The sequence below is a fragment of the Mustela erminea genome, chromosome 5 (assembly GCF_009829155.1).
Source record: "Mustela erminea isolate mMusErm1 chromosome 5, mMusErm1.Pri, whole genome shotgun sequence".
NCBI lineage: Eukaryota > Metazoa > Chordata > Mammalia > Carnivora > Mustelidae > Mustela > Mustela erminea.
The window spans coordinates 93912921-94035812 of record NC_045618.1 but is presented as its reverse complement, the minus strand read 5'-3'; the positions used below and the strand labels follow the sequence as shown (position 1 = coordinate 94035812).

The 122892-nt window shown below is 37.0% G+C and overlaps 1 long non-coding RNA gene across 1 annotated transcript; it reads left to right on the top strand.

Annotated features, from left to right (window-relative positions):
• Window positions 1-39960: 39960 nt before the first annotated feature.
• Window positions 39961-118121, top strand: LOC116591329. The gene is made up of 3 exons (XR_004285959.1): window positions 39961-40029; window positions 108382-108438; window positions 117704-118121. It is a non-coding gene; the product is annotated as an uncharacterized LOC116591329 (long non-coding RNA).
• Window positions 118122-122892: the final 4771 nt, after the last annotated feature.

The window sequence follows — 122892 nt, the reverse complement described above, 5'->3', positions numbered from 1 at the left end:
TACATGTATTTAAAGGGTGATGGGAAATGGAATGATAATGGCATATTCTGACTATATATCATGAACCATGTGCATAAGTCCTAAGACTTGGTTAAGCAATCAGGGGTTAATTAATGCTGGCTTGGTTGGTTTAAACTTAATAAGGAAGCAATGTTTAGTAAAATTAGGAATCAAAGGTTTTAGTTTTCAGCCAGTACAAATTTTTATTTACATCATACTATAAAGCAACATAATCTAAACAAAACTACTTATGGTTTGCTTCCCTCCCACCAAGGGTGGGATAATCACAAGTCACTAGGGTATTGTTACACAGTACTTTCTTATTTATTTATTTATTTATAAATAAAGATTTTTATTTATCTATTTAACAGAGATCACAAGTAGGCAGAGAGACAGGCAGAGAGAGGAGGAAGCAGGCTCCCCTCTGAGCAGAGAGCCCAGTGCGGGGCTTGACCCTAAGACCCTGGGATCATGACCCGAGCCGAAGGCAGAGGCTTTAACCCACTGAGCCACCCAGGCGCCCTAGTACTTTCTTAATTAGTTGTGCATTATTGTTTCCATCTTATTTTATTGTAATGTGGATTAGCATCTCATTTGTAAATGTAAGAAGACTTTTTTTTTCAACCTACCCAAAGCCTACAGTGACAGGAGTTAGGGAAGCCAGTAGACCTAGAAGCCACCGCCAGGTTCCCCTCCATAGTTTGGGTTTCTGTGAATTTCTGTTAATTCCATGTGATTTGTTGCATTCCAGGTAGATTGCTTAATTATTGGGCCATGCTTTCTGACATCGGCATCTTGCCAAGAACAAGATGCTAGTGGCTGTCCTTGTGCCTGGTGTAGATTTTATTTTTCTTTAGTTTATAGAGATTATTTTAGAAAGCAAAAGAAAACAATGCAAGATATGTGTAATCTTAAAATATATATGTATTATACATATATATAAACATAATAGATATATATAATAGAATATACATATATTCTCAATAGATTATTCTAAATAAATATGTATATTTTCTATTTAGAGTAATGATGTGAGGACCTGACATGAGCTACCTACCGAGGATTATTTCTAACTGCTCCACTCTACATATTTTCAGTTGTGATTTTGGTTATAATATTGAGACACACCTACTGTGGCTGCTACTATTACCATTCTCTTTTGATTATTTTCATTTTTCTTAGACTTCTCCTTGGTCTCCCGCAAAGGTATTCTTCCTCTCTTCTGATTCTTCAGGGTTCATTCCTTGATACTGAACTGTGCCCACTCAGATCCCTTTTACCTGCTAATGCACCCAACTCCTCAACTGCTCTCAGTGTTTGTTTGTTATTAATAGCTCACAACTGATGCTCTTCTGTGAACTATTGCCTAAATAAAGAGTCACTACTCCTGGAAGTCATGCTCAACTCCCTTCTCAAGGTAGTTTGTAGCTAACAACTCTCTGATGGGAGAAGGGCTATAAAAAGTTACCTTCTTTGCAACAAGGTGAGGCCAACTCTAGTCCATCACTGATTCAGGCTTTCCTGTGAGATTAGTGTGAAGCTAGGCTCTACCTGAGACCATATCCCTGCTTAGTTCCCCAACCCGCCTCCCCCAAACACTATCTTGGTCTCCCACTCTCCTTCTCCAGGATAAATCAATAGGTAATTTGAACAAAATGTTCCCATCTTGGACTGTTTCTAAGGAACTAAACCTAAGATAATAATTTTTTCTTCCTTATAGTTCTTCCTGTGCAGTCCCATGACTTCAACAGAAGCTAACATACTGACTTTCAAACTGATGTTCTCCAGCTCATGTCTCCTGGCTAAATTCCCGAATGAGAAGTACAATTACATTTTTTAGGTTTTGTCAAATTTAGGACTGCTTCCTATCTCTAGCAAGGTTGTATATTCTTTTTAATTGCGTTGAATTAGAAATTTCAGGATCATAAAAGTCTGAGGCCAGGTGAAAGCCATATATGCCCTTTATTCTGTATCAGATGCAGTCGTCTTATGAATATAACATATTCCTCTGGACACATGAAAATTGTGCACAGCAGCATAAATCACATAAACTTGGGTTATGGGTATTTCCTGAAGTTTTTACCCTTTAATGAAAGCCTGTCAGTCTTTAAGAACACGGAAGTGATATTATAGGGTATACCCTAACTGCACTGAAATTAACAGAAGCCCAGACTATTCACACCTCAACATAATGTAGACATGGATTGTATTTTTTAAAAATATTTTTTGGATGAATAGTAGGCACTTAATAAATGGTAGTTTCTGAAGGAATGTGAACACGGAGGAGGGGTTGAGGGAGAGAGTGAGAGAGAATTCCAAGCAGGCTCCATGATAGCATGGCGCTCCATGTGGGGCTGATTTCTCAACCCTTATATCATGATCTGAGCCAAAATCAAGAGTCAGACGCTTAACCGAGCCACTCATGTGCCTTCATGTATTTCTCCTGTAAAGTGAAGACCATGTTGAGTTATTCCAGTAGAAAACATTGCATGGGTACTGCAGGAGGAAGAGGCTCTCTTGTAGTCTCTAGTGTGGAACTAGGGATTGGCAGTATAGTTGTCAGGACATTGTGTGGCTCCTGCCTTAGTTCTTCTAAGTTCTTAGTTCTTCTAAGTCTTGCAGACTTGGCCTGGCTATTACCTTTCCGTAGCTATTTTAGCATACTAGCCAGAGCTACAGTGTGCTCCTATGCTCTGAAGGCCTCTTGCTGCCAGCAGTACCCAGACGCCCACTGCACACTCATGTCACTGTTTGCTGTTCATCTGCTCTCCCACCTGTACTGTGGAGTTGCGTATTTCTGAAACATCAACTTTAGATCAGTTCAGGCCTGACTAAACCAGTGAAATTCTATGCTATACAATAGCCAAACCACACTTCTAATAGTCTGATTAAATTTGTTCTTTGTAAATAGACTCTAAATTTGTTCTTTGAATGTTCTCCCTTAGTTCTAGGGTGCCATATTGAGGTTCCCTGTATCTAATACTTACTTTTATCATATTTAATAAACCATTATATTAACCATCCCATTTTTAGCCTACTGCGTGTTTTTTTTCCTGATTGTACTCGTATTTATACAGTGGATGTGCTACAGTATGCCTTCTACAACTTAGTATTGTTACATACCTAAAACTAGACACTTACATTAATTTGTTTATCAAAATATGTTGGAGCTTAAAGAAGAGTCATAAAGATCTTCCACTATTTTATTTTTGGCCACTACATTTTTATGTTTTTATTTTTTAAAATTTTTTTAATTCTTTTTTTTTTTTTTTAAAGATTTTATTTATTTATTTGACAGACAGAGATCACAGGCAGAGAGGCAGGCAGAGAGAGAGGAGGAAGCAGGCTTCTGGCTGAGCAGAGACCCTGATGCGGGGCTTGATCCCAGTACCCTGGGATCATGACCTAAGCCGAAGGCAGAGGCTTTAACCCACTGAGCCCCCCAGGCACCCCTACATTTTTATGTTTATTTTCAACCTGATTGGTATTCTAGAATAGATAATTAGGTTTTGTTATTTATTTATTTATTTTTTGGGGGTAAGACTTGTCATAAAATAACAATTTTGAGCTGAGAGCCTTGTAAAACATACTTTTGTTTTCTTTTCATTTTTAAATGAACATATAATGTATTATTTGTTTCAGGGTTACAGGTCTGTGATTCACTGGTCTTACACAATTCATAGTGCTCACCATAGCACATATGCTCCCCAATGTCCATCACCCAGCCACCCCATCCCTCCCACCCCCTGCCAAGCAGCCCTTAGTTTGTTTCTTGAGGTTAAGAGTCTCGTAGTTTGTCTCTCTGTTTTTGTCTTATTTCATTTTTTCTCTCTTCCCCTATGATCCTCTGTGTTGTTTCTCAAATTCCTTATATCAGTGAAATCATATGATAATTGTCTTTCTCTACTGACTTATTTCACTTAGCATAATAGCCTCTAGTTCCATCCACATCATTGCAAATGACAATATTTCATTTTTTGATGGCTGCATAATATTGCATTGTGTATGGTGAAATATTCCTTATCCATTTACCTGTTGATAGACATCTGGGCTCTTTCTGTAGTTTGGCTATTGTGGACAATGCTGCTATAAACAATGCTGCTATAAACATGTACCCCTTCAGATCACTACACTTGTATCTTTGGGATAAATAGCCAGTAGTGAAATTGCAGGTCATGGGGTAGCTCTATTTTCAACGTTTTGAGGAACATCCATACGTTTTCCCAGAGTGGCTGCATCAGTTTGCATTCCTACCAATAGTATAGGAAGGTTCCCCTTTCTCCACATCCTCACCAGCATCTGTCATTTCCTGACTTGTTAATTTCGGCTTATGATTGGTGTGAGTTGGTATCTCATTGTGGTTTTGATTTGTATTTCCCCAATGCTGTGTGATGTTGAACACTTTTTCATGTGTCTTTGGCCATCTGGATGTCTTCTTTGCAGAAATGTCTGTTCATGTCCTCTGCCCATTTCTTGATTGGATTCTTTGTTCTTTGGGTGTTGAGTTTGAGAAGTTCTTTATAGATTTTGGACACTAGTCCTTTATCTGATATTTCATTTGCAAATACCTTCTCCAATTCTGTTAGTTGTCTTTTGGTTTTGTTGACTGTGTCTTTTGCTTTGCAAAAGCTTTTTATCTGATAAAATTCCAATAGTTCATTTTTGCTTTTGTATCCCTTGCCTGTGGTGATGTGTCTAGGAAGAATTTGCTGCGGGTGAGGATGAAGAGGTTGCTGCCTGTGTTCTCTTCAAGGATTTTGATGGATTCCTGTCTCACATTGAGGTCTTTCATCCATTTTGAGTCTGCTTTTGTATATGGTGTACGGAAATGGTCCTGTTTAATTCTTCTGCATGTGGCTGTCCAATTTTCCCTACACCATTTTTTGAAGAGACTGCCTTCCTTCCATTTGGATATTCTTTCCTGCTTTGTTGAAGATTGGTTGACCATAGAGTTGAGAGTCCATGTGTCTGTTTTTGTGCCGGTACCATACTGTCCTGCTGATTATAGCTTTATAATAGAGCTTTGAGTCCGGAATTGTAACATTCCTCTGGCTATCGAGGTCTTTTCTGGTTCCATACAAATTTTAGGATTATTTGTTCCATTTCTTAGAAAATAATTGATGGTATTTTGATAGGGAATGCATTAAATGTGTAGATTGCTCTAGATAGCATAGACATTTTCACAATATTTGTTGTCTAAATCCATGAGCATGAATTGTTTTTCCATTTCTTTGTGTCTTCCTCAATTACTTTCATGAGTATTTTATAGTTTTCTGAGTATAGATCCTTTGCCTGTTTGGTTTTTTTTATTCCTAGGTATCTTATGGTTTGGAACACAATTGGAAGTGGGATCAACACCTTAATTTCTTTCTTTTGTTGATGGTGTATAGAAGAGCAAATGATTTCTGTGCATTGATTTTATATCTTGCCACTTTATTGAATTCCTGTGTAAGTTCTAACAGTTTTGGGTTTTCCACATGGAGTATCATATCGTTTGGAAAGAGTGAAAGTTTAACTTCTTCTTTTCCAGTGTGGATGCCTTTTATTTCTTTTGTTGTCTGATTGCTGAGGCTAGAACTTCTAGTACTATGTTGAATAGCAGTGGTGATAGTGGACAGCCCTGCTGTGTTCCTGATCTTAGCAGAAAAGCTCTCAGTTTTTCCCCATTGAGAATGATGTTTGCTCTGGGTTTTTCTTAGATGGCTTTGATGATATTGAGGTATGGACCCTCTATCCCTACACTTTGAAGAGTTTTGATTGAGAAAGGATGCTGTACTTTGTTGAATGCTTTTTCTGCATCTATTGAGAGTAGCATATGGTCCTTGTTCTTTCTTTTATTAATGTAGTGTATCACATTGATTGATTTATGGATGTTGTACCAACCTTGCAGCCCAGGAATAAATCCCACTTGGTCGTGGTGAATAAGAATGTATGGTTGGATCCTACTGGGTAGTGTTTTGGTGAGAATTTTTGCATCCATGTTCATTAGGGATATTGGTCTGTAATTCTCCTTTTTGATGGGGTCTTTGTCTAGTTTTAGTATCAAGGTAACACTGGCCTCATAAGATGAGTTTGGAAGTTTTCCTTCCATTTCTATTTTTTGGAACAGTTTCAGGAGAATAAGTACTAATTCTTCTTTAAAGGTTTGGTAGAGGGGTGCCTGGGTGGCTGAGTGGGTTAAGCCTTGGCCTTCAGATCAGATCATGATCTCAGGATCCTGGGATCAAACCCCACATCGGGCTGTCTGCTCAGTGGGGAGCCTGCTTCCCCCTCTTTCTCTGCCTTGTTGGTTTGCTTAGATGATCTGTCAGTTTCTGTGAGGGGGTGTTAATGTCCCCTATTATTATTGTATTATTGTCAATGTGTTTCTTTGATTTTGTTCTCAATTGGCTTATGTAATTGGCTGCTCCCTTGTTAGGGCTATAAATACTTAAGATTGTTAGATCTTGTTGTTGGACAGACCTTTTAAGTATGATATAGTGTCCTTCCTCATCTTTTGTTACAGTGTTTGGTTTAAAATCTAATTTGTCTGATACAAGGATTGCCATCCAGCTTTCTTTTACTGTCTCTTAGGATGTTAAGGGGTTTTCTGCCCCCTCACATTAAATCTGGAGGTGTTTGGGAGGTGTCTTACAGACAGCATATCAATGGGTGTTGTGTTTTTGTTTTTGTTTTTGTTTTAAATCCAATCTGCTACCCTTTATCTTTTGATTGGGGCATTTAGCCCGTTTACATTCAGGGTAACTATTGAAAGATATGAATTTAGTGCTATTGTATTGCTTCTAAGGTGACTGTTACTGTATATTGTCTCCATTCCTTTCTGGTCTGTGTTATGTTCGGGCTCTCTCTTTGCTTAGAGGACCCCTTTTAATATTTCTTATAGGGCTGGTTTGGTAATCACAAATTATCTTAGTTTCTGTTTGTCCTGGAAGCTTTTTATTTCTCCTTCTATTTTCTTTTTTCATTTCATTTTATTTTATTTCTTTTTAGTTTTCCAGAATTCTTATTTATGCACCACACCCAGTGCTCCATGCAATATGTGCCCTCCGTAATACTCACTATACCACAGGCTCACACAACCTCTCACCCCCACCCCTCTAAAACCCTCAGTTTTTTTTTCTCAGAGTCCATTGTCTCTCATGGTTTGTTTCTCCCTCTGATTTTCCCCCACTCACTTCTCCTCTCCATCTCGCCAGTGTCTTCCATGTTATTCCTTAGGCTCCACAGGTAGGTGAAACTATATGATAATTGACTCTCTCTGCTTAACTTATTTCACTCAGCATAATCTCTTCCAGTCCTATCCATGTTGATACAAAAGTTGGGTATTCTTCTTTCTGATGGAGGCATAATACTCCATTGTATATATGGACCATATCATCTTTATCCATTCGTCCATTGAAGGTCATCTCGGTTCTTTCCACAGTTTGGCGACTGTGGCCATTGCTGCTATGAACTTTGGAGTACAGATGGCCCTTCCTTTCACTACATCTGTATCTTTGGGGTAAATGCACCCATAGTGCATTTGCAGGGTCATAGGGTAGCTCTATTTTAATTTCTTAAGGATTCTCCACACTGTTTTTCAGTGCATCAACTTGCATTCCCACCAACAGTGTAAGCGGGTTCCCCTTTCTCCACATCCTCTCCAACACATGTTGTTTACTATTTTGCTGATTTTGGCCATTCTAAGTGGTGTAAGGTGGTGTATCAATGTGGTTTTGATTTGAATCTCCCTGATGGCTGATGATGATGAACATTTTTTCATGTGTCTGTTAGCCATTTGTATGTCTTCTTTGGAGACATGTCTCTTCTTGTCTTCTGCCCATTTTTTGATTTGATTATCTGTTTTGTGTGTGTTGAGTTTGAGGAGTTTTTTATAGATCTTGGGTATCAGACCTTTGTCTGTAGTGTCATGTGTGAATATCTTCTCCCATTCCATGGTTGCCTCTTTGTTTTGTTGACTCTTTCCTTTGCTGTGCAGAAGCTTTTGATCTTGATGAAGTCCTAAAAGTTCATCTTCGCTTTTGTTTCCTTTGCCTTTGGAGACATATCTTGAAACAAGTTGCTGTGGCCGATGTTTAAGAGGTTACTGACTATATTCTCCTCTGGGATTTTGATAGATTCCTGCCTCACTTTGAGGTCTTTTATTCATTTTGAGTTTATGTTTGTGTATGGTATAAGAGAATGGTCAAGTTTCATTCTTCTACACATAGCTGTCCAATTTTCCCAGCACTATTTGTTGAAGAGACTGTCTTTTTTCCCCTAGTTATTTTTTCCTGCTTTGTTGAAGATTATTTGACCATAGAGTTGAGGGTCTGTATCTGGGCTCTCTACTATGTTCCACTGGTCTATGTGTCTGTTTTTGTGCCAGAACCATGCTGTCTTGGTGATCACAGCTTTGAAGTAAAGCTTGAAATCAGGCAATGTGATTCCCTCAGTTTTGCTTTTCTTTTTCAACATTTCCTTAGCAATTCGTGGTCTTTTCTGGTTACATACAAATTTTAGGATTGTTTGAAAAATGCCCGTCTAATTTTGATCGAGATAGCATTGAATGTATAGATTGCTCTAGGCAGTATAGACATTTTAACAATGTTTATTCTTCTGATCCATGAGCATGGAATGGTCTTCATTCTCATTGCTTTCAAGGAATTGTTTAAGTTCTTCCTTGATTTCCTGGTTGATCCAAACATTCTTAAGCAGGGTGGTCTTGAGCTTTTAAGTGTTTGCATTCCTCCATACTTTTTCTTGTGGTTGAGTTCCAGTTTCAGAGCATTGTGGTCTGAGAATATGCAGGGAATAATCTCAGTCTTTTGGTATCAGCTGAGCCCTGATTTGTGACCCAGTATGTGGTCTATTCTGGAGAAAGTTCCATGTGCACTTGAGAAGAATGACTATTCTGTTGTTTTAGGGTATATTCTGTATATATCTATGAGGTCCATCTGGTCCAATGTGTCATTCAATGCTTTTGTTTCTTTATTGATTTTCTGCTTGGATGATCTGTTACTGAGAGTGGCATGTTAAGATTCCCTACTATTAATGTATTCATATCAATATGACACTTTATCTTGATTAACAGTTGCCTTATGTAGTTGGCTGCTCCTGTATTGAGGGCATAAATATTTACAATTCTTAGATCTTGGTAGATAAACCCTTTAGGAATATTGTAATGTCCTTCTTTATCTCTGACTACAGTTTTTAGTTTAAAATCTAATTTATCTGATAAGAGAATTGCTACCCTGGGTTTCTTTTGAGGCCCATTGGCATGAAAGATGCTTCTCCATCCTTTCACTCTCAGTCTGGATGTATCCTTAGGTTCAGAATGGGTCTCTTCTAGACAACATATGGATAGGTCTTGTCATTTTTTTTTTTTAAGATTTTATTTATTTATTTGACACACACAGAGAGAATACAAGTAGGCAGGGGGTGGGGAGCAGGCTCCCTGCTGAGCAGAAATCCTGATGCAGCCTCGATCCTAGGACCCTGAGATCATGACCCGAGCTGAAGGCAGAGGCTTAACCCACTGAGCCACCCAGGCGCCCCGGGTCCTGTTGTTTTATTTAGTCTTCAACCCTGTGCCATTTTATGGGACATTTAGGCATTCACATTGAGAGTGATTATTGAAAGAGATGTTTTTATTCACATCATGTTGCCTGCGATGTCCTTGTTTCTATAGATTGTCTCTATAAATTACTGTTTTATTACACTCTTGGGTTCTTTCTTCTATTCTAGAACCCCCATAATATTTCTTGTAGTGCTGGCTTGATGGTCACACAGTCTTTTAAACCTTGCTGGTTTTGGAAGCTCTTTATCTCTCCATCCATTTTGATTGTCAACCTTGCTGGATAAGGTATTTTTGGATGCATTTTCTTCTCCTTTAGCGCCCTGAATATGTCTTGCCCACCCTTTCTGGCTTGCCAGGTTTCTGTGGACAGGTCTGACATTATTATGATGGACCTTCCTCTGTAGGTAAGGAATCTCTTCCCCCTAGCTGTTCTTAAGAGCTCTTGTTTAAATTATGATTCATCAGTTTCACAATTAAGTGTCTTGAAGTCTTTCTAGATTTGTTCATCTTAGGGGGTGATCTTTCTGCCTCTAGGACAGGAACGCTGGTTCCAGTCCCCAGATTGGGAAAATTTTTATCAAGAATTTGTTCAACTATATCTTCTAGTCTTCCTTCTTTCTCCTCCCCCTCAGGGATCCCAATAATTCTGACATTGGAACGTTTTATGGTGTCATTTATTTCCCTAATTCTGTTTTCATGGCTGCCAAGCTGTTTGTTCCAGGCCTCCTCCTGATCCTTTTTCTCTTTCAGTTTGTCCTTTAGATTACTAACTCTGTCCTCTGCCTTGGTTACCCCAGCTGTTAGAGAATTTAGATTAGATTGAATCTCATTGATAGCATTTTTAAGTTTTTCCTGGGTGCCTTTCACTTCTGTCCTAATCAATTCTAGTTATCATTAATGGTTTTCTCAACCTAGCCATTGCCTGGATAATTGTTAGCCTGAATTCCCTTTTCGGCATATATTTATGTCCATATCCCAATAGCTCTGATGGAGAGGGCACAGTCTTTGAATTTTTCCTCTGTTGGGCATTCCTCCTCTGAGTCATTTTGGTGAGAGGTGGTTGAGGAGATATGTAGCTTAATATATCAGCGTGATCCAGGAAGGGTACACCTTGGAACACCTCTAAGCAATCAGAAGTCACCACCAAAATGAAAGAAAAAAGAAAAAAGGAAAGAGAAAGAGACAGAAAAATAAAAAAAGAGAGATGACCCTGCCAGAATGGGCCCTAAAGGTAAGATTTATAAGGTATACAAACAAAAATGGACAAACGAAAAGACTGACAAAAGTAAATGACAAGAAAAAAAGAAAGAACCCAGTCAAAATGAACCCAAGGTATAAGGTTTATATAATACCAGAACAAAAACAAATACACACAGATGGAAAAGATGGGAGGGTGGTTTTAAGTTATCAATGTGGGTAAGGAAGGTTGCAGGATGGTGAAGAGAACAGAGCCACACACTAATTTTGGTTGTATTTTGGTTTGTTAGAAGAAACTGCCTCCCAAAATCTTAGTGAAAGAAAAACTTACATATTTACAAAAATAAGGATAAATAAATGAAGGGACAGAATATGACTATAAAACTGAAAATTTTTAAAAAAGATTTAAAAAAAAAGGGAATTGAGAAGAAGTTGGTTGAAAAAGGAATGAAGAAAATTAAAAAAAAAAAACAGAAAAAAAAAAGAAAAATTAACTTTGAAAGACTAAAGAATCACTGGAAAAAAGCCGTGAATTCTATGTGCTATATTCCCCTATTGCTGGAGTTTTGCTGTTCTCTTTGATCTGTGAACTTGGTCTTGGCTGAATGGTCTTGCTGATATTCTGGGGAAGGAGCTTGTTGCAGTGATTCTCAAATGTCTTTGTCCCAGGAGGAATTTCACTGCCCTTGCCAAGGGCCTGGCTAAGTAATCTGGTAGCCTTTGGTCTTGGTAGCTTTTGTTCCCTGAAAGCTTTCTGTACAGTTTCAGAGGATGAGAATGAAAATGGCAGTTTCCCAATCTCTGTCCCTGGAGTAGCTGAGAAATTGGGGCCCCAGTCCTCAGTATGCCCTCAGAGAAAAGCAGCCAGTCACTCCTGTCTTCCTGGTCTCTGGCTGTACTCTGTACTTACCTGGCCTATGACTGAGCATTTCTATCTCTGGCACATGGCTCTGTTTGGAGTCTCCAAACCTGGCAGATTCCTGCAGGGGACTCCCACCCTGCTTCTCCTGGGGGATAAAGGGGAGTCTTACTAGATCTGCTGCTTCTTGGGTCTCTGCTCGAAGATTATGGTTTAGGGCAACCCCAAGCTGAGAGCTCACTTCTCATTTCACTCTTTGCGCCTGACTTCTCTGCTCTGATACCAGGGAGATCTGCCACAGTCAGACACTCTAGGTCTTTCTTTGACCACGAGAGTCCTGAGACCACACTGTCCCAGCTGTGGTTCCCACACTGTGGAACCCACACTGTCCCAGTTGAGGGTTCCACCGCCAACTTCACCACTGGAGCAACATCCCTCAGTGGGGAAGACTTCTAAAAGTTTTTATTTTGTGCTCCACTGCTCTTACCACTTGCCAGTTGCTGGCTTATGGAGGCTCCCTCATTGTGGTCTATATTCCTGTATGTTGCATCAGATTCACTTCTCTTCACATCCTACCTTCCAGAAACTGGTCCCTTTTCTGTTCAAAGAGTTGCTGCTATTCTTTTCTTTGATCTTGTGTTGAGTTTGCAGATGTTCAGAATGGTTTGATAACTAGCTAGCTGAATTCCAGGGACCAGACAAAATTTAGGTCTCCTACTCCTTTGCCATCTTGCTAGCCATCCTGTCTTATAAGAGATACTTAAAAGTAAATGGAGATGTGGGATCCATATGTATGAAAGTAAGATATTTGTTAAAGATTATATTGGGATATTTAGGATAAATATCAAACACTGTCAAAATTGTGTTTCAGGATTTCTTTTCCTTTAGTGCCTGTGATTCTTGGTCATACCAATTAAAAGAATGAAAATGTAGAGCAGACAGAGAGCAGTGGGCAACAAAGCGAAGTTCATTGAGCAGTAATACAAAGCTCCTGAAGAAGGAGGGAACCTGAGAGGGTTGCTATCAGAATTTCTAAGTGAGGTTTTGTTTTTTTGTTTTTTTGTTTTTTTATGAGGTTGCTGGTGGGCTGTTTTAATCTGATTAACCCTGTGGACAGTTTCTTCCAGGGTAATGTTTCATAGCAGCCTTGGGGATCAAGAGGATGGTGGTCAATACTACCTTAAGCCATCTACAGGTCCCCAGATAAAGTTCTTTGCTTAAATACACCATAGGCTGTTGAGCTGGCCCTGGGGCCTGGGTTAGGACACCCAAGGCCATTCTCTTCCTTTCTGTCACATACAAGTTTTAAGTCCTCCTAGTAGGAAGACTTAAAGCGGGGGCACTGAGTAATGCCTAGAATAGCAGGATGGGGTCTTTTTCTTTTTCAGGGTAGTTTCCTCTTTCAACATGGTCTTCTTGCCCCTTCCTGCCTTTCTTCAGACTATCCTCTGTTAATTAGATGTGGACTAATTACAAACATGAGTAAGAACACACAAAGATCCTATCAAAGACATTTAACATTACCTTTGAGCATGTTCTATGAATCTGCCAGATTTGTCTCTGCTAGTTTTTGTCAGATACAGAAATCATCTCTTTAACTATAGGAATTCTTTCTGTTGAGTGTAGCAGAAAACCAATCCTAGCTGGCTTCAAAATTCAGGAGAATTTTTGGCTCAAATAGCTTGAAAATCCAGAAGATGGTCTCATTTTAAGTGTAATTTAGCGGCTCAAACAATGCCACAAGGACTTCATCCCCCTTTTTACTTTTTTTCTTTTTCTTTTGTCTTTATTTTCAGTTTCTAGAAGACAAAGAAAAAGTCACCCAGCAAGCCTAACTCACATCTTCCTAGGTTAAAATACAGTAGATGTGAAAGCAGTTTTTTTTTTCTGGGAACTCTGCTCAAGTACTGGTATTCAATCTGATTGGAACAGTATGGGTTACATGCCTAACCTTGAACCAAAGGAGAGGGCACAGGAGTTGCGTGTTTCCTTCTTGAGTTTGGGTCATGCCTGGAACCGGTCAGGGTCAGTAAGGGATGATTCTCTAGAGAAGTTTTCTGCAGCATACGGTACCATGAAGAACAAAATAATGCTCAGTAGGCAAAATAACAAAGTATGCACAGAACTAAGCAAATCCTGAATAAGACTGCCTTGGTTCTCAGTAGCTCCACTGCAGTTTCCTTGGACAAATCTTGCCTGCAGCACATTCTCTTAGGAATTAGCTGGGTTCTTCCATCAAGATACTTAGATCACATGTCAGGTCAGCCAGACTTTGAATAAAGACACTTAGTGTGGCCAGCAGCCTTTCTATACTTACCCCACATGCATAAGTAACTTGTGCATTTTTGAAACCAGCTTATTTTTGTTAATAGTTTTTGATCTTTCCGTATGACATAGAGTGTTGCTTACCTGCCAATCTAAGATGATAAGAGCAGATGGTGGCAGGTGGATACAGCTCTCAACTCAGTTTCACCTGTTGATGGTTATTGATGGTAAGAGTAACTTGCTGACTGTTTTAAAATAATAAGCATGCTTATAGCATGTTATGTATTTTAAATTACTTTATCCTCACAATAAGCCTTTGAGATAGATACTATAATTATTCTTATTTAGTAAGTGAGGAAATTGGGGCAGAGAAAGATTAAGTAATTTACCCAGTGTCACATTTGTAGGAAGAGAGGTAAACCAGGGATTCTCCTTCAGGTAGTTTGCTTTCATAACCACTACACACTGCTGCTTCTAGTGGACACCAGCAGTCATCCTTGGTTCATTCTGGTAGCCTGGTGCCAGAGGTATCCTGACTAAGAAATTTGGTTTATTCAGATAATACATAGCTGTCTTATATTTTTGGCATTTTTGCATAGTTGCTTAAATTTCTGATGTACCTTCTAGGTATAGAAATAGGCTCAGACGGAATAAGATCTTGTTTAACACAATTTGTTTTCCAAAACTTCGAAGCTTCTAAGAAGCTCGATTCCCCATAGAAATATAGACTGCTGCCCCCTTGGCACTTATTGCTTGTATTGACCTTATCATTGACTCAATGGTTCGATCAGCACTTGAAAGAGACAGAATAATATAGCAAGTATGAATAGGGCACTGGGAGTCTGCAGACCTGGGTTTAAGTTCTGACTTGTTAATTCAGATGTGTGTAAACCTTGGTATATTTACCCTCCCTAAGCTTCACTTTCTCACATGTAAAGTGGTGAGGAAATAGGATTTATGAGAGAGAAAACTTGATTCAGCCTTAGTTAAAAAGAAAAGAAGCCACATTTCACAAAACAGGTAATAGATAAGGTTTAGAAGGAAAGAATATGCTGGTGAGATAAGGCTATATTTTGTGGCTAAAGGTACACAGTCAATAAAGACTGTTCTCTGAGTGCAGACAAATGGGGAAAAGGCCCTACTTAATACTTAAGTTCATATCTAGACAGACTCTGTCTCTTGTTTTAACACTGAGGAGAACAAGGAAGCTTTCTTCTTAAGCAATCTTCTTAAGATTGGTTCTTTTTTTTTTTTCATTTATTTATTTTCAGCATAACAGTATCATTATTTTTTCACCACACCCAGTACTCCATGCAATCCGTGCCCTCTATAATACCCACCACTTGGTACCCCGACCTCCCACCCCCCCGCCACTTCAAACCCCTCAGATTGTTTTTCAGAGTCCATAGTCTCTCATGATTCACCTCCCCTTCCAATTTACCCCAACCCCCTTCTCTCTAACTCCCCATGTCCTCCATGCTTTTTGTTATGCTCCACAAATAAGTGAAACCATATGATAATTGACTCTCTCTGCTTGACTTATTTCACTCAGCATAATCTCTTCCAGTCCCATCCATGTTGCTACAAAAGTTGGGTATTCGTCCTTTCTGATGGAGGCATAATACTCCATAGTGTATATGGACCATATCTTCCTTATCCATTCATCCGTTGAAGGGCATCTTGGTTCTTTCCACAGTTTGGCGACAGTGGCCATTGCTGCTATTGGTTCTTAAGACATTTAAAAATTCATGTTTAATTTCTCCAGAACCTAACTTGCAGGGACAATCACCCAGAAGCATTATATTTTCATTTAACTTATATAATAGATTTGTGCAGGAAATTGAAGTTCTTTCTTGAAATGGTAAAGGAACTCACCAGTTCATGTTTCCCTGTATGAATAGTATGGGATCCATCTCAGATTTCCCCGATCTGCTAGGTAAGTCTAGCCCACCTGAAGGTGATCTACATATATTGGTGGAAGAACCCAGCTAATCTCTAAGAGAACATGTTGTTGGCAAGGGTTAGGTTCAGACTGTGGCTTAGTGGACACACAGGTGCTTGAGGGCCACAGGCAAACCATCACTACCACAACGGACAGTACTTCCAATCCAAACAGGATGGGAGATTGATTTCTTTGGCAGCATTTAATTGTGCCTTTCATAGCATTCATTATGAAGATTTAATGAGATAATGCATAACCAATAAATGTAGTCATAAACCTTTAATCAATAGTGGTTACTCTCTCCTTTGGTGCATGCAGTGACTTACCTGGGAGCCCATCCCTGTGATTCTCTGCACATACTCCCATCCCTCTCATTCCCTCCCTAAACCAGACTCTCACTTTCTGCTCCATTCTACAAAAGTGCCAACAGCGTAGATTGTGCATACTATGGCTAAAACCACTCAAAATTTAGCACTCTGTTTGTGTCTCAGTAGGATTTGGCTTTAATCCTTAAGGTCCTACTATTATTTCCTTGCTAGGGTCTGACTGAGAACCTTAATTACTCTCTAATTACTATCCCTGAGCAGTGGGCTCGGTGCTTTCTTTCTTTCTCCAGCCTAAAACATACCAGGATCCTTTAGTAGCCCTTGGATCTTGCAAACTGGAAAGACTGATTTCAGTTCTCCCAAGTCACTTTGGGCATGTCAGAGCTTAGAATCTTTGCTCTAGCTAAGCAGAGTTGCTTGTTAGGTTATTTCTGGTTTCTCAGTAGCAAAGCTACTAAGACACTGAAGCTACAGTTTGGTATTCATTTCTGCCTGTGTGGATCCATAATTGTGTGGAATAAATAAATTCCTGAAATAGCTATCAGCGCAAAATAAATAAGACCTAAATATGAAATAGATCACATACACACAAACGCAAATGTGGCATTCTGATATTTAAAAATCTCATTTTTTGATCTGAGATGCTTAACAAGTATTTCTGTTTCACCTGCACTGTTTTGTTCTCAGTCATTAATGGATTGGTATTTTCCTCCAGAACACTTACTTGTTTTTTATATAAGCTTGAACTTCTACTTAGTTTCCTATATTAGTTGAGTCTACAGATGCTCTGCAGTTTCTGAAGACATGATACAACTTAAATCCTCCTATTACAGATGAAGTAGGATTTTACGATACGATGACCATTGTCAGGAGCAGAAAGGAGATCAGTGGGGAATTAAAGTCCAGATTATGGTGTACTTGGAGAGATAACTTGTTGTTTTATTTATATATCCTGAACTGAGATAAAAGAGACCTGAGATAGGAGACATGAACATTCCAAATCATTTTGACCACATTCAGAATCAAGACAGAAATGTCCCTTCTCTGGTTTTTAAAAAAATTTTCTTTTACATTTTGATTCACTTCTGTGCTTCACTTTGCCTTAATTAAGACCTCAAATTTGGGCTGGTTTAAGTTTGTTTTCCCTGGTCTTATCTTACTTCATTTTCTTCTGCCATCATCTTCGTTTAAATCTTTAAGCTTTTCTATGAGGGCTTCGTTAATCATTTATAATCCATAATTTAATGCAACCTAAAGAGAATATGTTCTGTTACTTTAGATATATGCATTTTCTGTGGATTAAGGATTCCTAAAATCAGATTTTAAAATGAAATTTATTTGTTAAATTTCTTACTAGCATTTGGAGAATGCTGGATTATTTTGGAGAATACAATATGAACAGTTTTTAAATTATTTGACAAATATCTGTGATCTGATTCTCTAATTAATCCCTGATGTGTAATACACCTGCCACTGGATGTTCATGACTAAGTGGGGCTGGATCTCAGAATCTCAGATCTCAGAATAGGACTACCTCATGTTCTGCAGTTAGACCAAAGTCAGTTGTCTTGCTTTGTGGGGGGATTGGCACAGAGGAGTTTTTCTCCCACTAAGTTCCTGTTCAGGCATGACTGCCCCTGAACTATGGCTAGGCATGGTTGGTGATAAGTCACAGGGTCATTTCAGGATCTACAGTCAGACTGAGGACAGCAGGCCACCCTTTGGGGCAGACAGGTGTGTCTCCTGGGTCCTTCAGTGGACAGGACTGCTTTCTGATGCAATTTCAAAGGGCTGGACCTAGGTTATAGGGCTTCTGTAAGAGCTGCAGTTAGACCATAGTCAGTGGGTGTACCTATGGGGACATGAAGATGTGCGTCTTCCATTAGGTGCCTGGGTTGCAGAAATGGTTCTCAGCCTGTGGTTGAGAGGGGCTATACGGGGACATTTCAGATATGCAGTTGGACTGAAGTCAGAGGACCTGAAGTCAGAGGGTAAACATGGCTCCCTCTAGTCCCTGTGTGGGTAGGAATGCCAGCTAAAAGGAAATACAGCCAGTTCATGGGCTTCTTTTGGGTTCACAGTTGGAAGTGAGATTGGAAGGTCTATTGCTGGGAACCCAGGTAGATATAACTCTTGACCTTGACCATTGGTAGATGGTACTGTGGGGGAGCCAAGGCCACACGGAGCTGTAGCTAAGTCCACGAGGTGTTGGGGCTATTTCTGAGTCTGTAGCAAGGACCTTGGTCAGTGAATCTGACCCTTGGGTGCAGGCCTGCCTTCTCAAAATGGCCCTCCTTAGTCTTTGGTTCTATTAGGTTTCACAGTTTTTTGTTTTGTTTTGTTTTGTTTTAGGTATAGAAGCCAGCTTAAGCAAGCCTCCACTGACCACATTGGGACATGTTTTAAAAATATTTTATTTTTATTTATTTATTTTAGAGTGAGCAGGCGAGTGGGAGGTGGTGCGGGGGGGCAGCAGGAGCGAACCTCAAGCAGACACTGTGCTGAGCCTAGAGCCTGTTGCGGGACAGGGCTTGATCCCACAACCCTGAGCCACAGCCTGAGCTGAAACTTACAGTTGAGTGCTCAGTGCTCAACTGACTGAACCACCCAAGTGCCCCAGTTTTCACAGTTTTTTACCTGGATCCCCAAGGCACTTTTTACATGGATGGTTACCAAATTATTGCTGCTGAGGGTGGATATGAATGGAGGTGGTGGCCTTCTATTCCACCATCTTGCTCACAAGTCTCATTTAAAATTTTTGGGAAGGTTAGTATTCCTTTCTTGGTCTCAGCTTGAGGATGAGTTGCTTTTCTTCTTTGCCTTAGTCAGTAGTTGAAAAAAAAAATGTTGGCTTTTTATAAGACTCCTTCCCCATCATGCCCAAATTACTGCTCTGCTATGAACTTTGGGTCTTAGAGAGTGGGTACACATCCCATTTTGCTCCTCTGGGATGTCACTCTAACAGTTAGGTCAGAATTCCATAGGTGTAAATTTAATTTCATATAACTGGATTAACTTTTATTTGCAAGTAGGAGAACTAGAAAATTTTGGTTTTTCTTATGTGGAAAGTTGTATGTGTGGGTGGCAGACTAATCTTGGCTATAGCCTCTTAACTATATGCAGTTCCTTATCTGTGAAAGAAGAGATAATATACCTATTTTATAGAGTTATTGAGGGTTAGATATGTTTTTTTGAACAGCCTATTACAATTCCTAATATAATTCCCAATTCCCTATTCCCAATAATTCCCCAGTACTGTTATTTGTAGCTGTCATCATAATCACTATCATTATCAGCACTGACATCATCATAATTAAGATTATATAAAAGAGGAGTGTGCATGCATGTGCGCAGGCAAGCCGTGCACGCACACGTGCATGTGCACACATACATTTTCTTTTTCTTTATAGTGTTCAGTGGTCTGGTGGGACCATGTTAAATATTTTAGATTATATTGTAGAATTGGTTCTCTCCTTAAAACTAAAAAGGAGTTTTTTAAAACAATACTAACTAGTTGCAGTAAACTTTGATAGGCCCCTCCCAGGTTGCCCTTCCCTCCCCCTTAATTTTAAGGTAGATGACATTATCTAGAAATACCCAGTCTACTGACTTTTTGTTGTGATGGTTGTTCATACACATAGCTTACTTTGATCTTAAATAATTCATCTAACTATTGCTTATCTGGATAACATCAAGTATAACCTAAGAAATATACCAAAGATAACACTTAAATATTAGCTGTAGTTCAAGAACCCTATGTGCCATTCTTCTCCCTTGATTATTTTCACTTGGGTCAGGGAACATCTCTTTCTTACTGTATAAGGTGATACTGGTGTCCAATTTATGAGCACTGTCTTCTTGCCTCTAAATCAGAAGTTGACAAATTGGGGTCCATGGGTTATACTTGTCTTATTCTATGTACTTTTGCAAATAAAATTGTTCTGGAACACAGACACTCTCATTTGTTTATATATTCTTGTCTGTGGCTGCTTTGATGCTATAATGGCACAGTTGCAACAGACACTGTATAACCCACAAAGTCTAAAATATTTATTATCTGTCCCTTTACAGAAAAAGTTTGCCAACCCCTTCTCTAACTCAACAAAACCCATATTTTGGAACTCTGCTTCCCCTTGTGGGCCTGCATTGGCCTTCCTTATCCTGGTCAGTTTAATCTGGGAGTGTTTTTCCAGAAAGAACACTGAAAGAGTTTAAAATTTCTTTTTGAAATGAACATTGGCATCACACTGTATTTTGATCATGAAAAAAAATAACATTAAAAAATAATCATGAGTAACATTGCTCTTTTATATCTTGCCAGAGAGACACTCTTAACAAATGCTACCAAGGATTTTAAGAAGTATAGAGGTTAGGGAGATGAGAGAGCAAGGGCAAGAGAGAGAGGGAGGGAGAGGATGAATGGGCCTATATTTTGTCCATTAGGATATGAAGAATCTACACTTAACTTGTAACTTGACTTGTGTTTGTTTTTTTATCTGACATAATTTTCAAAGCAGAGAAAAGGCCACTGTTTTCCAGAAAAGGCTTGATCACAATTAGTAGTCTATGCTTGCTGTGGAGTGGTAAGTTCATTCTGTAAAGAAAGTTCTTGAAGATGTGTGTTGTAATTTTTATGTGATGATGGAACAAAAAACCCTCTAAGCATTGTTGACAACTTATCTGGGTACTGCCATTTTTCTCTTCAGAGAACAGATTACTAATACTGCATGATGCTTGTTATATTGGCTACTTTTGCATTTGTAGGATAAAAGTGAGAAAGCAGTCATTACTGGAGAGTGGCGGTGGGGGCAGACCAGAATATTTATAGTTTCTATATTTCTTTTTTTTTTTTTAAGATTTTATTTATTTGTCAGAGAGAAAGAGGACAAATAGGGAGAACAACAGACAGAGGGAGAAGCAGGCTCCCTGCTGAGCAAGGAGCCCAATTGAGATTTGATGCCACAACCCTGGGATCATAATCTGAGCCAAAGGCAGACGCTTAAATATCTGTGTCACCCAGGTGTCCCTAGAATGTCCATAATTTCATATTAACTTTGATAACAGTCATGGGGAACAAAAGTGGTATAATTTTTTTAAAAGAATTATTTCTGGGAGAGAGAGAGAGAGTGAGAACGTGTGTGCATGTAAGTTAGGGGAGGAGCAGAGGGAGAAAATCCTCAAGGAGACTCCTGCTGAATGCAGAGCCCAGCTGACTAGGGGATGAATCTCAGGACCCTGAGATCATGGACTCAACTCAGGAAGCTAGAAAACACAGGCAGACTCTTGATTTAGGCTGCTGAGGAGCAGACAGGCACAAGATACAACAGGTGGCACTAAAGAATATGGAAATACAACAGTGTAGATGCCAAGAGAAATCCTCTCCCAAAGTCAGACCCCAGTATGAATTTGTGCCAGGGGTTAGAACTTAAAAGCTTTACAGAAAGTCATCTTGTTTCCAGTGCAACTTTGCACTTTTATTTTTATTTTATTTTTTAAATTAAATTTTATTTTTTTTTCAGTGTCCAGAATTCATTGTTTATGTACCACACCCAGTGTTCTATGCAATGCATGCCTTCCTTAATACCAACTACCAGGCTCACCCAGCCCCACCCCCTCCCCTTCAAAACCCTCAGTTTGTTTCTCAGAGCCCACAGTCTCTCATGGTTTGTCTCTCCCTCTGATTTTCCCCCACTCACTTCTCCTCTCCATCTCGCCAGGGTCTTCCATGTTATTCCTTAGGCTCCACAGGTAGGTGAAACTATATGATAATTGACTCTCTCTGCTTAACTTATTTCACTCAGCATAATCTCTTCCAGTCCTATCCATGTTGATACAAAAGTTGGGTATTCATCCTTTCTGATGGAGGCATAATACTCCATTGTATATATGGACCATATCTTCTTTATCCATTCGTCCATTGAAGATCATCTCGGTTCTTTCCACAGTTTGGCGACTGTGGCCATTGCTGCTATGAACTTTGGGGTACAGATGGCCCTTCTTTTCACTACATCTGTATCTTTGGGGTAAATACCCATAGTGCATTTGCAGGGTCATAGGGTAGCTCTATTTTTAATTTCTTAAGGATTCTCCACACTATTTTTCAGTGTGGCTGCACCAACTTGCATTCCCACCAACAGTGTAAGAGGGCTCCCCTTTCTCCACATCCTCTCCAACACGTGTTGTTTACTATTTTGCTGATTTTGGCCATTCTAAGTGGTGTAAGGTGGTGTATCAATGTGGTTTTGATTTGAATCTCCCTGATGGCTGATGATGATGAACATTTTTTCATGTGTCTGTTATCCATTTGTATGTCTTCTTTGGAGACGTGTCTCTTCTTGTCTTCTGCCCATTTTTTGACGTGATTATCTGTTTTGTGTGTGTTGAGTTTCAGGAGTTTTTTTATAGATCTTGTGTATCAGACCTTTGTAGTGTCATTTGCGAATATCTTCTCCCATTCCATGGTTGCCTCTTTGTTTTGTTGACTCTTTCCTTTGCTGTACAGAAGCTTTTGATCTTGATGCAACTTCACATTTTTAAAGCTCAGTCTCATTTATATCCATTTGAAATAAATTTTCCATTCTCAGATTCATTTTCCATCTCATAGGGACACTTTTCTTTCTAAATTATAAAAACTTCTTTACCTTGATCTTTTCAAAATTATTAATATTTTTATTTCTTTGCTGTATGCCATCTTGGTGAGTTTGATTAAAACAAACTTCCCCATTTTATCTTTAATCTGATTCCTTTCAGAAGCTTTTGGAGAAAATATTTCCTCCCAGGAAAGGTATCTAAGTTTTTAATAGCAGATTTAATTTCAATATGTATTAATTAAATGATTATTACTGTTAAAATACTGTTCCAGGAGTTTGGGGAGATACAGAAAAGAAGAAAACATGGACTCTATCCTCAGATTTCTTAGGATTTAGTAATATGTGAATTTTTACTAGTTATAAAATTTGGGAAGAAAGATGGATGGAAAATGATAGAATACATAACATTGGTATTGTGATGTATGAACAGGTCCTAGTAATAGTGCAGGCAAAATATAGTGTTGTGGAGTAGTTTGTGTAGTTTTGAAAAGCAGTAATCCTTCACATGTGGTCTTTACTCTGTCTCCCTTGTCATATCTCCACATCAGGAAAGGTCTATATATGTATCTTATATGTTTAGGTATTATTTTGTTTCAGTCTATCTTGGGTTAAATTCTTTTACTTAGTCAACTTAAGTTTATAACATCACAGTGAAACTACTTCATGTGCTTTTATCCTTTTCTCAGTAGGCCCTTGTTGAGATTGGCTCTAGCATATAAGCTGTGGGAGATAATGGCTCCTCTAGCCATTATCCTAGCCATAGTCCTCCCCCTCCCTCATCTTCTCTGCCTTGTTTCCTGTAAGCAGAAGTGGTTAACAGATTGTCACCTTGTTTGTGTGCTCATATGAGTCATAAGAGTAAAACCTGTCATGTACTAGAGAGGAAGTGAAGAGGTGAAGAGTAGTAGATGATTACACAATCTTTGAACTCATATTGCCTGGATTCAAATCCCAGTTCTGTTGCTTATGAAATGAAGAGTCTGGTACAAGTTACTGACCTCACTTTCTTTTTTTCTTTTCTTTTCTTTTTCTTTTTTTTTTTTTTTTTTGAAGATTTTATTTATTTATTTGACAGGGAGAGAGTGATAACAAGCAGGCAGAGAGGCAGGCAGAGAGAGAGGGGGAAGCAGGCTCCCTGCTGAGCAGAGAGCCTGATGCAGGGCTCCATCCCAGGACCCTGAGATCATGACCTGAGCCGAAGGCAGAAGCTTAACCCACTGAGCCACCCAGGTGTCCCTTACCTCACTTTCTACATCAAATAGTGATATTGACAGTATTTGACTATACTCAGTTGTTAGGGTTCAATGATGTTATTCCTATAAAGTGTATTGAAGGGTATTAGTCATAGGGGGAGAACTCAATGAATGTTAAGGTTTATCATTATTAGAAATAAATAGGCTTGGAAAAATATTTCCTTCTTCTACTTTGGGTTTTGAGAATTTTTTTTTTCTAGCCACATTTTCCAGATTTCACATCTCTATGGTCAATATTTGCTAGGGAACTCCATGAATCAATGTGGAGTTGAGATAAATTTCAGTTGTGATTTAAGAAAAACCAGGGTAGACAGAAGAGAAACAAATGAGGAAATTTTTATACCTGTGGCAGGGGGCAGAGGCCAGTATTAGAGAGTACAGATCAAGTATAAGATGCCTTAAAAATAAAAAGCTGGGAAAGTATGTACAGATGAGGATGCCAGCAATTCTGACACTTAGGGCAGTCATGCTGCAAAGGGCAGGCCACCTTGGTTACTGCTCTGGAGCTACCTGGGAGTCTGTGGTTGTAGGATCCAGCTGTCCTGGCAGAGACTATTCCAATGGACAGAGCTGCAAAACCTTTGTGGGCAAGTCTACACCAAAGAACCTTCAAAGTGGGGACAACAAAACCTACTTTTCCTTGCTTTGAAGGAGCTATCCAGAATAGGAAATTCTGGATTAGGCCCAACTGGGAAGTCTAGATTATTATCTAGTTTCATCTCTTAAAAGTTTTCTACAATGTGTTGATGATTGGTCTCTTTCTTTTTTTTTTTTTTTTTTTTTTTTTCAAGATTTTTTATTTATTTATTTATTTGACAGAGAGAAATCACAAGTAGACAGAGAGGCAGGCAGAGAGAGAGAGAGAGAGAGGGAAGCAGGCTCCCTGCTGAGCAGAGAGCCCGATGCGGGACTCGATCCCAGGACCCTGAGATCATGACCTGAGCCGAAGGCAGCGGCTTAACCCACTGAGCCACCCAGGCGCCCGATTGGTCTCTTTCTTAACATGTCTTGAACTCTGAAGGATCCTTGTTAGCAAGCTTGTTCATTCCTCTGTTGGACAGCTCTAATTATCAGCCAGAGATTTAAATGTTGAACAATGAACAGTCTCCTAATTATTTATTCTCATGATTGTAGAGTCCCTTTTTTGGCTCCCACAGCAGTTGGCATGCATGTCTATCCTGATTATTACAATATGGTGTACTCTAACTATTTACTTGCCTCTCCCATTGGACTCTAAACTCCTTGGGGACAGGTGATGTGTCTTCCCACTTTGTTTCTCTAGCCCTTAGCATGACTCTGATAAGGTGAAGGTAGCCCAGTAAACATTAATATACTAGCACTATACCAACCAAAGCTAATCCCTCTAAACATCTGATAAGCCATTAAAACTCTGAGGACAACTGTGATTATAGAGAAGTTTCAAGTAATATTTATCCATCCGCAAACAATATTTGTGAAAATACAGCTTGGTATATATTTTTAAAAATTCAATTTTCCTGTCCTTGTAAATGTTTATATTTTATACTTATGCCAATCTGTACATGTCTGGAGGGAGTTGTAACAGTGTTGACTGAAAGTACTGGTCACCTCTTTAAATCACACTTTTAAAGCTTTCTGGTTTCTATGGTTTGGTTATTCACTCCAAGCAGACTATGATTTCTTCAATTTCAGGAATGTGCTTTCCTTCTTAGTAGTTTTTGTGCCTAGCACAGTACCTGGTACTTTGTAATTTTTTAATATATACCCACAAATGCATAATTAAATGAACATTTTCATAAGTTGTTAAATTTAATAATTTTACTTGGAAAAAACCAGATTTTCTAAAATGTTTAGGAAGCTCCCTGATTCCTCTGGGAATTTAACATTAGTTGAAATCATTATGTCTTTAGTATTTTTGCTTATGACTATTTCTTTCTTTTCATTTCTTGAGTGCCTTTTTATAATTAGTTTCGGAAACTGAGTTTTGAAACCTCTGAGCCATACCATTAACCAAGTCATTTAACAGTTTGAAAGTGCTTTCAGAGAAATAGATTCGGGGTTTCCAGAGGAAATAATTTCCTTTCTCACCATTGCCTAGGACTTTCAAAACTGCGTTTTTGACTCCTGAAGTTAGTGATAGCAGTGAGTGGCTTCTGTATCTACTCTAAATGCAACCTTCCATAGCAGTTTTATAAAGCTTGCACTGGCCTCCCTGAGCATCCCATTAATTAAGAATTCACAGCCCTGTTTCTCCTTCATTCTCCTCCACGGCCTGTGCTGTCAGCTTTTGCTCCTCTTTCTTAGTAATGGAGACTGAAATTAGAATTCTGAGTGGAGGCCTCACTCCCTAAGGAGACTGAGAACACCATACTCTTCTGAACTTGTTCTCTTTCAGAGCATCTGTCAGTAGTAGCTCACTTGTTAAAATGTGGACATTTCATCATTCTGTCACTCATTTAGTGTCTACCCCTTGGGCAAGTAATGCCTTTGTAGAAGGAGGTGTACTAGAAACCCTCATAGTTAATAAACCGTCATTTTAACGGTGCACTGTGTATAACATAAACAAACATTTTTCTCAGGTGTCCTATTGGTAGATAACTCCAATTTAAAGCCTTTTTAGGATAAGATAGAGTATTAGTATCTACTTCACAGGGTTGTTAGACTATTACATGAATTGATGTGTTTAAATTGGTTTGTGCTATGGTTGAGGGATAACAAGCAGGCAATAAAAGTTAGCACCTATTATTACTATTTTTATAGTAATAAGTACATATGTAACATAAATAAAATAAATTTCTAATTGCTTGACTAAATTTCTAGACGACCTAGTCTAAGAGCAATAATTTTACTAAAATTTAGCCCAAAGACTGTTGTAAAAGGCACTTTATTTTACCTTATACATTTCTTTTAAATAAATTAAATTGCACACATTGTAAATAGAAAACATAATTGACAAGAGTAAAGGATCCAGCATTTCATTCTTAATGAATGTATGAACATAAGAGTTTGATACATTATGGTGAAGATGTAAGCTGACACAACTGCATCTTTTAGGATGTAGTATTTTTATTCTGTTTTAAAATCTAATGGGTACTGATTGGTAGCTGGCTTTTAAAGGCCATTTCCTTTCTTGACCTTAGTTTCAGTTTCAATATAACATTAAAGCTTAATAAAGATACAGAGGCTGCCAAGTGTACCTTTAATGTGACACATAGAATGTACCTAGACATTATTTTTCTGAATAATATTAATTTTGCTTTTATTTTGTTTATTTTTAAGCAGATTTATGTATTTATTTTAGAGAGTGAAGGAGAGTGGAGTGGGGGGGGGGGAAGAAGGGAGAGAGAAATCAAGCAGACTCTGCACTGAACATGGAACCCATTGTGGGGTTTGATTTCATGACCCTGAAATCATGACCCAAGCCAAAACCAAGAGTTGGACACTTAACCAACTGTGCCACACAGGTGCCCTTGTTTCTATTTTATATAACACCAAGTCAGTGTACTATTGAAGTGATAACTGTTTCTTATGAAGAAATTAATGGATTATTTTACTCACATTTCTCTTGAATGAGTTAGAGAAACTTGTTTTCCAAAAGTAGACAAATAGGTATTCTAGAAAGATTTCCAAGTTTGTGGTATTGCTTTAGAAAAGGTAGCACAGCCCAGTTTGTAAATTTACTAATTATTTTGGCATTTTCTGGGCATGGAACAGTTTCAAAGTATATCCACACATTTTTACTGTCATAGTCAGAATTCCTTTGCCAAAAGTGACTCAAACAGGCAGAGCTTAGCATGGTTTATAAGAGAGGATTATTTTAAATTTATTTTTAGTAATCTGCCTCCTCATTTACCATTACAAACTTCCTGGAGCAGACATGCAGTTTTTCTGGATCTTTTCAAATCTTTGTGTGAAAGTATGAATATATAATTGAGGGAAGTTCCTAATCTCTCACCTGTATTAACTGTGTATTTGTTAAAAAAAAAAAAAGATTGGTAGCAAATAGGGACAAGAATATCATTCACAAAGCAGAATTGTATGTAATTTTTACTGTAAGTGTTAAAACTAGGGAACACATTCATATGCATATGTAGATGAACCTTTAGAGATGTTTCATAAAAATTGATCACCAAAATGTTTATGCTATACCTTTTGGTGTTATTGCAGAAGTTTACTCAGGAGGTAATTATTTTGCAAAGGGGCTGAGATGTAGGATTGAGATGTAGGATTCTGGATATATTTCAAATATAGAAACAATAGAATTTCCTGTCAGAATAGCTTGTGGGTTTTTGAGAAATAGAGGAGTCAAGAATGACCCCAAAAGTTTGGGTATGAACATCTAGAAGGATGGAGTCATGATCCTGTGAGAGAGGAAAGCTGAAGATCGAGCAGTTTTGGGTAAAAAATGTTCAGTTTTATAGAAATACTAATTTTGACGTGCCTGTTACACATGAATGCAAAATATCTTCCCTTTGTTCTCTAAGACCCTTCTCTATTCTGGTCTCTGCCCCAGGAAATTGATTTATGTCCATTTCATCAGTGGGGTCCCTTTGGCTTCTTATTATGTTCAGCCAATGGAAAGCTCACAGACTAGAGGGAGGAAGGAGAATAAGATCATGAATTTATTATCCTGGCTTCCCACGCATAATTTTTCATAAGTTCCCTGTGTTACCTGACTGAATGTTACTGCTATTGTCTTGGAAGTCTCATCTACACAATTCTCTCCTTCCCATTCCTAGTAACTGCTCCTTCCTTTCATTATCTTGGCCTTATGGGTCTTTTAAAATTTTTAAATTTTTTTATTAGCGTATAATGTATTATAAGCCCCACGGGTACAGGTCTGTGAATCGCCAGGTTTACGCACTTCACAGCACTCACCATAGCATATACCTTCCCCAATGTCCATAACCCATCCACCTTCTCCCTACCCTCTTCCACCTGGCAACCCTCAGTTTGTTTTGTGAGATTAAGAGTCTGTTATGGTTTGTCTCCCTCCCGATCCCATCTTGTTTCATTTATTGCTTTCCTACACCCCTACCATCCCACATTGCCTCTCAACTTCCCCATATCAGGGAGATCATATGACAATTGTCTTTTTCTGATTGACTTATTTCGCTCAGCATAATACCCTCTAGTTCTATCCACAAGTTGCAAAAGGTAAGATTTCATTTCTTTTGATGGCTGCGTAGTATTCCATTGTATATACATACCAGCTCTTCTTTATCCATTTATCTGTTGATAGACATCTAGGTTCTTTCCATAGTTTGGCTATAGTGGACATTGCTGCTATAAACATTTGGGTGCACATGCCCCTTCGGATCACTACGTTTGTATCTTTAGGGTAAATACCCAGTAGTGCGATTGCTGGGTCATAGGGTAGCTCTATTTTCAACTTTATGAGGAACCTCCATGCTGTTTTCCAGAGTGGTTGCACCAGCTTGCATTCCCACCAACAGTGTATGAGGGTTCCCCTTTCTCCACATCCTCGCCAGCACCTGTCATTTCCTGACTTGTTAATTTTAGCCATTTCAACTGGTGCTAGGTGATATCTTATTGTGGTTTTGATTTGTATTTCCCTGATGCCAAGTGATATGGAACATTTTTCATGTGTCATCCGTCTGGAAGTCTTCTTTGCAGAAGTGTCTGTTCATGTCCTCTGCCCATTTCTTGATTGGATTCTTTGTTCTTTGAGTGTTGAGTTTGATAAATTCTTTATAGATTTTGGATACTAGCCTTTTATCTGATATGTTGTTTGTAAATATCGTCTCCCATTCTGTCAGTTGTCTTTTTAGTTTTGTTGACTGTTTTCTTTGCTGTGTAAAAGCTTTTGATCTTGATGAAGTCCCAGTAGTTCATTTTTGCCTTCGTTTCCCTTGCCTTTGAAAATATCTCTTGCAAGAAGTTGCTGTGGCCAAGGTCAAAGAGGTTGCTGCCTGTGTTCTCCTCAAGGATTTTGATCGATTCCTTTCTCACATTGAGGTCCTTCATCCATTTTGAGTCTATTTTCATGTGTGGTGTAAGGAAATGGTCCAGTTTCATTCTTCTGCATGTGGCTGTTCAGTTTTCCCAGCACCATTTTTTGAAGATGCTGTCTTTTTTCCATTGGACATTCTTTCCTGCAGTATGGTGCCAGTACCATACTGTCTTGATGGTGACAACTTTGTAATAAAGCTTGAAGTCTGGAATTGTGATGCCACCAGCTTTGGCTTTCTTTTTCAATATTTCTCTGGCTATTCGAGGTCTTTTCTGGTTCCATATAAATTTTAGGATTATTTGGTCCATTTCTTTGAAAAAAAATTGATGGGATTTTGACAGGGATTGCATTAAATGTATATATTGCTTTAGGTAGCATAGACATTTTCACAATATTTGTTCTTCTAATCCATGAGCATGGAATATTTTTACATTTCCTTGTGTCTTCCCCAATTTCTTTCATGAGTACTTCATAGTTTTCTAAGTTCAGATTCTTTACCTCATTGGTTAGGTTTAATTCTATATATCTTATGGTTTTGCGTGCAATTGAAAATGGGACTGACTCCTTAATTTCTCTTTCTTCTATTTTGTTGTTTGTTTATAGAAATGCAGCTGATTTCTGTGCATTGATTTTATATCCTGACACTTTACTGAATTCCTGTACAAGTTCTAGCAGATTTGGAATGGAGTCTTTTGGGTTTGCCACAAAAAGTATGATATCATCTGCAAAGAGTGGTAGTTTGATTTCCTCTTTGCTGATTTGGATGCCTTTAATTTCTTTTTGTTGTCTGATTGGTAAGGCTAGGTCTTCTAGTACTATGTTGAATAGCAGTGGTCATAATTGACATCCCTGCTGTGTTCCTGACCTTACAGGAAAAGCTTTCAGTTTTTCTCCATTGAGAATGATGTTTGCTGTGGGTTTTTCATAGGTGGCTTTTATGATACTGAAGTATGTACCCTCTCTCCCTACACTTTGAAGAGTTTTGATCAAGAAAGGCTGCTGTACTTTTTAAAATACTTTTTCAGCATCTATTGAGAACATCATTTGGTTCTTGTTCTTTCTTTTATTAATATACTATATCCCATTGATTGATTTGCAGATGTTGAACCAACCTTGCAGCCCAGGAATAAATCCCAGTTGGTCGTGGTGAATAACCCTTCTAATGTACTTTTGGATCTTATTGGCTAGTATTTCAGTGAGAATTTTTGCATCTGTGTTCATCAAGAATATTGGTCTGTAATTCTCTTTTTTGATGCGGTCTTAGTGTACTTTTGGGATCAAAGTAATGCTGGCCTCATAAAATGAGTTTGGAAGTTTTCCTTCCATTTCTATTTTTCGGAACAGTTACAGGAGAATAGGCATTAATTCTTCTTTAAATGTTTGGTAGAATTCCCCTGGGAAGCCATATGGCCCTGGGCTCTTGTTTGTTGGAAGATTTTTGATGACTACTTCTAGCTCCTTCCTGGTTAGGAAAGAAGAAATTTCTTCCTGGTTCAGTTTTGGTAGTTTATATGTCTCTTGGAATGCATCCATTTCTTCCAGATAGTCAAATTTGTTGGCATACAGTTGCTCACAATATGTTCTTATAATTGTTTGTATTTCTTTGGTGTTGGTTGTGATCTCTCCTCTTTCATTCATGATTTTATTAATTTGGGTTCTTTCTCTTTTGTTTTTGATAAGTCTGGCTAGGGGTTTATCTATCTTATTAATTCTTTCAAAGAACCAGTGCCTAGTTTCATTGATTTGTTTATTGTTGTTGTTGTTGTTTTTGTTTCTATTTCATAGATTTCTGCTCTGATTATTATTTCTCTTCCCCTGCTGGGTTTAGTCTTTCTTTGTTGTTCTTTCTCCAGCTCCTTTAGGTGTAGGGTTAGGTCGTGTATTTGAAACCTTTCTTGTTTCTTGAGAAAGGCTTGTATCACTATATATTTTCCTCTCATGACTGCCTTTGCTGTGTCCCACAGATTTTGAGCAGTTGTGTTTTTTTTTTTTAATTTATTTTTTATTTTCAGCATAACAGTATTCATTATTTTTGACCACACCCAGTGCTCCATGCAATCCGTGCCCTCTATAATACCTACCACCTGGTACCCCAACCTCCCACCCCCGCCCCTTCAAAACTCTCAGATTGATTTTCAGAGTCCACAGTCTCTCATGGTTCACCTCCCCTTCCAATTTACCCCAACTCCCTTCTCCTCTATAACTCCTCATGTCCTCCATGCTATTTGTTATGCTCCATAAATAAGTGAAACCATATGATAATTGACTCTCTCTGCTTGACTTATTTCACTCAGCATAATCTCTTCCAGTCCCGTCCATGTTGCTACAAAAGTTGGGTATTCGTCCTTTCTGATGGAGGCATAATACTCCATAGTGTATATGGACCACATCTTCCTTATCCATTCATCCATTGAAGGTCATCTTGGTTCTTTCCACAGTTTGGCAACCGTGGCCACTGCTGCTATAAACATTGGGGTACAGATGGCCCTTCTTTTCACTACATCTGTATCTTTGGGGTAAATACCCAGTAGTGTAATTGCAGGGTCATAGGGAAGTTCTATTTTTAATTTCTTGAGGAATCTCCACACTGTTCTCCAAAGAGGCTGCACCAACTTGCATTCCCACCAACAGTGTAAGAGGGTTCCCCTTTCTCCACATCCCCTCCAACACATGTTGTTTTCTGTCTTGCCAGATGGACCTCATAGATATATACAGAACATTCTACCCTAAAACAACAGAATACTCATTTTTCTCAAGTGCACATGGAAACTTCTCAAGAATAGACCACATACTGGATCACAAATCAGGACTCAACTGATACCAAAAGACTGAGATTATTTCCTGCATATCCTCAGATCACAATGCCTTGAAACTGGAGCTCAATCACAAGGAAAAGTTCTGAAGGAACTAAAAAACCTGGAAGCTAAAGGCCACCTTGCTTAAGAATGCTTGGATCAACCAGGAGATCAAAGAAGAACTGAAACAATTCATGAAACCAATGAGAATGAAGACACTTCAGTCCAAAACCTATGGGATACAGCAAAAGCCATCCTAAGGGGGAAATACATAGCCATCCAAGCCTCTCTCAAAAAAATTGAAAACTCCAGAACACAACAGCTGTCTCTACACCTTAAAGAACTGGAGAATCAACAACAAATCAAACCAACTCCACACATAAGAAGGGAAATCATCAAGATTAGAGCTGAGATCAATGAGGTAGAAACCAGAGATAGAGTAGAACGTATCAATGAAACTAGAAGCTGGTTTTATGAAAGAATTAATAAGATAGATAAACCATTGGCCACACTAATCCAAAAGAAAAGAGAGAAAGCCCAAATTCATAAAATTATGAATGAAAAGGGAGAGATCACAACTAACACCAAGGAAGTAGAAACAATCATCAGAAGTTATTATCAACAGTTGTGCTTTCATTATCATTTGTTTCCATGAATTTTTTCAATTCTTTAATTTCCTCGTTGACCCATTCATTCTTTAGAAGGATGCTCTTTAGCCTCCATATATTTGGGTTCTTTCCAAATTTCCTCTTGTGATTGAGTTCTAGCTTCAGAACATTGTGGTTTGAAAATATGCAGGGAATGATCCCAGTCTTTTGGTACCAGTTGGGATCTGATTTGTGACCCAGGGTGTGATCTATTCTGGAGAATGTTCCATGTGCACTAGAGAAGAATGTGTATTCTGTTGCTTTGGGACGGAATGTTCTGAATATATCTGTGATGTCCGTCTGGGCCAATGTGTCACTTAAAGCCTTTATTTCCTTGTTGATCTTTTGCTTGGATGACCTGTCCATTTCAGTGAGAGTGGTGTTAAAATCCCCTACTATTATTGTATTATTGTCAATGTATTTCTTTGATTTTGTTATTAATTGGTTTATATAGTTGGCTGCTCCCATATTAGGGCTATAAATATTTAAAATTGTTAGATGTCCTTGTTGGACAGATGGTTTGAGTATGATATAGTGTCCTTCCTCATCTCTTATTATAGTCTTTGGCTTAAAATCTAATTTATCGCATATAAGGATTTCGATGTCCATTAGCATGGTAAATTGTTTTACACCCCCTCACTTTAAATCTGGGTTGTCTTTGCATCTAAAATGAGTTTCTTGTAGACAGCATATTGATGGGTTTTGTTTTTTTTCAATCCATTCTGATACCAGATGTCTTTTGATTGGTGCATTTAGCCCCTTTACATTCAGGGTAACTATTGAGAAATATGAATTTAGTGTCACTGTATTGCCTGTAGGGTGAATGTTACTGTATATTGTCTCTGTTTCTTTCTGGTCTACTACTTTTAGGCTCTCTCTTTGCTTAGAGGACCCCTTTCAATATTTCCATTACAGCTGGTTTGGTGTTTACAAATTCTTTTAGTTTTTGTTTGTTCTGTAAGCTTTTTATCTCTCTTTCTATTTTGAATGATAACCTAGCTGTATATAGTATTCTTGGCTGCATGTTTTTCTCATTTAATACTCTGAATATATCATGCCAATTCTTTCTGGCCTGCCAGGTCTCTATGCATAAGTCGTGGCCAATCTAAAATTTTTACCATTGTATGTTAGAGACTTCTTGTCCCAGGCTGCTTTCAGGATTTTCTCTCTGTCACTAAGTCTTGTTAAGTTTTACTGTTAGATGACGGGGTGTGAACCTATTCTTCTTGATTTTGAGGGGGATTCTCTGCACCTCCTGGATTTTGATACTTGTTCCCTTTGCTATATTAGAGAAATTCTCTACAATAATTCTCTCCAATATACCTTCTGCTCCCCTCTCTCTTTCTTCTTCTTCTGGAATCCCAATTCTAATGTTGTTTGGTCTTATGGTATCACTTATCTCTTGAATTCTCCCCTCATGGTCCAGTTGTTTTTCTCTCTTTTACTCAGCTTCTTTATTCTCTGTCATTTGGTTTTCTATATCACTATTTCTCTCTTCTGCCTTATTTATCCTACCACTTAAAGCCTCCATTCTTTATTGGACCTCATTAATAGCTTTTTAAATTTCAGCTTGGTTAGATTTTATTTCTTTTATTTCTCCAAAAAGGGCTTTTATTCCTCCAGACAAGTTTTCTCTAATATCTTCCTTGCTTTTTCCGAGCCCAGCTAGCACCTTGAGAATCGTCATTTTGAACTCTAGATCTGACATATTACCAGTGTCTGTGTTGTAGGTCTGTAGCCTTCAGTATTGCCTCTTGTTCTTTTTTTTTTTTTTTTCTGGTGAGTTTTCCTGCCTTGTCATTTTATCCAGATAAGAATATATGAATGAGGGGTGCCTGGGTGGCTCAGTGGGTTAAGCCGCTGCTTTTGGCTCAGGTCATGATCTCAGGGACCTGGGATCAAGTCCCGCATTGGGCTCTCTGCTCAGCAGGGAGCCTGCTTCCTCCTCTCTCTCTCTCTGCCTGCCTCTCTGCCTACTTGTGATCTCTCTCTGTCAAATAAAAGAAAAAAAAAATGTGAATGAGAGAATAAAATACTAAAAGGGTGGCAAAGACCCCAGAAAAATGTGCATTAACCAAATCAAAGAGACCCCAAATCATAGGGGGAAGAAAGGAGGTAAAAAGTAGTTAAAAATTAAACAAAAAAAGAAAAAATGGAAATAGAAAATATATATATTAGACTGGTGAATAGAACAGAACGACCCACTTAATTTTGGGAGTATTTTGGTCTCTTAGAAGAAACTATCTCCCAAAATTTTAAAGAAAAATTTACACACACACACACACACACACACACACACACACAGAGAGAAATAAGGATAAACACAATAAAGGGATGGAATATGACTGTAAAGATGAAAATTATAAAAAAATTCTAAAAAAGTAGTTGATAACAAAAGTTGGTTGGGTAAAGAAAGAAAAAGAAAGTGGAGAGAATTTGCTTAGGCTGGAGACTAGAACAAAGTCCTGTGCTAGATTTAGGGTATATTTTGATCTATTAGAAGAAGTTATATCCCAAAATTTTTTAGAAGAAAAAACCCCATGTGTTTACAAAAAATAAGGTTAGATACAATGAAGTATAAAATATGATTATAATAATGAAGTTTCAAAATTTCTTTTTTTAATGAAAACTAACTGTTAAGAAAAAGTAGTTTAAAAATGTTAAAAGAGGAAAAAGTGTTAAAAAATCAGAATAAGAAGAAAATTAAATTAAAAAATTAATTAAATTTGCACGACTAAAGAATCATGGGGAGAGAGCCATGAATTCCATGCTTTGATTTTTCCTTCCCTGGAATTTTGCTGTTTTTGATAAGTGAGCTTTGTTTGGCTGGATTTCTTGCTGATCTTCTGGGGGAGGGGTCTTTGTAGTGATTCTCAAGTGTCTTTGCCCAAGGCAGAATTGTACCACTCTTGCCAGGGTCTGGGCTAAGGAATCTTCTCCGATTTGCTTTTGGGAGCTTTTGTTCCTTGAATGCTTTTTGTAGAGTTCTGGAGGAAGATAGTGAAAATGGCGGCCTCCCAATCTCCGGCCTGGAGGAGCTGGAAGCTTGGGTTCCCACTCCTCAGTGCACCCTTGGAGAAAAGCACTGAGTCACTCCTGTCTCCCTGGTTTTTGGCCGCAGTTGGAGCTCACCCAGCCTGTGACCGAATATCTCTGTCTCTGGCACACAGCCCCATCTGGAGTCTCCAAACCCAGCAGATCCCTGATTTTCTTCCAGGGGGTCTCCCTGGATCTACCACTTGTGGGGTTCCTGCTCAAAGAGCAGTGGCCTGACTGAGTCAAGGATCACAGTTTAAGGTAACCCCGAGTTGAGAGCTCACTCCTTGGCTCCGTCTCTGTAGCTGGTTTCCCGTTTCTAATACCTATGAGCTTTGTGATACTCAGACACCCCCAATCCTTCTGTGAACCCACAGGACATAAGACCATGCTGTCCCTGCGAGGGCTCCATCCCTGCTTAGTCTCTGGAGCAATGTTCTTCAGTGGACCAGACTTTTAAAAGTTCTGATTTTTTTTTTAAATTTTTAATTTTTTAATTAACATATAATGCATTATTGGCCCCAGGGGTACAGGTCTGTGAATCACCAGGTTTACACACTTCATAACACATACCTTCCCCCATGTCCATAACCCCACCACGTCCACATCCATAACCTTCCCCCACGTCCATAACCCTTCTCCCTACACCCCTCCCCCCGGCACCCCTCAAAAAGTTCTGATTTTGTGCTCCGTTGCTCTGCCACTTGCCGGGAGCTGGCCCCTCCCCCCATGGTCTATCTTCCTATTAGATTCACTTCTCCACAGGTCCTACCTTTCTGAAAGTGGTCAATTTTCTGTTTCTAGAATTTCTGCTCCTCTTCTCTTCTATCTCCTGTTGGATTTTTAGGTGTTCAGAATGGTTTGATAAACTATCTAGCTGATCTCCTGCTACCTGATGTCATCTCAGCCTGCTACTTCTCTGGCATCTTGACCCCTCCTGGCCTTATGGATCTTAACAGCTCTGGTGCTATTGACCCAGACACACTGCACTATCTACCATAGTTCCCCTATACTTTGTTCACACCTTTGTGAATAATTACTTTGTCAATAAACTCTCCTCAAATTTCCTAAATTAGTATGCCCTCTGTTTCTTATCTGGACCCTCTATGATATAATATCCAAGTGGAGCTGAAGAGTAAGATATTGACTATACAGGTCTGGAGTGCAGAAAAGAGGTCTGACTCAGATATAAATCAGAAGTCATTAGCATATAGATAATATTTAAAGTCTTAAATCTGGAAAAGATTATTAGGGGAATAAATGTGGATAGAAAATAGAAAAGGAACAAGTCCTGGGCTTCCTCTGGAAAAAAAAAAAAGAGGAATCTTTAAAGGAATCCAAGAAGGAGTGACTTGTGAGGGTGAAGGGAAACTGGGTGTGGTCCTGGCCAAATGAGGAAAGCACAGGGGAGAGAATGGCGGTGAGCAGCTGTGTCAAATACTCCTGACAGCAAAGTATTATCAGGACAGAGAAGTGACCATTGGGTTGAACAACACAATAGGTATAAAAACTTCATTAAAATAGTTTCAGGAGAGAAGTGTGGTGAAAGATTTGGAAACAAAGAATACAGTTAATTTTCTTAAGAGTTTTGATGCAGTGGGATGCAAAACAATGGGGAGTATCTGGTGACAGAAATGGGGTCAAAATAAGAATGGAGAACTTCTATACTTATTCTCCTGGTAATCTCTTACAGACACAATGCTTTAAATACCATTAATGCACACACTTTACTGTAAGTGACATTCTAAGGAATGGAAACAGAATGTGCCAAGGTCTGGATCCAAGAGAGATCATGGTGCATTTGACATGATAGCAAGCAGCTCAGCATGGCTATAGGATGGAGTAGAAACAGAAATGAGACCCTTAGTCTGGTAGCTTAAGAGGTATTGAGTCCTCAAGGAGCACATGGATGAGCTTGCCAGCAGTTTCCTTCTCAGCTGAGCCTTGGGTTTTCTGCAGCCCTTGATTGTAGTCTTGTGGGAGACTTCTAGCCAGAAGACCAAGCTAAGCCACACACAGATTCATGACCTACAGAGATGGGGAGATAATAAAATTGAAATCATTTGATTTTGGACTAATGGTTACATAGCAGTAGTGTGAACAAATACCATATGTCAAAAAAGTCACTGCAGATGACACTGTAGTTTCAAGAATAGACTAAGGAACATGACTGGATGTAGTCACTTCAATAAGGAGACAACTTACAGAAATGCAGGTTAAGAAGTAACAGTTTGGGGGTGCCTGGGTGGCTCAGTGGGTTAAGCCTCTGCCTTCAGCTTGGTTCATGATCTCAGGGTCCTGGGATCGAGCCCCACATCGGGCTCTCTCCTCAGCAGTGAGCCTGCTTCCCACCCCCCTCTCTGCCTGTCTTTCTGCCTACTTGTGATCTCTCTCTGCCAAATCAATCAATCAATCAATCAATCTTAAAAAAAAAAAAAAGAAGAAGTAACAGTTTCAAGTTAATGTACTCTGTTTAGACCTTCTGGAATGATTTTTCTCCCTTCTTTTCCCTGCAGATGTCACTCCTCAGAGCATTTACCTTGCTTCTGTAGGACAGCTGATTTTACTCCTACTGTGTCTTATATTACCTGTTACAATGTAGTTAAGTCTTCTGTTTGAACCTGTATTATAAGAAACACTCTTTGACCCAAAAATTCTAAGAAAGAAGATTTCAACTTAATTACTTGGCCACTTAAAATTCAGCACATCAATATTAAGTACTGTTTGTAACTTGAAAGGTAGCACATTACAGGGCACCTGGGTGGCTCAGTGGGTTAAAGCCTCCGCTTTTGGCTCAGGTCATGATCTCAGGGTCCTGGGATGGAGCCCCTCATCAGGCTCTCTGCTCAGCAGGGAGCCTGCTTCCTCCTCTCTCTCTACCTGCCTTTCTGCTTACTTGTGATCTCTGTCTGTCAAATAAATAAGTAAAATCTTAAAAAAAATTAAAAAAAAAAAGAAAGGTAACACATTACAGAGTTTCCACTCATCAATATCTTAGCATGGATAACTTATCAAAATAGTAGGAACAGGACCCTGAAAGAACAGAACACAGAACAGATAACTATTTTCATGCATGCATGAAAGAAGGGAAGGGAAAGGCATACTTAGTGCAATGTGTAGTGTCTGGCACATAGTTGGTGCTCAATAAATACTGAAAGAATTAACAATGTGGGATCTAAAAGCTGGGTCAAGGAGACTCTTACCTTCAGGGAAGAATATTGGGGCACGGGAGGTTTGGAGGAGGGTAGGGAAGTAGTGGAAGGAGAAAGTGAAGCATGAAGGAGGAATTTGGGAGGAGGTTCTATAAATAAACTACCAAGTTCACTTTTTAACTAGACCTATCCATGTTTAACTATTAAGAAAAAACAGGAGACACCATGACAAAGCTAAAGATTAGCACTCAGTTTAGAGGATGTGAGACAGTACATTCTATTGCATAGGGAAGGGGGAATGGATTATTTTGTTCCTTAAATATTCATGCGGTAGCTACAGATAGAGTTTCTAGAGAAATATCCCTCAACTTACTCTGTCATTTTCAGGGAGAAGTCAATTGAAAGGGACTTCCAGCATGTTCTGGGATTGCAAGCAAAATTCTAAAAAAATTCAGGTCTGTGGAATGAAAAGAAATCCTTATTTCTTCTGTCTTTGGTAGATCTGGAGAGTTTTGGTATTGGGGTTTTATTGAGCTGTATCTAATGTTACAATGCATACATAGACTGTGTTTACAGGGATCAGAGGGATTGTAGAATTATTATGTTGGAAAATATTCAGCTAATAATGGAATACATTAAGCAACAATGCCAAGAAGGATTAAGTATTTCCTGTTTTCCATTTCTAATTATATAGTTGTCATTTCTTGCTTAATTTTAGAGTGCTCGTGGCATGATTTAACTATGAGTTTAGTTTTTCTACTATCATATTCTGAGGATAAAGATTATGGATTTTATCTGCGTTTTCTCCAAATTTTATTATTTTTCATTAGCTTTTCCTTTAAATGTATAAAAGGGTGGTATCATTTATTTTAACTTTAAGATTAAACAAACAAGTCCAATATCATATTGATGATATTAGAAGTTAATGTGCTTTTTTGTCCTGTTTCAAAATAAAATGGAGAATTTAAATGTGCTTGGATTACACTTTTTAATGTAAAAAGTTCTTATACTATGTGCTTTGTTTATAATGTAGCTTTTAGTAATTTATGCTTGGGGAAACAAATGAATATGTTAAAATTCTACCCTTTACACCACATGCAGTAGTTATTAGTGAAGTCAACATATTGCTTGACTGTCTTCATTATTACTTTATGACTACTTGTGTTTAACTAATAGTTTTTTTTTTTATCCTTCCAATGTGCTGAAACTTCCTGAACACTCAATACAGCTGTTCTGTATAATGACACTGCCTCATTAGTTTGATGCATTTGAGCATACATACTAATAAGGACAGTCACAAGGAAAAAAATACTTTATTTTGTTCTTCCCTGGTGTTCCTTTTTGAAGTGAGAATATTTGCCACTAGTGGATGTTGCAGTTCAAATGTAACCAAAGGAAAAATCTCAGGAAAATGCACAGATGGTCTCATTGGACTCTAGAGAAACTACTTGTCTGTATCAGTGGCACTTTCTCCTTGGTTTATCTACCTGTTTGCACAATATAAAAATTAATTTTTCAGGTAATACTTCCAATAGCTATAGTTATCCATTAAGCCTGTAATTTCCTAGTGTGGGCATATGAAGAGTTGCTCAGCTAAAAAAGTCATGCCTAATAGTCTCTAGATAACTTTGTGGCCCCTTTCTATTAAGAGGTTTTCCTGCAATGTGTGGTGGCATGCATAGGAGTGCATATGCATTCCTGCTTCAGCCGTTGTCATGCATCATGAACTATTCCATGGGATCTGCCTTTTAGGAGGAGGAGGAGGTGGTTTGTTTCTCTCAAACAAATCCTAAATTGGGTTTTCTGGACCATGACTGACATTGATTGTTTTGTCTGTAACAAACTTGAAAAATAATTTTCTTTTTTCCCACTCTGGAATATTGCATTTGTCAGAAAGCTATGTCAGTAGAAAAGTAGAGATTCATGCTTTTATATTTGAAATTTAATGTCCATTCAATTTCACTGAAATGTTTTCTGAAAGACGGTCCCTATGTAGATACACAACATCTAAGAAGAGGAAAATTTTAAGTGGCCAAGCTATAGTTGTAACTAAATATGAATCTTTTCTAAAAGATTTCCAGTGGCTGGGAAGGAGTTGAAAACTGGAGATTTGTTTTCAAGGCTCTGTATCTTGATTCACTAATACACTCTGCTTAATTTAATTTTTTTTTTACTTTCATATTACTAATTCTGTTTTAATTTATCTAATTCTATTGAAAATATGAGCACTCAAAACTTTTAGGTATATCTATTACAAAGAAAGAAATGCAGGACTTAGATAATGAAATTGTGTCAAGAGATTGATAACCAGTAATATTTAGTTCATTTATATGGTTTGTCCTAAAAAAATTTAATAAAGTTTTTAAAGGGTATAAAATATATTAAAGTTAATAATTAGGGGAGAAGCAGCTAGAAGTAGATACTGATTTTCTTGTTCCTGGAATATTTTAGAAAAAGCTCAGCATAACCTATGTTAAAGAGAAGTGATTATAAAGGAGGTGAAAGAGGAGACTGGTTAATGGAATACTTGTGTCAGCTAGCAAGCTGCTGCAGACAAATGGCAAGGCAAATCCTAACATTTATAGTCTCTTCTAATCTAGCAAGTTTTAGAAGGCCCATTCCCCTTGTTGACTTTAGCTAAAATCCATCTGGAAATATTCTTGTAGTTTTATTTGTTTTGTGGAATCCCTGCCCTACTGCCCCGTGGCTCAAAACCTGGCATATATTAAATACTTAGTAAATATTAAATGTTTTATTACTAGAATGTTTCATTCAAATTATATGGAGCTGTATGATTTCAGCAGAGGATGTTATATTCATGAATATTCTGGATTCAGTGTGCCCTTAATAAATCTATGAGCATTTTAATCTATCTCTGAGGGGAAAAATTTAAAAAATTGTACTTCTTTCATTATGGATATAATTCTTGGTCAATTAAAACAACCTTCAAAATGTTTTCTAAGTGAACAAGGAATTGTCCTTTAAAGTTAATACTTCTGGCTCTGACTAATTAATCATTCAGAAATAAGATGTAGAAGTAGGATATAATATACGTAAACAAAGGGGAAGATGATTTGGTTTTTAAATCAGAGGGTACTGGTCCTAACTCCAAAAGGTATATTGAATTTAGTTCTTAGTTAAAAGGCAACTATAAAGCCTTTCATAAGCATTCTGAGAGAGACAAGGTATTCACATTAAAAAGTCTTTTAAAACCAGATCGATTTTTAGAAACTAGTTCCTCATCCCCCTGCTCCTCATACCAGGCACTTTGTCCTAGGGGTCTGTTTCTTTATAGTCATTAATGTTCGAGAGACACATAAACTGTAAGTAAATGCAAAATAAAGAGTAAAGGGTGGTCCAGATGGCTGTAGAGTGATTACTCATTAGGGATAATGAAGTGTGAGATTTAAAAAATATCCCTTGGATTAGGAATGATATTAAAGCAGGGAGGCAGTTAAGGAACTTGGAAGAGAAAATAAAAGAAGCTGAATACCTGTCCAGAGAGGTTATTTGAGAAAAATGACCATAATTAGATAAGACTGTCTTTCATGTTTTATTTATCCAGATGGACAGACATATAATGGTGTTATAGCTTTCATCAAAATCTGGTGTAACATCAACACTTAATTCTAGTTAAGAATTCTGCCCAATTTTTTCATCCTGCATTTTCAGCCTGATGTGTGTTCACACTTTTCCTACTTTTTTTCCCTCATTTCTCTCCTTCCTGTTTATATGTTTATTTAATATATACATATTTTATTTACTTTCAATTATATAAATGATACAAGAATTCATATAATTTAAAAAGTTCCAAGTGGTAGTGATCAATCAAGAGTTCCCTTTGGAGGCATCCTTCTTTACTTGATCTCCCTACCTTCAACCATACTACTCTGTCATCAGGATTAATCCTTATAACCAGTTTATGTTGATTATTCTCTGTAACTACTCTGTGTTTAGATTTTTTTCCAACATGTTTTTTAAAGAAGGGAAATTCTTCCTTGGGAGCGTCAGGAAAAGCAAAGTTGATGAACTTAGATGAATTCTTATAACACTATGATCCTTTATGGATTCTTTATAAAAATCTGGCCTGGCTGGTTATGTACTGCTATTTAACTGACATAAAATTTTAGAATATCTTAAGTTCTGGTATGAGAGAAACTTCCTCATACCACATTGTTATTTATTGACATAAATCTTGAGTAAAAATATTAAAATATTCTGATTAGTACTGTTAGCTAGTTATAATATGTGAATGAAATTTAACCAAATTTGATTTCATCCATTACATATTGAGTTTTGGGGGTTTTCTGAGAGGAGGGAGGAAGTTTCCCATGAAATGCATTTTTTAGTGAACCTACTTTAATTTTTTTTAATGCTTTGTAATAGATACTGTGAATAACTGAATGAAAAATGGGCAAGAAAACTGTAGTCAACAAGATTCTTTCTTCTGTGATGGTGGTGGTGGAGCATTGAATGTTGAGCCTTTCAGTTGGCACACTGTAATGGAATTTTCTCATTTTGTTCAATTAAGTGGAGATACTCCCAGGACAATAAATCATTGTGTTCTACCAATCAAATAAGGTTCATTTGGAACACAGTTGTACTTCCTTCTCCTTCATTATATATAAGCACTGTGTCCTGTAATAGGACTTATTCCTACATACATTTTCTTGTCAATCAACTCCTTCAAATAAAAAAATTAGAGATACATGGTAGTTGCCTAAAATTCCTTTTCTAAGTTCTCTAAAGTTTAGTAATTCGTGCCAGTAGCATGCCAAGAGGCAGGAAATGAATGGTAATCTTTCCAAGGGGAATACTCTGTGCAGTTCTGATCTGAACTTAGTTCTGAAGTCTTCAAATAAATTGGGGTAATGTTATTCTGGTAAACTCACTCTTACTTGTATTCCAAATTGTTTCTTGAATGGTAAATAAATGAGTGGGTTGAAAGCAGAGGTTTGTGTGTTGTCCATGCTCCACAGCCTAGTTTACCATGAAAAAAGCCCAACTTTACCATGAAGTAACTGACTGTACTATCACTGATGAAGTGATTGCAAATTATTCTAGGGCTTGTGAGCTGAACATTTGCAGCGATGTCTCTGTTATTTTAAATTTTTATCCATGGATCAAATTTTCTAGTAACTTAGAAAATGAGATGAGGAGGAGGTGAGTGCCATATTCCTATAGCAAGTGAGAAAGAAGGCTAGAATGAACATTTGATACAATTATGATGACCAAATCAAAAGCTGACAAAATATGTTGCTAATATATATATAATATATATATTATATATGTGTGTATATATAACATATACACATGTTATATATACATACATATACACACATGTGTATAGATGTATACATACACATTTATTTATATATTTATATAAATTTGGAGGTTTTCTTAGAAGGTAGAGAAAGACCATCCCATACCATAGTGCCTTGTGTGGATTCACTTTGTGAAAAATCTTCAACTGTGATGGCATAATCTGTGTATAAGTCCTTTCCTTTTTCTGTCCCATAGAGTGTACTCTCAGGTATCCTTTTAACTAGGGGTTGATGTCACTGTTCTCTAGTCCAGTCCCGATCTGTAATTTTCCTGTCCATGAGCAGAGATTTCTCCTATGTGTTTCAATTAGCATGTTCCACCAAACTGAATATATGCCATGGCCCAAAGAAAATCTCTACTGGAGGTTTTAGGTAGTGGTCCTAAAACCCTGGAAGGTTGGAGGCCAGGATGAACTTTGTAAAACTGCTTTGGGTATTGAGAAATGAAGATTTTTATTTCTGTGTTTAATGATAGATTATCACTAAGGATAAGCAAATTCTTTCCATCCTCTGCCTTAGGATATTTGGAATTTAGCTTCCTAATCTCTAGGTTGATAAAGAGTGTGTGTGTATGTATGTGTGATATATATATATATATATATATATATCACACAAACAATAACAACAATGAGCCTGGGTTAATCAGTGTGCTGATATATGAAATTAAAATTAAAAAAAGGAATCAAAAGTATTTTTAAACTCAAATTTAAATCCCACTATAAAATCTTAATAGTTATTAGAGATAGTAGATGCATATGTTAACACTGAATATCACTGAAAAATATAAACATCATTAGCCTGAAGTCTCATGGTTTCCTTTATTTGCACAATTTTCTTGTATATATTAAGTTCTGTATGCATATATATCTTTTCCTCTCACTACTTAAATTCTTCTTATAATACTTGCATATAATAAATTTATATGTAATGACCTGAGTTTAACTGTTAGAAATGGTATTGAAGACAAATTTTAGAACCTGCCTTTCAAATTTATGAGCTTACAAGGTTACTAAACTGCAGTTACTAAAATTTATTTTTTAAAATTTATTTCTAAATTTCTAAATTTTAGAATAATATATTTATAAAATTTATTATAAAAAAACAAGAACTTCTTCCCCACCTCTTTTCTAACCAATTAAACTGCCCCCAAATTTATAGACTTCGAATTCCTTTCTGGTTGGCTCTTCACTGTATTATATAGATAATTTAAAAATCAAGCTAAATACAATCTACAGTGGAGTTTAAGTTTTTCTGGCCAAGTTATCCTGGGCCATAATGGTTTTGCCAATTAAAGTAACTTTATCAACTTTCTGAGCTGTGCCCATCTGATGGGATTTAGTCTCTTTTCTGTCCCTCCACTTTTATGAATGGTTGCTACACTCCCCTCAAATTATAGATGTTTATATCATCTCTCAGATGATCCATTTAAAATATTTGCTAACATTTTTTTATACATTAATTTTCAAAATTGCATTTTCGCAAGGAACAGCTAATCCAGGGCACTGTTTTTTCACTCTTGACCACGGTCATAATATTATGATTATGTTTTTCCATATATATCTATATAGATTGCCTTGGATCAAGGTCCCTTAAAGGCCCAGTGGGCAATTAATATGTAGAGGGCCAGTCTACGGCAAAGGTTTTTGTTCCAAATTCCTAGATGGAACTTTGGTGATTTAGGTTCAACCAATGGTTAGCTCCTTTTGCCCATTTTGGTGAGAGCAAAATACTTTCTCCTTAAAGTGAGGGAAGAACTACCATAACCTGCCTGTCCCGAAATTTTTGTGGAGGCAAATGTTCCGACCTGTACTCCCTCAGACTGTCTTACCATGTATGAGAAGAAGAGTTAGAAGGGAGGAAGAGAGAGAAGAATGGTTGGAATTCCTCCCAGAAGGGTAATATCCAACCATATTTGTACCTTCCAGTCTTTTACAAGCAAGCTTGTAAAGATAACATAACAAGTCAGACATTTTTCTGGTCTTTAATTTTCTCACCACCCATTAGCAAAATAGGCAAAAAATACCTTGGTTATGAGGAGCACTCTCTTCCTTTGGGATAGATTGAAATGAAATAGCCTTGGAGGAAGGTGATTGTAACAGGGTGGAACAAAATTTGGTTCCAACAAGTGGGCACAGCATTTTGTTAAAAGGTTAAAATTAACATAGCCTAAAATTTTTACGTTCTTATCATGTGGCACTGAACTTTGGTACTTTGATCATCTTTTCATTTCTGAGCAGGAGAGTAACTACTTTTTGGAAAGAATCTTGGCCCTACCCGTGGGCACTCCATTGTTTATCTCCACGTGCAGATGGAGTAACTTTCTCTTCAAGCATTTGTTCTTGTCAGACTGATCAACTTTCATAAGAAAATGTCAATCCGGCCTCTGGGCTGAGGAGCTGTTAAAACATATGGCTTTGCATTTAACCAGAAAAACAGAATAGCTGCACTCCAGGTACTTGTCAGGGAATATAATCTTCAACTCACTGCCATTCAACACTTATCAGACGCTCAGCTGGGAGAAACAATATTTATGAAAGATTGTCTGAAGGACATGCAGTTTGTTCATTCACCTGGTTACTCTTAAATCTATTCCATCTAAGCTAGAAAAGCAGAGATTCTGGAACATTGTCTGGTCCCCATGGGAATGCTTTTACTAAATTATGGTTTGGCATTTTGCCATAAGCTTCTTCTGAATGATGACAGAAGGAACAGATCTTTGAAACCTACTGTTGTTTACTATGAGGCTATTGTTAATGAATCTTCACTACATTACACAGTTTTCTCTTTATGATGGCCCACAGGAGAAATTTCTCTCATGTCAGTACCAGCCATGGAGGTGTTCTACTTTGCAACTTGTTTGCCTATAAGCACATAAACACTGAATCATAACCAGTTGTGCTTCTGCCCTTGAGTAATTTGCTAGCAAGTATAAATCTCAAGTTGTAACCCATTTCTGGAAAGTGTGCAGCAGATCCCAACATATATTTTGAGACCTAATTTTATGTCTGATTCCACCTTATTTGACTTCATCTAATTTACTCTTTGTTCTGGGGAAGATGAGGAAGGGTTAGTTAGAGAAGACCTTAGTCTGGAGGAGCAGTAGGTCTTGGATGAAGAGGGACTCACTTGACTTGTAGGGCAGAGTGCTTTGGTCTACAGGTAAATCTATGCATACATAACATTTGATAGAAATCCAGGTCATATTATTATGTCTCGATGATGTGTCATTGTCTGGCACTCAAACATTCTGGCTCCAATGACCTACTTTTTATTTCTTCTGGTCCTCTGCTGAGGAAAAAAGCCTTTCTGGAGAATTGGAAAGAGAAGTCTCTTGCAGTGGGATGGATGGGGAGGAAATGGAGTTTAGAGATAAGCAGATACAATCCGTAGGAATTACATTGCTTCCAGAGTCCCATTCAGGAACTGTTTAAGTGGAAACATCTGAGTCGGAAGCTAACCATCCTGAGAAAATTACTGGCACTCAGCCACCAAGTGAATGTGTGCGCCAGGCCATTAGTCACACAGATGCCTCTTTCACAGCTTGTGTCAAAATCTGTCACTGATTTTGGCAACGGCAGGTAAGTCATTCTTTCAAGGGTATAACTGCATGCTGCAGAAATTATAAACCTTAATTTTCATCAACTATTAAAAGGCCTTTGGCTTTTCTCAAGTATCACTTAAAACAGTATTTTCCAAACTCTGATCTATGGAGGAGGATAAACGTTTTCTTTCACCAGCCTGGGATGTAATTGGAATATGATATGATGGTAATGCAGGAAGCTTTTCATGAAGCTGAAGTGATTTCATTTTAAATCCTTTGTTATATTCTGAGGCTCCGTACTTCCTACTTTTGGGTGTTTGTAGTTCTTTTTTTATGACACTGTAATGGTAATTTTTAAAAGAAATGCTTCCTGTTGTTAAGTAATAATAACAACCTAAGTGAGTCTTTAGGACTGGCAAGTATGGTGGTTCAGGTTTTCTACTGCATAAGACAGTAGTATTCCATGTGAATTACATGTTTGGTGGTTATTTAAATTCCACTAAAACTAAAAGCCACTGACTGAGAGGATGTGAGCTTTTCTTGTGCCAGATATACCTTTTTTTTCCTATAGAGAGTTTAGCTATTATTTCCCACTGAACATTGCCACTTCATAAATGATTCCTATGAAAACATTGTGGAGATGAGAAGATAATTACTACAGCTTTGTCAAACAATAGGGAACAGATTAATATGCTTCAGTGATGTGAAGAAGATGACAGCTGGAACCCTTTTAAAGAGCTTCTGCAACTCAGGACCTGAAGTTTCCAGCTGTCAAGAGCAACACGTCTTTCTCAGGCTGTTGATTGGCACTGATAGGCACTTGTCCATCCCTTACTTATTTGACATGCTGCAACAGAGAAAAAGACAGGAGAGTTTATACACATTGTTTGCTGCCCTACTATGCCTTCAAGAAGCAAGTTTAAAATGATGATTTTCTATCAGGTTTCTAGTCTTAAAAGATGGGTATTGCCGATGGCCTCTGGCACTTACTTGTATGCTCTCACAGAGTCTTCGCCATATTCTACATCCATGGTAAGCAACTGAAATGGAATGGGATCAGAATTATTGAAGAGTGAGGACCACCTTTTGTTATGAACTAAGTACACTGCACACAAAGCCAGCGCTTCACGAATTTTAGAAATTAGATTTTGAAGGTCATGCAAACACAACTACATGTCACTGCATGATTGCTACAAGGATGAGGAAATGTGCTTTTTTTTTTTAAATCATTGAAGTTTCTGTAGAACTCTTAATCCTATCTCAATGACTACACTGAAAAGCTGAATAAACACATCCCATCCAGCAAAGGGTTTTGAAAGGTTGAATGACTGCAGGTGATATTTTAAGCAAAAGGATTTTTCATTTTCTCTCTACTAAAAAAGTAAAAATATACCCAGTGTGGGTAAAATATGCTATAGAATTTGTCTTACTTATAGAATGCAGTTTCCTTGTTGTATTTCTGTAAGAGATTTTCAGTATACAGTAAAAATTTTCTGGATAATTCTTGTGTTATTGGATTTGTAGATAATTTCTAATACTCAGTGAGGTTGAGAAGTTACCTTGTAGCAACTAATTTAGTTGAGAATATCACTTTAATAATGTATTAAGCTTTGGCTCACTCTTCACTGAGAAGATCACAAGGTAAGCTACTTCTTTACTCATGTGCATGCGTTTCAAATCAGTGTAGATATTTTGTAAAAGGTGCAGCTTACAATGATTTTTGGAAAAATAATATTTAGCTATGAATGAAATGTAAGTCTAGTCTTATTTGAAATGTCAGTAATGATTTCAATAGGTTTTTTTCCTAAAAAAGAAATAAAATGTTTAATAGTACTAAATATTCCTGTTCTGTTAAAGCATTGAGGAAAAGGTTGGGATATAAAATACATATTAAAATCAAATTCTCTTGGATTTCCTAACAGTACATGCATGTCTTTTTCCATATGCTGTCTCTTTCCCTTCTTCCACCTCTCTGCTTTAAATTCATCACCACCTACCTCTCTTCATTTTTCTCTCCTTTTGGAATACTTTTTCCTTCGAGTCATTCATATCTCTTTGACCATACAGTCTGTGTTCTTTCCCCATGAAATACTGATTGCAAGGGAGTTTGTTGCTAAGGTGAAATTCCTATTTCTGGAAACATTTGAGCCCAAGTTTTAAGGAAATCTAAAAAAAATAAAAAATAAAGGTGCTACCTGGTAGCAAAGAGATAACTGATTCCCTCCTGGGATCCTTCTAATATGATGACTTCACCTTCCATCAAGAAAAGTCTCATCCATGAGTACATCCGTAGAATTCATATAATTTCTGAGCAAATGAGAAACATACTGGTAGCAAGTAAAGTAAAATTAAAATGAATTATAAACCTTTCCTCCTTCTAAGAATAGAAACAAGAGATTGTACGATCATCTTTGTCAAATCTTTTACTAATTCTTCTTTATTAATTTTTACTTTGTAATAACATTTGGATTTAGTTTCCTCTAGAGCATTTTAGAATCTTAAAGACCAGTAAAATAGGCAGTCATATCAATTTTTTTAATAGGCTGAAAAATTGAAATTTGTATATTTTATATTTATTATATCTATATGTTATATTTCATGAGGGATACAGCCCAATCTTCTGTAATGTTTGTCTCCTCATCTCACTTTTATGTTCATTATTTAATTCTTCTTATTTATTCAGCAGACTCTCAAAAAACAGTGGTGTGTTTATAATTGATTTTTAGAATTGACCAGTTCAAAATGAAAAGAAAAAGGAAAACACTATCTCAGGGCACCATTTGGTGGCTCAGTTGGTTAAGCCTCTAGCTCCTGATTTTGGCTCAGGTCATGATCTGTCCAGGGTGGTGAGATCCAGTATCCGTCAGGCTCTGCACTCAGTGGAAGTCTGCTTGAGATTCTTTCTTTTCCCCTTCCGGTGTGCCTTCCACTGCTTGGTGTGCATGCTTGCCTGAGCATGTGCGCTCCCTTTCTCTAAAAATAAATAAATAAATAAATAAATAAAACTTTAAAAACAAAACAAAAACAATATTTCAACATGACAAATAAAATCACTTTAAAAGTGACTATAATATGTTAAATGTAAACTACAGTGGTAAATATTACTTTAGATCACAACAACTGAAATGTTCTCCTTTATATAAGTTGCCAAAAGATAAAGTTAACATAGCCTGATCAATAATGCTGTTTTAAAAATAAGAAAATCTTGAAACAGGCTTTATAGATCGGTAAATATGTTTTGTCCTCAGCACTTTTTTTTTTTTTAAGATTTTATTTATTTATTTGACAGACAGAGATCACAAGTAGGCAGAGAGGCAGGCAGAGAGAGAGGAGGAAGCAGGCTCCCTGCTGAGCAGAGAGCCTGATGCAGGGCTCGACCCCAAGACACTGAGATCATGACCTGAGCTGAAGGCAGAGACTTAACCCACTGGGCCACCCAGGTGCCCCTTCTCCCCTCCAGCACTTTTCATTACTATTAATTTTTCCCTCTCTTTTCAGCTCTGGTTGAGTAGAATAGCCAATAGCAAAACCATTATTTTTTTCTTGCTTTAAAACTTACTTACCTGAGTTAATACACTACCATCAATCGAGGTGATGCTCACAAGGAAATAAATAGTTGTAAACTCTCCCACATGTTTATTCCCTACTACAGCATAGAAAATGTGAACTTCATTTTGTACTGTGTTTCAAAGAGTTATCACCTGGTTTATAAGGAATCTGATGATGAAGGTATTTTTATATTCATATCCTTTCATGTTCTCTAGTTCCAGTATAATTAATCACTATTCAGTATCATTCTATCACAATAACTTTTGATCTAGGGTTCATGAGCAACAGGAGTCCTTTAGACCTTTTATAGAATGATCTATAGAATAGAATGCAAAGATCCGTCAGTAACGTTTTGAAGTTCCCAGTCAAGATGGGTAGATAAGGGATTAGAAGTGGGGCCATGATAGATTTTGTGCAGCTGTTGATTGCCCTCGCAATCCCTAGACCTCATATCTCTTCCACACTACATATAGTTCCTGTCATCTCCCTTCTTCATGAAATGCAAATGACAAAGAATGAGACTACTCTGCTGTCTTAGCTGATTTTAAAGGATCAACATTGTAAAAACTGTTTTGCTAATGCTAAGGCTGGAGCATCCTGGAGAAATTTGCATTCTAAAAATGGCATCTACTGATGTAGTTAATCATATTGGAACTGAAACTATGGGAGAATTTTGTAGAATGTAAGGTGCATTTACATTATAAGATATTAGTTGTTTACTTGACACTAGAATAATTTAATTAATAAATATTACATATGTTCATCAGCTGCTTATTCATTACTCAGTCATTTGGCTGGTTGGTGCAATTTCAACAGTGAATTAAAAATAAGTTCTGTATACTCTCCTTTCTACATTTCATTGAAGAGAGTAAATTTTTTGTAGTTTTGTGTAAATCTTTAGTAGTATCACATTTTCTTCTCTTTTAAATGAACCTTGGGACTTTCAGGCATTGTCAGAAAGACAGTGATAAGTATCTTTTGTTGAAAGACAATATGTATTTCTAATCAATATTAAATTCAATGCTATTACTACCTGCCAAGAAAAAAATTGGAGACTCAAGTCAAAACCAAACTAGGCACTTATTTAAATAACTACTCATCTAAATAACTTTTCTTTTTCTGATTATAAAAGATAATGACTCATAGCATAGGCAATAAACTTATATAGAAGGGAGTGAATTCCAACAAGGTAAAGATGGGAGATTTGAGATAAAATGGAAAAGGAGCAGGCAGCTGAGACTCCGTTTCTTCCTGAATCAGATCTTATTCTAGACTTTGAATAAAGAAGGAACTTATATAATAAATGAGAAAATAAACAGATTAATTACAAACATGGTGATATATTGGCTTCATTTTGTAAACAATTGATGTGATAACATTGCTGGATAATTATATCATTTTATACTTACAGATTATGTCTCTTAAAGAGTAAGTATGCATCTGAAATATTGGATTTATTTTTAACTGAAAAATTTTACATTAATTTGTAACATGCTTTGAAGAGTTTTATTTCAATTGTATTTGGTATTTTTGAATATTTCCTCTTTCCCACCTTTTTCTCTTTTTTTTTGGTTGTGATGTGTTTATTTAACATTATCATTGGGATATCTGTGCATTTGCTTATTCATCATTCAGTAAATATTTGTTGAGAACTTGCTGTGTGCCAGGCACTGTTCTAAACTTTGGGCATATAGATATGAAAGAAGAGGATGTATTTCTTGGGGTTGTATAGTTTGTATTCTAGTGAAAGGGACAGAGTATATATAAATAAATGAATATAAAAAATGCCAAGTGATAAGTGTTATGAAGAAAATAAACGAAAGGAATAGAGAGGATGAAATGTGCTTTTTTAAGAGAGGGGGTAGGGGCCTTTTAAAATCATAGAAGGAACTGAGGGACTGAGCCAAGTAACTTTCTAAAGAAAAAGCATAAATGAAGATTTAGAGGTGAGACCAGGATTAAATGTTCTATATAGCTATTAAGAAGACAACAATGAAGTTCTAAGTCACTAATTCAATTCTAAGATAAATCACATTTTTTCAAAAGCATGTTTGGTAGCTTCTTTTGACCTGGTTGAAACAACTGTAGACCTGCAAGCTAGAAATGTATTTTTCATTGAAAAACATTCTTTATTCATCTTTTAGGCAATTTCAGGTTGACTTTCTAAAATGAACTAAGATTTAATTTTATCATGATTATATTAAATATGCTAAACTTTGCAGCTCATTTAGATTTATGAAGAGAAAAATTACATAATGAATTTTGATATGATTTTAGCTAAATTTGGAAATCTGTTTCTCCAGAAATGAAGTGTGTTACATTCCTTAACAGGGATCACTAAAAGTCAGTCTGGTTTCTCCAAGAACAAGTGATGCCAAACTAGCTCCCATTTTCTTTTTTTGACAGAATTTCTAGGCTGGTAGATCAGAGGAAGTTTAGATAATAAAACTTATCTGGATTTTGTTAAAGTAATTGGAAGTTTTTTGAAACTTGTGAAGAGATATGGGCTTGGTGTTAGTACACTATGTTTCTTGGTAACTGATTGATAAGGTATACCCAGTTTGCTACTTAACAGATAAATGCTGCCTTGGAGAAAGTTTCTGGTAATGTGACTTAGGGAATTTGCCCTTGCCCTCCACATTTCAACAGTTTTGCTAGTGACTTGATTGAATTAGGTTCCAAGTCAAACTCAGTATGCTAGAATGGTGTGGCAGAGCAACAAATGAGGGTCGCCAGGAATAAACATTAAAATTTTATTTGTTACTAAAAATAAAAAAATCAGTGGCAACAAAGGCAAAATACAGGAGACATGCCTTAGGAGAAGTATGTGTGAAAACTAAGATTTTCATTTAATGTGGGTAAACAGTTTAATATGGTTGCCAAAATTGCCACCTTGGACTATGTTATTTCAAAGAATCGTGTCTGGAATGAGGGTGATTCATTCTTTGCTCTACTTTGCATTAGCCAGACCATATGCCATTTTCAGTTTTAGACACCAGACTATATTTAGGAATACATTAGGAGAAGAGAGAGCAGGGTAGTGAAAGAATTTGAAAGGATATCATATGAAGAAATAAGAGAATACTTTGTCTATTAAAGAGAAGATGTGACATATATAAGAATGGAAAAGGACAAATAAATGGTGATCAGATGGAATCAGGTTTCAGCTTAAAGGGACTCTAACCAAAGGATAAACTGGTCCAAAGAGCAACTATTTGTTTCCTTAGTCTGCCATAACAAAGTACCACAAAGTAGGTGGTTTGAAAAATGGAAATTTGTTGCCTCATAGTTTGGGAGGCTAGAAGTCTGAAATCAAGGAGTTCACATGATTAGCTTCTGGAAGGCTATATGAGAGAAGCTATCCCATGTCTCTCCTAACCTCTAGCAGTTTTCTGGCAATTTTTGTCTTTTTTTTTTGTCTTGGAGATGCAACATCTCCATCTCTGTTTCATGTTCACACGATATTATCCCTGTGTGTGTTTCTGTCTTCACAGTTCCCCCCTTTTTATAAGGACACCATTCATATTGGATTAGGGGGCCACCATATATCAGTCTAACCTCATCTTAACTAATTACATCTGCAGTGACCCCATTGCCAAATAAGGTCATCTTCTGGGGTACTAGGTTAGAACTTCAACATACGAGTTTTTAGGGAATGCAGTTCAACCCATCAGAGTGACTAAAAGCTGAATGTCCTCTTTGAAATAAAGGCATAAGATTTTTGTCTTGGGATTTTTTTTCCCCTTTAAACAACAACATCAAAGAGATAAGACAGGCTGCTTGAGAAATTCATAATTTAAAAAAATTCTTTGATTAAGAAGAAATGACACATATTTCTTATGGTAAAATCTCTCATATTCAACCTTTACTTAATCACTTGTTAGATAAAACTAAATTCTCCCCTATCTCTCTCAAATGTTCTAACAATGAATAGGTGTGCTGAATGCCCATAGATCACCATAGTTATGGGGCTCTTATCAGATATGGCTGTTCATCTTTGGTCCCTCTAATTGAGACTTCTTTTTAAAATAAGATTAGATTTTATTTGCTCTCAAACTTGTATATCCCTGACATGTCAATATTATTATATTATTTTACTAAATATTACCTAAACTCAAATATTTAAGTGGGGAGAAAGAAAGTTTTTGCTTTTGTGAAAATAAATTTCACACTTTGGAAGTGCACCATGAAGGCAAATTTTATTTTAAAAAATACGGTCAAATTAGATGTAGGGACACAATTCTAAAAGCCTAGAAAAAAATTGTCAAACTGTGAAATGGTGTACATTTATTGCCTCCCAAATGTCTTCTTTCCTCTTGAAAGAAACTGATGCTGGAAATGTTAGAAGATGAATTATGAGTATGATTTATGCAAGAAAAGATAATGAGGAATTACAATCAATAGAGACATCCAAAGAAAGGACTTTGGCACCACATCAAAAGACAGGAGAATAAGTCTACCCTTACCTCATTTTGAATTAAAATAATATGTTGATAATACATACTTGATGTTTTTAAAACTGGCATTCAGTTACTAAGGCAGGAGTGGAGAATGAATGTTGGATGAAGAACTAGCCAGTTTGTCATTGTTAGTATTTTCTTTTTGTGAATATTGAACTTCTCAGCTTCGGTAGTTAGCAGCAAGAAGCACTGAATCATGAAGCATAAACTGCATATACAGCATTCCTATCTTGCTCTCCTAAAAAAAAAAAAAATGGCGTAACTCTAGTAAACTGTCTTTTTGCTGCTTGCTTTTCAGAATGACAGACATGGGATCTGAGTCTTAATTGCCTTTAGCTTTTATGACTGATTTTTACTGCAACAACTGTTTGACCAGACAGAGTACATTTCAATGGACAGCTATACTCCCTTTTGAAAGAAATGAAGTCCATTTACTGAAACTCCTCAGTAAGTGAGCTGGGATCCTGGTGTTCATTTTGGATGAGGCAGCATACTCCTTCATTAGGTCTCAGCTTACTCTGACATTTCTGGGTTAGGGTTTCACCCTTAAAAGTTACACAATGAGTTGGACTCAAACTGTCCTGCTTGCTTTTGTAAAACTGATCAAAATGAGCAGTAAGAGTAATCACAACTTAGAATCCTATTTAACAAATGTTTTCCATTTATCTAATCTCTAAGGAGATTTTAGGCTATTTGTCTAATGAAATCCATTTGATATCAGAATTTGTTACAGCCATTATACAATCAATCAAGTGCTCCTAAAATAATGAATGAGATGAAAAAATAATGCTAACACTTATATGGTTCCTACGATTTCCAGAAACTGTTACAGTACTTAAACTTCTTAATTTTACTTACCACTCTAGGAGGTGTGTTGATTAGACCTGTTTTTGCAGATGATGGAACTAAGGCACAGAGAGATTAAAATAACTTGTCCAATATTATTCCACTAACAAGTAATGAAACTGGGATTGTTCACATCAAAATTTCATGGAATATATTTCATGATATGTGGAGCTAGAAAAAGTCTCACAATACAGTTTCATTAGAAAAGACTATCACTTTATTAAGAAATTGTAAATCAATATCACTGATTAGTTCCTTTTTAAACTCACTAAGAATCATTCATTATGGGTAAGAAATCATGTGAATATACTCTAATTCCTATTAAATATTTCAGTAATGATTTAATGGATGGGGGAGATGATCATAAATGGTTTGGGGGTCCTTTAAAATAAAATTCTAGTTGCTACCCCTTCACTCTTATTCTGTATACTTCTTTCCTCACATTGTAGTTTTTATTAGAGTAGTGAATCAGATGCAAATGATAGTAATGTATTTCAGCTGAGGAAGGTTGAAAGCCACTGAATTTATTGTTCTGTGTTGTTTTTCTAAATACTCTTGATGATTATCTCCTTACATATTACCTATTGGCATTGTATTTAGAGCATTATTTGGGAAGTTGCATTTTTAAATGTTTTAATCCATACGTATATAGTAAAGTCTTATAGAAGTTGTCAACAAAGATTTTATAAAATCTTGGATTAATGAGTACTGCAATTCTGATTATCTATGTAACAACCACTCCACATATAGAGATTTAAAACAGCTTATTACTGTTTCCCATGATTCTGTGTGGTTGACTGGGCTCAACTGCTCTTCCTCTTAGACTCTAGTGTGGTTGCATGCAGTTAGCAGCTGGGACCTGAGTCATCTGAAAGCTCTAGTGGGTATGACTGTTCAAGATGACTTTTTTCTTGTGCATATCTAGTGCTTTTGAGCTCCCTGTTTCTCTCTTTTCACATTGTGTCTCATCTTCCAGGCTCTCCACATGGCTTGGGGTTCTTTTGTTACATAATAGTACAAAGTGCTCACATTTCTAACATGATGACTGTCCTTCAGGATTCACAAAGTGGACTTTTCTAGGCTAATTCAAGACTATGCTGAAAATAGTATAGTATCACTACTACTGTATTCTATTGGTCAAAGTCATTTTGGGTTTGATCAGATTTCGGGGGGTGGAGAAATGGATTCTACATCTCAATGGAAAAATACTGGGGCCATATTTCACAAGAGCATGGGAATGGGGGCTATTGTTATAGTTATCTTTAGGAACTATAATCTGCCTTAAGAACTATGTTACCCAATCAGACGTGCTGTGTATGTGATGCCAGGGAGAAAGTAATATAAATATATTGAGATGTTTCTGCTAAACAGCTGCCTAGACTTTACTTACTAGGCAAGTGACTTGTTTACATTCAGAGTCATAGATCTTGGGAGTCTAACAAGAGGGGTAAAAAATTCCGGATTTCTCTTCTAGTCAATCCTTCCTGTTAAGAGAAGTGTGGGCGAAGGACCTAGAATGGTTATCTTTGGGAGTCTATCAAAAATCAACCAAAGTCTCTAATTGGTCTGCTTCCCTTATTACCTAATCCTTCCCTTTTTTTAAAAAAAAATTATTTTATTTATTTAATTATTTACAGCAATACATTATTCATTGTTTTTGCACCACACCCAGTGCTCCATGCAATCTGTGCCCTCTCTAATACCCACCACCTGGTTCCCCCAACCTCCCACCCCCCTGCCACTTCAAACCCCTCAGATTGTTTTTCAGAGTCCATAGTCTCTCATGGTTCACCTCCCCTTCCAATTTCCCCCAACTCCCTTCTCTCTAACTCCCCTTGTCCTCCAGGCTATTTGTTATGCTTCACAAATAAGTGAAACCATATGATAATTGACTCTCTCTGCTTGACTTTCACTCAGCAGAATCTCTTCCAGTCCCATCCATGTTGCTACAAAAGTTGGGTATTCATCCTTTCTGATGGAGGCATAATACTCCATAGTGTATATGGACCACATCTTCCTTATCCATTCGTCCGTTGAAGGGCATCTTGGTTCCTTCCACAGTTTGGCGACAGTGGCCATTGCTGCTATAAACATTGGGGTACAGATGGCCCTTCTTTTCAAAGATACTACATCTGTATCTTTGGGGCTAAATGCCCAGGAGAGAAATTAAAGGGTCATAGGGAAGCTCTATTTTTAATTTCTTGAGGAATCTCCACACTGTTCTCCAAAGTGGCTGCACCAACTTGCATTCCCACCAACAGTGTAAGAGGCTTCCCCTTTCTCCACATCCCCTCCAACACATGTTGTTTCCTGTCCTGCTAATTTTGGCCATTCTAAGTGGTGTAAGGTGGTATCACAATGTGGTTTTAATTTGAATCTCCCTGATGGCTAGTGATGATGAACATTTTTTCATGTGTCTGATAGCCATTTGTATGTCTTCATTGGAGAAGTGTCTGTTCATATCTTCTGCCCATTTTTTGATATGATTATCTGTTTTGTGTGTGTTGAGTTTGAGGAGTTCTTTATAGATCCTGGATATCAACCTTTTGTCTGTACTGTCATTTGCAAATATCTTCTCCCATTCCGTGGGTTGTCTCTGTTTTCTCGACTCTTTCCTTTGCTGTGCAGAAGCTTTTGATTTTGATGAAGTCCCAAAAGTTTATTTTTGCTTTTGTTTCCTTTGCCTTTGGAGACATATCTTGAAAGAAGTTGCTGTGGCTGATATCGAAGAGATTACTGCCTATGTTCTCCTCTAGAATTCTGATGGATTCCTGTCTCACATTGAGGTCTTTTATCCATTTTGAGTTTATCTTTGTGTATGGTGTAAGAGAATGGAGCAAATAATCCTAAAATTTGTATGGAATTAGAAGAGACCTTGAATCGCTAAGGAAATGTTGAAAAACAAAAATAAAACTGGGGGCATCATGTTATGTGATTTCAAGCTTTACTACAAAGCTGTGATCACCACATGGTACTGGCATAAAAACAGACACATAGACCATACTCTCTTCTCTATGGAACAGAGTAGCGAGCCCAGATATGGACCCTCAACTCTATGGTCAATAATCTTTGACAAAACAGGAAAAAATATACAGTGGAAAAAAGACAGTCTCTTCAATAAATGGTGCTGGGAAAACTGGACAGCTATATGTAGAAGAATGAAACTCAACCATTCTCTTAGTACCGTACACAAAGATAATCCTTCCCTCTTAGAGGAAGCTCAGTGCAGGAGCCTAGGATGGTTATATGGTAGAGAGTCAATGTCTAGGCATAGAATCCAAATCAAGCTTATAGCTTCCCTAGTCAACCAAATTAAAGGGACAAATGGATAGAAACACAGGAAAACAATAAGGACTAAAGTTCGAGTGTGGGAAGGAAAGCCCCAAAAATTCTGAGTTGAAGGATTAATATTATGAATAAGTTTACACTAAATTTTAGAATGGTACAATAGGCCTTATTCTGCTTAAGATCACAGCTCGTTCAAGATGTTGGGTTAGGGTTGAGATAGAAGGTTGGTGATCTGTAGTCCTAGTTAGGAGGATAGGCCGGATAAGATACTAAGGAGGAATTAATCTCTTTGAAATATTGATTTTTCTACCTTGAAACTTGTAAAACCATAGATGACTGATTTGTTAAGAGGCCAGAAAAAGCCTCAAAACAACAACTAATAATTTTGTTAAGTGACTAAAATATAGCTTTTCATAGGATGTTTTTAACAGATGTACTGTATAGTTTGGACAGGCTAAATAGTAGGATATAAAAGTACAAATTTATCTTACTGTTTATACATTCTTTAGATTCTCGTATCTAAATTTTCTAAGTTTTACATGTGAAGATAATGTGAACAATGTATACATTTGTGAATATCCTTGATTGCATTATTTGTTACCACTGCTGTTTGTAACAGCACCAATCTACATTACCTAAAAAATTGAACTTAGGTACAATTGATTTAATTCTAATGATTTTATCATCTTGATAAATGATGAAATCAGATCACTCTGTAGTCTAGCTTATTTTTTTACAATTTTTTTGTGAGACTAATCAGAAGAAATACAAGGGCAATTTAGTTTTTGAGTTTAAACCCAAGTCAAAGCTTCAAATTCCTACAGAGGAAGTGCTTTCTGAGCTTGCCTGAATTGGACTGGAATTGTTCTAGCCAAAGAGAAGTGTTGAATTATAATGAGCTTTTCTTAAACTCAGCTAATCTATTTTTATAGAATAAGAATCAGATCAGGTCTTCTGAAAAAAAAAAAAAAAAAAAACCAAAACCCAATAGCAATAAGTGGCTATTAAAAAGACTTTTAAAGAGTAGCAGTTGCATTTGGATAGAACTTTTTTCCCAGTCGTGTGAATCATTCGCTAATATTTCATTTACTTAATTAGAAAATTGTGATTAAAGCTCTGGTTTCAAAACCTAAAGACAAAAATCCAAATCCAATCTTTTCTCTATAAAACTTTTTATGTAAGAAACAGCACAAAGTAATTAAAGATAAAATGATTCACAAAATAATTACAGCATTTTTCTTACCTTAGAGAAAAACAATAGAAGATCTTATATCTTCTATTGAGGCTATGCATGCCAGAGAAATAAACCCAAGCAAAGGTAACTGAATTATAAAAAATGATTCTCAAAAATGAAGAGAATATATATGGGTATAGAGAATTAATATACTTTAACAAAATTTGTTTTTAAAAATATGTGGACTTCATTGTAACTTTGAAAAAGTATTTGAAAACATTACATTGATGTTGCTTTTTATTTATAATCTTTTTACCGATGAATATATAACTATACATGAGCACTCTTACTATATTTCATTTTGTGGTTTTTTTAAATAGACTTTATTTTTTAAGGCAGTTTTATATTTTTTGTTTTTTTATATAAAGTTTCTCAGTTTTACAAATTTTTAACTAAAAAGGCTACATTTAGGTCACCAGAGAAGTTCTTAAAAGTTTCTCAAGTTTTAAAACTTTTTGTGTTATCTTTTTAGAATTTTTAGAATTTACATCCTGCCTATTTCTGAAAAGATTTGAAGTGGCTTATGAGATTAGGCATAATGCAAAATAAGGCAATTAGAGATAGAAGGAAGAGATATCGTCCAAATATAGCAGAGGGAATGAGGTGAACAGACATCCAGAGTGAGGTGATTGGTAGAATTGGGGCACTGATGGTGGCTCAAAATTTCATGTCAGCCAAGACAAAGAGGGACAGCTCATGTAGTATAGAATTTTAACTTCTAACTAGAGAAAGCATTTAGATACTAAGATTTTTTTAATCAAGCCTAAACTTTGGTTGTACTTTGATAACTTACTTAAGAGTCATTGAAAAGGTACAGAACAGTATTTTTGCTTCATTTAAGACGAACACATTCATTCTGTTCAGATCTGATCATAAAATATGGTACATCCATTTAGTGCTTTCTTAAGTTGTTTTATTTAAAAAGTAATACATGTGTATGGAAATAAAGATTTAAACTTTTCCAAAATGGAGTACAATTAAAAGTTGAAGTGATGGGATGCCTGGGTGGCTCGGTTGGTTAAGTGTTTGCCTTTGGCTCAGGTCATGATCCCAGGTCGGGGGATTGAGTTCCATATGGGGCTCCTTGCTCAGTGGGGAGCCTGTTTCTTCCTCTGCCTGCTTCTGCCCCTGCTTGTGCTCTCTCTGTTTTTCTCCCTCTCTCTGACAAATAAATAAAATCTTAAAAAAGAAGTTAAAGTGCTTCCCCCCCAAGATTTATTTTAGAGAGAGAGAGAGAAAGAGAGAAAGGCAGAAGAAGAGGCAGAAACTTAGGGAGACCCTTGGGGCTTGATCTCACAAGCCCAAGATCACTAGCTGAGATGGAAGCAAGAAGCCATTGCTTAACTGACTGTGCCACTCAGATGTCCCAAGGTTAAAGTATCTTTAGTATCTTTACTTTCTCTGGCTTCCTGTCCATTCCTCAGAAGTAGCAACTGTTGACATCTGTTTGAAGTTCTTTTACTTAGTTGTCTCCATAACTCTAAATGATATGGGCAAGGTTATTTCTTGATCAAGTCGAGCATATGGAAGGTATTGGTAGTCTTTCAACTACTGATAAAGAGCAGAGTTCATTATCTTTGCTCACATTTTTTCTTTAGTCTTTCTCATATTTTTATTAGTTGTATTATATATTAATTCTCTTAGCAAGTAAACCATAGAAGCTTGTACTTAAATTTGGATTTCCCAATCCACAGACTTGAGACAGTATTTCTTGAGTTTTCAGAGCAGGAGGAGGAAATCAGTGCTCTTACACTTCCTTCTCTTTTCTCTCTCTTTTCCCCCAGTTTCTCAGTTCTACCCTTTTCCATAATCAGTGTTTAAATTATACAAGTTGAGAACTGAGAGCCAGAGGGCCAAATCTAAGTATTCAGAGGTATTAGCTTTGATCTACATGGTGATTCTTTAGTTTTAAAGGAAATTAAACTAATAGCTAATACATGAAAATAGGGATATTTTATATATTCTCCTTTGTTTTTCTTTTCTAGAAAAATGGAAGAGCTGCTAGTATTGAGTCCACATTTCTTCATGGTTATAATTGGTTGAAGCAGAAGAGTAACTTCTCCCTTTCAATGAGGCTTATGCTCATTTCTTCGTTGTCACTTTGATATATTTACATTTACTTGCCCCCCACCCATGTCCCTATAAGCATCTGAGTTTGTGTGCGGTCCTTAGTCTGTAGTATTTAGTTTTATTCTGTTGTTATCTTTAAATGATCCATGCTTTGTTTATGGAATGATTCTGTTCTATGTTCTGAGATATTTCCTTATATTTTTCTTCTTCTAGCTTTTTATTATTTTTATTATCACCAGTCATTTTATTTTAACCATGAATACTTTGTTATTTTAATTTATTATTGTTACTTGCTGGATATAGTGGACATAATCAAAATCCCTCTGATTATAGTGTTCTTATATCTGTTTTTAGATTTTCCTCTAATTCTCTGAATTACCTGTTTCCTCAGAAGTCAATTGTTCTCATTCATTTTCATCTATTTTTCTTGTACTAATTGGTTATTTTTGGTTTTTCTTTCATGCTTGTGAATGTAATCTAATATGACTAGATTGACATCACTAGTTCTTTTTTGCTTCTTGTCAGATCTTCCTTTGACTTCTTTGGCCCATTCCTCCTGCATTGCTTCATGAGTACATGGTGTGCTGTGGGTAACCCTCACCATCTGAACATTCCTCAGGTGATCTCTTGCAATCTGATGGCTTTAAATAGCAAGTATGGCAGTGTCACTCTGGTGCTTAAATCTTCCCATAGTTTCACATTACATTTAGAATAAACCTAACTCCTCTCTGACCTAATGAGCCCTCCATTACCTGGTTTTTGCTTCCCCTGTGATCTCACTTCTACTTCTTTCCCCCTTTTACAGTATATTCCAGGTACAGTGGCCTTCCTCCTGTTACTCAAGCATACCCATCTGATTCCTAATGGAGGACTTTATAATGATCTCTTACCTCTGCATAGAGTGTGATCCTTTTGTTCACCTAGTGATTATTCAGGCCTCAATTTTGGTATCAAAACTTTTGGTTTTGGTGCCTCTCTTTTCAGAGAGGTTATTTTTAAAAATTTCACCCAAGATGGCTTCCAAGTCCCTTACACTCACACATTAATTCTCTTTGTGGCATTTATGGTGATTCTGATCCCTGTTCATTTATAAAAGTATTTCTAACTTTCACAGCTGAATAAAAGCTCTGTGAGAGCAGAGACCTGATACTACAGTCCTTAGAAGTTTTGCATTTATGGTGGGTATTCCACAAGCAATTTTTTCTCCCTCTAGTTTTCAATACATTTATGTATTTCTTCTATTTTGTGCATTGTTATTATAATAAGGTTTGGGGTAATAGAAAGAGAAATAAATCTGTTCGCTCAGGATGCCACCCTGAATCAGAGGAGTCATTAAGTGATATTTGAAATTTTTCTAGAAAGTGACCAAGGAAATAGTGACTTTAGAAGAAATATTTCTCTTTGAAAGATTGTTTTTCATCATCACTTAATATTTTTCTGCAAATTATGAGCCTGCTTTTTTAGTTCCTTAGTACTATAGAAGATAAATGACAGTATGGGTAACTTTTAAGGTTAAGTCTACAGTGCAATTTTTCTTTCTTTGACAAAAGTTCAGGAAAGATAACTTTGAAATGATATATAAAGTTCAGGAAAGATAACTTTGAAATGATACATAAAAATGTTTATTTTTCTGGGTAATAAGGGGAAATGTTTATTTTTCTGGGTAATAAGGGGAAATGTTTATTTTTCTGGGTAATAAGGGTAAAATTTTACTCTCAGAATTATTTTTCTGGGTAATAAGGGAAAAATTTTACTCTCAGATTCTCCAAAGTGGTTTTGTAAATATTATCTTTGGTAATTAAATCTAATTTTATTTTCTCAGATTTCTCTTTAGTGAAGTATGAAAATCACCAAGGAAACAATTTTTTTCCCCAAACTTCCCAGTGGGATTTTGAATTTATCCAATTTGCATAGTATTTGACATTTTTCCTTGAACTCATTTTGAAAGCTCTTATCCTTTAGGAGTTTCATTAAGTCAAGTGAAGAGAATTTTTTTTTAACATTAATCTGCTGTATACATAACTGATTTTGATGATGAACACTTGAAGTACATTACATTGGAGCAATGATGCTAGCAGTTATTCTTTAAAGTTGTAAATTCAGTAAATATAGCTATTTAGTTTCTTCTTGGTGTTTCAAATACTGGGCAGATCTCTCTTTTCAGTTCAATGAAGGGAATTTTCCTTTAACAACTATGGAAATTCAGTATAAAAACAGGGTTGAATTTTATTGTTGGGATTCAAATCTTTATTAACGAAGACAAAGAACTTACATTGGTTTTCAGATAATTAACTGAAAGCAAGGTTAGTTTCTTCTTGGATATTTCTGAAAAGGATTTTGAAAGTCATTTTTGTGAGGTGTAATCTAATAAATAACTTTAAATTTGAGTGTATCATTTATTCATTTGTCCAAAATTTTGGTTTTGTAGGTAATAGGGCTGGAATTTCATAGGAAGCAAGTCATTCTATACTGTTCTTCCCCACCATTAATTGAGTTCATTTTCTTTAGTTTTGGCCCATTTTTTTCTTTAAAAAAAAAAAGATTTTATTTATTTATTTGAGAAAGAGAGAGAGCATGAGCAGGGGCAAGGGGCAGAAGGAGAAGCAGACTCCCTGTTGAGCTGAGCAGGGAGCCTGATACTGTGAAGCTCCATCCCAGGATCCTGAGATCATGACCTGAGCTGAAAGCAGTGTTTTTTTTTGTTAAGATTTTATTTATTTATTTGACAAAGATCACAAGTAGGCAGAGAGGTAAGCAAAGACAGAGGGGGAAGCAGGCTCCCCGCTAAGCAGAGAGCCCAATGTGGGGGCTCGATCCCAGGACCCTGAGATCATGACCTGAGCTGAAGGTGGAGGCTTAACCCACTGAGCCAGCCAGGTGCCCCTGAAAGCAGAGTCTTAACTGATGGAGCTGCCCAGTCACCCAGTTTTGACCCATTTTCCAAAGAACTTATTTTAATATCAGCAATGCTTGAGAAAATAATGTTTCTTCCATATATATGTTATATATATTTAGTAATATATACTATATAATACATACATAGAGTGTCTCTTGTAGCTTATTTCCCTTGCATACTTTATCTTTCTTGTATATTGTATACTTTTATTTTTTATTTTCATTTTTGTCTCTACTTATGTTCCCATGGATGTTTTGCTTTCTGATTGATGTCTTAGGCAAGAGATTGCTTCTTTTATTTTCAGTACCTCTTTACTTAAACAAGAAAGTTACTGGCACTCCAGCAGAGAGGAAATAAGGAAGTCATCTCCTGAAGAAAGAAAACAATAATTTCATTCTGTGGTAATCCATTTTCTGTATTTAATTTCTTCTCAGTCCAGTGGATTTGTTTTTCTTAAAAGGTATTTGTGGCCTGTTCCTTAGATTATGTATTTGCCACAAGACTTTTGCTTTTGAGTCCTTTATTGACCTCTGTGTGTGGCAGATGAATAGTTGTGGTATTCCAGAGCAGAAGCTTTAAGAGATGGCTTAGTGGGGTGCCTGGGTGACTCAGTCAGTTGTCTTTGCCTTTGGCTCAGGGCATGATCCCAGGATCTTGGGATCGAGTCCCTCATTGGGCCCTCTGCTCACCAGGGTTCCTGCTTCTCCCTCTGCCTGCTGCTCTCCCTGCTTGTGCTCGCTCTCTCTCACTCTGACAAATAAATAGAATCATTTTTTAAAAAAGAGAGAGATGGCACAAGTTTTTGGCAAGTTCTCATGTTCTCATCCTCTATAATGAAATGGCATATCTAAAAGATGACGTAGGAATGAGACCAATTTAGCAGACCCACAGCTGAATACAACTTATGTGCAATGTGGGTGAAAAAGAAATATTGTTGTAAACCACTGAGATTTGGGAGTTTTGTCTACTACTTCAGGAAAGCTAATACATCACTGATATTTAGACCTCAACCTTCAAAAATATTTAGACAAGGGTGTTATAATCAGAACTCTAAATCATATATTATTGATGACAGATGCCCATTTATTGCACAAGTTTATTAACTGGTGCCTTTGAATACCTGAGTAAGAAAGAAAAAAACTTTAAAGGGATCCCCCTCAAAATAATTAATTGCAGGGATGCCTGGGTGGCTCAGTGGGTTAAGCCTCTGCCTTGGGCTCAGGTCATGATCTCAGGGTCCTGGGATCAAGCCCCGCATCAGGGTCTCTGCTTGGCAGGGAGCCAGCTTCTCCCTCTCTCTCTCTGCCTGCCTCTGTGCCTACTTGTGATCTCTCTCTCTGTCAAATAGATAAATAAAAATCTTTAAAAAAATTCATTGCACTTTATCTTTCTGATATAACTGCAAATAATTTTCATTGCATACAGAGATTTGATAATCTTCATTGTAAGGGGTAAGTATGAAATTTATTTTCTTGGTTAGGCAAGTTCTTCCAATTTTACTTTTTAAATTTATTTTAAATTAAGAATTTGACTTACTGAGACTATTTTCACTTTTTCTTTTCTAATCTGGAAAAAATTAACCAACAATATATTAAATTTTGATCCCAGTTTATGAAAGAGTGAAAATTCATAGCAAAATTAGAATGTTAAAGTAATATTAGGATAAAATAGCCCCATGTTTTCTAAAAAAATAATTTGGCAGTGTTTGCAGATATTTATAATCTCAGGGTTGTATAAATCTTTTTACGTAAGAGAAAAATGTAATATTTATGTTTCTGTAAGACATTTTATTTATTTATTTATTTTACATATAATGTATAATTTGTTTCATGGGTACAGGTCTGTAATTCATCAGTCTTACACAATTTGCAAGATTTGGGGGATTTTTTGATGGCTGCAGCGATTCCATCATTCATATATATATATATATATATATATATATATATATATATAAATAAAATTTCTTCTTTATCCATTTGTCTGTTGATGGACATCTAGGCTCTTTCCATAGTTTCCATAGTTTGGCTATTGTGGACATTGCTGCTATAAACATTGGGGTGTATGTGCCCCTTTGAATCAGTACATTTGTATTATTGGGATAAATCCCAGCAGTGCGATTTCTAGGTCATAGGGTAGCTCTATTTTCAACTTTTTGAGGAACCTCCATACTGTTTCCCAGAGTGGCTTCACCAGCTTGCATTCTCACCAACAGTATAGGAAGGTTCCCCTTTCTCAGCATCTTTGTCAACATCTGTCTTTTCCTAACTGGTTAATTTTGGCCATTCTGACTGGTGTGAGGTGGTCTCTCATTGTTTTGGTTTGTATTTCCCTGATGCCAAGTGATGTTGAACATTTTACATGTGTGTTTTGGCCATTTGGATGTCTTCTTTGCAGATATGTTCATGTCATATGTCCATTTCTTGATTGGATTCTGTGTTCTTTGGGTGTGGAGTTTGATAAGTTCTTAATAGATTTTGGATACTAGCCCTTTATCTGATACTTCATTTGCAAATATCTTCTCCCATTCTGTTGTTTGTCTTTTGGTTTTGTTGACTGTTTCTTTGCTGTGCAAAGGCTTTTGATCTTGATGAAATCTGAATAGTTTTGCCCTTGCTTCCTTTGCCTTTGGCGATGTTTCTAGAAAGAAGTTGCTGTCGTGGAGGCTGAAGAGTTTGCTGCCTGTGTTCTCCTCAAGGATTTTGATGGATTCCTGTCTCACATTGAGGTCTTTCATCCATTTTCAGTCTCTTTTTGTGTGTGGTGTAAGGAAATGGTCCAGTTTCATTCTTCTGCATGTGGCTGTCCAATTTTCCCAACACCATTTTTTGAAGAGGCTGTCTTTTTTCCATTGGACATTCTTTCCTGCTTTGTTGAAGATTAGTGGACCATAGAGTTGAGGGTCCATTTCTGGGTTCTCTGTTCTGTTCCATTGATTTATGTGTCTATTTTTGTGCCAGTACCACACTGTCTTGATGATGACAGCTTTGTAATAGAGCTTGGAGTCTGGAATTTTGATGCTACCAGCTTTGCTTTTCTTTTTCAACATTCTTCTGGTTATCAAAGTCTTTTCTGGTTCCAGACAAATTTTGGGATTATTTGTTCCATTTTTTGAAAAAAATTGATGATATTTGGACAGGGATTGCATTAAATGTATAGATAGGTCTAGATAGCCTAGACATTTTCATAATATTTGTTCTTCCAGTCATGATCATGAAATGTTTTTCCATTTCTTTGTGTCTTCTTCAGTTCCTTTCATGAGTATTCTATAATTTTTTGAGTACATATCCTTCACCTGTTTGGTTATATTTCTTCCTGGTATCTTATGGTTTGGGGTGCACTTGTAAATGGGATCGACTCCTTAATTTCTCTTTCTTCTGTTTTGTTGTTTGTGTATAGAAATGCAGCTGAGTTCTTGCATTGATTTTATATCCTGACACTTTACTGGATTCCTGTATGAGTTTTAGCAATTTCAGAGTGGAGTCCTTTGGGTTTTCCACGTAAGGTATCATATCATCTGCAAAGAGTGAGAGTTTGGCTTCCTTGCTGATTCAGATGCCTTTTATTTCTTTTTGTTGTCTGATTGCTGAGGTTAGGACTTCTAGGACTATGTTGAATAGCAGTGGTGATAATGGACATTCCTGCTGTGTTCCTGACCTAAGGGGAAAAGCTCTCAGTTTTTCCACATTGAGAATGATATTCTCTGTGGGTTTTTCATAGATAGCTTCTATGATATTGAGGTATGTACCCTCTGTCCCTACACTGTGAAGAGTTTTGATCAAGGAAGGATGCTGTACTTTGTCAAATGCTTTTTCTACATCTATTAAGAGTATCCTATCATTCTTGTTTCTGTTATTAATGTAGTATATCACATTGATTTGTGGCTGTTGAACCAACCTTGCAGCCGAGGAATAAATCCCTCTTTGTCATGGTGAATAATCCTTTTAATGTACTGTTGTATCGAACTAGCTAGTATTTTGGTGAGAATTTTTGCATACATGTTCTTCAGGGATATTGGTCTGTAATTCTCCTTTATGATGAGGTCTTTGGTTTGGGGATCAAGGTAATGCTGGCCTCATAAAATGAGTTTGGAAGTTTCCCTTCCATTTATATTTTTTTGGATCTGCTTCAAGAGAATAGGTATTAATTCTTCTTTAAATGTTTGGTAGAATTCCCCTGGGAAGCCATCTGGTCCCGTTCATGGTTGTTGGGAGATTTTTGATTACTGCTTCAATTTCCTTGTTTGTTATGGGTCTGTTCAGGTTTTCTGTTCCTTCCTGGTTCAGTTTTGGTGGTTTATATGTCTCTAGGAATGCATCCATCTTTTCCAGATTGTCAAATTTGCTGGTGTGTATTTGCTCATAATATGTTGTGATACTTGTTTGTATTTCTTTGGTGTTGGATGTGATCTCTCCTGTTTCATTCATCATTTTATTAATTTGGGTCCTTTCTCTTTTCTTTTTGATAAGTCTGGCCAGGGGCTTATCAATCTTACTTTCTCTCAAAGAACCAGCCACCTAGTTTTGTTGATTTGTTTTACTGTTTTTTTGGTTTCTATTTCATTGATTTCTGCTCTGATCTTTATTATTTCTCTTCTCCTGCTGGGTTTAGGCTTTCTTTGCTGTTCTTTCTCCAGCTCCTTTAGGTGTAGGGTTAGGTTGTGTAATTGAGACCTTTCTTGTTTCTTGAGAAAGACTTGTTTTGCTGTATACTTTCTTCTCAGGACTGCCTTTGTTGTGCCCCAAAGACTCTGAACAGTTGTGTCTTCATTTTCATTTGTTTCCGTGAATTTTTTAGATTCTTCTTTAATTTCCTGGTTGACCCATTTGTTCTTTAGTAGGATGACTTTAGCCTCCAGGTATTTTAGTTCTTTCTGTTTCCTCTTGTGATTGAGTTCTAGTTTCAAGGTATTGTGGTCTGAAAATATGCAGGCAATGATCCCAATCTTTTGGTACCAGTTGGGACCTGATTTGTGACCCAGGATGTGATCTATTCTGGAGAATGTTCCATGTGCACTAGAGAAGAATGGGTATTCTGTTGCTTTGGGATGGAATGTTCTGAATATATCTGTGATGTCCATCTGGTCCAGTGTGTCATTTAAAGCCTTTATTTCCTTGTTGATCTTTTGCTTGGATGATCTGTTCATTGTATTGGGGGGGTTGTTAATGTTCCCTACTATTATTGTATTATTTTCTGTGTGTTTCTTTGTTTTTGTTATTAATTGGTTTATATAGTTGGCTGCTCCCTGGTTAGGGGCATAGTTACTAAAATTGTTAGATCTTCTTGTTGGGCAGACCCTTTAAGTATGATGTAGTATTGTTCCTCATCTCTTATTACAGTCTTTGGTTTAAAATCTAATTTGTCTGGTATAAGGATTGCCATCCCTGCTTTTTTTTTTTTTGATGTCCATTAGCATGGTAAATTGTTTTCCACCACCTCACTTTAAATCTGGAGGCATCTTTGGGTCAAAGGTGAGTTTCTTGCAGGCAGTATTTCGATGGGTATTGCCTTTTCATCCATTTTCATACCCTGTGCCTTTTGATTGAGGCATTTTGCCCATTTACATTCATGGTAACTATTGAAAGATATGAATTTAGTGCCATTCTGTTGCCTCTAAGGTGACTGTTACTGTATATTGTCTCTTTTCCTTTCTGGTCTATGTTAATTTTAGGCTCTCTCTTAGTATGCTCCTTTCAATATTTCTTATAGGGCTGGCTTGATGTTTGCAAATTCTTTTAGTTTTTATATGTCCTGGAAGCTTTCTTTTTCTCCTTCTATTTTCATTGACAGCCTAGCTGGATATAATATTCTTGTCTGCATGCCATGTCGTTCCTGCCTGCCAGGTCTCTATGGATTATTCTGTTGCCAAGCTAATATTTCTACCATTGTATGTTACAGACCTCTAGTCCCGAGCTGCTTTAAGGATTTTCTCTTTGTCATGGGAACTTGCAAGTTTTCCCAGTAGATGATAGTTTGTTGACCTATTTTTATTGATTTGAGGGGGGTTGTGTTCCTGGGTTTTGATGCCTGTTTCCGCAGGCTCCCTGCCAAGCAGAGAGCCTGATGTGGTGTTGATCCCAGGACCCCAAGACCATGAACTGAGCCAGAGGCAGCGGCCCAACACACCAAGCCACCCAGGTGCCCCTGTACTTCCAACATCTTAATAATGTCTGTATTGATTAGGTCCCTAGAAGTCAGTAGTGCTTTTTTTTTTTTTTTTTTTGAGGTGAGTTTTTCTGCCTTGTCATTTTGTCCAGAGAAAAATATATGAATAAGAGAACAAAGTGCTAAAAGGATAACAACAACCCCATAAAAGTATACACTAAACAATTCAGAAGCGACCTGAAACTGGGGTGAAAGGCAAGGAAAAAAAAGTGTTTTAGGCTGGTGAATAGAAAAGAGCTACACACTTTATTTTGGGTACATTTTGGTCACCCAACCCCTGTTAGAAGGTACTGCCTCCCAAAAATTTGAAGACAGAAAACAATACCCACACACACAAACACAAATAAGGGTAAACACAAAGGATGGAATATGACTGTAAAGATGAAAATTAAAAAAGATTTTAGAAAAGTGATAAGAAAATGGTTGAAAAAATAAAGAAAAAAATTTTTAAAAAAAGGGAAAAAGGAGAGTGTGCGATCAGGCAGGAGAGTAGAACAAAGCCATATACTAGATTTAGGGTATATTTTGGTCTGGTAGAAGAAACTATATCCCAAAATTTTACAGAAAGAAAAACTTATATGTATACCAAAAATAAGTTTAAATAAAATGAAGGGATAGAATATGATTATAAAAATGAGAATTAAAAATGTTTTTAAAAAATATTGATAAGATGTTGGTTAAAATAGGAAAGAGGAAAAAATTTTAAAAAATAGAAAAAGAGAAAAATAAGATTTTAAAAATTTAAATTTGAAAGACTAAAGAATCATGGGAAAAATGCCATGAATCTCTATGCTAGCTCTGAAGTTTTGTAGTTCTCACTGATCAGTAAACTTTGTCTTGGCTGTATGTTCTTGCTGATCTTCTGGGGGAGTGGTCTTTTGCAGTGATTGTCAAATGTCTTTGCCTGAGGTGAAATTGTGCTGCCCTTCCCAGGGGCCAGGCTGTTTAATCTGCTCAGGTTGGCTCTTGGTAGCTTGTGTTCCCTGAAAGCTCTCCATACAGCTTTGGAGGACAAGAATGAAAATGGTGGCCTCCCAATCTCCAGCTCTGAAGGAGGTGAGAACTCTGGCCCCACTCCTCAGTGCACCCTCAGAGAAGAGTAATCAATCACTCCCATCTCCCTGGTCTCTGCTGCACTCCACATACTCCTGCCTGGTGACTAAGCATTTCTGTCTCTGGCAAACAATCCCATTTGGAGTCTCCAAACCCAGCAGATTCCTGCAGTCTGCTCCTGTGCTTCTTCTCCCAGGGGAGGAAGGGGAGTCTACCCAGATCTGTCACTTGTTGCGTCCCTGCTTGAAGAACAGTGGCCCAACTGTCCCTCAGATCATGGTTAATGGCAACCCTGTACTTAGAGCCCACTTCTTGGCTCCATCTTTGTAGTGAGCTTTCCTGCTCTGATATCTGGGAGCTCTGCCACACTTGGGTACCACAAGTGTTTCTGTGACTTTGAACCATTTCAGTCTTATTTTATTGACTGATTTCAAATATATGTGTTTTATCCCTTAATTTAAAAAGAAATTTAGGCTCACCAGTTTTAAGATTACGTTTTAAATCTGCAGAACTTCTCATGATTTTGGAGAGCCTCCAAGTTCCACATACAGTTTCCCAAACTATTGCATTATCCTTTTGACCATGGTGTTAATTTAGATACATATTTTGCACAATTTCACTTTTGGAGACATCTTTTTAGACCTTTGTGAAAGCTTATTTTAATTAGAAAAGGTAAATTTATGTGTTCCTTAAGAAAAAAAAATCTCTATAATCAGCTACTGCTGAATCAAAAATAAAGTACTTATACCTATAAGTTTTCTTGTATGACTAATTTTTCTCATATTAATATATGTTGATTGGACCATGTTATTTTGATAGAATGCCTGTGGAAGACTTTTGTAGTTATTATATATGGTCTATTCTTTAAAGAATTTCTTTGCCCTCCTTCAAAATGTAATATGGACATTTTTTTATCCTTTTTCTTTCTTTTCTAATAGTGATGATGGTGGTGATGATGGTACTGATGGTGATAGAAACTATGAGTTACTGCTTGCTTGCTGTGTGTTACATAACATGCTTAAAAATATTTTACTGGATTATATGAGACAAAAATTAATTTGCCCCGATTTTATAAATGGCATGTTTTAAGTATAAAACAAGAGCATCTTACTATTTGTCTGAAATCCTGGGGGTAATATGTGATGGATAGAACCCAACACTAGGTTTTTCTGCCTCTCATCAACTATGATGTACTGCTTTGGAAATCACAGGTTCATGAACTTTGGAACATGAAACATGATTTTTTCTGCTATTATACTTGTGTAAGTCACACTGATGGGTATCAGGATTGTTTTATAAGACATTCTGTAGGAGTGTTCTTATTTCGTTTGTCTTTTATAGGTGCTATAATCTTAACTCCATTGTTGATTACAGTCTACCTTTCCAGACATGTAGTTGTTGTGATATCTAGAAGACTTCTTTAGTTCAAAGATTTATAAATACACCAAATAGATTTCCTAAGACTGAGTACACTATACTACATATGGAACATAGAACAGTATAGAGTACCTAATATGTGTTTGACATTCTGTTAGACAAAGCTGAGTAAGTTATGGATTGTTGCCCAAATGAGGTTATAGTCTAATGGGGGTTACTAAGATGTACACAGAGAATCTTCATTGTGTGGTTAATTACTATGATAGAGACATGCAATCGACTACATACCTTATACCTATGGTGTTTCAGATAATGTCTTTTAGTCTCTGTTTGCTAAGACACTGGCAAGATTTGTTAGGCTTTCTTTCTTTATTTCTCTCTCTCTCTCTTAGATTTATTTATTTATTTTAGAGAGAGAGCAAGTTTGGCAGAGGGAGAGAGGATATCCCAAGGAGACTGTGCTAAACACAGAGCACAGACAGGAGGCTCAGTCCCATGACCCTGAGATCATAATCTAAACCAAAAACAAGTCTGCTGCTCAACTGACATGCCATCCAGTGCCTCTGTGGTTAGGATTTCTGAGGGAAATATTTACTGATTTTAATTTTGCATTTTATGCTCTTCTTGCCTAACGTCATTCGGTACTATAATTGACTATTAATAGAAACTTCTTTTTAAACACTATGCAAAATTCAGAATTTTAAAAATAATGAATATAAAATATTAAAACTGTATTTTAAGAGAAAGAGCACATTTCTCCACAGTCTTTCAGGCCCTATCCTTACTGAGGGCTGGTGGTTCTGTTTACTCTAAGCTTCTGAGAAATCTGTATCCTTGCATGAGTAGACACTAAGGCAGAGAATAATGCCAGGAAGTAAGGGGCATAGAGAATATGGAATGCTTGGATTTGTTATTGGATTTCATCAAGAGAAATGGCAATGAAACATTCCTCTGTATCTGAAAATTGGACACTAACAGTCTTTATGTTGCCTGTGGTTTATTTAGGGTGCTTGGGAATTTACTATCATAGACTAATTTAAAGGGATGGAAAAAGCAAGGATGGTGGGGTTAAATGCTTGTTTTTGGAGCATTGGGTAACTTACAGCATGTAAGAACAAACTTAGCTCCAAAATATCTAGCTTAGGAAACCAAAGGAAATGCATTATGTAATTATGTTGCAGGAATTCCCTTCTGCCTGCAGTTGGTGCACTGAGACTGCTAAAAAGAAATTGCAGAAATTGAGGTTTAAGGAGTACATTTTGGGCAGACATCCTCTCCTCTGGTCTCCTGCCCACAATTCCCTTGCAGTGTATTCAATAAACTTCTGTCGCCTTTAAGAAAAAAGGAGTACATTTTGCATCATGTTTTAGCACACAGGTATGTATGGTGTGTATGGGTAAATAGAAGCAAAAGTTTGCAGAAACAATACTAACCTTGATTCACTGTGATATTTTCTATTCTATTCTATTCTATTCTATTCATTCCGTCCCATCCTATCCCATCCCATCCCATCTCATCTCACTCTATTCTTCTATTAAAACAGTGTGTTTATAGTTAAGGATGAGTCATTAGACCATTTAGGGGAGACAATTATTGAAAATTTGGAAGAGGGTGTGTTTGAAAGCAAGCATAGAGGGTTTAATATACTAGATAAGTAGACTATAGATGCTTTTTCATTCTCTCTCTCTCTCTCTTTTTTTAAAGATTTTATTTATTTACTTGTCAGAGATCACAAGTAGGCAGAGAGGCAGGCAGAGAGAGGGGGAAGCAGGCTCCCCGCTAAGCAGAAAGCCTGTCATGGAGCTCGATCCCAGAACCCTGAGACCATGACCTGAGCCTAAGGCAGAGGTGCAACACACTGAACCACCTAGGCACCCTGTTTCCATTCTTTTTCTAATAAATCCACTCTTCCTCCACTCCCATTTTCCTTCCTACCTTTGTACTCCTATTATACCAGGTAACTACTTACCACTATCCACATATGATTAGGCTATGGGTAAATACCTGGTTCCAAAGAAATCAATCTGTAGTCTTAATTGTACCAACTAGATGCCTGGATTGTTCAGATTTTTCCAGGATTCTGATCTTTGTCTCCTTAAAGTTCATTTTTGGAATCAATTTGAGATTTCTTTTCCTTGTTATTCAAATATGAATTGACAGAAGTGTAAGTATTTCAGTTATTGTTATTTAAACCTTAGTCCATCCATAGATGGAACATGCTGTCTTATAGCTTATATTATTACTTGTTGAGTAGTCAGTATACTATGGCTGGTACTCTTTATAACAATATACTATGAGCCAGTACTCTTTAGAACATTGGCCAACAAGTTTTATTCACAGTTAAATTTAGTAAATTTTTATTTTTCTAGGTGCTTCATCAACTCTTCAGATAGTTAGGGTAATAAATACATATTTTTTCAGATTACTTTTGCTGGCTGAGTAGTCAGTAGTTTCTACTGAATGGTTGGCAGGTTATAACTTCTTTCTTTAAATCGTCTTATTTTGCTTCTTCTATTTCTTTGGTTCATTAGATAGATCTTATATTTTCAAATTAGACACTTTCCCTTAGGGTTGTTAGATGAATTCTTTGATCTCCTTACATGTCAGGTGATTTAGCCATGGAAACGATTCCTAGCCTGCCCTTTTTCTTTCTATGAAGAATGAATTTAATATTACTCTATAATCTTAAAGTTTCTTTACTATTTGGAAAAGTGACTTATTTTGGGAATTGAGTGATATTAAACACTTTGAGTAACTTTAAAACATTTCAAAAATCATCTATTTTCAACTTAAGGTTAATTTTTTTAGTTTTTAAGGCCATAGAACTATTCCATTTTGGTTTGAAGCCAAATATTTAGATACACTGCAAAAGAATCCCATTATGAATCTCTCATTCAATTAGCTGTTTTCAAAGGACAGAGAACAGAAATTTAGTCTCCTTTGTGAGAAGAGCAGATAAGAGTTTTATTTGCTAAGTGGTTTTTGAAAGAGAATTTTGAATGATTTTTTGCTGGTGAGTTCTATAGTGACTACATTCTCTGTATTAAAATTCCTGAGCTGCAGTTCCATTTCCCTTCTTATTTTAAAATAAACAAGAGTTAAGCAAGTATACTAATTAGTTAGTTTGGAAGACATCTTTGTGTCCATATTTCCATGGAAGTATTAAAACTAGTGATTTTATTCTGGATAGAGTTGATACATTTTTGTTGAACATATTGTTTGGGGAATTACAGCAATGTATTATTTTTTAAAGTAATATTTGTACTCAAAGAATTTTCTCTTTCTCCCAATCTTCCCATTCCATAAAATTAAGAGTAGTAAATCCCAATTTATTTTCGTTCTGCTGGTAGGAGAGGATTATACAAGCCCTCATGTTTTATCTTTGAAATAGTTTAAAGTCCAAAAGAAATAATCTGCTTTCAGATGATTTAGAACTAGGATCTCCAACTTTTCTTTCTTTCTTATTTTTTTAAAAAAAGATTTATTTATTTATTTTAACAAGAAAGCATGTGAGTGGGTGGAGGAGCAAATGGAGAGAGAGACTGAGAGAGAAAGAATATTTATTTATTTATTTGACAGAGATCACAAGTACACAGAGAGGCAGGCAGAGAGAGAGGAGGAAGCAGGCTCCCTGCCAAACAGAGAGCCTGATGCGGGGCTCGATCCCAGGATCCCGGGATCATGACCTGAGCTGAAGGCAGAGGCTTTAACCCACCGAGCCACCCAGGCGCCCCAAGAGAGAATCTTAAGCAGACTCCCCACTGAGCTTAAATCAAGAGTATGACATTCAACTGACTGAGCCACTCAGGTGCCTCAAACTTTTATGATGAAATATTTTGTAACTCATGAGATAGTGAACTTATAGTTGGGAGAATTCAGGCTATGCATTCTGTGTAATGAGATTATGGATAATTTTAAGCTTTCTCCTTTTTAAACCTTCTATATAATTTTTAAATAATAAATACATACTAGTTTCATAGTAAGAGAAAATATGAGAACAATTTTCAGTCTAGCTTTTTCCCCTGGAAGATTAATGATAGCTCTTAGAGGCAGTGATAGAAACATCATTTGTTCATCTTTCCTATGTTTATGTTGACTTTGAATTCAAGAATAGAAGTGTCATATATTATACTCCTCTCTATTCTATGCTCATAAACATTTCATCAGTGAAAAATAAACTGGCCGATGGAGGAAGTTTGATTTTACCTGTATGTGCATATAAAAAAATCTAAGAATACAAAAATTAAGAGTGTAAACCAACTTTTGTCTATAAATATTCAAGTGCAAATGATGCTCTAAGAGAATGTAGCCTACTTATCTACCATTTTTTCCCTCCTTACAAACTGCTATAGTTCCAGGTTTAGCCATTTCCCAGTTTAACATGCAAAATTAAGAGAGAAATGTAAAATTTCTCCTGAAAATTCTAATAGCCTTCAGTATTATTAAGATGGTATAAGGGATTTTCATATTAACAGGATTAAGAATTCTAGATTACAAATGCCTGTATAATTAGGTAATATTTTACTGATATTTAATTTCTGCAATTTATTCTGTAATAAATTAGAGTTCATTTCTATTTTTTTCTTATTCTGGTAAGAGAAACTTGGTTTCTTTAGTGACTTAACAATTCCTTATTTTGTGAACTCTTAGTAGAACTGCTACTAAGAACTATATACTATAGAAGCAGTAGAACTGCTTCTATACTCTCCTGGAAAGAGAATGGCCATTCTACCTAAGATAAGCCAATCACAGTCACTCTCCCAGGAATCTGATCATAAGTTATAACATCTCAAGACAGAAAATATTTAGAGATGGTTCATCATGGCATATGTGGAGAAGGAAGTGTCATTAACTTTTCTTACCATGATTCTCAACTTTGCTATGGTTTTCATATTTTTTGAGCTTGATCTTTCAAATTTTCTTCTAATTATGAGAGATTTTCTTTCCTTATGCAATTGTTTAATGTATCTTTTTATTTTAAAATAAAGCACAGATCCAGGGGCACCTGTGCGTTTCAGTTGGTTAAGTCTGACTTTTAATTTCTGCTCAGGACATTATCTCAGGGTTGTGAGATTGAGCCCTGTATCAGGTTAGGATTCTCTCTCTCCTGCCCTTCTCCCTGCCCCTACTCACTTATACTCTCTCTCAGTAAATAAATAAATAAATGGACAGAGACCCAGAAAGCTGCACAAAACAAACAAAAAGCTAAATAAGCTATTATAAACACCATTATAACCACCATCCAAGGGAAGGAATAGAACTTAGGTAGAAGAAAGGAATAGAAGTGCCACTCCAAGATATCCCCCTGCCACTCTGTGCCCATCTCAATTTTCAACCTTCTGCTTCACAACATAACTAATCACTATCTTGACATTTAAAATAATCACTTCTTTGAATTTCTTTACAATTTTATCACCCAAGTTAAGATCCTTGATTTAATACTGATGTAAAATACACAGTAGTAGAATTATTGGATCATATGGGATTTGTTTAAGAAAACAAAAACTTGCTGAACAAAACAGAACAGAGTTATGCAAAACAAAACAGAACAAAACAGACTCGGGAACTCAGTGACTCCACTTAATGTAATAATGTTTGTATTATAGGAGTCCCAGAAGGAGAGAGAAAAAGGGCCAGAGAATTTATTTGAAGTAACAACAGCTGAAAACTTACCTAATCTGGGGAAGGAAACAGACATCTAGACCCAGGAGGTGCAGAGAACTCCCCCCAGAATCAGAAGCAGACCCACACCCACACATACACACACACAAACCCACAGCAGACCCACAGCAGGATATATTGTAATTTAATTTGAAAAATATAGTAATAAAAAATTCAAAAACAGCAAGATAGAATCATTAACTTTTTATTTTTATTTTTTATGTTATGTTTGTCACTATACAGTATGTCATTAGTTTTTGATGTAGTGTTCTAAGACTCGTTGTTTACTTATAACACCCAGTTCTCCATGTAATATGTGCCCTCCTTAATATACACCACCAGGCCAACCCATCCCCCCACCGCTCTCCCCTCTAAAATCCTCAGTTTGTTTCTTGGAGTCCATAGTCTCTCATGGATTGTATCCATCTCTGAATCCCCCCTTTCATTTTTCCCTTCCTTCTCCCAATGTCCTCCATGCTCTTCCTTACATTCCACAAATAAATGAAACCAAATGATAATTGATGTTTTCTGCTTGATGTATTTTACTCAGCATAATCTCCAGACCCATCCATGTTGATGCAAAAGTTGGGTATTCATCCTCTCAGATGGCTGAGTAATAGTCCATTGTATGTATGGACCACATCTTCTTTATCCATTCATCTGTTGAAGGTCATCTTGGCTCTTTCCACAGTTTGGCTATTGTGCACATTGCTCCTATAAACATTGGGATGTATATGACCCTTCTTTTCACTACTTCTGTATCATTGGTGTAAATACCCAGTAGTGCAACTGCCAGGTCATAGGGTAGCTCTATTTTTAACTTCTTAAGGAATCTCTGCACTGTTTTCCAAAGTGGCTGTACCAACTTGCATCTGGAGGGTTCCCCTTTCTCCACAACCTCTCCAACATTTGTTGTTTTTTTGCCTTGTTAATTTTTGCCATTCTAACTGGTATAAGGTAGTATCCCAGTGTGTTTTGATTTGAATTTCCGTCATGGCTAATGATGAATACTTTTTTATGTGTTTGTTAGCCATCTGTATGTCTTCTTTGGAGAAGTGTCCTGTTTTCTGCCCATTTTTTGACTTATTTCTTTTTTGGGTGTTGGGTTTGGGAGGTTCTTTATAGATCTTGGATATCAGCCCTTTGTCTGTAGTGTCATTTGCGAATATCTTCTCCCATTCCATGGGTTGCCTCTTTGTTTTGTACTGTTTCATTTGCTATGCAGAAGCTTTTTATCTTGATGAAGTCCCAGAAGTTTATTTTCACTTTCATTTCCTTTGCCTTTGGAGACATGTCTTGAAAGAAATTGCTGTGGCCGATGTCAGAGAGGTTACTACCTATGTTCTCCTCTAGGATTTTGATGGATTCCTGTCTCACATTGAGGTCTTTCATCCATTTTGAGTTTATCTTTGTATATGGTGTAAGAAAATGGTCTAGATTCATTAGAAGAAGTCATTAACTTACAAGGAAAAACCCATAAGGCTAGCAGGATATTTTCAACAGTAACTTTGGAAGCCAGAAGAAAATGGCATGATATATTCAAAGTGCTGAATGGGAAATATCTGCAGCCAAGAATACTCTATCCAGCAAGGCTATCATTCAGAATAGGACAGATAGAGTTTCCCAGACAAACAAAACCTAAAGGAGTTCATAACCATTAAACCAGCCCTGAAAGAAATATTAAAGGGGACACTTTGAGTGAAAAGGAGAGACTAAAAGTGTCAGTTTGAAGGCAAGAAACACAAAAGCAGTAAAAATCAATATTTCTGTAAAAAAAATCACTCAAGGAACTCAGAAAAAAGGATTTAAAATATAATAAAGTGTGCCTAAAACATGGTAAGAGAGAAGAATGGGTTCAAACTTAAATGACCATCAACTGAATATAGATATCTATATGCAGAAGAGGTTATCTATAAACCTAATGGTAACCATGTATCAAAAATAACTAATAAATATGTAAAAAATAAAAAGGAATCCACATATATCACTGAAGGAAATCAGCAAAATTGAAAAAGTAGAAGAAAAAGGATCAGAGAAAATCTTCAGAAACCACCAACCAAATCATAAAATGGCAAGAAATACCTAGCTATCAATAATAACTTTGAATGTAAATGGACTAAATGTCCTAATCAAAAGATAAAATGTGTCAGAATAGATTTTAAAAAAACCAAATAAACAAAAAACAAGATCCATCTACATGCTGCCTGCAAGACTTATATTAGACCTAAATACACCTACAGATTGAAATGTGAGGGAATGGGAAAATGGATGTCAAAAGAAAGCTGGAGTAGCAATACTTATATTGAACTTTAAATAAAGTAGACTTTATTTCTTTTTTTTTTAATTTTTAAATTTTTTAATAAACATAAAATGTATTTTTATCCCCAGGGGTACAGGTCTGTTATTCGCCAGGTTTACACATTTCACAGCACTCATCATAGCACATACCCTCCCCAATGTCCATATCCTCACCTCCTTCTCCCTTCCCCCGTCCCCCCAGCAACTCTCAGTCTGTTTTTTGAGATCAAGTCTTTTATGGTTTGTCTCCCTCCAGATCCCATCTTCTTTAATTTTTTCTTTGGCACCCTCCCAACCCCCCACATTGCATCTCCACTTCCTCTTATCAGGGAGATCATATGATAGTTGTCTTTTTCCAAGTGACTTATTTCGCTAAGCATAATACCCTCTAGTTCCATCCACGTCGTTGCAAATGGCAAGATTTTGCATAGTATTCCATTGTATATATATATACCATCTCTTCTTTATCCATTCATCTGTTGATGGACATCTAGGTTCTTTCCATAGTTTGGCTATTGTGGAGATGGCTGCTATAAACATTCGGGTGCATGTGCCCTTCGGAGCACCCTGTTTGTATCTTTAGGATATATACCCAGTAGTGCAATTGCTGGGTCATAGGGTAGCTCTATTTTCAGTTTTTTGAGGAATCTCCATGCTGTTTTCCAGAGTGGTTGCACCAGCTGGCATTCCCACCAACAGCGTAGGAGGGTTCCCCTCTCTCCACATCCTCGCCAGCATCTGTCATTTCTTGACTTGTTAATTTTAGCCATTCTGACTGGTTTGAGGTGGTATCTCATTGTGGTTTTGATTTGTATTTCCCTGCTGCTGAGTGACGTGGAACATTTTTTCATGTGTCTGTTGGCCATCTTGATGTCTTCTTTGCAGAAATGTCTGTTCATGTCCTCTGCCCATTTCTTGATTGGATTATTTGTTCTTTGGGTGTTGACTCTGCTAAGCTCTTTATAGATTTTGGATACTAGCCCTTTATCTGATATGTCGTTTGTAAATATCTTCTCCAATTCTGTCAGTTGTCTTTTGGTTTTGTTAACTGTCTCCTTTGCTGTGCAAAAACTTTTGATCTTGATGAAATCCCAATAGTTCATTTTTGCTCTTGCTTCTATTGCCCTTGGCAATGTTCCTAGGAAGAAGTTGTTGCAGTTGGGGTCAAAGAGGTTGCTGTATATGTTCTCCTCAAGGATTTTGATGGATTCCTTTCGCACATTGAGGTCCTACATCCATTTTGCGTCTATTTTCATGTATGGTGTAAGGAAGTAGTCCAATCTCATTTTTATGCATGTGTCTGTCCAATTTTCCAAACACCATTTGTTGAAAAGGCTCTCTTTTTTCCATTGGACATTCCTTTCTGCTTTGTCAAAAATTAGTTGACCATTGAGTTGAGGGTCTATTTCTGGGCTCTCTATTCTGTTCCATTGATCTATGTGTCTGTTTTTGTGTCAGTACCATACTGTCTTGATGATGACAGCTTTGTAATAGAGCTTGAAGTCTGGAATTGTAATGCCACCAACCTTGGCTTTCTTTTTCAATATTCCTTTGGCTATTCGAGGTCTTTTCTGGTTCCATATAAATTTTAAGATTGTTTGTTCTATTTCTTTGAAAAAAATGGATGGGATTTTGATAGGGATTGCATTAAATGTGTAGATTGCTTTAGGTAGAATGGACATTTTCACAATATTTGTTCTTCCGTCCATGAGCATGGAACATTTTTCCATTTCTTTGTGTCTTCCTCAATTTCTTTCATGAGTACTTTATAGTTTTCTGAGTATAGATTCTTAGCCTCTTTGGTTAAGTTTATTCCTAGGTATCTTATGGTTTTGGGTGCAATTGTAAATGGGATTGACTCCTTAATTTCTCTTTCTGTCTCGTTGTTAGTGTAAAGAAATGAAATTGATTTCTATGCATTGACTTTATATCCTGACACTTTACTGAATTCCTGTACAAGTTCTAGCAGTTTTGGAGTGGAGCCTTTTGGGTTTTCCACATATAGTATCATATCATCTGCAAAGAATGATAGTTTGACTTCTTCTTTGCTGATTTGGATGCTTTTAATTCTTTTTGTTGTCTGATTGCTGAGGCTAGGACTTCTAGTATTATATTGAATAGCAGTGGTGATAATGGACATCCCTGCCATGTTCCTGAGTTTAGCAGAAAAGCTTGCAGTTTTTCTCCATTGAGAATGATATTTGCAGTGGGTTTTTCATAGATGGCTTTGATAATATTGAGGTATGTGCACTCTATCTCTACACTTTGAAGAGTTTTAATCAGGAAGGGATGCTGCACTTTGTCAAATGCTTTTTCAGCATCTATTGGGAGTATCATATGGTTCTTGTTCTTTCTTTTATTAATGTATTGTGTCACATCGATTGATTTGCAGATGTTGAACCAACCTTGCAGCCCTGGAATAAATCCCACTTGGTCGTGGTGAATAATCCTTTTAATGTACTGTTGGATTCTATTGGCCAGTATTTTGGTGAGAATTTTTGCGTCTGTGTTCATCAAGGATACTGGTCTGTAATTCTCTTTTTTGTTGGGATCCTTGTCTGGTTTGGGGATCAAGGCGATGCTGGCCTCATAAAATGAGTTTGGAAGTTTTCCTTCCATTTCTATTTTTTTGGAACAGTTTCAGGAGAATAGGAATTCTTCTTTAAACGTTTGGTAGAATTCCCCTGGGAAGCCATCTGGCCCTGGACTTTGTTTGTTTGGAGATTTTTGATGACTGGTTCAATCTCCTTACTGGTTATGGGTCTGTTCAGGTTTTCTGTTTCTTCCTGGTTCATTTGTGATAGTTTATGTCACTAGAAATGTATCCATTTCTTCCAGATTGTCGAATTTGTTGGCGTAGAGTTGCTCATAATATGTTCTTATAATTGTATTTCTTTAGTGTTGGTTGTGATCTCTCCTCTTTCATTCATGATTTTATTTGTTTGGGTCCTTTTTCTTTTCTTTTTGATAAGTCTGGCCAGGGGCTTGTCATCTTATTAATTCTTTCAAAGAACCAGCTCCTACTTTCGTTGATTTGTTTCATTTTTTTGGGGGGGGGGGGTTTCTATTTCATTGATTTCTGCTCTGATCTTTATGATTTCTCTTCTCCTGCTGGGTTTAGGGTTTCTTTCTTGTTCTTTCTCCATCTCCTTGAGGTGTAGGGTTAGGTTATGTACTTGAGACCTTTCTTTTTTCTTGAGAAAGCCTTGTACTGCTATATATTTTCCTCTCAGGACTGTCTTTGTTGTGTCCCACAGATTTTGAACCGTTGTGTTTTTATTATCATTTTTTCCATGAATTTTTTCAATTCTTCTTTAATTTCCTGGTTAATCCATTCATTTTTTAGAAGGATGCTGTTTAGTCCCATTAATTTGGGTTCTTTCCAAAATTCCTCTTGTGATTGAGTTCTAGCTTCAGAGCATTGTGGTCTGAAAATATGCAGGGAATGATCCCAATCTTTTGATACTGGTTGAGACCTGATTTGTGACCCAGGATGTGATCTATTCTGGAGAATGTTCCATGTTCACTAGAGAAGAATATGTATTCTGTTATTTTGGGATGGAATGTTCTGAATATATCTGTGATGTCCATCTGGCCCAGTGTGCCTTTTAAGGTCTTTATTTCCTTTTTGACCTTTTGCTTAGATGATCTGTCCATTTCAGTGAGGGGAGTGTTAAAGTCCCCTACTATTATTGTAGTATTTTCAATATATTTCTTTGATATTGTTATTAATTGGTTTATATAGTTGGCTGCTCTCATGTTAGGGGCATAGATATTTAAAATAGTTAGGTCTTCTTGTTGGACAGACCCCTTGAGTATGATATAGTGTGCTTCTTCATCTATCATTATAGTCTTTGGCTTAAAATCTAATAGATCTGATATAACGATTGCCACCCCAGCTTTCTTCTGATGTCCATTAGCATGGTAAATTGTTTTCCACCCCCTCACTTTAAATCTGAAGGTGTCTTTGGGTCTAAAATGAGTTTCTTGTAAGCAGCATATTGATGGGTTTTGCTTTTTATCCATTCTGATACCCTGTGTCTTTTGATTGGGGCATTTAGCCCATTAACATTCAGGGTAACTATCGAGAGATATGGATTTAGTACCATTGTATTGCCTGTAAGGTGACTGTTACTGTTTGTTGTCTCTGTTTCTTTCTGATCTACTACCTTTAGGGTCTCTCTTTGCTTAGAGGACCCCTTTCAATATTTCCTGTAGAGCTGGTTTGGTGTTTGCAAATTCTTTCAGTTTTTGTTTGTCCTGAAAGCTTTTTATCTCTCCTTCTATTTTCAATGATACCTAGCTGGATATAGTATTCTTGGCTTCATACTTTTCTTGTTTAGTGCTCTGAACATATCATGCCAGTTCTTTCTGGCCTGCCAGGTCTCTGTGGATAAGTCCTCTGCCAATCTAATATTTTTACCCTTGTATGTTACAGACTTCTTTTCCCAGGCTGCTTTCAGGATTTTCTCTTTGTCGCTAAAACTTGTAAATTTTACTATCAGGTGACGGAGTGTGGCCCTATGTTTATTGATTTTGAGGGGCGTTCTTAGCATCTCCTGGATTTTGATGTTTGTTCCCTTTGCCTATTAGGGAAATTCTCTCCAATATACCTTCTGCTCCCCTCTCTCTTTCTTCTTCTTCTTCTGGAATCCCAATTATTCTAATGTTGTGTCGTCTTATGGTGTCACTTATCTCTCGAATTCTTTCCTTGTGGTCCAGTATTTGTCTCTCTTTTGCTCAGCTTCTTTATTCTCTGTCACTTGGTCTTCTATGTCACTAATTCTTTCTTTTGCCTCATTTATCCTAGCAGTAAGAGCTTCCATTTTTTATTGCACTTCATTAATAGCTTTTTAAAAATTTCAACTTGGCTAGATTTTAGTTCTTTTATTTCTCCAGAAAGGGCTTTTATGTCTCCGGAGAGGGTGTCTCTAATATCTTCCATGCCTTTTTCGAGCCCGGCTAGAACTTGAGAATCATCATTCTGAACTCTAGATCTGTCATATTTGCAATGTCTGTATTGATTAGGTCCCCAGCCTTCGGTACCGGCTCCTGTTCTTTTTTCCGTGGTGAGTTTTTCCGCCTTGTCTTTTTGTCCAGGTAAGATTTGCTTTCTCCTCCTCTGGAATTCTGCTGTTCTCCTTGGTGAGTGAAGTTGGTCTTAGCTGGGTTTCTTGTTGATCTTCTAGCGGAGGGGCCTGTTGTAGTGTTTCTCAAGTGTCTTTGCCCCAGGGGGAATTGCCCCGCCCATACCAGGGGCTGGGCTAAGTAATCCGCTGGGGTTTGCTTTCAGGAGCTTTTGTTCCCTGAGCACTTTCCTTAGAGTTCTGGAGGATGGGAATGATAATGGCGGCCTCCCAATCTCTGGCCTGGAGGAGCAGAGAGATCAGGGTCCCGCTCCTCCGTGCGCCCTCAGAGAAAAGCGTCCAATCGCTTTCGTCTCCCTGGCTTCTGGTAGCACTTGGAGAAAAGCCCTCAATCATTCGTGTTTGGAGAAAAGCGCTCTGCCTCCCTGGCCTCTGGCCACCCTCCGAGCTCACCCAGCCTGTGCCTGGTTCATGGTAACCCTTAGCTGAGAGCTCACACCTCGGCTTTGTCGCTGTAGTCTGCTTCCCTGCTCTAATACCTGTGAGCTCTGCGACACTCAGACACCCCCAGTTCTTCTGTGACCCCCCGGGACCTGGGGTTACGCTCACGACGTGTGGGCTTCCTCCGGGTTTAGCCTCGGGAAGGATGTCCTTCAGTGGAACCGACTTTTAAAAGTCCTGATTTTGTGCTCCATTGCTCGGCCGCTTGCCGGGAGCTGGCCACTCCCCCTGTGGTCTATCTTCCTGTCGCTTTGGATTCACTTCTCCGTAGGTCCTACCTTTCAGAAAGCGATTGATTTTCTGTTTCTAGAATTATTGCTCTTCTTCTCTTTGATTTCCTATTGGATTTGTAGGTGTTCGCAATAGTTAGATAAGCTATCTGGCTGATCATCTGCTACCTGATGTCATCTCGGCCTGCTACTTCTCCGACATCTTGACTCCTCCCCCTTTATTTCATTTTTTTTAAAAAAAGATTTATTTATTTGAGAGAGAGAAAGAGAAAGAGAGAAAGAGAGGGAAGGGGGGGAAGAGGGAGATGGAGAAAGAATATCAAGCTGACTCTGTGCTGAGCATGGAGCCCAACACAGTGTTTGATATCACAACCCTGAGATCACAACCTGAGCCAAAACCAAGTTTGGATGCTTAACCAACTTCACCTCCCAAGCACCCCAGGACAAAGTAGCCTTAAAAAAAAAGTCTGTAGGAAGAGACAGAGAAGGCACTATAATATTAAAGGGGATAATCCAAGAAGAAGATGTAATTGTAAATATTTATGCACCCAATATACACCGAAATACATAAAACAGTTATTAACAAATATGAAAGAACTCAGATAATAATATAACAATAGTAAGGGACTTTAACACCCCACTTAACATTAATTTACAGATCATCTAAGCAGAAAATGAACAAGGAAACAATAGCTTTGAATTCCACACTGAAACAGATGGATTTAACAGATATTTAGAATATTCCACCTAAGACTGCAGAATACATATTCTTTTCAATATTCAAGTGCACGTGGAACATTTTCCAGAATAGATCACACATTAGCCCATAAAGGAGGTCTCAAATTCAAGAAGATCAGAGTTACACCATGCACCTTTGGACACAATGCTATAAACTAGAAGTCAGTCTCTCTATCTCTCTCTCTCTCACACACATATATACACACACACGCACACACAGAAAAATATTATGCAGTTATAAAAAAAAGGATGAGGTTTGTTTGTTTGTTTGTTTGTTTGTTTTTTCCACTTGCAACAACATGGATGGACCTACAAGTATGGTAAATGAAATGTCAGACTGGGAAAGACAAATGCCGTATGATTTCACTCGTGTAGAATTTAAAAAAAAATGAGTAAACAAACAAACAAAAAATCAGACCTGTAAATACAGAGAAAAACTGACAGTTGCCAGAGGGAAGGGATTAGGGCGATGAATAATGAGTGAAGAAAAGTGGGATGGAGACACAGGCTTCCATTATGGAATGAATAAATCATGGGAATAGTATAGGAATGATATTGTAATAGCATTGCATGGTGGCAGAATATAGCTACATTTGTGGTGAGCATAACATGACACATATAAAAGTTGAATCAATATCCTGTGCACATGAAAGTAACATAACATTGTGTGTCAGTTGTACTCAAAAAATTAATTTCATGTCTTTTTAATCTTTTTTGGTTTTCATTACCCCCATTGTTTATGATATCATTTTATTTGAAATGAATTTCTTCTATAACACATCATTGGACCATGTTTTTTTAATTCACTTTGCCCATCTGTGTCTTTTAATTGGTCTTTTTAGAAAATTTACATCTAATGTAATTATTGATATTTTATGGCTTAAGTCTGCCATGTTGTTTTTTGTTTTCTATCTGTTCCCTTTGCTTTTGGTTTTCTGTTACCTTTTTCCTGTCTTCCTATGGGTTAAACATGTTTTAGAATTCCATTTAGATTTATCTATGATATTTCTAAGTGATCTTTTTGTATAGATATTTCAATGTGTGGTCTAGGTAGTACATTTGCATACATAACTTATCACAGTCTATTTGTATCATGCTGTTTTCATACAAATGTGAATATAGGATCTAATATAATGTGAGATGCCTAATCTAATGCTAATTCAAGTAAAACAAGATTCTTTTTTGATGCTGTAGTGAAAAAATGCAAATGCTTTGCATTTTATGGTTAATCATGAATTTTACAAAGTTTATGGTTAATCATAGTTTGTACAAAGATTAGAGTCTCATGCCAATTTTTATGTTGTGAACAGTGAGACTCCTTGTTCTGATATGAAAAGTGCAAAATTCAATCCTGATATTAGAAAAACAGTGGTTTATCGAATAGCACAAGGTGTAGCACAAGGTACACATAATATTGAATTAAACTAGATTATTTTAAATCATTTTGAAAAGGAAAAACAATGCTAAATTATAAGAACAAGGTATTTTTATAGTCTTTCTTGAAGCTGTACAGTCAGATCCTGAAAATTGAAATAATTACTTGTTTGGCATTCATAAAATCCATGTTTATTTGAAAAACTTGGCTAATGCATATACCTTTTTGAATTATATAAAACCAAGTTGAACAAAAGTTCTAGAAGAGAACCATTTAGAAAAGTTAATGAATAACTGGTATTTTCACAATTTAGTATTGAAGTTTGGTGTAATCATAAGCTATTGATTTTATAGGAGTGTTTCCAAATTTTATCAATCTAAACTGTGTTTTATAGCTTCTTACAAAATTAAATTTATGATTTATGTATAGTTAAATTTTGAGTATTTTTGGACTTTAATTATACTGCAACAAAAAATGGTTAAAAAAACAATGAATAGAATGAGTCAGACTAGTTGGTATCTGAGAAACGGGAGATGAGTTTAATTGCTTCTCAGGATTTAGGAAAATGGAAAATGGGCTTCCAATTTCCAGTGTACATGAAATGTGCCTTAAACCCAGTTTTTAATCCTGAAGACTAGAATAGCTCTTGGCTCTCTTCTGAGCCTTCTGACTTGTAGTTGTCATTCTGCCTGAGGATACTCTGACTTGGAAATTCAGCATATTAAAAGTTGACTGATCCTGCCAAGCGTCCATCAAGGGTGCACCTATTAATCCTAAATCCTTTGTGTTCAGCATGGTTTCCTGGATTAGTTTTTCTTGATAACATTTTCTCCACATTTTGCCTTATTGCACATAGTATTGATGCATAGGCCCCTGGCACATTGTCAGTTTTTCTCTTAGGGACAGAAAATGTGGACTGTGAAATGTTTCTTTATTGAGAATGCTCCTGTTGCTCAACTAATGTTCTGAGATGAAATTGAGAATATAATTATTTATGTCCATAGTTTTTGGCTTAAGGTGTCTTACTATCACTGTAACCACTGCACAGGTCATGGGGCAAGAGTGGAAACAAGTCCCTGATTCTTGGAGACCCTAGAGGGGTATCTGTATGAAGCAGCAATGATCATGAGCCTAACTCTCCCCTTTGCCTTCTTTATGATTCACTGTATGTCACTCTCAGAAATATATTCATGGATATTTATTCATTGCTAAGTTTTAGGAAAGCCCAATTTTTATGTTTAATTGCTTGTTTCCAAAGTTAAGTTCATTTGTTTTTCTCACTTTAAGACCTTCAAATAGATTTTCCTTTCTTATTTGAAACATCTTATCTTTAGCAAAGATAAATGAGCCAGAAGAATGACACTCACTGATGTGCCTTCTCTTCTTGCTGGCTTGATGAAATCTCTTTTTTTCTTTTTGAAATAGACTGTTCAAGATCTAGTCTGGCAGGAAGTCAGTCTCTGCAACATATTCTCTGTTGGAAGCATTGATTTTCGTTCTTTCTCTCTTTTCAGTTCTTCATAGTGGCCTAGGGACCATAATTCCTGATTGTGGCCCACAAAGCTCCCTCTGTAAAATATTATCCTTCACCACCTGAGCTCTGCATCATCAGAGATCAGTAGTTGAGAAGCTATCTCCGGAAAATATCTTTGTAGTTCTCCCCTACTTATTCACAGCTCTCATTGTTTTACTCTTTAACCTCTCTGTGCTGCTGGACAAGTTTTTAAACTTAGATTGGGAACAAAATTGATATGACAAGTTACCTGGCCCACACTTTTTATTGTTTCAGGTCATCCTAATAGCTGGTTGTGGAAACACTGTTTGTATTGAAGTAAAACTTCTAAAATGAAGTTTTAAATGAAAGAAATTAATGTCATTATGGCAGACACATTTTAAAGTTTGGCTACAATCTGTGCTATCAACTTAAGTACAAAATGAAATTTGAATGACTTAATGAATCAGGGAATAGCATTACTCCACTGGCATATTTTAATGATTATTAACAACATATCAGCTAAACAGGTAGGTTATGAGTTGATAATTAGAAATATGCTCAACATAGTTTGATTTTAAGAGAACATATTATCTACCACATTCACAATTTTTAGTAACTTTTCTTTTAATTACCAGAAAATAAGATTTCAGTAGAGTGAAAAAGATTAAGACCTTAAAATAACTTGAAAATGCATAACTGTATAAACTTCTAAGCAATATTAAATACTGTCACATAGTAAGTACTTAAATAAAAGTAAATTACTTCATATTATTTGCACACAATATTAGTTTTGCATTTGAAAACCAGTCAGTGGTTTGTAAAAAATATACTTATTTTAGTGTTTATAGAGAAACAGTTTCTTTTTTTTCTAAAGATTTTATTTATTTATTTGACAGACAATGATCACAAGTAGGCAGAGAGGCAGGCAGAGAGAGAGAGGAAGGGAAGCAGGCTGAGCAAAGAGCGTAATGCGGGACTCGATCCCAGGACCCCGGTATCATGACCTGAGCCAAAGGCATAGGCTTTAACCCACTGAGCCACGCAGGTGCCCCAACACTGTTTCTTTCGATTTATAACACAAACTCCTTATATTTGAAGTTAGATCATCTTTAGCAGTCTATAAGCCTTGAGAGACATGTATAGAGGCAATTTATTTCTCATGAATTAAGACATTTGGTAATTTAAAAAGCAATTATATTCTATATCTTTCATTCTAGCTTACTCTGGGTAGAAATATTGGCTGCAAAGATAATTATATGGTATTACTCATATTATATGGTATTAGATATTCTTTATTTGCTCATTCAGATGTACTCTTCTTTCTCCAACCTATTCTGTGCTCTTGCCATCTTATTTTTCTGATTTGACCAATGGGAGGTATTGGCAGATGATCCAGGTGTAAAGAGAAGGTGGATTTATTTCTCCCCTTTTTGCCCTTTTGGGTCATGAGTTATCAGTGACTTCTTTTTCTGTTTAAGGCCGCAGTTCCTACCAGGTGGCCCTCTGCTACAGCTACCACTTTTCTTTGGATTGTAGTAAATTCTCTGTCCCTTGCCTTTCAGACCTCCTGCTCTTTTTTGCCTCTCCATATCTTGATATTTATTTTAAATTATTTCTTTTTCCTTATTAATAGTCTCTGTATTAATCCACAACGGCCGCCAAAACAAATTAACACAAAGTTGGTAGCTTAAAATAACAGAAATTCTCTCACAATTTTGAAGTTCAGAGTCCAAAATGAAGGTGTCAATAGGGTGGCTTCTTGTGGAGGACAGGGGGAAGAATTTATTCCATGTCTGCCTCTTAGCTTCTGGCGGTTATCAGGAATTGCTGTTTTGCGTGTGTGGACACATAACTCCAATCTATGTTGTGGTCTTCATGTGGACTCCACCTCTGTGTGTCTCTGTGTCTTTTCCTTTTCTGTCTCTTTTAAAGACATCTGTCATTGAGTTTGGAACCAATCCTAACCTAGGATAATCTCATCTTGAGAACTTTACCATGATTACATCTGCAAAGACCCTTATTCCAAATAAAGTCACATTCTGAAGTTGCAGGTAGAAATATTTTTGGAGGCCACTATTCAACCTACTTTGGTCCCTTCATTAAACTCTCATTACTTACTCCTGTTGGATCTCTGACTAATACAGGTACCTGTTGTAATATATCAAAATAAGGAAAAAATGGAAAATTAAAACAAGATATTTGATGCAAGAAGATATTGAAAATTAATCAGTGGCTTGACTAGACTCATGATACAACAGAAATTAGAAACATATTGTTAAGAGCCCCTTTAGAAACTATACTTCTAGTTCCCTCTGGAAGTTCTATATTAGAGAAGCAAGATTGTTTGGTTTATTTGAAGTCCACTCCCCCTAGTAGAGAGGATTTAACAATATATAAAAAAAGAACCTTTAATAAAATGATTCAGTTTTATTTTTTAGTCTTTTATGTGTGAGGTAGGCCTCACATTCTTGAGCCTGAGATGCTTGAACAGCAAACACTCTTCTTTCCATGATCTTAGCAGCCCCAGATATTTTAATTAAATTGCACAGTATGGCAACACAACTTTCTAGCAGAGGAAACTAAGGAAATTCAAGACTCCAATTAGAAGGATATTTTTTCCCATGGTAGCTGAAAACAACCACAGAATATAAAACAGCTAGTTGTAAAACTGAGGATAAAGTTGCAGTCCTGAACAACCTAGGTCATGGGGAAGTGAGGCCGAAAAACTTTCTATAGAAAATAAAGTAAAACATTTGGTAGAATACTCTGAAGAGGAAGTACGGGAGGACTACAGCATCTGGATGCAACCAGAGTCAAGACTACTCTTTCACTCAGTGGTTTAAGTATTTTCATCAGTTTATGTTAAACCTTTCTCTTCCTACTATGATGTATTAAGAGAACTTGTGCTTATTAATTTTAGAGAAAAACATTGAGGATCGTACTCCAGAGGGTCTGGTCATTGTTGATGAATCCTTTGCAATTCTTTGAGCCTTGTCAATTAGAGAACCCCTCTAGTTTTTGTTAAAGATAGATATTGAATGCATTCTTCCCATCTATATGGGTGAAACCAATAAAACCAAAATTCTTTAAGAACCATCCCTTTCAGAATGCTGCTTTAATAAACGATTTTATAAAAAATCTGGATGTGCTGCATGGTGTGCAGAGACAGAGTCCTATTCCTGTCATGTAGTTGAATACACAATGTTTAAATGAGAGAAAGTAATCTCTTCATTTCTTTATTGTTCTCTGAAGAATCTATTAGAAAATGGCATTTTCCTCACTATAAAAAATGCAAATCTTTTTTTATTTCTAAATGTTTTATTTATATTGAACAACCTATTATGATTAAGAAGTCTTTCTTCTTCCATGACAGAAGTGAAAAATTACGAAACTGTAAATCTGTATATATTTTCATTCAAATAAAAGAAAAAATATCATTTCATGAGGTAAAAATGTCTTGATGAGTAACATAAACATGGCATGAAATAAATTAGTTAATAAACAGTTTGCAGCTGTGATTTGTTTAATACATTATAGTTGACTCATACTGCCTGTTCACATTAATGGCTGAGCATAAACCATTTTTGTCAGTGAAATTTTATTCAGATTTAAAAAGAATAATGTAGTTTATGACAGATTTAACTATAGCCATCAACCATATAGAATCCTGTTGCTTTCAGATTATAGATTGAACATATGTTTTTAAAATCTTAATATGTCATATGATCAGAAGTGTTTTGTGTTAATATATGGCTTTGTTCATTATAGCATTGGAAGAACATTAAAGTTTTATGAGAGTCCTATAAAATTCGGTTTGATAGAATACTAAACAGAGTAATCACTATATTTTATGGAACTTTATTCTGAGATGAGTTAGATTTTCTCCAATGATTATTAGGTGAACTGATTCTTTCAGTTCATTAGCCTACCACTTACTATACATAAATAAAGTGGGTGCCTGCGTCTAGAGTCTGGGAAAATTAAAAATATCTCTCAAAATATTGATCATGTCACCAAAAAGGGACTTATACATTGGAAAGAGAATGCTTTAAGTATGTGATAACAGGCTTACTTTCATAGAAATCCAATAATCTTCTGTCCTCTTTTTATTCAGGAGGTCGGCAAACTTTTTTTTTTTTAATTTTTTAAGATTTTATTTATTTATTTGACAGAGACCACAAGTAGGCAGAGAGGCAGGTGGGGACTGGGGAGAGCAGGCTCCCTGTCGAGCAGAGAGCCCGATGCAGGGCTGGATCCCAGGACCCTGGAACCATGACCCCAGCCAAAGGCAGAGGCTTCAACCCACTGAGCCACCCTAGTGCCCCTGCGCTTGGTAAATATTTTTAGCTTTGTGGGCCATATTACACTCTGCCTCAACTACTTAATTCTCTCTTTGTAATACGAAAGCAGCATAGATAATATGTAAGCTAATGTATGTGACTGTATTTCAGTAAATCTTTATTTACAAAAACAAATGTCAGGCCTGATTTGGCCAGCAGGTTGTAGTTTGGGAACTCTTCTAAGCCTTTGTTTAGCTGAACTTTTCTTGATGACAGCAGTCAGGTTGAGGATCAAGTCATTGGGCTGTTCCAGTTTTCTTCATATTTTAGCAAATACCTAAAGGCACCAGACAGGAGGGTGAGCTTTACCAGTCCTGGAATTTCCAACTATGTCATATTGGCCACGTGCAACATTTAGTTTACTCACTCTAACAGTTGAAGCCAGTAAGTGAAATAATTTGCATCATTCAAGAATCCCCAGAATAAGGGCTCATTAAATTAAAACACCCAAAAACACCTTCTCTGAAACTCAGTTTTTTAAATACTACCAACTTTCTGGGAGGTTTTTTGGGAGGTCATTTTTGGGAGGTCGAGCTGGCTAAAATTCATGCTGTTACATCCCTGATTACTGTTTCTTTCATTTGCATGGAGATTGTCTAGTTGTAACAAGATGGGTAAGGGGGCTCTGTTTCTAGACTTGTTTAACTTGGAGAGTTCATGTCCATTTTAATATTTGTGGAGAACTTCATGCCACCAAATTCACCTGTTATCTGCAAATGAAGGTAAGTGGGATCTTATTCCTCAACTTCATTATGCTGGCACCCATTTGGAATCTTTCTCCTTATTTTACTCATCAAAACATTTTTTTAAATTTATTTTTTTAAATAAACCTGTAATGTATTTTTATCCTCAGGGCTACAGGTCTGTGAATCACCAGGTTTACACATTTCACAGCACTCATCATAGCACATACCCTCCCCAATGTCCATATCCTCACCTCCTTCTCCCTTCCCCCTTCCCCCCAGCAACCCTCAGTCTGTTTTTTGAGATTGGGTCTTTTATGGTTTGTCTCCCTCCCAATCCCACCTTCTTTCATTTTTTCTTTTCCTACTTCCCAACCCCCCCACATTGCATCTCCACTTCTTCATATCAGGGTGATCATACGATAGTTGTCTTTCTCCGCTTGACTTATTTCACTAAGCATGATACCCTCTAGTTCCGTCCACGTTGTCGCAAATGGCAAGATTTCATTTCTTTTGATGGCTGCATAGTATTCCATTGTGTATATATATACCACCTCTTCTTCATCCATTCATCTGTTGATGGACATCTAGGTTCTTTCCATAATTTGGCTATTGTGGACATTGCTGCTATAAACATTCGGGTGCACCTGCCCCTTCAGAGCACCACGTTTGTATCTTTAGGATATATACCCAGTAGTGCAATTGCTGGGTCATAGGGTAGCTTTATTTTCAGTTTTTTGAGGAACCGCCACACGGTTTTCCAGAGTGGTTGCACCAGCTTGCATTCCCACCAACAGCATAGGAGGGTTCCCTTCTCTCCACATCCTCGCCAGCATCTGTCATTTCCTGACTTGTTAATTTTAGCCATTCTGACTGGTGTGAGGTGGTATCTCATTGTGGTTTTGATTTGTATTTCCCTGATGCTGAGTGATGTGGAGCATTTTTTCATGTGTCTGTTGGCCATCTGGATGTCTTCTTTGCAGAAATGTCTGTTCATGTCCTCTGCCCATTTCTTGATTGGATTATTTGTTCTTTGGGTGTTGACTTTGCTAAGCTCTTTATAGATTTTGGATACTAGCCCTTTATCTGATATGTCATTTGCAAATATCTTCTCCAATTCTGTCAGTTGTCTTTTGGTTTTGTTAACTGTCTCCTTTGCTGTGCAAAAACTTTTGATCTTGATGAAATCCCAGTAGTTCATTTTTGCCCTTGCTTCTGTTGTCTTTGGTGATGTTCCTAGGAAGAAGTTGCTGCGGTTGATGTTGAAGAGGTTGCTGCCTGTGTTCTCCTCAAGGATTTTGATGGATTCCTTTCTCACATTGAGGTCCTTCATCCATTTTGAGTCTATTTTCATGTATGGTGTAAGGAAATAGTCCAATTTCACTTTTCTGCATGTGGCTGTCCAATTTTCCCAGCACTATTTGTTGAAGAGGCTCTCTTTTTTCCATTGGACATTCCTTCCTGCTTTGTCAAAAATTAGTTGACCATAGAGTTGAGGGTCTGTTTCTGGGCTCTCTATTCTGTTCCATTGATCTATGTGTCTGTTTTTGTGCCAGTACCATACTGTCTTGATGACGACAGCTTTGCAATAGAGCTTGAAGTCTGGAATTGTAATGCCGCCAACCTTGGCTTTCTTTTTCAATATTCCTTTGGCTATTCGAGGTCTTTTCTGGTTCCATATAAATTTTAAGATTGTTTGTTCTATTTCTTTGAAAAAAATGGATGGGATTTTGATAGGGATTGCATTAAATGTGTAGATTGCTTTAGGTAGAATGGACATTTTCACAATATTTGTTCTTTCAATCCATGAGCATGGAACATTTTTCCATTTCTTTATGTCTTCCTCAATTTCTTTCATGAGTACTTTATAGTCTGAGTATAGATTCTTTGCCTCTTTGGTTAGGTTTATTCCTATGTATCCTAGGGTTTTGGGTGCAATTGTAAATGGGACTGACTCCTTAATTTCTCTTTCTTATGTCTTGTTAGTGTAAAGAAATGATTCAGGGTAACTATCGAGAGATATGGATTTAGTACCATTGTATTGCCTGTAAGGTGACTGTTACTGTATGTTGTCTCTGTTTCTTTCTGATCTACTACTTTTAGGGTCTCTCTTTGCTTAGAGGACCCCTTTCAATATTTCCTGTAGAGCTGGTTTGGTGTTTGCAAATTCTTTCAGTTTTTGTTTGTCCTGGAAGCTTTTTATCTCTCCTTCTAATTTCAATGATAGCCTAACTGGATATAGTATTCTTGGCTGCATGTTTTTCTCGTTTAGTGCTCTAAATATATCATGCCAGTTCTTTCTGGCCTGCCAGGTCTCTGTGGATAAGTCCGCTGCCAGTCTAATGTTTTTACCCTTGTATGTTACAGACTTCTTTTCCCAGGCTGCTTTCAGGATTCTCTCTTTGTCACTAAAACTTGTAAATTTTACTATCAGGTGATGGGGTGTGGCACTATTTTTATTGATTTTGAGGCGTGTTCTTAGCATCTCCTGGATTTTGATGTTTGTTCCCTTTGCCTATTAGGGAAATTCTCTCCAATATACCTTTTGCTCCCCTCTCTCTTTCTTCTTCTGGAATCCCAATTATTCTAATGTTGTGTCGTCTTATGGTGTCACTTATCTCTCGAATTCTTTCCTCATGGTCCAGTATTTGTTGTCTCTCTTTTGCTCAGCTTCTTTATTCTCTGTCATTTGGTCTTCTATGTCACTAATTCTTTCTTCTGCCTCATTTATCCTAGCAGTAAGAGCTTCCATTTTTGATTACACCTCGTTAATAGCTTTTTTGATTACAACTTGGTTAGATTTTAGTTCTTTTATTTCTCCAGAAAGGGCTTTTATCTCTCTGGAGAGGGTTTCTCTAATATCTTCTATGCCCTTTTCAAGCCCGGCTAGAACCTTGAGAATCGTCATTCTGAACTCTAGATCTGTCATATTAGCAATGTCCGTATTGATTAGGTCCCCAGCCTTCGGTACCAGCTCCTGTTCTTTTTTCTGTGGTGAGTTTTTCCGCCTTGTCTTTTTGTCCAGGAAAGATTTGCTTTCTCCTCCTCTGGAATTCTGCTGTTCTCCTTGGTGAGTGAAGTTGGTCTTAGCTGGGTTTCTTGTTGATCTTCTGGGGGAGGGGCCTGTTGTAGTGTTTGTCAAGTGTCTTTGCCCCAGGCAGAATTGCCCCACCCTTACCTGGGGCTGAGCTAAGTAATCCTCTCAGGTTTGCTTTCAGGAGCTTTTGTTCCCTGAGCGCTTTCCATAGAGTTCCAGAGGACAGGAATGAAGATGGCGGCCTCCCAATCTCCGGCCAAGAGGACCCGAGAGCTTGGGGTCCCGCTCCTCAGTGCGCCCTCAGAGAAAAGCGCCCAACTGTCCCCATCTCCCTGGTCTCTGTTCGCGCTTGTAGGAAAGCGCTCAATCGGTAACACTTGGAGAAAAGCGCCTGGTCGCTTCCGTTTCCATGGCCTTCCGGCCGTGCTCTGAGCTCACCCAAGCTGACACCAGTTCAAGGTAACCCCGAGCTGAGAGCTCACTTCTTGGCTTTGTCACTGTTGTTGGCTTCCCCGCTCTAATACCTGCAAGCTCTGGGACACTCAGACACCCCCTGACCTTCTGTGACCTCGCGGGGGCTTCCCCTCGGTTTAGCCTCTGGAGCGATGTCCCTCTGTGGAGCAGACTTTTAAAAGTCCTGATTTTGTGCTCCGTTGTTCCGCTGCTTGCCGGGAGCCGGCCTCTCCCCCCGTGGTTTATCTTCCTGTCACTTTGGATTCACTTCTCGGCTGGTCCTACCTTTCAGAAAGTAATCGAGTTTCTGTTTCTAGAATTGTTGCTGCTCTTCTCTTTGATTTCCCGTTGGATTTGTAGGTGTTCGCAATGGTTAGATAAGCTATCTAGCTGATCTCCTGCTTCCTGATGTTATCTCAGCCTGCTACTTCTCCGCCATCTTGACTCCTCCTCCCTCATCAAAACATTTTAAGTAGTCTTTCCTCTTTTCCTGTAATCTCACATGAGTAACACACTCTTTGTTGTGTATCTTTCTTATTTAATAAATTTCTTTCCTCATGAGATCCTACCAACCACAGCTGATCTTGTAGTATGTAGCATCAACACTTTTTCTTTGAGGTCTTATGAGATGCTGACTTGCAAGGAATAGACATTCCGTAGGCAGCATCGAGGGACTCCCATCAATATCTAAAGCATGGGGAAAGGGCAGAGCTTGTTGGCTTGCTGTTTTTGAACTCTGTCTCACAGAGTTGGAGTTAAGTCACAAGTCCTGCCCGTCAACTGGTTTTTGCTTTCTTTTATAGGCATGGATTTCTATTTGTGTGGTGCCCCTGGAATTGATGGATTTTGGGGATATGGTGCGGAACATGCAAGTACCTGAAAAATTAAAATGTCAGAGTTTTTTCAGATATTTTATTCATTCAACAAATATTTATCAATAGGTTGGCCATATAGCTTATTGTACAAATCATGAGAATTTTTTTTCTGAAAAGAAATAAAATGGAAAATAGGATGAGACAACAGGATGGTCATTGTATTTAATGAGTGCTTCCTACGTCTCTTCCAGACTCCAGTGATGCAGCAGGGACCAAAATTGCTGAAGTCCCTGCCCTTAAGGGACTTTCATTTGGAGTGAGGAGAGACAAATAATAAATAAGAATAAAAAGTTAACTATTAGAAGTACTTTTCCTGCTCACATAAATTAAATATATATATTAATAGAAAAACTAAACTCATAGATGTTTTTGTCTTTTTTCCCCCTGTATTTATTAGTCTAATGGTTGTTAAGAAGTGAACTACTGGTAGAATTTCATAGGCTTGAGTTCTGATACTCCCAGTTGGAATACCAACATGGAGATTAAATGAGTTAAGGCATGGAGAAGACAACATTGCTGGCCACAAAATAAGAGCTTAATAAATAATATGTTACTTTTATTAATACTTGACAAATTTCTACACTAACAAATCCTCTGAGAACATGGAAATAAGATTGTTTTCACTATTTGACTGCAAAATCAATATATCAGAATAGAGATACACGAGTTGTCTCAAAAACAAAGGATAGTTTTCTGGGACAAAAGTCAGCATTATAACTTTTTGCATGGATTAATAAAATTAAAAGATTACTGTATCAGTCATATCTTGGCTTTGTTAGCCATGGAGGTGTAGAAAAAGGAGAGCCATAGGTTAAATTTTGGTGTTTAATATCCAAACACTCCAAAGAGGGAGTGAATCTCAGTCTGATAACTTATCTCAGTGTTCTTTTCTGTTTTGGTAGGAATCCTCTGAAAAGGAACCTTAGGGACTGACGTTTGAAAAGAAAATCCTCTTTTTTTCTTCTTTTTCTTTTTTATTGGTACCAGATAGTCCTCTAAAGTAGGTCAAGATTGTAGTGGAAATTTGGTTGATTAACTTCCTCTAGAGCAGTTGGGATTTCGTTTTCTTTGCTATGCTTAAAATCTAAATTGGATTTGACTATATTCTTTAAAGTGATTGTTGCCTATTTTTTGGTGGGGGAGTACAGTCTTCGATTTTATTATGGCCAACTTTGATATATAGATTCAGCTGTGTAAAATTATCATTTTATAGGTCAAAATTGTCCAATATTGACAATACCACATGGATTAGTAAAAAACCTGGTACACCACACTTAAGCACCTAGTTGTGATCAATATGATTCAGCTGCCTACCTCTGGCTTGTCTGGCCCCATCAGTAAGAGAGAGGCCTTCCAGCCAGCCAACCAAGTGCAGAGGCTATCTCTTCAGGACAGCTGAAGGCAATGAATTGGACACATTCTGCCCTTGCAGGCTCTTAGCAGCAGACTGAGACGGCTCATACAAGTGAGGCTGTATGGCCCTTGCCAGACAGAAAGGGACTCAGCCTCTTCAAGCACTGATGGATCATGGGGATAAATCTGTCTTCCACATTCTGCTGTCCATGTATACCAGACCCTTTCTGTAGCAACAACAAACTGTAACCCTTATCTCTCCTCTTCAGCTAGGCATCCTTTTCATTCCTACTGCGTCCTGGGAGACTGCATGAAAGCTGTCTTTGTTTTATCCACATTCTGTAAGCCTATGCCTTGTATGAAGCCCCTCCCCCCATTTCGGAGATGGAAATCCCTTCTAACTTCCCTTCTCAGTTACTGACAGAGCAAGGCTGTTTCTGGCTTAGAGATAAAGGAGGGAAGCTATAGTCAAATATTCTGGTCCTATTGGAAAGACCATCCCTGTGGTTAGTCTTGCATCAGGCTGTTTCCCCCTAATGCCATTAAACATTTTATTCATCTAATTTCCTCCACAGATTTTAGGCTTATCCAGAAACCTTCTGCTTATCATCTAGCTTCTCATGTAGATATGCCCTGTCACATGGGCTTACAAATATCCCGATTTCTGTGACTTTTATTTATTGTTGTGAATTAATGAAGCTGAATCAGGATTTATATCATAGTCTTATGAGTTAGGTGAATTTCTGCTTGTGAAAGATACCTCTATTTAATGGTGTGTGCCAACACAATCAGATCTCCTTTTTTTTTTTTTTAAAGTATTTTATTCATTTATTTGTCAGAGAGAGAGGGAGAGAGCAGAAGCAGGGGGAGCGACAGGCAGAGGGAGAGAAGCAGGCTCTCCACTGAGCAATGAGTCTGATGTGGTCATCTGTGTCTATCCCAGAACCCTGGGACCATGAGCTGTGCTAAAGGCAGACACTTAACTGACTGACCACCTAGGAACCCCCCATAATCTGACCTCTAGTTCTTAAAAAAGGGGGGGCAAATCAAATTCACCAAAGTAAGAAATAAAGTCCTGTGAGAGATCTTTTAAAATTTAGCCAAATTTGCCTTTTTAAAGTCAGACAACAAATACCTTTTATCTCCATGGGGCTGAGCACAAGTTAAAGCTTCTTTGTGCTTAATACTGAATTTTTACATGCATGCCCCTCCAAGCCCTCACAAAACCTTAATGCAAACATATTTAGGATTTTTTGCCTAGTTGTAGGAATTTTGTAACATGGACATTTTTAAGTTATTAGATATTTTTGGTAAAAAATATTAAATAGCTGTATAATATACCACTTACATAGACATCAAAATTTGTAAAATGATACCACTGTTGTTGAATATTTGAGTTGTTTGTATATTTATCTATTATAAATATTTCTGTGGTGAACGGTATTTTCAAACTTTGTTATGCACATCTATTATTTTTCCCTTAGTGTAAATTTCTGAGTTAATTCATGAGTTAATATATGCAGTCTTTGTAGGCTCTTGATATATACATCTGTTTTGTTTTTGTTTTTTTTCAATAGGAGTTTTAGTTTACATTCTCACTGACTTTGAAAGAGTTCATTTCACTGCATACTCACCCACACTGGTTTTATTCATATTCCATGTTATAGGTGAAATATACTACCACATTTTCATAAGTAGCTTTTCTTTTGTTCCTAGTTAGACTAATTTTTTTGCAAATGATTTTGGAAATTTTTATTTTCATTTTTAAAAAACACATTTTTACTGCATGATTGCTGTCTGCGCAGCAGAGAAGAGAGTAATGATCCCGGAGATCTGAGACTCAAGGATGCTGGTTATTTGATTTTTTCTTGAGCTGTGGTGGGACCCTTGGATTGTAGCTCTTCACTGACAGACTCCTGTGACTGGAACACCAAGCCTATTTCTATCAGAGCTTTTATTGTAGTAGCTGAGGCTTTTTTTTTTTTTTTTTAAAGATTTTATTTATTTGACAGAGAGAGAGAAATCTTAAGTAGGCAGAGAGGCAGGCAGAGAGAGAGAGGGGAGGAAGCAGGCTCCCTGTGGAGCAGAGAGCCCGACGTGGGGCTTGATCCCAGGACCCTGGGATCATGACCTGAGCCGAAGGTAGAGGCTTTACCCCACTGAGCCACCCAGGTGCCCCTAGCTGAGGCTTTTATTGTAGTAACTGATACCTTTTCACATACTGCTAGAGGCTATGTCATGGACTACAGAGGGAGCTACTCAACTTTGTATATATTAAGTGTACTTTTTAATAATCCAAATAATTTAGACACATACCTCTTTAAGGTGTGCGTTTCAAGCGGCAAACCCACTAGTGCTATTTATTACAGCATTGTGAAGCAAACATTCCTCTAAACCCAATTAAACTTAGTACACTTGAAAAACAAACATTTGCCAATACATAATTTAAAGCATAACTCTAAAATAATTTGTTCACAGTGGTTGGATCCACTAAAATGACCTCCTAAAGTTAATCACCTAGAGAACATGTAATATCTTTCTAGAGAAATCAGTCCTTTAGAAAGGTATTTTGTAGTGTCACCCTCTTGTTTCTGGTCCTTGCAGTGTGTGAAGAAAAACTGAAGCATGCCTCTCTAAATGTCAAAACCCTTAACCTCAACCAGTGCTCTTTTCATTCTCAATCCTATTTCTTTTTCTTGGAAGAGCTTAGGAGACAAGGCTCTCATCTAACTCTAGACTGGCTGCTCTGAGAGGTAAGGTTTTCCCAAGATGCCACAAGTTATTGTGCATTTATCTCCTGTCTGTGTTGTGTAGCTTTTCTTGAACTCCTGTTAATCTAATCTACATCTTTTTCAACTGACCCACAGCTGTCACTTACTTACCTATTGGGCTCCTTATTTTAATTAATTGATTAATTAATTAATTCATTCTATCTTATTTTTTGGACTTTAATGATCTAAATTATTCAAGCCTGTTCACATATTTTTGAATATATAATGTTTTTATACATTCAGCGTAGTGCTATGTTGCTCTTTTGTTCTGTTCATCTTTATTTCTTTTCCTTTCTCATTCCCCAGCTGCTCTAAGCCTTTATCATTTAAAAAAAATTTTTTTTTATTTTATTTGAGTATAGTTAACACACAGTGTTGCATCAGTTTTAGGTACATTAATCTTTGAAACATCTTAATTCCATATTGGGTTTCTTGCTGTCAGCACTAACCACCTTTCTTCTCTGGGCACACATCAATTAGGAGCCCTCTGTCCTGCCTCCTTTCGATTTGCAAATGCACTTACGGATTCAGACACCTTTGCTCCTCTTCTAGAGGGGAGTTTCCCTCTTTTTCAAGTTTTATCCCATTAAATATTTCCTCTTTCTTAGCTTTTTTTTTTCTTTTTTTTAAATTTCTTTATCACAGTTTAAAAATAAAGCTGAAGTTTTTCCCTCCTATAACATTATTTTTACTTCCCCTGACATACTTTCATTCAACTTGCAGCTCATCTTTGTTTACCTCTACTATTAAACACCTTGACAAACTAGCCAACATTTTTGTTTCCATTTCTTCACTATTAGTTTAAATGTCAACCTACTGTTATTTGAGGTTTGAGACAGTTCTTCCCAGGGGCACCGAGGATTTTCAAATCAGAAAGTCTGTTTTAAGTATTTTCATTCATTTCCTTTCTGTAACACTAACTAGCCTCGCTCATTTTCTCTCATGGCTTCTGTGCCACTAATCTCTCTTGCTTGCTTCTTTCTCTCTGAATATTCATTTTCAGCACCTTCACAGGGTTCTCTAACTGAGGTTACTTTGTGATTCTCAGGAATCTAGAATAGCTTCTCTTGTTTTCCCCTCTCTCTGTTTTCTACATATACATACTCCTAGACATTCTTATTCCCTCCCATGACTTCAAATTCCATCTGTTTACAGTAAACAGCATATCTCTCTCTACTTAGAAATCTAATACAAAATACAAACATCAGATAGTTATGATACCAGACAGTAGTCATATACGTGGATATTATTCTCAAGATATCACCTGACCCCAATTGTTTCAATCTTCTTAACAATTTACATGGATTATGGTGTGGCTAATTTTAGTACATAGATTAGAATCAAAAGGTACCGTAAAAGAGATTATACCTTCCATAGGAGCTAAAATTGTTGTCCTTCTTTGATTCCCTGAAAGACTCAGGATTAGGGTTTTTATACATCCTAGGCACTCAGCAGCTTTATGATACTTGTAAATAGTCTCTGTGACAGTGTGTGCTTATGCTGCCTTGAGAAAGTTTCTCATAAAGTACAAAAGATAAAAACAGATGCCACTTTTACCAACTGTAGTTTTCCAGAGATTATTTTTTGAAAACCAAAGCTAAAGAAATAACTTTAAATTACACATAATAAATTTGTATTCAGATGTGACCCGTTCCTGGAAAGTTGAATAGAAAAATAAGATTCTGTAAACTACTAAGCCCCAGGACCGTTATAGATCCTGTGCCTCACTGGTGATCTTCATTAAGTGGTAGGTAAAAGTGATTTTATATAATCATGTTAATCAAAAAAATGAAGATGTAAAAATGTATGAGATCTTTGAGCACTTCAAATAATTTTAGAACTACTCTGGTCTTACCTCTTCATTTTATATGAGAGAAAATTGAAGCCAGAGGGGTTAAATGAGTTCTTCAGTTTCACTTAGCTAATTAGTAGTGGCAAAGCAGGGAGAATTCAAGTTTCAAGGCTTGGAGTTTAATGTGCTTTACATTATAAAACAGTACTCATAAATAGCCAAAGTTGTCAATTCTGGCAGAAAAATTAACATCATCCTTTTAATTAAATAAATAGCTCTTCTCCTTACATATGGATTTATTTATTTGTTTCCTATTAGATGTCTGAGGGTGCTATGCATGTGGAGAAATGTGGTGTAATTGCTTTACTTAGCATGGTGAGTAAAACTTACATTTGATGTTAGTGTTGGTGATTATGTTTGCTTTTTTACATGACATCCACTCTTCCCCAAATGTACCAGGCCATTGTTTTATATCTCTATATCTTTATCCTTATTTGGCCATAAGATATTCATTAAAAATCCCCTTTATTCCAGTCATAATATTGGAAACCAAGAATAGAAAGATGAATTATGATCTAGTTTTTCGTTCATAAAGGAGATGTGAACATCCATTAAAGATTAATTGAAATAACATACGAAAGTGCTCTGTTAATTGTGAATTGTAGTATATGTATATAGTAAAAATAATCAGTTAAATGCAACTTTAATATTATAGTTTGTGTGTATGCATTATGTAGATGTATGTAGCTATATGATACTGTGTAGATACAAAGGAAGTGGAAGGGAGAGACAGGAAGACAGAGAGTCGTCATGGTGGCAGTAACCTTTAAGTTGAGTCATGAACAGATAGGTGCTTTTGAAGGACTGATGACTGTGGGAGAGTAAAAGTGGGAAACAAGGGGTAAGTGACTGTAGGTAGAGAGAGAAGAGGACAGTTGAATGGAAGTATGAAGTAAAAGCAGTTCTGTGAGGCTACAACCCAAGATGATGGGTAGGAGGAGAGGATGACAAGCTGCAGAGATAGGGAGAAGCCAGATTTTAGAGGGCCTTTCTCTGTCCATGGTAAGGAGTTTGGTCTTCATCGTTGACTTTTGGGCCCATGCTTGTCATCATTTGAAAGCATTACTGAGTATAGCTTGTATGTGCATGCCTTTATAGTATTTGCTATGCTATACTCATTTAGTATGAGCAGATCTAAATTCAAGGTCTTGTCATTTTGCTTACAAATCATGAAATTTTAGTTATTCATGTATCCTCTTGAGACCTCAGTTCTTGTACTTGAAAATGAAAATAATAATTTAATAGGGATCAAATAAAAGAGAAATTTTGAGTTTAACCTAATTATTAGGATTAATGACTGTATAGTGGCTAATGTTCTTATAAGGAAAGCAAAAACTGGGAGCACATTTCAGATTAAAGAAAACATGCTAGTTGCCTATCCAAACTTTCTTATTGTCAGAATCCTGTTTTTGTAAAAGTCAGCAAAGTATCCAGCTAGAAAACTTGGTATTCCAAGAGTTTTGTGATTGGTTATAGTTAGGTGGCATAGTTTTGTGACATAAATGTAGTCTAATGAGTGGGCTTCTGGGAAAAGTTAAAAGTTTCATCATAAAAGGAAAACAGTTATCTAGCAAGGAGTCATTTTATGAGCCTGGGGACAAAATTCTATATTAATAATCATGAAGCAGGGAGCTGCACAGAACTTAGGTCCTTACTAACTTCTCTGAGATACCTTGGACTGCCTACCTGCATGCTTTGTCTTATATGACAAAAACACTTGTCCCACCCTCCCCTGGTTAAGCCAGTGTTAGTTGAATTTCTGTTATATGTCACTTAATGTCAATTCCTGACATACTGCCCAAAGAGGGGGTATTATCAAACTTTAATAAGCACCAGAATAATTTGGAGGTCTTTTTAAAAAAAATTTTATTTATTTGAGACAGAGAGAGCAAAGGAGAAGCACAAGCACGGGTGACGGGCAGAGAGAGAGAGGGAGAAGCAGACTCTCCACTGAGCAGGGATCCTGACATGGGGCTCTATCCCAGGACCCTAAAGGCAAATACTTAACTGAGCTACCCAGGAACCCTGGAGATTTTGTTAAAACACAGATTACTGGGCCTCCTCCCAGTTTCTGATTCAGTAAATCCAAAGGTGGATGCCAAAGGTTTTCATTTCTAGCAAGTTTCTAGGTGCTGCTGCTGCTGCTGGTCCAAGAATGGTGCTCAAGAGAAGGAGTTAGCAGATTAACAGACATGAAATGATTATAAGGTTATATGAAAGCTGCTTTAATTTAGTTAGGTACCAAGTTAAGAGATAAACAAGGAAAACTGCATCTTTAAGTCTTCCTGAAGAAAACTGGAGAGAGAATAGAGAAAGAATTTGAGTTGAAGAATGAAGATAGATAAATGGGAAAGGATGGAGAAGGAAAAATTGGCAATTACATGGAAACAGGGAAAAACATTGGCTTTTCTGAGAATTGTGGAGATGCTTTTCTGTATGGTAAGGACATGTGTGTGTGGTGTTGGGGTGATCAGGGCATTCTGCACATGTATAATGGGGCCAGATAATGAAAAGTCTTATCTATCTTGTCAAGAAATTTAGACTGTGTTCTGTAAGATTGTGTTTAGTGGAAAATCCATAAACATTGTAGGGAGAGGGACATGTTTGGTGTGTGTGATTAAAAAGATGATGGTGATAGTGTAAGGTTAGGCTAGAGGATTATAAGCACAGATGCAGTAAGTCCAATAAAGAGCTATTGTAATTGTTCAGGCTGCGTCAATTTTTTGTTGCATGGTTTGATTTTAGTGGGGAGATATAAATGTTAAGTAATTGTATCATCTGATCAAGATGGAATTTGTGAAAATCTTACTCCCAGATGTGAAATAGTACTTAGTGAAGTTCTTGACCTATAGTCTACCAGAGGAAGGCCAGCTTCTTAATTTTTTTTTTCCCCTTCACTATTAGAAGTAGAGGTGGCAGCTGAGGTTCTTTGATTATCCAGATAAGATGTGGTGGTCCTAGAAATCTAAACATTTCTCTCTAAAGTACCTTTAATCTATTATAAATTTAAGGCACAACATGTATAGTATCTCAACTTAAGCATTAGTATAACCTTGGTTGTCTCTTCAATAGAGATAAGGAGGTTCCTGATGATATATCACAGGGGAGGCCTCTGTACACAGGCTAGCATCTGCTCTCCCATACATCATCCAACTCCAGAGACTCACATGTGAAACCCTAAGAAATTTCCTCTACATATTTTTATCTAGCCACACTTTCATAAGAAATTATTCTTGCTGGAGTTGTATAATATTTATATTTACAGTTTTTGTTATCAGTCAAGCCAAATGGCAAACATGACAATTTAGGCCTTGGAAAAAATGCTAAGATATCAGGGATTTGTAAATTGAGCAGCCACCTTTTATTTGAAATATTTAGAGGCTTTGGTAAAGAGAGGCCTTTCCAGGTTAAATTAGTGGTGTACACACACACACACACACACACACACCTTGTAATGACACCTAGGTAGATAATTTTTCTGGTTCAGAAGCTTGTTTTTTGTCTCCTTCTCACTTTGGATAATCAGAGTGTACAGGATAATTACGTGGTAAAAAAATAAACTAATGGAAAAATGATTTATAAATGCATGCGAGTTTTAGAACTGGAGCGCGTGGGGGTACTATACTATGGGAGAATAGTGCTTTCCTGGGGACCATCATCATTCTCTTATCTCATGGGCCCATGCTTTCTTCCATCAAAATACAAGGAAAATCAAATGATTAATCAGAAGTGTGCTCAGTGAGCAAAGGGACTTGTGTGGTTTTGCAGGACATTTAATCTGGACTGGCTGATGTGGAAGCTGATGACCTTCCTCCTATGTTGTTCCATATTGGCTGGCTCACACTGGCCTCTCAAACACTGTTTTTACACAGCCCTGGCAAACCACTCAGAGCATGGTTATCCCCAGCTCTCTTTATCTCCCCAGCTTTACACAAACTAACATAGTTCTGTTATGAAAATATTTTCTGGATCAGTTGGATATTATTATGTCATAGTTTACCTCAACAGTAGTTAAATCTTAGACATTTTGATGCTATTTAAGAGAAATTTGATCTTTATATTTAAGAAATATGCCTTATTCTCATTGGAAAAAATAATTTCTTAGTATGCAACTACATTTACAAAATACCATTTATTATTTTTTTTTATTACTCTGAAAACCCAAGTTTGATGCAAGAATACAGGATAATGGTAAACTAAGAAAAAATTTAAAACTCTAAAATGTATTTACAATGGAGAATATTCTCTTACATAGTCTTGCTTACAAAAATGGTAATATGTTGAACATACTATTTTATGTGCTGACATTTATTATGAATAGTATATTTTCCTGTGGCAACAAATATTCTTCTATATTTGTTTTTTGATTGATGACTATTATTCTACTATATGGAGATGTCATAATTTACTACATTTTATTGGTGGCTATTGGGATTCTCCCCAAATTTCAATTGTATAGATAATATCTAATGAAAGCCTTTGTTTAAACATCTGTTATTTATATCATTGATTCTTTCCTTAGAAACCATTTCTTACAAAACAAAACATTTCTAGAAGAATTTTGCCTTATAAACATGCCAAGTACAGTATATGACTCTTTCATATGTCCACTCTAATCCATTATATACTGATGTTTAGTCTCAAATCCATAGGGTGATATTTTCTGATTATGAGCTCAGAATCTGGTTGTTCCGTGAATTTGGTGGCTTCAGTTCCCTATATAAAACCTATGTGTGTGTGTATTTCTGTGCCTGTGTGTGTGTGTTAAATATGACCTATATATGGGAAAGAAAGTATAAATACATAGTACATATTATATGAAGTTTGCATGTATAGTTCCTCTGAATTTATGTTTGCTTCATTAGCTTTTCTATAAGCTCAGCTTTAAGCTTTCTAAGTCTGGATTGTATTTGAAATTGTATTTGAAATCAGTGATACAATTACTTATAGCACATCTCAATTTTGATGCTACATTTTCATTGAAATAGTTTGTCTGTATTTTAATTTCATAAGACTTAGAGTTGAATAGGTAGATTTACATATCCAGAATTGTTCAAAATACACAGAAAAGTTTCCTGAAAACTGAACTCTGAGTATCAGTTTTAAAAATTTAAATTAAGTGAAATTAAGTAAAATTTCAAATTCAGTTCCTCAGCAGTGCTAGGTGTATGTAGCCAGTGGTAACTGTATTGCACAGTTTAGGTCTAGAGTAATGATTATCAAAGTAGTCTTTGTATTAGAATCACTAACAGATTGTAGAAAGAATGTAGATCCCTGAAGTCTGTCTTAAGCCTACTGAATCAGAATCTACACAGCATTATATGATCCACAGAGTAGTTTGAGGGCCTCTGGAAACACCAAATATCCAAATGTCTAGAAACAGTGTGTTATTAGAAGGAAGCGGGTAAATTTTTGGGTGCCCCTTACTCTCCAACCTCACTTCTTACCGTCTTCTTCTAAATTGCTCTGTTCCAGCCACACTGACCTCTTCATACCTTTTCCTCTATGCCTTTCAATTTATTTCATTTGGAATCATCTTCTCTTCCATAACTGCTTGGCTTACACAGATACCAAAGAAGCATTTCCTGAAAATGTGAAACATGAAGTAACATCTTTCCAGTCATACTGTCTCCTTGTTTTTTACTTATTAGTGTCAATAACTAACATTTGATATGTTTTTCTGTTTACTAGTTACCTCCCCCTTTTTAGAATGGAAGAGGAGTCTTTGTTTTGTTTATGGTTTTATCACCATCATCTAGAAAAATATTTAGCACTCTGTAAATTGTGTTGAAGAGATGAATATAAAATCCCATTCAGTTGAAAGACTAGAACTTAGTCACTAAGTTTGTATAGTTCAGTGAAGTTTGATACAAAGTCAGCTTCAGAATTGACAGTAACCAAGTGCTTAATATCAAGCCCCTGATTAATTTAGAACAGTGAATTTCTGACCAGTGTATTTTAGATCATATCTTGGGGAAGCATGATGGACATCTATGGCCAGTAATAGAAACTTGAGAAATGGAACACTATGGCTTCTGAGTAGACATACACATTGTGTAATTGAGAGGATCAGGATGCTCAATGATTTTCGATACTCTGCAAGATAAGAAAATTGTTAATTTGAGTAATGGTGGAACTTTGGTATACATATTGGTATAAATCCATCTTTCCTTTGCTCTTTCCTGTGAGTAAAACCAGAAACCTAGAAATGGTACAAGAAATAATAACCTGAAAGGTGTTAAGAAGGCAAGCTGATTTGGGACACCGGAATTTGAGGCATAGCACAGTGGCAGAGTGTCTTGAGTTCCCCCATCCAATAAAGGTTGGTGTTTAGGTCCAGCATTTCTAGACCACGAAACTGCAATGGAAGATAGCCCAAGTATGTTCTTCCTCCCCCCAAGCCCCAGATGGAATGGAGTACCTCTGACAGCATCAGGTGAGCCTGACAACATCAGGGAAGCCCTGCCAGAAATACACATCCAAGGAAATACTGTTTTTCTGTGGGCCTGAGGGTCACCCGCCTCACCCCACCTGCAAAGAGATACTGAGGAGGGCAGATGAATCCTGCAGGGGAGATTTAGCAGGCAATCTGGTCTCTGGTAGCCTGTGTTTCTCCCTGGGAGAGAGAGACATCTTTTGCACTCAGGGCCACCAGAAGCTATGAGTAGGGAGATCCCACTATAATTTTCTCCCACTGAGAGACATCTAGTGGTCTTCTTTGGGAAACTCCTTCAGCTTCCTCACATAGGCCCGCCTGGGGCCAGTGAGAGTGTCAGTGGCACCAGATAGACTAAATTAACTAAAATAACATTTCCAAAGCTTTGAAAGTTAAATAGCCATTAATATCAGAGCCTACAAATATAGGGCAAACACCACATGCTATACCTAAACAGGGTGACTGCTTGTTAAATACAAGATTCAAATAAGAATGCAAGTCTCTTAACATAATAGACAAAATGTTCAGGATACAATAAAAAAAATCATCTTGGTATTGTCTGACAAGGATTTTAAAGCAGCTATAATGAAAGTGCTTCAAAAATCAATTGTAAATTCTTGAGATAAAAAAAATTAGAAACTCTCAGTCAAGACACAAAAGTTATAAAAAAACAACAAAATGAAGATTATAGAACTAAAATTAAAAACGAACTCATTGGATGAGCTTCATAGTTAATTAAGCATAGAAAACTAATAGAAGGTTATACATTCATTTAAAAAATATTTACTGAGTATTCACACAGTGTAAACAAGTCAGATATGTTATCTATATGGACCTTCAGAGAAATAAAAGAGACAGATATTAAATCACTGAAAAAATAGTTACAATTGTGACAAGTGCCATAAAGGAAATGCTATGAATAAGAAGCACAGGCAATCATTCTTTAAAAAAAAAATTAAATTAATTAACTAATTAATTATTTTTTCTCACCATAGCACATACCTTCCTCAATGTCCATGACCCAGTCACTCCATCCCTCCCATCCCCCTCCCCTCCCAGCAACCCTCGGTTTGCCTCCTGAGATTGAGTCTCTTATGGTTTATCTCCCTCTCTGATTTCATCTTTCACTTTCCTCTCCCTTCCCCTATGATCGTCTTGTTTGTCAAATTTCTCATATCAGTGAGATCATATGATAATTGTCTTTCTCTGATTGACTTATTTCACTTAGCATAACACCCTCTAGTTCCATCCGTGTCATTGCAAAAGGCAAGATTTCATTTTTGATGGCTGCATAGTATTCCTGTGTGTGTGTGTGTGTGTGTGTGTGTGTGTGTGTGTGTGTGTGTGTTGCATCTTCTTTATCCATTCATCTGTTGTTGGATATCTAGGCTCTCTCTATAGTTTGATTGTTGTGGACATTGCTGCTATAAACATTTGGGTGCATGTGACAGGCAGTCATTCTTGTGGACATGGAATTTGATGAGGATAAGTAGAGGGTAATTAATGAGGAGATAATGTCTTTTTTGAAGGAAATTTTCTGAGTTTCCTGCAGAGTTCCTTCTGCCTTGACTACCTCATGGTTGCCTCAGGAGACTCTGTTGCCAGGTCTCTGAATAAAGCATAGGCTCTTTGAAATCCTTATGCTCCTTTGGAAACTTAGGATTTGTGATGTTATCAGTCAGGGGTGACTTGCAAGTTTGTGGTATGGATGAGGGGGAGAATATGGCATCATTACTAGGATTGCTTATAAAGGAAGTGGAATGGGTTTGGAACTGGGAAGAAAATTAGGTCACTTTTGAATACATTGAGTTGGAGATGCCTGATTATCTGCTATATCCTATTGGCAGATGGGTTTGGAGCTCAGCAGTGACCAGAGTTGAGATACTGATTTACCAGTCCTTAGCACAGATGGATATTGAGGCATGGAAGAAATGAATTCACTGGAGAAGATTTAGGATGGGAAAAGAGGGTTTAAAACATAAACATAGAGACTGGGAATAAGACAAAGTAAACAGAAAAGTAGTAGAAGCTGGATAGTATTGAAGGAGTAAGCAATGGTTAATGACTAATGCTGTACAAATGTCAAGTAGGTAGGAGAACAAAACCAATTTGCAACAGGAACATTATCAGTGCCTTTAGCAGGAGCAACTTCAATAATTTATAAATGGAGAATATCGAGATAGTACATTTAGACTCTGTTTCTGGAAATTTGGCAGAGAGAGACAGAAAGGTCTTTGATTTTGGAAAGAGTAGCAATTTGAATGTTTGTAGGCTTAGTGGAAAGGGCAACCAGAGGGGCGCCTGGGTGGCTCAGTGGTTTGGGCTGCTGCCTTCAGCTCGGGTCATGATCTCAGGGTCCTGGGATCGAGCCCCGCATCGGGCTCTCTGCTCCGCAGGAAGCCTGCTTCCCTCTTTCTCTCTCTCTCTCTCTGCCTGCCTCTCTGCCTACTTGTGATCTCTGTCTGTCAAATAAATAAATAAAATCTAAAAAAAAAAAAAAAAAAAAGAAAGGGCAACCAAAAAGGAAAAAAATGGGGCCGTGGGTAAGAAGAGAAGGGGTGAGTTAACAGTTGAGGCAAGGTACCTGAAATGCTGGTGGCAGCAGGGAGAGGCACTGGCCTTCTTGGGGGAACGGGAAGGGAACAGTTCCTTTCCCCAGGAGGGAAGGATCATTTATAAAGGGGACAGGAATTGAATATTATTACCTGATCCACTTGGATTTCCTTTTTATATGAAAGAAATGTCTCTGCTAAAACTAAAGGGACAAATCATGGGTGGTGAAAGTTAAAAAAAAATTATTGGGAATTTTAAGAGGGACAAAAGAAAAAAACTGCAGAGTTTCTGGGAAACATTGATGTATTAGTTGAGGTTAGAGGCATCTGCATGATAGATTCACTTAACTATTTCTTCAGCAGGTAATTTTTTATCATAACTGTCAGCTTGTATCTGCTGAATCACCTGATCAATTTGGGGATGGGAGTTTAAGGAAGTATAGGCCCTTATCAAAGCTTTCACAAATGAGGTTGAGCATTTGTAGCATTGTTACTGTCAGTGTTTACCTCAGGGAAAACCTTATCAATTTAGTAAATGTATCACTAAGTATTTGATTGAAAACAAGTTTTTCTTTTATTTATTATTCTGTAGGCACTTATTCACTGCCTATAATGTGTGGCACTTCATCAGTCCCAGTGGCGAAGGAAGAAGTTGCCGTTCCTGCCTGCCACAACCTGTCCATTTATTTGGAAGGAGATGATAAATAGTACAACAATTAGGAACGATAAGCAAAAATGAAAAGACAACATTATTTGTGTTAAGGTCTACCAGGTATCAGATGTCAGGCGGGGTGTTTCATAAACCTTATCACAGAAGCAATATCAGGTGATGATGAAGAGTATGGGATCTGGAACCAGAGTCTAAGTGCCTCATACATGATGGCGATTGTTATCATCTAATTGATTTTCTCAACAGACACATGGAGCAGGCATTCTTACTCCCATTGTATAAACAAGGAAAGCAGAGTCAGAGGGGTTAGATGTCTTGCATAAGATTACAAAATTGAGCTAGATTAAGATTCTGATTTCTGATTGTGCAGCCTGCAGTTTTTTCACTTGACTGTGCTCTCTCTCACGTAATGTATAATGTTGTACAAATTACATTCACTTTAGTACTTATGCTTGCAAAGTAGGGGGTATGCTCAGCATGTGGTGACATTAATCACAAAGTATACCGATGGAAATGAGTCTTACGGAGAGATTAGAATGAAGTTGTGGGCATTAATTAGAGAAACAGAGTTAGAATAATAATCCAGAAAGAGAAAAATAACGTAAGCCAAGGAACAGCCATGGGTAACTCTTTTTTTTTTTTGGTAAGTCTGGGAAATGACAGGAGGTAATCCTACTGGAACTGGCCTCTGTGCATTGTGAGATGAGAGATGGAGTAAGCCTGGCCTTCGTAATGATGGTTTGATTTGGTTTGTAGCTTTTGTTACTTACCTGACCTTTTGATATTGTTGCATTTTAAGGAAAATTGGATATAGGTTTTTTTTTTTTCTTTTCAGTTTAGAGCAATTCTGTGGACCTACCCAGTAACATGGCCTTTTTTCTTCTGTGAATCACTAATACCACACAGAATATTTGTGCACAGCAAAATTTGCAAGCTAATATTTTCTTACCAATTGCTTCATAAATACAGTTATATTCCATTTCTATGGTTTTGATTTTAGAATTTCCTGACCAGTTTCTCCATTTGTATCTCTGCTCCCTCTCCCTGCTTCCCCACTCCCATGATGACCTTTGGAAAATCTAAGTCCAGTGAAGCCAATCCTCTGCTCAGAATTTCCAGTGACTTTTCTGTTTAGTCAAAATAAAATTTAGTGTTCTTACTATTGCCTATAAACCCCTACAGATCTTGTCTCTGGCTGGCAACCTCTCCGAGCCATGTGCTGCTCTCTCTCTCAATCCATAGTGCCTGGTCCCTTATTTCCTTCATATTTTTGTTTAAATGACATCTCATCATCTAATCTATTAAGATTTCCCCTCAACACCCTATCTAAAATAGCCCAGCTCTTTTCATCTCTCCCCAAATCTGTTCCAACCCCTTATTCCTTACCTTGATTTTGTTCATATCACTCATCACCATTTGATATGTTGCATATTTATTTGTTTATTGTCTGTCTCCTCTCACTGAATATAAGCCCTCTGAGAGTGGGGACTTTTTTTGTTTACTGTTCTAACACTGTTCTAACACCAAGAGCACTGGCACATATTAGGTTCTCAGCAAATATTTGCCAAAGGAATGGGTGAGTAAAACAAAACAAAACAAAACAAAACTATTTTTAATAATGCTATTAACATTTTAAATTATTATTGGGTAGAATGGTAACTCTAATATGAAAGTTATGCTATACTAAAATACTTCACAAAATATAGTTAATTGAACATAAGTTTGTCATGCAGTGCCAGAACATGCGCCAGGGGTGATATTTTCTTTAATCCACATTCACTCCAGTGATACTCAATATAGTGATTGCATTTCCTAAAGAAGATATGAATACCTTCTTTAAAAACTGAAAGCCATTAATGTATAGTGGATGAGATGAAAAAAAAAAAAAAAAACAACCCAGTAACATGAAAAAGTCAACAACAACAGAATCTGTTTTTTCTTTTGGTGAAGTGGTGAAATTTATATGGAAAATCTGGGAGGGGTTATGAATGACAAATATTACATGAAAAGGAGTTGCATTGAAAATCTCTGCTTGAAGAGTGTAAGACAGTTTAGAGTGATTTGTCTTTATCTGAAATACAGTAAGAGACGTAAAGTTAATAATTCCTCCTTAACCATCAACACAATTTATGAGCGTAGGTGGGTTTACACATAACCAATCAAGGCCTATCATTTCCCCTTGGAGATGAGGCAAACCATTTCTCCTTTTTCAGGAAAGAGCAGGAATTACTGCTTTGTCATCATAGTGATCACTGAGGGTAGAAAGAGGATGACATAGAACCACCTGAGGTCAAGTTAGCCTTCAAGTTTGTGTCCATCCTGGTGCCCTTGATCTAAACACTTCAGCCTGTTTATTCATCTGCTGAGGTCAAATGAAAAATAACAAACCAGAGAGTTTTATACTATTCATCCTCAAATTTGTATCATTTGAAAACTTGACATCTTCATGTTCTATTTCCCTGATTTATAGATCCTTGTAACTTACTCAAGGCTGAGAAAAATACAACAGTGTGCTGCTTGTAAATTACCAAAGACAACCAAACCAGCTGGCCCTACAGAGGTTTTTGTTGAGGAGGTTGGTAAATTGGCAAATAGTACAGGTATTGTGGGTTGTTATTGACTTCTAAATATGTCCCCAAATTACTTTTTTGGGTATTGCAGTCCTTTATAGTGATTCCATTACAAGCGAACCTTCAAACAAGAATCTAGTGGAGTATAGCAGCAATGATAGCTGCACATCTTTGACATGTTTTTAACAAAAACACTGTTAGAAGTTTTTTTCCCTGACACCCCGTTTCTCATAAAATCATGTGAAGACAGCAAGCTGCCTTAAGAGGCTGTAGTCACAAGGCTGATATTCCTTTTTATATTTATGTTCTCAGGGAAATCTCCCTGATAGTAGAATATGTACCCAATTCCAGCAAACATCCAGTTTGAGAATGGGAGAGGAATTCCTGGCCCTGGATTATTAGGCAACATACAGAAGACACTGTATCAAATGGGCAATTGCCTTCAGTGGTTGTCACTTTCTTTCATTCAATAAAATCAACATAACCCCTTCATCATGCAAGCAAACAATTCAAGTCTCCAGTATTCTGGGGATGCTAATGACAGCAATCTCAGTGGAGCATAGTTCTTGTTCTGGTGCTGCCATATTTCAGATCATCCTGTGACATGTTGTAAGTAATGGGTTTTAAATTACAAGTTGTCAGCTGCCTCAGTGACTACAATAGAAGTATTGGGGGCTGCCCTGTTGCTCTCATTTCTAGGGCATTCAAACTATCCACTACACCTGATGCTTAAAGGGGAGTGTTTCTTGTTTCCTTCTGTTCCCTCATCCTAGGCCATCCTTTTCCCTCCATGGAGCTCAGTAAGACTTTCTTCCCGATTAGGAGAAACCAGGGTTCAAATCTGGATTACTGTTATCTTGGTTAGTCATTCACTCACAATTTCTGCATTTTCTGGGGCTCTCTTGGTTTGTGGTACAACTCCATTGTCCATTGTGCCAGTGGTCATTACACTCCAGCCAGGAGACTTGCTACTGCTCTCAGAGATGTCTGCCACCTGTTGGGTTACTCAGTTAAATTTCTCTGCCTTTAAAGGCAGCGTGGGCTTGTCCCATTAGTGTGGGTGTGGTATCTTGTTTTTGTAAGTTGTAGTTACTTGATGACAAATGATGATGGCATCTTTTCGTGTGTTAATTTTCCATCTATATATCTTCTTTTTTAAAAATTTCATTTATTTATTTAATGTTATTTATTTATTTTTATTATGTTAGATGTTAGATGTAAGCCAACATCTTTATACCTTCTTGAGTGAGATATCTGTTCAGATCAATTGCCCATTTAAAAAAACTTTTTTTTTTTTAATGCTTCAGTTTTAAGTGCTTTTTGTATATTTTGTATACTTTGGATAACAGTGCATTATCATATATGTATTTTGAAACTTTTTCTCCAGGTCTCTGGCTATCTTTTGAATCTTTTCACAATGTATTTTAGAGAGCAAAATGTTTTAATTTTTTTCAAATATTTTTTATTTATTTACTTGACACAGAGAGAGCGCAATTACGGGAAGCCGCAGGCAGAGGGAGAGGGAGAAGCAGGCTCCCTGCTAAGTGGGGGGCTTCTGATATGGGGCTTGATCCCAGGATCCTGAGATCAGGACCTGAGCAGAAGGCAGATGCTTAACTACTGAGCAACCCAGGTTCCCTCAAAAGTTTTAATTTTAATGAAGTCTAACGTTTTTTTTAATTTCATGGATGATGCTTTTGATATTGTATAATCTCATTGCTAAACACAGGTCATACAGATTTTCTTCTATGTTCCTTCTAGGTATTTTGTAGCATTACATTTTATATATAATTCTATCATCCATTTTAAGTTAATTTTTGTAAAAGGTATAAGATCTATGTCTGGGTTCATTTATTGCATAAGAACACCCAATTGTTCCAGCATCATTTGTTGAAAAGACTATTCTTTCTCCATTTGATTGCCTTTGGTCCTTTGTTAAAGATCAGTTGACTGTACTTGTATGAGTCTATTTCTGGGCTTTCTATTCTGTTCCATTGATCTATTTGTATTCTTTTGCCAATGCCACACTGTTTTGTTATAGTAAGAACTGCAGTCAGGTAGTATCTGTCTGCCAATTTTATCCTTCTTTAGTATTGTGCTAGTTATTCTGGGTTTTGTGACTTTCCATATAAACCTTAGAATCTGATTGCTGAAACCCATAAAATAAACTGCAGGGATTTTGGAGAGATTGTGTTGGGTCTATAGATCAAGTTGGGAAGAAATGACATCTTATTGAGCTTTCCTATCTGTGAGCATGGAATATCTTTCCATTTATATAATCTTTGATTGCTTTCATCGGAGCTTTGTCATTTTCCTCATTTGATCTTATAATATTTTGCTAGATATATACATTTTCTTCTTACCAATGTAAATGGCATTATATTTTAAATTTCAAATTCTAATTGTTTGTTGCTGGTATGTAGGAATAGATTTACTTTTGTTTTTAGTTTTATATTCTGAAGCCTTGCTAAAATCACTTTTGTTCCAAGTGATTCTTTTTTTCAATTCTTTGGTTATTTATTGTAGAGGCAATCATATCAT